Source organism: Mauremys reevesii, linkage group 8, assembly GCF_016161935.1.
Source record: "Mauremys reevesii isolate NIE-2019 linkage group 8, ASM1616193v1, whole genome shotgun sequence".
Lineage (NCBI taxonomy): Eukaryota > Metazoa > Chordata > Testudines > Geoemydidae > Mauremys > Mauremys reevesii.
Window position 1 is genome coordinate 57900317 of NC_052630.1, and position 144179 is coordinate 58044495.

Here is a 144179-nt window from a genome sequence, read left to right on the forward strand (position 1 = left end):
TCCCTTAGTTATCCAAAAAAGAAAAAGGTTTGGGAAATTCTCTCATTAGCGTATGTGTGTGAACATAGTGAGAACACAGTCACACTTGATATTAAGGCTACATTTTATAAATACTTTATAAAAGGTTAACAAGTGTCTATGGTTACAGACAACCTAGTGATCTGTTGCACTCTGTAACAATTGGATAATCACTTCTGTTCACTTATGAAATTTATAAAGAGTAACAAATGTACCTTTTAATAAAACATGCCCAAGAAACACTATGGTTTATATAACACAGTCCTCATCTAGTGTAGTTTGTTAAAGTGATTATCAGGATATGATCCGAATCCCTAGGGGAGGATTAAAAATCAGTGAATATTAATCACTTATAAAGACCTATCTTAATTGTGATTTTTTTCTAGATATCTCCTTAGGCCTGGAGAAGACAGTTAAGACCCAAAATAGAAGAATATCTGACCCTTCACACACTTCTAGATCTGATCCCATGCTAGAGTTAACACTCACTTTTTTTCCTCAGCATTTTTCATTTTAAGTGTTTATACTTCTATCTTTCTGGCAGGACAAGAAACACAAAAATATTGAGGGAAGGGAGGAATCTCATTTGAATAGTACCAGTGTGAACTTCTAAGTATCTGATCTTTTGAGATCTTAATTGGATTGATCCTGAACTCCTGACCTAATAATTGGCAAACATTAGATAATCTACTGCCTTTCCTCTATTGCAAAGTTGGGGAAGCTGCTTTTAACAAAACAAAAATAAATACCATCCTTTTTTAAGCTGTAATGGAGACAATACTGAGGACTGAAAGTCTTTGTACAGCACCTAACACAAGGGGCCCTGGGTCTGTGACAATGGTTCCTAGGTGCTACAGCAATACAACTAAGCCCCTTATTCAGCCTCAGAACTGGCAAGCTTCCCTCTTCTGGGTCTCATACAAAGATGGTTGAAGTAAATGAGAAGTGACTTCAAGCTTTGGCTCAGGACCTCTGCCTTATCAGCCTTCCTCAACCTTCTTTGGAATATCCATTTGCTGTCTGGTCTGTTAGCTAAGCCTGCCAATAAATGGGCCAGTTATTATGGTTTGTGTTGGGGTGAGGATAGCTGTCCACTAAGTCTTGAATAAGATTAAGCCTGATTTAGCAAGAACCTTTTCCAAATCTCACTAAAGTCAGTAGTACCCTTTCCACTGACTTCTATGGGCATTGGATCAGACCTCTAGCTTAACATCTGTTAGACTGACAAAAAACATTTTCAGTCACTATCATTCTGGGACTGGTGACTCACTGTTTCAAACAGTGATCCAGTGTCATTCTTGTGCATTACCAATGCTGGAACTGACCCAGTATCTCTCTGAATATCAACAGGTTAAAAAAAGTCCTTAAAGAACTGGGCATGACTGTACTTTCAAAATTCTGTGTCTTACATAGATCCCAAGAAAGCTGCTTACTATCATGTCACCAAGAAGAAAAGCCCATGAAACTGACACTTTTTTTTAAGCCTTTTTTTTTTCTGCCTGCAAATAGAGAGTGTCTGTTACAGGCAGCTGGCCCTTTAAGAGGCTTACCTTTGATCAAATATCTCCTAGCCGAGACTGATTTTTTTTATGAAAGAGGGAAAAAAGTGATCCAGGTAACTACAGGCCTGTTAGTTTGACATCTGTAGTATGCAAGGGCTTGGAAAAATTTTTGAAGGAAAAAGTAGTTAAGGACATTGAGATCAATGGTAATTGGTACAAAATACAACATGGTTTTACAAAAGGTTGGAAATGGGATTTTAGAGCAGAAAGCATCCATCAGCCTTTGTAAATAAGGTAAGATGGTGGATGACATAGTGCTGTAGAAATATTGCATGTGGTGTATAGAGATTGGGAACAAAATTCCAAATCCTTGGTGTTTTTAGCTTAACTGGGTAAAAGTTTCCATAATAGACTTTTTTTCTAATTACTTTCCTGAAAAACTTGAGTAGGGATGAGAGCAGATGCCTAAAATTGAAATGGCCATGAATCCAAAACTACTTGTGTTTGCTAAAGCTGTCCAAGCCATTTTCAGTGAGCAGTTAGTTCATCAGTCATAGGAACATTACAAGTCAATGTTAGATGCTGGGGTTCTTGTGTGTACTTTGGGTTTTAAATTGAGTCAATTACTGTTTTTATACTGATTCCTCAACTCTTGTTGCAGTCTGTTTCTAAAGCTAGCTACACTTTTTGACTTACGTGGTTGGTAAAACAAGTACCCTCTTATCTGGCCTGGATCTATGGAAGGAAATATTCCCAGAAGGGCTCTTAAAAAAGGCCACATGCTCCCCCCACCCCAAATCAAACACAGCTTTGATTTTAAGTTATCCAATAATCCTCAAACCCTTTATCCTACTTAATTTAAGCCAGTGGCTGGTATCTAAAAGCTCACCCCTCAGGTATAGTTATAGCTAAACCTCTTGAGTCTCCATAATGGGCTGGAAACTTGATGAGAACCACTCTTCATTTTTCCCTCAAATTCACCTTTCAGTTCAGGACAGCAGTAATACATTACTTTCACATTTGTGTGTTGAGAATTCCCTTCCCTTCCCTCCAGGAAATTTTTTTTGCACTATGGACCCTTGAAGTGCCTTTTTTTTTCTTTACTCCAAGCTGGTTTCAAGTGAGTGTACATCTATGCCTACTTCCACTTTAAGCTCTCTTGTTATTAGAGCATTTTAAAGGATCCTTGGTTTTGTTGCTGGCTCAAAGAGCCCGAGGCGGAGCAACAGCAGGTTCGTTGCCCGGTGTGCGTCGCACTAATTATCACACCAGGGTGGAGAAGCAAAAACCAGGTTTATTTGAGCCCAAAATAAGGTGCCAGGGAGAAAAGCATTCTCAAATCCTGCACACCCGCGCGCAGGCGGGATCCCAGCATTTATACCCCCCTTGTTTGTGTAAGCCTTTTGTTCGGTTTTCCCCCTCACCCCTCCCTTCCCAACAGCAGCTACATTGAACATTACATTTCAGCGTGTTAGAAAAAGTTCTCATCCACAAGCTTATCTCTGGCCTTCACAGAACAGATGCATGTAGACTTTTCTCCCCCTCTCTCCCCCTCCTCCCCTCTGGAGCAGGGGTGGGCAACAACAGTTCAAGTTCAGGGACTCAGGTCCTCAGTCAGGAGCTGAGCAAACAACCGGTAAGTCCAGACCTTTGGGTCGGGGTGCTGGTGTGAGGGGGGAGACTGCCACCCGTGAGTGGGGTGGCAGGGGGGGACACAGGCCCACCCACTCCACTGTGTCCCAGCACGGGGCCCTAGCAGCGGCGTGGATCCGCGGCAGTCAGTGGGGATCCTGGCCGCAACACACTGACATGGGCACGTCGGTGCCCGCAGCCTGACAGGGGTCAGCTACCCCCAGGCTACACTCCATTCCCCCTTCAGGGCCTACCTCGTCGGTCGCACTGGGTTCGGGCCAGTCCGTCTGCATCGGCTCCTCTGGGCCCGGGCTTGGCGGCAGGTCCGGCAGCTCCTCTGGGAAGTTTGGCCAGGACTGTTCGGGCGGCTCCTCCGGGTAACAGCAGGGCCTGGGGCGCTCCTCGTCGTAGCGGGCGCTCAGCAAGCCTGGGGGCTCCTTGTTGTAGCGGGCGCTAGGCAATCCTGGGGGCTCCTCCCAGTACCGGCTCCGGGGAGGCTCCTCGTCGTAGTGGGCACGGGGAAGCTCCGGCCAGGCAGGGCAGTTGCCTCGGGCCGAGGAGGGCTCCCAGCCAGGAGTCTGCTCGCGGCGGCGGCTGCCAGCTGACTGAGCTTTGGTGCCCTCCTTTTCTACTTCCTGCCCCGCCCCTTGACTTCCGGGGGGCGGGGACTGATGGTGGAAGCTCCGCCCACTGGGGGGTTGGCAAGGGATCTCCCTCTGCCGGGCAGGAGGGGAGCCACACCGACTCACTACACACCTTATAGACTAACAGACATTTTGGAGCATGAGCTTTCGTGGGTGAATACGCACTTCGTCAGATGCATGTGGGTATTCACCCACGAAAGCTCATGTTCCAAAATGTCTGTTAGTCTATAAGGTGCAATAGGTCTCTTTGCTGCTTCTACAGATCCAGACTAACACGGCTACCCCTCTGATACCTGATGTGCTTAGATATCTCTGACCTGTTTTCCCTGTCAGTTTGGGTCTTCAGTGCCCTGCCTGGTTTGAGCCAGACATGCTAGCCTGCTACAAACACAGACCCAGGTCTGAACTACGTCCCCCAAAAGCTGCAGGCTTAACTGAAAGCAGCTTAAGAAATGCTCCTGTCTCCAGCACTCAGATACCCAATCTCAATGGGTCCAAACCCCAAATAAATCTGTTTTACCCTGTATAAAGCTTATACAGGATAAACTCATAAATTGTTTGCCCTGTATAACACGGATAGAGAGATATGCACACCTGTTTGTCTCTCCCCCCCCCCAGGTATTAATACGTACTCTGGGTTAATTAATAAGTAAAAAGGTATTTTATTACTTTTATACGAAAAGTAGGATTTAAGTGGTTCCAAGTAATAACAGACAGAACAAAGTAAATTACCAAGCAAAATAAAACAAAAACACACAAGTCTAAGCCCAATACAGTAAAAACTATATCATAGAATCATAGAATATCAGGGTTGGAAGGGACCTCAGGAGGTCATCTAGTCCAACCCCCTGCTCAAAGCAGGACCAATTCCCAACTAAATCATCCCAGCCAGGGCTTTGTCAAGCCTGACCTTAAAAACCTCTAAGGAAGGAGATTCCACCACCTCCCTAGGTAACCCATTCCAGTGCTTCACCACTCTCTGAGTGAAAAAGATTTTCCTAATATCCAACCTAAACCTCCCCCATTGCAACTTGAGACATTACTCCTTGTTCTGTCATCAGGTACCACTGAGAACAGTCTAGATCCATCCTTTTTGGAACCTCCTTTCAGGTAGTTGAAAGCAGCTATCAACCCCCCCCCTAATTCTTCTCTTCTGCAGACTAAAACAATCCCAGTTCCCTCAGCCTCTCCTCATAGGTCATGTGCTCCAGCCCCCTAATAATTTTTGTTGCCCTCCGCTGGAGGTAAATGCAGGTAAATTTCACTCTCAGAGATAACATAAGAACATAAGAACATAAGAAAGACCGTACCGGGTCAGACCAAAGGTCCATCTAGCCCAGTATCTGTCTACCGACAGTGGCCAATGCCAGGTGCCCCTGAGGGAGTGAATCTAACAGGCAATGATCAAGTGATCTCTCTCCTGCCATCCATCTCCATCCTCTGACGAACAGAGGCTAGGGACACCATTCTTACCCATCCTGGCTAATAGCCATTTATGGACTTAGCCACCATGAATTTATCCAGTCCCCTTTTAAACATTGTTATAGTCCTAGCCTTCACAACCTCCTCAGGTAAGGAGTTCCACAAGTTGACTGTGCGCTGCGTGAAGAAGAACTTCCTTTTATTTGTTTTAAACCTGCTGCCTATTAATTTCATTTGGTGACCCCTAGTTCTTGTATTATGGGAATAAGTAAATAACTTTTCCTTATCCACTTTCTCAACATCACTCATGATTTTATATACCTCTATCATGTTCCCCCTTAGTCTTCTCTTTTCCAAACTGAAGAGTCCTAGCCTCTTTAATCTTTCCTCATATGGGACCCTCTCTAAACCCCTAATCATTTTAGTTGCTCTTTTCTGAACCTTTTCTAGTGCTAGAATATCTTTTTTGAGGTGAGGAGACCACATCTGTACACAGTATTCGAGGTGTGGGCGTACCATGGATTTATATAAGGGCAATAATATATTCTCAGTCTTATTCTCTATCCCCTTTTTAATGATTCCTAACATCCTGTTTGCTTTTTTGACCGCCTCTGCACACTGCGTGGACATCTTCAGAGAACTATCCACGATAACTCCAAGATCTTTTTCCTGACTCGTTGTAGCTAAATTAGCCCCCATCATGTTGTATGTATAGTTTGGGTTATTTTTTCCAATGTGCATTACTTTACATTTATCCACATGTTCTAATAAGCTTCTTTGACAGACTAGCCTCCTAATATGAGCGCAATCCTTTCCCCTGGTACAGTCCTTGTTCCAGCTCAGGTGGTAGCTAGGGGTTTTCTCATGACTGCAGCCCCTTTTGTTCTGTTCCACCCCCTTATATAGCTTTTGCAGAAGGTGGGAATCCTTTGTTTCTCTCTGGGTTCCCACCCCTCCTTCTAAATGGAAAAGCACCAGGTTAAAGATGGATTCCAGTTCAGGTGACATGATCACATGTCACTGTAAGACTTCATTGCCCACTTGCCAGCACACAGGTATACAGGAAGACTTAAAAGTAAACAGAGCCATCTACAGTCAGTTGTCCTAGTTGATGGGAGCCATCAAGTTTCTAAACCACCATTAATGGCCCGCACTTTGCATAACTATAGTAGGACCTCAAAGTTATATTTCATATTTCTAGTTTCAGATACAAGAATGATACATTTATACAAATAGGATGACCACACTCAGTATATTATAAACTTTGTAATGATACCTTACAAGAGACCTTTTGCAGAAAGCATGTTCCAGTTACGTTTTATTCACACTCATTAGCATATTTTCATAGAATCATATGGAGTGCAATGTCACACATGCTTTCTCACTTCTGAAATCAGATCAAGACCAGACTGGACCATGCGAAAACACCCCATGAAAGGCTGACAGCATTCAAAGATTTAACTTCAGGAATGCTAGATCCTTCAGAGATTTTGTGTCTCCACTTAAGGAAGGCAGAAAACTGTAAAATTTTAGGCCAGTGAACTGGGTCATGAATCCTTTTAGAGCAAGCTGCAATATTCACTTTCCATTATATGAAGTTGCTGTGGCTCTAATCTTACATGCTATGTGATACAGCCTCTGTTTAGATATGTAATCCTTTGCCTGTCAAAGCTCTTTGGGAAGATTTTTAGAAAGAGAGGACTTAGCTGCTTAGTCTCAATTTCTTTGAAACAATTCACTCTGAACGAACAAAGCCCAACAGGAAAACGCTTGAGAGAATATCTGTTCCCTGACAGTATTACAGTAGTTTTCTAAATACAGCCAATGAACTCTTGCATCATATAAAATCTAATCAGATTGTCTCAGGTAGGTATCTCCCACCTGTGAACAAATAACACCTCTTCAAGAAATGGAGAGTTAAGTATATCCTTGAATAATAACTATTCATCAGTTGTCAGGATAAGTTCATAATAGGAACTTTGGGATGGAAATCCTTCATTTTTATGTATATACATTTTAGGCCTGATCCTCAGCTGGTGTAAATTAGGGTTGCTTCACTGAAGCCAATAGAGCTATGTCAGTTTACATCAGCAAAGTTTCTGGTCCACTTTATTGTGCAGCACACAATACACTACATATAAGAATTATATCTGGATTCTTTGTCCCTTGACAAATCTGAGCACTCACTTTAGATGAGAAACTTGATGCTATGGGTCTGTCTACACTTCAGTTGGACACCTGCAGCTGGCCCATGCCAGCTGGCTCAGGCTCTTGGGGCTGAGCATGTGGTGTAGACATTCGGAATCAGGCTGAAGCCCAGGCTCTGGGACCCTCCCCTTCACAGGATCCTGGGGCTTAGGGTCTGAGAGTCCAGGGTCCAGCCTGAGCCCAAACATCTGCACCCAGTTAAACATCCCCATTAGCCCGAGCCCTGTGAGCCTGAGTCAGCTGGCACAGGCCACCTGAAGATTTTTAATTGCAGTGTAGATATACCCTATATGTCCTTAAAGCATTAAGTGTTGGGTTTGTGCCAATTCTTTTAAATACCTATCATGCCCTTTTATCTAACTTTATAACAGTGCACCACAAGAAAATAGTCCAGTTAGCAAAGTATGTATAGCTCAGGTAGTTCATAAAAGTAATCTTTTGTCCAAGCTTAAACTTGATCAGACTTGGAATAGAATTGACATGACACAGATGGATAAAGTAAAGCTCTTTAATGTTCTTCCTGTAGTTTGAAATAAATTCTTTGTAGACATCACTCAGCCAACTTAGCAGTGGCTCTGTCTTGCTTGTCATGTCATAGTGCAGATATGCTATTGTGTAGTGACTTTCTACATACTAGTTCAGGATGTAATTCATGTATCTCAGGCTTTCTCTGCACCAAAATGGAGGTATAAAATATTTACTAAACTGAATCTACAAAGCAGATACTGTGCGCAGCTGCAATTAATGTAATGATAATACTTGCATTGGATTTAACCATTTGGGATTTTGGCCCAATTCTTCACTGTAGGTTTATAGAATCCTACAGCTGTTTTAAAGGGGGCATCATCTACATATTTCTATCCGTCAACTCTCTCTCTTTCTCTCTTCCCCCCCCCCTCCTCTTCTTCACTGTGGGGAGTCTTCCAACCTTCATTTCCCACTTACCCCTTCAAAAAATGTCTGCTTGCTGGCTGGGAAATGCAATTCAAACTAAATATGCAAGATCTAAAATTAGCACTACTGAACAACCTATAGCACCCTACCACATGCCAGCTTGTACGCCTGCAGCATTTAGTTCAGGTGACTAGCTGAAAAGTGATACCGAAGACTGTAGTCATCAGTATTTAGTGTTTAAAAAAAAAAGTACTAAATCTACAAGAAAACTTTCCCCTAAGTTTTTAATACTCTATTCAGATGAAACAGACTCTTAAAATTACATGCAGTGGGACCCAAATGTCCTCCTTTCTCCCTGCTACTGAGCTTTAATGAAATTTTTTTTCTTTTTTTTAATTTACATGCTCTTGCAGAATAAAGATCCCCAAATCATTAACTAATTTGATATGACTGAAGTACTGATTCAATTCCCCAGTCCCTTGATAATCTTAGATATCTGCTTCAAACACACCTTTACTTAGTTTCTTAATTAGATACACCTTGATGGATGGGTTTTCATAGAGCAGTCTCAGAGAGAAGGAAATCAACCTGTTATCACTATTCAGCAGGTGAAGAATTGGCTCTTTAACAGCCAAAATCATTGGTTCCAAGAAGAAACAAAACCTAGTTTTAGGATAGGTAAAAGAACTGTGACTCAGGTAATAGAACTCTCAGAATGTTACTGCAGAAGAATACATTATAGTGGTGTGCCAATTAAACTGAACAGACTGTCCTTGACTGAATACTCTTTTTATAAGGTAAGGAAGTTTTAGTGGTTTCCAAATAAAAGAAGACTTTGCAAAATTAATTTTTTGGGACAGATCATAATTAAGAATAGGCAAAAGTTGGGATAAAAATGACTTTGAATAAACCTCTGAAAAAGTTTTCTGGAGCTCCAAAAAAAGTCAATGACCCTTTTGTCATCAAGAATGAAAGCTATGCTATGCATTCCTTTCTCAAGCAAAACTTCTATTGACTAATTAGTAACCTAGAATGAAGCCCTGAAAGTAGGACACATGCATTTCAACCTGCCAAGACCCAAATGGGGACCCAAGGAACCAAAATGGGGGGCACCTAAGAAATTATTCAAGTAGGAAATTTTACCTAATTTGCAATTGATTCCTTAAATGTAAATAAGTCAGTCAGTCAGTCTCTCCTTCTCCCTCTCCTCTTTCTTACTCTGTTTTATTGCTGAAAGAATAACAAAAGTGAGGCTCACTACTTTGTGTGGAGCATAATTTTGGGGTAAAATGAAGGACACTTAAGAGCTATTCAAAGATACAGTAATACTATATCAGAGGCTGTTCTGGTATTTGGGACATAGTCAGAGCTACAAAGTACCAAAGAAGCTGAGAGGATTGGTTTCTTGTCCATCAGACTAAATAAATGCTTTGGAAAGCAATATGTCAGAGGAAGTGAAGAGCAGTTTTTCTCAATTTTTGACAGTATTTCTCTGTGTTTCACCAACTCCACCTGCAACAACCTGGTAAATCTCGGTAAACAGATATGATCGTGCACATACTGTAGAGAGTGAGGGTTTTGAAGTTACAGGTATTTGTATATGGATTTTAGCAAGATAAGATTTATCTCAAGGGGTTTGTTTGAGGAGTTTGAGTAGTAAATCTTGTATTGTGGTGTTAAATCAATTGGAAAAGTAATAAGCCACACAATTCCTCCTCTTTTCTTCTGCTTGATAGTCTTTAGAGATTATCAAGGTATTAAATCTGTTTGTGGTTGTGGATTTATAGTTTTTAGATGCTATTAAGGAAATTCTGAATTATGGCATTTCAGAAACTTAATGAAAAGATTTGTTTTCTTCAATGACCTCTGTTTTCCATCTTCTGTCTTCTGGGAAAGTTTTGGATATGAAACTTTGTGATCAGTACCTATAGCTGACGGGTTGTCCCAGAATAGCATGTGTTTGTAGAATGTGTATTCCTTAATGGAAATGAATTGAAGTAAGCCTTTTAAAATAGATATCTTTCAACACCCAAATGAAGGAACTTCCATTTAACAATAAACTTGATGGACACTAAATAGTTCTGTTGTCTTTAATTAAACTTTTCACTGTGCATAAAGTTAAGCATGTGAATAATTCTTGGAAGAATTTTTGCTATATTTGTTGTTAATTTTATAGATCATCATGATATTGTGCTCTGACTGTATATTTGGTTTAATCTCTTTGTGCTTTCTATGATAGCATGCATACATACTTAAAATGAGATTTAACTTTTCAAGGAGTGTGACAAATCTCAATACGTATTTAAAGACTTGATCATGCCATTTTATGTGCAGGCCCCTATGGTCTGGTGCAGTTATACTCCACTACCAATAGAATTCCCCTCCCTCCAAGTTCACTGTCTCCCAGAGCTCCCTGGTGCACAAGGAGAGCTATACACACTGCTACACCCCTGCATAGAATGTAGTGCACTCCAACATGCATGGCAGGAGGGAGACAGAGCAATGATTCTGCCTACTCCCTGCCCCTCCTACCTTCTTGGAGTGCTGTGTCTCCCTGGGGAATAGTGAGGAAGCAGTCCTCACAAGGACACACAATGTGAGAAGACTCTCTGCTGCACACCTTTACCAAGAGAACCACAGAGCCTGACTCACAGCCGTTACCCAGTTTTAAACTGGTCCAACACCAGTGTGTAGCTGCACCAGCATAAAACTGAAGCAATACAATTATGAATCAGGCACACAACTTGTACTTGAATATTTGTGGCTTTTATCCTGTGTGTACTTAACCTTTTTTCATTTTAATAGTTAAATGAGATCATCATAGTGTAAGCCACACCCATTCAATGTGCTTTGTCCCCCTATGGTGGTGGTTAGGCCACAAAGATTGATGTGGCTACAGCCTTGTTTAATAGACCTGGGTTTCCTAGCTCTGGGCACAGAGGATCGTATATAAAGATCCAGAAGTCCCAGGCTCAATCATTGCTACTGATGATCTACCCTGGGGTATCAATGTTACATATACCCCTTCATCTGTGCTTCTTCCCTCCCCACCCCTGAAACAAACCAGAGTAACATCTATTTACTCATATGTCTCTCATTTTACACAATTGGCTAATGAGTTAAAAGGCAGCTATCTAGTGACCAGGATATTCCATAAAAATAGAACTTATTATGAGTTTAAACACGAGTACTCCACTGCTATGGTAGCTCATCTTGGTCCCAAATGAACAGATCATAATAGACAGACAATGTAATAAACCTGATAAGGATTGTCATCAGCTAATAAACTAAATAAAAGGAAACTCTGAGGGGAAAACCAACAGGCTTCAGAATAAAGTGCACCAGAATTTTAGAGATGTCTTAATTTGAGTATTAATTGTAAAAGGAATGAATACTGAAGCAAATAGTGAAAGACACTAGATGAGTGTAAGGAAAATAGGATGTGAAAGCGACATCAACAATTCCTCGCAATTGCCAAGAGTTTAAAAAAAATGATTTGAGAACACTGTTTTTGATAGAGCTGAGTTGGACAAACAAATGCATAGAAAGACCCCTGTCTGATAAGATTCAGTGAATGAAGGAAAGAGATGGCCAGAAGGAAAATAGAAGCCGGGTTTGAAAGACCCAAATACCAAACGAGAAGGATTAAAAAAAGTTAATATATCAATAAATACACACATGTTCTGATTAAAACATGAGTGACTCTGAGGGATCACAAGGTTATGTAGTCGATGAAATAGCAGGGTGTTTCTTGAACTTTTCCATGCCAGCTGCATTTTCCACACCCAGCCCAAACTGCCTTAACTATCTAACAAGGATCTAGTCAGCACCCTCTTTCCTATTTAGCAGAAGAGGAAGAACAAGGTGTCATGACATGGAATTGGTTGAAAGTCAGAATTTCTATTTCAGGGGAAAATTTGACACTTTAAACCTTGCTTTGTTTCAATTTGGAGCAATTTTTTTTTTATTTTTATTTTTTTGAAATTTCACATGAAACGGGATTTCCAAAGGACTTAAATATAGGATTTTTCTTTTTGGAATACCAAAATTTCATTAAAATTTTGCTTGTTATATTTTTTTACATTACTGACCTGTCAAGAAGTAGTAGTGTACAAAGTGTCCAAATAGGACAGTTTGAAATATCTTATCAGCTGCCCTTGGTTTAAAAATGAAATAGGATTTTCAACTATTGTCATTATGACTCATCAAGTAGTTAATCTAGGGGTTTATTTCCGACATGTAAAATAAGGGAAAACTCCCACAAAATAAATTCAAAACATATCTTTGAAGTTTTCAAAGGTGATGGACCCTATTACCCATCCAGTCTTCCCATCACATATTACAACTTGACGGATCTTTTGAAATGTTTTTAATTCTCCATGGCTAAACATTATCTTTCTGGATGCCTTTTTAAATACCGAGTAGCCTAGTTCTGAAGGCAGTCACATAAGACTCTTTTCTCCCCATCCCCTGTAGCTTTTATTCTGACTAGCTAGCTTTTGCTACCAAGCAGGTGAAAAGATAGTTATAGTGCTCTGTATGCTATGCCACATAGAAGTCCAGAAAATAAAAAAAATATGAAGTCTCAAACTGACTTTGGTAACAGTTGTTACAACCTGCCCTTATCCCCCTCTCTGGATGAACACCAACAACTGGATCCCATATGGTGGGCTGGGGTAGTGACCGCTCATTTTTCCTGGCTCCAGGGGTCTCAAACACATTCCCAGGTGCAGAGCCCACGGCTGATAATCATCTTGGCATTGGGCCACACAGTCCACTCACCTGAGCCCTTGGAACCAGTCAACATTTTTTTTAAGCCTCTGATGCGTTTCTTACCCCTGTCTGCACATCTGCTGGGGAGTTCCCAGGTTCCTGCTCACTCAGGTCTGCTGCTGAGCCGAGAGTTGCTCAAAGTTAATGTCCCTGCTGACAAAAACTCAATGTTTATCTAGGATAGAGCCACTTAATGTTCCCACACAGTCTGTCCACTAGGTGCTAGTTTTCTGTAATGAATGCTCAAAAGCCATACTAAAGGCTACATTCAAAATGGAGGTTGAAATACCACATGGCATTCGTAAAGGCAAAATGGAATTTGTAAGTTGACAGATGTATCCATCAAATAGCATGGCACAACAGCAATAACAAAGTTCTACTTTATACATATTACAAAATATATGCACAGGCTCAAATTTACACCTCAGTGTTTATAGATGTGTTTATAATTGTTAAGGATGGCCCCAATGAAGTAACCCAGCTAAGCAGATGCCTAACTGTAAGCATGCGAATAGTTCCAAGAAAAGCTTGATCCCAAATGGGACTACTTGCTGAATAAGGAGTTATTTTTTCTTACCTATGATCCTTTCATTGATTTCAATGGCTTTGGGACAGAGCCTAGGTTTATAGACTTAATGATGCCACACCTCAATGACTTGCACTATCTGACATAGATTTACTTGTGATTCACCCAAGTGAGACAAATAAGCTCTATTAGGGTAGAAACTGTACTTGGTCCTGATTTATAAAATGGAACTGGCTGTATTTTCTGGATGCTTGCCCAAGGGCTACTAGAATGGCTATCTGTGTCTACAAATTTTAACTCTCTAGCTTCTGGGGCTAGTCGTTTGAATATCGGACATCTGGGATCATTTTTTCCAATAAACCAAAAAAGGGTTAATGTAAACTTTTGAATAAACCTTTATGAGAAATGATCTCTCTATTCTTCCACGTTACTGCATGAGAGAGGAGGGTCGGTGTAGGGCTCTTCCAGAAGAGTTTGCTTTTATTTTTCTTTTGCTGTGGATGCTGTGCATTCAAGATCTTTTAGCAATTGTAGGGTTGCTTTTTTAAAATATATGGCGAGGAATCAGGAATTAAAGTCTGGAAATGTCATGAAGTGCAATCTTTGCTGGTCCTATCTTTTTAATAAAACTGACTACATTATGAGCCCTCTTGAGGGATAATGGCCAAGCAGCTAAAGCACTGGACTGTGACTCAGATATGGATTCATTTCTCAGCTTCTTGTGTGACCTTGGGCAAGTCACTTAAAATCTCTGGCTGGGTATCTTCAGGTGCCCTGCCTCCTATACAAAACTGGGGTAACTTTTGCTTTGTGTTGTCTAATTAGATTGTAAGGGGCTCGCTTATGTGCATGTAAAGCACCTAGCAGACTGGGGTCATGATGTTGGTTGGGGCCTCAAGGCATGAATGTAATAGAAACTATATATTCACATCTGTATACATACAGATGCTTGTTTTTTTTATCTCACATACACACTGAATGTCTAAGTGAAAAGTAAAAAACAAAACTCTGTAAGTCTGTAAACAGAACAGCAAATGGTTGAAAAAAACATTACATTTTATAGCCTCAGGCCAAGTAGAATAAAGAATAAAACACTATGTAATGAGGTAAGACTACTGTGCAAAGACCATAATTATGGATTTCAACTTTCTCATTTTAAAATGAAAAACCTAGCCCAATGGAGACAGAATGAAGATAATGCATACGATTAGGATCTGATAACATATTAAAAATTCTGTTTGTTTCGTTTTTGCCCCCAAACAATATTAGAATCAAATCATGAAATTGCTAGGGAAAAATAATGGAGTTAGTGGGTTTAATGATAATATTTCGCATACCATGGAAGGCCTGTGGACTGTCAGATAAAAAGCTTTATCAGATCAGTCAGATTTAGAAGGATGAAGAAAATAAAGGTTTCATTACTCTTGTGCTGGGCAAAATCTAATAGAAGGCACATCCAAGTATGAGAAGTGTACAAAAGCATATGTAAGGGCTCAGCTCTGCCTCCTTTATTCACATGTGTGAAGTAAGGAACCTCCTTGGCCTGAGTGAGGGTGGCAGAACAATCTTTACAATACCCAAAGGGATCATCAGGGGCTGGTGCAACTAACTCCCCTCAATAATGTCCCAGATATCAACCACATTACAGAACTAGGAGCTATAAGGTGAGTTCTGTACTGCAGCATGCAGCAGCACCTGCTGCCCTGGGGGACACCTGAAATCTGCAGCGTAGCAGCTTCAGGCAGCAGATATAGACCACGGGATACAGGTCTGTTGGTGCTCCTCTGGAGCAGGATTTGAGGCTTCCTGTTCATGCTTTCACAACTTCTGGTGTGACTGGTCTTGAAATCACAGCAATGGGCATGCTGCATGGGGCCAGATCCTCAATTAGTGTATTAATTGACACAGATCCTTCTGCTGAGGATCTCGCCTGTCCATGGGAAAATAAAATCATGGTAAATGCCAAAACAGAATTGCTGGTGCTGAGAGTCACTCACAGACAGTGACAGATTCAGAGTTAGAGGGGCCCTGTGCATAGCTTCATTTTGGGGGGCCCCCCTCTCTGGACCCAGACAAGAAAAAGAACATTCTCTCTTAACTCCCCTGCCCTGTTCTTCATTGTTTTTTTCTTCATCCTCCTCCTATATTATAAGTAATAGGAAGTAAATGAAAATAAAGTGAGTTATCTTGATTGGGGCAGGGAGTTGGAGTGCAGGAGGGAGTGCGGGGGTCAGGCTCTGGGAGGGAGTTTCGGTGCTGGGTGCAGGGTGGGGGGAGAAGTGCAGGCTCTGGAAGGAAGTTTGGGTGTGGGCTCCGGGCTGGGGCAGGGGTTGGGGTCCGGTAGGGTCGGGGAGCAGTGCTTATCTTGGGCGGCGCAGATCCCAAAGTGACCGGCACACCCCTCTGGCAGCAGCTTCTAGGCAGGGGGTGGGACGGGGTCTCTGCGCCCCGCTGCCACAGCTCCCATTGGCCACAGTTCCCAGCCAATGGGAGCTGTGGAGTCAGTGCTTGGGGCAGAGGCAACACGCAGAGACACTCCCCTCAGGGGCTGCAGCTGCAGGCACATGCCAGCTGTTTCCAGGAGTGGTGTGGCACAGAGGGAGGGAAGCAGCATAGGCAGGGAGCCGCCTTAGCCCTGCTGCACTGCTGCTGGCATGTCTCTGAACGCTCTTTGGGGGGAGAGGGGCAGCGGGTCTCTGTGCACTGCCTGGGGCGGGGGCAGCATGCAGAGCCGCCTCCCCCCTGCCAAGGGCATGCAAAGACGTGCCAGCCGCCAGTCGCTTCCAGGAGCAGCGTAGGGCCGTCAGCCATGGAATGCAGGCAGCTTGCCTGCCTGAGCCCTGCTGTGCCACTGGCTGGGACTCAGGGGCAAGTTGTCAGATGAGATTTGTTCTGCATTTTGGGGGACCCCCTGTCATTGGAGGCCCCATGCCACTGCACTGTTTTATGGTAAATCCACCTCTGCTCACAGACCGTGTCTGTATAGTCTTGAGAACTAATTGGAAAGCTGAATAAGAAAGGCATGGAATTGGAGAAAGATCCTTCACTGAACAGATATACCACTTCGAGGAATATGACAGGGTCAGAGGAAGAAAACGAAAAACTCAGTTCATAATGAGACTGGTATTGTGTTGGTGCTTCAATTTAATAATTTGAGATTGTCAGATAACAGGGTCAAATGAAATTATGTATTTAGTACAGCACTATACACAAAATAGATACATTATCACCTTTGGTGTAAGGCAAAGAGCAGGCTTTTGTCTCCCGCTCCTCTAACTGTTTGAGCGCTGGCAGTTTGCACTCCCAATCTAATTCCCCAAACCTCTGTCTTTTTTTTTTTTTAATAGGATATGAGATACAGAAACCCCTTTTTGGAGGGGAAAAATACTTTCCCATGGATAAATTTACCCTGTGTTCTGTTTTCCTAATTACAAGTGGAATTTCTTCAGTTTACTTGTTTGCATAAGAAGGAATCTCTAATCTGGTCATTATTGCTAACAACTGTGACAACCGACAGTTCTTAATGAGTTAAAAACATGTTTCAATGGGTCAAATTGTCTAGTGAGGTGGTGGACTCTCCATCACTGGATGTTTTTAAGAACAGGTTATACAAACAACTAGGCCATTCCTGACATATTATTTAATCCTGGTTTGAGTGCAGGGGACTGGACTAGATGACCTATTGAGGTCCCTTCCAGTACTACACTTCATTTTTTTTTTAATTCCTTACAGAGCCTATCTGTATTAACAATTATCCTTTATTGACCACCCCGTCCATTACATACGTATCTGCATTAACAAGTATCCATTATCAATCACTTAGCTTCCAGAGATACTTTCAATAGTTTGAAGGGGAACAGGGTGGGGGGGGGGGGTAATTAAACCTTGGACACCTGGATTCTCACAAACTTGAAGATGCTGAGACAGCCCAGCACTCAATTACATACATTCCTGAGTACAGGTTAAGAACCAATCCTCTGGGTCTTAGAATTCAAACGCACTCTTTGCTAATTCTCTAAAGATGTTGGGAGAATAGCTAATATGCAAATTAATTTAATTTAAAAGAAAGAGGACTAAAAAGGTTAATCTTTACTAACAGGTACTAAGATTAACACTGACAAAGGCAAGAATACACGCTTGGTGGTAGTAAACTGAAACACCAAGAAAGCTACACTAAATGCCCGGATTAGGCTTTCAGAGTGAAGGCAATACAATAAGACTTTCTAACGTGGTCAAAGAACTTGCTGAAATGGTTTTGCTGTAGTGTCATAAGAACAGCAGCTAGCTTTCCACTAATGGAATAGCAAGACATCCAGAGCAGCTGGAAAGAAAAAGCTACACAAAGCATACAATTAATGAATCACTCTGTCGGTAGTATGGATAAAGTATGGCATGCTTGTCATTCAAAGAGGAGTATGCAATCCTTTGGGAGAAATTTAATTCAGGGGTCTATTTTTACCTTTCATTGTATATAGATAGTTTAGTCAGGTATAGTATAGACAGATATATCATGTTGAAGGTCCAATATAACATCTCAGCATGTGTTACTATTGTCAGTGACTACATATATTGGATTGTTCCAATTATCTGGCCTCAAGGAAGTATAATACTGTGGTAAGTTCAGGTCTTTGCAGATCTGTGGGAAGCTTGTAATGGCTCAGTGAATGACAACATCACATCTAAAGATCTGGCCTAACTGGAGCATTTTAACATCTATAAAGATTAGGTCTAGCTTTCCCAAGAGAGAGCAATTATTGTAAGCCCCGGGCACGCTGAGCTTTCGTGGAAATGCAGGGCAGTAGTGACATACATTTGATGAAGGGGTTGGGCGGAAGGGGTTTTGTTTTCTTCATGCTTCTTAAGATCACAATTAACTTGTACAGGCCTGTACCCTGCCAAAGTCAGGCTAGGGCACAGTGTTAACCCCCCAGAGTGAGGCACATCTTCAACAATTCGAACCACTGAAGAAAACAATGGCAAAGAAGCACCGAGAGGCTGGGGGACCTCAGCGAGAACTGATTAATTTTGCACAGTGTTTCCTTAACTAAGCAACCCTATTGTCTTTGTGTTAAAACAGCTGTATAATGATAGCTCAAACAAAAAAAAAGAAAATCTATGGGGGTTTCATTTAGTTGTGTCTGGCTTTGGGGAATGTTAGAGTGCTAGTCTGTGCTGTGCCTTTAGGAGGTGTTGCACAATTTGCAGACACCATTCTTATCCATCCTGGCTAATAGCCATTTATGGACTTAGCCACCATGAATTTATCCAGTCCCCTTTTAAACATTGTTATAGTCCTAGCCTTCACAACCTCCTCAGGGAAGGAGTTCCACAAGTTGACTGTGCGCTGCGTGAAGAAGAACTTCCTTTTATTTGTTTTAAACCTGCTGCCTATTAATTTCATTTGGTGACCCCTAGTTCTTGTATTATGGGAATAAGTAAATAACTTTTCCTTATCCACTTTCTCAACATCACTCATGATTTTATATACCTCTATCATGTCCCCCCTTAGTCTTCTCTTTTCCAAACTGAAGAGTCCTAGCCTCTTTAATCTTTCTTCATATGGGACCCTCTCTAAACCCCTAATCATTTTAGTTGCTCTTTTCTGAACCTTTTCTAGTGCTAGAATATCTTTTTTGAGGTGAGGAGACCACATCTGTACACAGTATTCGAGATGTGGGCATACCATGGATTTATATAAGGGCAATAATATATTCTCAGTCTTATTCTCTATCCCCTTTTAATGATTCCTAACATCCTGTTTGCTTTTTGACCGCCTCTGCACACTGCGTGGACATCTTCAGAGAACTATCCACGATAACTCCAAGATCTTTTTCCTGACTTGTTGTAGCTAAATTAGCCCCCATCATGTTGTATGTATAGTTGGGGTTATTTTTTCCAATGTGCATTACTTTACATTTATCCACATTAAATTTCATTTGCCATTTTGTTGCCCAATCACTTAGTTTTGTGAGATCTTTTTGAAGTTCTTCACAATCTGCTTTGGTCTTAACTATCTTGAGTAGTTTAGTATCATCTGCAAACTTTGCCACCTCACTGTTTACCCCTTTCTCCAGATCATTTATGAATAAATTGAATAGGATTGGTCCCAGGACTGACCCTTGGGGAACACCACTAGTTACCCCTCTCCATTCTGAGAATTTACCATTAATTCCTACCCTTTGTTCCCTGTCCTTTAACCAGTTCTCAATCCATGAGAGGACCTTTCCTTTTATCCCATGACAGCTTAATTTACGTAAGAGCCTTTGGTGAGGGACCTTGTCAAAGGCTTTCTGGAAATCTAAGTACACTATGTCCACCGGATCCCCCTTGTCCACATGTTTGTTGACCCCTTCAAAGAACTCTAATAGATTAGTAAGACACGATTTCCCTTTACAGAAACCATGTTGACTATTGCTCAAGAGTTTGTTTTTCTATGTGTCTGACAATTTTATTCTTTACTATTGTTTCAACTAATTTGCCCGGTACCGACGTTAGACTTACTGGTCTGTAATTGCCGGGATCGCCCCTAGAGCCCTTTTTAAATATTGGCGTTACATTAGCTAACTTCCAGTCATTGGGTACCGAAGGCGATTTAAAGGACAGGTTACAAACCTTAGTTAATTGTTCCACAACTTCACATTTGAGTTCTTTCAGAACTCTTGGGTGAATGCCATCTGGTCCCGGTGACTTGTTAATGTTGAGTTTATCAATTAATTCCAAAACCTCCTCTAGTGACACTTCAATCCGTGACAGTTCCTCAGATTTGTCACCTACAAAAGCCAGCTCAGGTTTGGGAATCTCCCTAACATCCTCAGCCGTGAAGACTGAAGCAAAGAATCCATTTAGTTTCTCCGCAATGACTTTATCATCTTTAAGCGCTCCTTTTGTATTTTCATCGTCAAGGGGCCCCACTGGTTGTTCAGCAGGCTTCCTGCTTCTGATGTACTTAAAAAACATTTTGTTATTACCTTTGGAGTTTTTGGCTAGCCGTTCTTCAAACTCCTCTTTGGCTTTTCTTATTACACTCTTGCACTTAAGTTGGCAGTGTTTGTGCTCCTTTCTATTTGCCTCCCAGTTCTGGCTGCACTGAAATAGCCTGAGGTGTATGTCTCTGCCTGTCTACGGGTAGCTGCACTATGTGTGTGGCCCTCTCCTGATAGGCCCCTCTCACCACCAGCAAAGATGTTATACCAGGACTGGGAAGTGGGTCATTAGAAGAGAGATCTGGGTGTTTTAGAATAACTGTACCCAGTGTGCAGGGGCTGGAGCAGGGGTGAGACTCTTACCTAGTATGCTCCCCATTTGTTTTTTATTAAATGTGTTAGTTACAGATGGGCCCAAATCAGAGTCCCATGATACCTATAGGAATGCAGCAGCTCTGGAAGTCAGGTCACCAATTTTGAAAAATCTTGGCCGTAATTTATAAAAAAAAAAAAACTACTTCTAAAAACTATTATACTATTAGTATTGTCTAGTAAAAAAATGTAAAAGCACACAACAATAAATCATCATTTAAATCATCATTACATTGAAACGAAAGCATACAAAATGTGAAAACGGCAAAAAAGAAAAAACTTTGTGTTGTGTTTTTGTCAGTTAGCTAGTTATTTTTTTTTTTTTTTTTTTTTTTTTTTTTTTTTTTTTTTGTTTTTTTTTTTTTTTTTTTTTTTTTTTTTTTTTTTTTTTTTTTTTTTTTTTTTTTTTTTTTTTTTTTTTTTTTTTTTTTTTTTTTTTTTTTTTTTTTTTTTTTTTTTTTTTTTTTTTTTTTTTTTTTTTTTTTTTTTTTTTTTTTTTTTTTTTTTTTTTTTTGTGTGTGTGTGTGGGTGGGGGTGGGGGGTCAACAGCTCTCTACTATAGTCTAGTTTGAGGCTGCTGAGTAAGATGTTCAGGATTTGGTCATTTGTTTGTTAGCTGACCATTGAGGAACTCCCTGGGCATATAGGCCAGATTCATTTTGGAGACTTACTAAGACACTCTAAAGAAGCATCAGTTACTTACATAACTCAAATGTAATAGATAAGCAGTGTGCTAAATATTTAGAATTACCTTTTTATGTAATAGAAAAAAATATATTTAACCTATGAACAAACTAAAAACTAGACTTGTGCTAGATTTGCTATGAAACATGATATTGTTTCCTACGGGAAGGAAAAGTTTTCAGTAAATCACTGGACACTAATTACTGGGAGTACAGTAGACAATTGCCCTTGATGATGTTCTCTGCAATTATCTTATGAAATTATAAATTTTAATTTGTCATGAAACTTAGGAGCCGTGAACTTGCCACGTGCATATACTTCCAACTCCAGAGGTATGAATAATTACCACTAGTTCTTTCTTATTAGGCTAATAGACATGTAATGAAAAGCTTTTCAAGTGATTTTAAATGGCACAACTTTTCATTAGATTTATATTGTTTCATACCAGAAAAATAAAATTGAAAAGACATAAATCAAGTCTGAATTGTAGACAATAACAGGATAAGAAATGTCTAGGCAAAATGGTGGTGGAAGTGGAAAGACACTGCATCTGTTAAAGCATTTATTTACCACTGAAAGGATCTGACCAGTATGGGAGATGGAGGAAAAGGTTAAAGATTAAAAGGCTCTTGTGTGCGGATTGACTCAGTATGAATCAACCCACTGTGGCCTTTATATGAAGGCCACGCTTTCCTAAAATTTCCCACTGTTGCTGCAGCCAGAGAAGTTATCGTACAGACAAATACCTCAATGGAAAAATGAAGGAAAATTTGTTATAGACACATGCTGAACTTTCTGGATAGTGTACTTACAACTAACAATTCAACCAACTCCGTCCTAGAGTTTTAGACTGTCACCTATCACCCTTCACTTCCATGTGAAGTCCCTAGTGCACTCGGACTGTCAGTCAAAATTCTGCTTGGGACAGGATCTCTGTCGGGGACATGAAGGGGGGGGGGGTGCATGTGCGCACGCACATGTCATTATTTTAGTGGAAAGGTTTTGTGATACCAGTTCACTGTTCGTTTTCACACTTGGAGAACTTATCAGTGCTCTAATACAGCAGAAGGATTTAAACAAGGCTGGGATTTCCAGGTTTGTTGCTTGAGCACATCTCAATTCAAGTCTTTTTGTAAGTAGTTTTTCTTACCCCAATATCAACCTAAAAATTATATATAGCTTTAGGATCTGAATAAGTCATTCTGAGAGCAAACCCCAAGTATGTGTGTTAAAATGTTAACATAAGTACTAAACTTCTGGCAAATGAAGTCATGTACCTAGTACTTGATGTGACCAACTGATATACTTGTTTGTAATTTTTCTTTTATTTAAAATGAGAGACTTTCAGATTAAAGTGAGTCTTTTGCAAGTGTTTTGAGCTACATGAAAAGCCATTTGTTCTGACATTCTGCAAAAAAGAAAACCCCTTTTCCTTTATTATAAAGAGCTTTGAATGTAATATACTTTCTTAGAATACGTAACTTAACTTTGTAGTCAGATTGACTATCCAGTATGTTTGTATTATTAAGCTACTTTACATAATTTAATAGAAACAACTTTAAAAAATACATGAAGCCTTGTGTCTATTGTACTTGCAACTCTCAAGAAGGGCTTCTGCTGTCAGTGTATCTTGCATTCTGTTTGAAATAGACAGATATAGAGTTTTCATTGTTTTTACAAGAAATGATTTGTTTGAGAACTGAGCACTGAGGGAATGAAGTACCATTCCAGTTGCCTTTAAAATCTTTAGTTCTTCCTTGTTAGAGGCAAAGGTATTCAAATACATGTAGATTAAAATCAGCATTCCCCTGAAAGCAGGGTCATAGTTTATTTCAAAATGTTCTCTGGGGGTGGATAGACAGGGGAAAACTTGCTGTCACCCCACACGTTTAATTATAAAAACACAGTAAGTGGAAGAGCAGGAAGGGGGCTGAGTTAGCACTAAAGAATACACACCAAAAACAGAACACATCTGTTCATTGATTGCAATTAATACTTAATTTTGGTTCCTCAGCAAAAGCACAATGACTTTAGTGAGACCCACATTTGCACTAACAGTAAAACTCCAGCCCTTGATATGCATCTAGGTGGCATAGTGACTTTATGCACTGTGCTGTAGTGTAACATAGTTGTTACAGAATAAACCAGTCAGTAGGTCAGCATGCTAGAACTACAAAGACTTACAATTTTATACAGGTGATCAATATATTCTAGAATTAGCATTCATGAAATGTCACTGTTGGAAATGGCTGAGTGAATATCAGATACTGAAATATGAAGTAAAAAATAGTATGAATGATAGTAAATGTGAATGTTTAAACTTATTACAACATGTGTCTTAAATTCAAAATGCAGCATTAACTATGGGAATTTAAACTGCATTCTGACCAGTCATTGCTTTATTCTATTATCAGTATTTCACATTTCCCAGTCTTTGGAGAAACAACTATTCTATTTGTTATGGTCTTCAATTGTATCCATATCTGTTTTTAAACTATCTGCAGAACTAAAACTTTCATATTTCTGAGATCTCATGGCACAGACATATCTGAAAGATTTTTGTCTTGCACTGTCCCTGAAGCTCACTAGGCTGAAACTTTAAAAGTTGCCTAAAGGATTTGCATGCCCAATCCTCATTAATTTGAGTTAACTAACTTAATTAATTTGGATACCCACTTCCCATTAATTCACACAAATATTAATGGGAATTGGGGATCCAGACCTCACAGGCCGGTTTAAAAATATCTAATGAATCTCAAAGGGAGAAAATTCCAGAGTAGCCAAGGACTACTCACCTGAGAAACCTCTTCTGTTATTTGTGGAGAATTTAACAAAAAACCATCAGCTGATGTGCACTGCATATGGTAAAAGGCGATTTCTCAAAAAACATAGTCCCAGACAACATGGGTCTTCAAATTTAATCAACTTGAATTGAATGCTGAAGCAAGTAGGAAGGCAGTAAATAGACTAGATAACAGCAGTTTGTGGCATTCAAAATGCAGGTTGCTGAATTCTGCCTTAGCTGGAGCTACGTTGTGGATTTCAAAGGTAATGTAATTGGAGTATTTTATAGTGTAAAGCTGACACAGATATGGCTGGTTTTGGGGATTTCTGTATTGGAGAGGAATGGCCACAGACTCCTGGTCAGCAACAACTGATCCATGGAACAAGGCTACTAACTTAAAACCAGCAACCAGTGGATGAAACTGAGGAGACTGCAAATTATGGTACTGATTTTACAAGGTGGTGAGGATTCCTTGCCACTGGGAATTGAGAGACAAGTTGGGTGAGGTAACATCTTTTATTGGACCAACTTCTGTTGGTGGGAGACAAGCTTTCAAGCTTACACAGAGGTCTTAGTCAGTGTCACAGCTAACTACAAGATTTGGACAGATTGTTTAGCATAAGTAGTGAACACATATTTCAAGGAACCATTCAAGGTGAAGTGGCCCATTAACACCTTTCCAGTCACAGGAAGGCAAGAGAGAAGCAGCTGAGGGAGGCTGGTTGTTAGTGCTTTACAGATTGTTGAAATAAACCATAAATCCAGTGTCTCTATTCAATCCATGGGTTTTAGTGTCTAGCAAAGTTATGAATTTAAGCCCCCAGACTCGTCTTTTTGAAAACGCTGTGAAGTTTTCCTTTGAGGATGAGGACTGGTAGGTCAGATATAGAGTGATTGTTTTGTGAAAAGTGTTCACTCACATACGATATCATGTTTTTGTCTTTTATCATTTTCCTGGGTGAGCTCATTAGAGACTGAAGTGATTGTCTGGTTTTATCCACATAGTTACAATTGGGGCATTTAGTGCACTGGATGAGTTACACCACATGTTGTGACAGGCATGTGTAGGACCCATGGATCTTGAAAGGTGTGTTGTGAGGGGTGTTGATCATTGTAGCAGTGGAGATATGTCTGCAGATTTTGCATCTGTTCTGGCAGGGTCTGGAGCTGCATTGTGTCGGTGTGTCCTGCTCTGTGGGGAGCTTGCTTCTGATGAGGAGCTTGGAGAGGTTCTTTGTTTGAAGGCCAGAAGAGGGGGTTCAGGAAAGATTTCTTTTAGGATAGGTTCAACAATAGAACCCTGCAGACAGTTATATACAAGAAACCCAGAGATCATCACACCTACCTTCACAGCTCCAGTAACCACCCCAAACACACCAAGAAATCCATTAACTACAGCCATGCACTTAGATATCGCAGAATATGCTCTGAGGAGAAAGTCCAGGAAATATACCTTAACGTTCTCAAAACCACCTACACCAAACAGGAGCATTTCACTAGTGAAGTAAATGGCAACATGAAACAGGCCACCCAAGTACTGAGAGAGAACCTGCTTCAATACAGAAATAACCCCCCCTCCAACCATACACCCCTAGTTGTCACCACCCCACACTGGAATCCATAGAGGGTATCATCAAACTACAACCCATACTCAATGGGGATTTTGACATGTGGTGTTCCCATACTTCCATATAGACTTTCTTTTACATTAAAAAAAAAATCATACACTTTTAACATTTAATTCCTCCAAAATAGTACTATTGTAAATTTCTCAATTAGTAATTGAAAAATAATGATGTTTCAACTGCAAAATAAGCAACCAAACCCCTTAATTAATTTCATCACTACTGTACGGGGAGAGAAAACTGCAGTTTACCAGCACAAGGAAAAGGCACTTCATCATGTTGCATTTAATTGGAACAAATAATTTATAATGAAGTATTAATCATTCTGCACTGAAGCCCCATTTAAAATCTAATCTGTCTGAATAGAAAAGGGCTTTCTACTGCATTAGTCTGAACTGAAACCTTATTTAAAGGTTTTTTTTTCTCCTGAATATAAGTAATATAAATGTAGCTATTCTGAGGACAAGATGTGTCTCATAACTCAATTGTTCTATGTTAAAGTTATCACTGTGGGACTTCGTAAATATTGACCTGACAGGAAAATGCTTATTGTGTGGGTTATTTTTTTTTAACTAAGTTTAGGAACAGAAGGAAAACTTAATTAAAGTCAATGGAGACATTAAGGATGGAACTTCCAAAGCTCTATGTTGTAGAAACACTGCTCCTATTTGATGTCAAATTAGAGTTTTGCCATTGACTTCAATGGGAGCAGAGTTTTGACCAGTGCTCAGGGTGTGTGCAGGAAGTTTTTTTGTTTGTTTGTTTGTTTTTTATAAATCCCACCCTAGGAGCGAATGAAAAAGGACATTCACAATTTCTCTGATTAGCTTCTATGTTAACACCTTCTGTTTGTCAAATTTGCTTTCTTTTTATCAAATATAAATGGAGATAAATTTGTGGTAGAATAGTTGACAGGGATAGCAATGGATTATACAACCACATGATATGAAGCAGTTTAACACAAGTAGGAATAATAACTTCTCTGATTTAGGGATGGGTGATTCCATCTAGATTGAAAAAAGAGACTTTCAGTTCATAATGAGCTTCAAACTGTTAGCTGGGGCATACTTTAAGGGTGGGGTGAAGGGGTTTGATAAATCCTAGAATTTAATCAGAGTTTTTGTAGTATGTTCATTTCCTTTATGAGCACCTTTATGGTGTCTGATCCTGAAAAATTGTTATGACCTTCTGCAAGCTGCTGAGTCCCCTCAACTCAAAACTTACAGGACTGTGATTCTGAAACACTAACCTTGTGGGCTGAATTTTTCTGCGCTTAGTAACTGCCCGCATATAAATGGAATGGGCCAAAGCCTTGTACTGAACATGTTGCAGTAGCATTCTACCTGACATTCTGGGGCTGATGTTCATCTCTCCCTCTATCTGGACTCATTCTCATAGAAGAGCACGTGCAAAACAACTGTGTGCACCTGTACTATACGTTCGAGAAGCAACTTGCAAAAAATGATAATGTATGTGCACTTTAAGTAGTCAAACATTTACATGGGAATGGTCAAAAGACCATTGAAGGAGTCCAACTTGCCCCTGCAAAATCCAGTGGGACCAACAGCATTTGCTCTAATGGTACACTAACACTTGCACGTGCATTTTAAATGTTTAACTTCATCCCTGGACTGGTCATATGCAGGGATTGAACCCAGGAACTCTGTATTTAAAAGCACGAGCCTCTGTGTCTGAGCAAAAAGGTCTCTGCATGGAGATAGTTGTAGATTTGCAAACCTCTTCATGTAGATCAGCCACTTAATGAGGAGAAATGACTACACGGTGTTGACGTGAGTTACGTTAGCTTGCCTGTGACAGTGTGCTTGTGCAGTTTTGTATATGCAAAGGGGGCGGGGGAGCATCCTCTAAATATTTACCCCCACGTGTGATCATTTGGAGAAAAATCTTTGCTGAGGAATTTGCAAACCATTTCCCAAAGTCAGCTCCCCTCTTGTTGCAAATAAGTGGTGCGAAGACAAATTCCCTTCTAAGATCAGTGCAGGGTAACCGTACAAGTGGTTTGCAGTTTTTTCCATTAAGAAAACATTTTATAGGTATTAGGTTTTTCAGGTGTTTCTGTATAAATGCTTAGCAGAAAACATGTTACCTCTTGAGTCAGAGAGAACTTTGCTCACCATTTTGCTCCTTGGCAGACTTGTTTTTGAATATTCCAGCTGCTTTTTAATTTGACTCACTCAGCCCCTTCTATGAAAAGCTCTAGGTAAGTGTTTCTGTAAGGAAGTCTGCAGTGTGTCTTTTATGGGGTGTAGGAGGGAAATATCTCTTTCCTAGGGAAGCTTTACAGTTTGAGGCTTTTTGTTAGGTACTTTAGACAGACACCAGGACTCCATAAAGGGATAAGAGGGAGGATTGGGGGTGGGGGCGGGGGAGGGCAGCAAAGAGAGAAACCGAGGACATTTAAGGTACTATGCCATCTCTTATATTAGTGTTGGATATTATTCACAGGACACTTTCAATTTAAGCTTGTCTATTAACAATTCAGTAATGATTAACCGCTCAGTCCCTCCTGTGCTGATCTGTGACTTTGTGCTTTTTAACATATCTTACCAACTATTTCAACCTATTTAATCTTCTCTTTGAAAAGGATATCCCAGAGAGTTTACCTTTTTTAATAGAATTATGGTCTTCCCCAAAAATCTAATTTAGTAAAAGATATTTAGAACAAAAAGGGCTAATATGAAGAACAATCAGAAATTATAGGTAGGTCTGCAGGCAGGGGTGGGGTTGATAGCAGAATGCAGGAAAAATACAGAATTAGCAGGCAAAACATGAGCTAACTTGTAGGATGAATATTTAGGCCCAGTCTTTCTGCCAGCTTCATTGATTTGAGTGGATCTGTGCCCATTCATGCCATTGGAGATGTTGGCACATCTTTTCTACTGACATTTGCAACAGATCTCACTTCAGTACCTTTTCATCTGCAGAACTTAATCTGTTTACGTTCCCGTTTTTCTCTTTATTCAGCCACTGGCCTAACTCTTGTGGTACCTGTTTGCTGTATTTAGATAATGAGGTCTAGCACCTGTGGCCCTCACTTGATGGAGAATTCTACCATTCAATATTTGAACAGCTGAGTCTTAGTTCTGCCTTAAAATGATGCTTTATCCTGGTTATTTTCATGTATTGTTTGTATTTTTCATTGCATGTGCTTGTCTGTTAAACTGTAAAATACCCCTTTGCTTCTGAAAGATAATACCAATAATAACACTAATGCTTCTCCTTCGCCCTCCCTGTTAGCCAGCATCAGTGGTGCAGACCATCAGGGCATGAGGAACTGGCACAACTTTTACAAACTGTCTGGCCAGGACTGATGTTCTAGGTTTGCAGCTGGAGTTTTCCTTTTCTTAGGTGGACTGCCTGTCGTGCCTGATGAACCCCACCCATGCAGTAGAGCAGTGGTGGAAAACCCGCGGCCCATCAGGGTAATCTGCTGGTGGGCCTCCAGACTGTTTGTTTACATTTGCACGACTTCCCACAGCTCCCATTGGCTGTGGTTCGCTGTTCCCAGCCAATGGGAGCTGTGGGAAGTGGAGGCAGATTACCCTGACGGGCTGCGTGACGGGCCGCGTTGCCCACCACTGCAGTAGAGGCGCAGAGAGGTGAAGTGACTATCTAAGTCACCTGTCAGATCAGTGGCACAGCCAGGAACACAACCCTGACTTGGAAAAAGATTTGGGTATTATGGTGCTCATGAGCTCCCAGTGTGATAATGTGGCCAAAATGGCTAATGTGATCCTTGGATGCATAAATAGGGGAATCACAAATAGGAATAGAGAGGTTATTTTACCTCTGTTTTTGGCACTGTTGTGACAGCTGCTGGACTACTGTGTTCTGTTCTTATGCCCATACTTCAAGAAGGATGTTGATAAACTGGAGACTCTTCAGAGAAGAGCCACAGGAATTATTAATGGATTAGAAAACATGAGTGACAGACTTAAGGAGCTCAGTCTATTTAGTGTAATGAAAATAAAAGAAAGGGTGACTTGATTGCAGTATATAAGAATTTACATGGGGAACAAATATTTAATAATGGCTCTTCAGTCTAGCAGAGAAAGGTGTAACATCATCCAATAGCTGGAATTTGAAACTAGACAAACTGGCAATAAGGTGTAAATCTTTGCTAAAGGTGAGAGTAATTAACCTTTTAAACAATTTACTAAAGGTTGTGGTGAATTCTCCATTACTGTTGATTCCAATCTTGATTTAAAATTAAGATAGGAATTATTTTGGGGACATTCTGTGGTCTATGCAGGTCAGACTAGATGAACACTATGGTCCCTTCTCGCATTGGAATCTATGAACCCAAGTTTCATATTTTTAGGCTGTCTGCCTGCCTTCTAACCCAGGGTGTCTTAAATGGTCTGCTGCTGTGTGTCTCAGCCTGGACACTAACAGGCAGCAGACAAGCATGCAATTCCTTGAGTATCTGTGTGCTGTGCAGCCCTAATTCATCACTCTGACTCCAGCAGCCAGCCTATAACACAACAGCCCCATCTTGGTCTCCATCAGCCTTGGTTACTACTTGCAGGATGACCTCAACATACCCCCAGTCCCAACTTTTCCCCCAAACCACCTGCCCTGAAGGGCCCGGCACTCTCCTGGAACTCTCAGAATTAATTAGGTTAATTGCTCTTTTAAAGAAACAAAAGCACAGCAGCTTGTTACCTTAACTGGAGTTAACAATCACTTCAATTCAAATGCAGCACTGAGCTGGTTTAGACTAAAAGTAAAACAAGTTTATTAACAAAAGAGAGAGGTTTAAGTGAGTTCAGGTAGAAGAGATAAAGACAAAATGGTTACAAGCAAATAAAAAGTAAAATACACTTTCTAATGGCTAACACTTAAGCTATAGCCTGAGTTCAAGGTAGATTTCTCACTCATCTTTTTCTTTGTAGGCATGGCTGACTTTCTCTCAGTCAGAACCTTCTACAGTTGAACAAGATGCTAGTTTACCTTGTCTTGCTAGGTGAAACATCTTTGCCTAAGCAGGTTTCTCACTTAAATTCAGTTCCCAGAAACTTCAACCCCATTGGTTGAAAGAGCCATCTTTTCAGCTTGCAAGAGCTCTGGCCTCTTGTGTCTGTTCAGTGATGGATGCCAAGATGGCCTCTATCTCCTTATCTTCCCATACTCTCTGTTGTTGTCGCTAGACTCAGGATGATCTCAAGCTGTTCATCCCTTCTTGTGGACTTCCCATCCCCATGCTGCTTTGTATGTAAATGAGGCTTCTATTGTTCCACAATGCAACCTTCCCTCCAGTCTGAGAGAGGCTGTTTATCCCTGTGTTTGGTCACAGACTTTAAAGCATAATAGCACTGAATATCCAGATTTCTTTACATAGTGTTAATATGTACTTTACACAGGGATGATGATCACCAGCGTGTCACTGGCTTTCAGAAAAGACCTTACCTGATACACTTTTATAATACAGTAATATTGTATATAATCAGTTGATTCAATTACTTATTTGAGGTTCAGACTTCTTGTATTTATTGTCCAGGGAACCATGGAAATATATTTTCAGATGAAGTTCTTTTTCTCCTTCTGGGAAGGAGTGAAAACCTGAGTTCTAATGAAGACGTCAGGCTGCCCAATCCCCCAACCTTCCCGTGATGATTGAGTCATTACCTCCTCCCCTTGTTAGCTAGGTAGCTTTTACTTTTTATGTAAATATACCTTCTTCTTCGAGTGATTGCTCCTATGCATTCCAGTCAGGTGTGCGCGCTGCGCGTGCACGGCTCTTCGGAACATTTTTACCCTAGCAACTCCGGCGGGCCGGCTGGCACCCCCTGGAGTGGCGCTGCTATGGCGCCTGTTATATACCCCAGCCGGCCCGTCCGCTCCTCAGTTCCTTCTTACCGCCCGTGACGGCCAGTTGGAACTGTGGAGTGCTCTCTGTCCTCCACAACCCTAGCTCTCGCTACTTTTTCGTGTATATAGTTCGTTTAGTGATTAGTATAGATAGTTTCTGTTAGTTAGATAGTTGGTTCTTAGGATAAGGTTAAGGGGGGTTTCCCCTCCCTTTCCTCACCCGGTGCGGGCTCATGCCCAAGGCACCGGGCTTTAAGCCCTGTGCATCTTGCCAGCGGCCTATGCCAGTAGGGGATCCGCACGACTCCTGCCTCCATTGCCTCGGTGAGAGTCACAGGGCAGATAAGTGCCCTATCTGTTCCGCTTTCAAACCCCGGACACGTAAGGAGCGGGACATAAGATTAAAGCAGCTCCTCATGGAGGCTTTGCTCCAGCCCCCCGCACCGTCCGCGCCGGCGCCGAAGGCTTCATCGGTACGGAGCGCACCGCTGGCCCCGGGCCGTTCCGGCACCGAGACACCGCGACCTCAGCCACCGGCACCGCTCCCTGTCGCCATCAAGGAAGTCGCCAGGGTGCCAAGTCCCACGCTGAGGGCCCAGCAGCCAAGACAATTGCGCCACCTGCGGTCCCTGCTGTGGCTGTGCACAGGACGTGCACCGGGCCGTTGACTCCGGCGCCGCAAGGGCCGTCGAGTCCGGCACTGCCATGCTCCCCGGCACCAACCGCGGTTGAGCTCCGGCTGCCATCGACGCCAGAGACTTTCTCCACGGCGCGCGAGCTCATAGAGCTCACAGAGGCACCGAGCCTCCGGCCCCTGCCACCGCCGGTGTGGGCTGTCGTTTCGGCGGGAAAGCCGGCAATGATGATACGGCCCCCCTCTCCGGACAGATGGCATGGACGACGCTCCCGGTCCCGGTCACGTTCCCGGTCCCGCCGCAGGTCACCATCCCATCGCTCGAGATCTCGGCACCGTTCGACATCGCGGTACCAGTCGCACTCCCGGCGTCGCTCCAGGTCCCGATCGCCTTCGCGTCGGCACCGACGGAGGTCTGCTTCCCGGCACCGTTCCCGGCACCGCGACTCGCGTAGCTGCTCCCGGCGCCGCAGGTCCGGATCCCGGTCGAGCTCCCAGCACCGGTCGAGCTCCCGGCACCGCAGCGGACGTTGGTCTCCGTCACCATCCTGGTACCGTGCAGACCGGCACCGATTCTCGGCACCGTCCGGGGACAGACTGCCTCATTCGACGGCGCAATCCGTCAGTGCCTCGGCACCTCCATGGCCATCCCGCCCCGTGTCGGTTGCTTCCGGGGCAGACAGTAATGGGCACCTGCCACCTACCCCACAAGGCCAACCTCAGGGGGCACAGCAGTGGGGCTTCTGGGTTCCCTGGGCCCAGTATAAGACTCAGGGGGTGCCGTTCCCTCCAAGAGCCCCTGCCTCCGAGCACAGGGTACCAGAGGCGACCGTCAGCCGACTGGCCCCTTCGCCACCGGGTGCGGTTTCCATACCGCCTGACCCCCAGAGGCACACGCAGCCCGGCCCAGCCGATGAGCAGTCAGCAGGTCCATCGACGGAGGCTGTCATCCAGGGCTTGTCCTCGTCGTCCTCACCTGACGAGGCGGTGGCCGGAGCATCTACCAAGGATCCTCTGCTGATAGACCTAAGGGCGCACCAAGACCTGCTTCGCCGTGTGGCGACGGCCATGGCTCTCCCCGTGGCGGAGGTCCAGGAGGACGAGGACCCCATAACAAATGTCGTTGGAGTGGAGGCTCCAGTGCGCGTGGCATTACCGTTCGTTCGGATGATACAAAAGAACGCCACCACACTCTGGCAGACGCCTGCATCCATCCCTCCTCCGGCCCGTGGGGTTGAGCGCAAGTACTCAGTCCCCGCCACGGGCTACGAGTATCTGTATACTCACCCGACCCCGGACTCGTTGGTCGTTCAGTCGGTCAACGACAGGGAGAGGCATGGTCAACCTGCCCCTGCGCCAAAGTCAAAGGACGTGCGGCGAATGGACCTGTTAGGCCGCAAGGTCTACTCGGCTGGCGGCCTGCAACTTCGCATCGCCAACCAGATGGTCCTCCTTGCCAGGTACGTGTATGACATCATGGCATCCCTGGCGAAATTTACAGAGCTCCTACCAACAGCCTCCCGCCAGGAGTTCTCCACGTTGTTGGAGGAGGGGAAGAAATCGTCCAGGTCCTCCATCCAGGCCGCCCTTGACTCTGCGGACTCGGGACCTCAGACCTTGGCCTCAGGGGTGACGATGCGGCGCATCTCCTGGCTGCAGTCCTCCACCCTGCCACCGGAGGTGCAGTATACGTTGCAGGACCTGCCCTTTGACACCCAGGGTCTTTTCTCCGAGAAAACTGATTCCCGGATCCAGACCCTGCGCATCGCCATCCACACCCTCAGGATGCACACACCGGCTCCTCAGCGCAGGTCCTTCCGGCAACAACCCTCCCGGTCTTTCCTTCAACAACGGTACCGCCCGTACAACAGCAGGCGACCAGGCCCGAATCGCCATCGACCATCCGGCAACAGGCGCAACCAGGCCCAGGCCCCTTCCAAGGCCCCTCAGGGGTCCAAGCAGGCCTTTTGATGGGACGCCCGAGGACGGCCCATCACTCTCCCTACCGGATCCTACCCTTCTCTTCTACAACCGCCTCTCCTATTTCTTTTCGGCATGGTCCCAAATAACAACGGACAACTGGGTGCTTCAAACAGTCCAGTCGGGATACCGCCTTCAATTTGTTTCGCCCCCACCTTCCCACCCACCCTCCCTGTCCCTCTTCAGGGACCCCTCTCACGAGCAATTCCTCTTACAAGAGGTCCAGACTCTGTTGAGCATGGGTGCCATAGAGGCAGTGCCTCAAGACAGGCGGGGCAGGGGATTCTATTCCCGTTATTTTCTCATCCCCAAAGCGAAAGGAGGGCTACGTCCTATCCTGGACCTTCGTGAGCTGAACAAATACCTGCTCAAGCCCAAGTTTCGCATGGTCACCCTGGGGACCATCATTCCCTCTCTGGATCCGGGAGACTGGTTTGCTGCCCTCGACATGAAGGACGCCTACTTCCATGTCGCGATCTACCCTCGTCATCGACGTTACCTCCGGTTTGTGGTCAACAACGCCCACTACCAGTTCGCCGTGTTACCATTCGGGCTCTCCACCGCACCAAGGGTGTTTACCAAATGCATGGCAGTGGTTGCTGCAGCCCTCCGCTGTCGTCATATACATGTCTACTCGTATCTCGACGACTGGCTGGTTCGCAGACAGTCTCGACAGCTGGTAATGGGCCAGATGACAGAAATCCTGTCCCTCTTTCAGCGACTCGGTCTTCTCATCAATGCCGAGAAGTCCACCTTGATTCCATCGCAGCGGGTGGAGTTCATTGGAGCGGTCCTCGACTCCTCGTTGGCCCGAGCCTGCCTACCGCAATCTCGGCACCAGACGATGGTCTCCATCATCCGGGACCTCGTCACCTTCCCGACCACGACGGTGCGCTCCTGCCTCCGCCTCCTGGGCCACATGGCATCATGCACGTATGTCACCGCGTACGCGCGGCTCCACCTCCGCCCGTTCCAGTCTTGGCTCGCGTCGGTGTACCGGCCGCATCGAGATCCCATCGACATGGTGGTCACGGTCACCAAGCCGACCCTCGAGTCCCTCCGCTGGTGGCTCAACCCGGAGGTCGTGTGTGCGGGAGTCCCGTTCCACCCTCCTCGCCCATCCGCCACTCTGACCACGGATGCCTCAGTGCTCGGTTGGGGAGCTCACCTCGGCGACCTTCACACCCAAGGCCTTTGGTCGCCCCAAGAGCTCGCTCTACACATCAATGTCCGCGAGCTGCGAGCGATCCGTTTGGCGTGTCACACCTTCCACACCCACCTGCAAGGCCGCTGCGTGACAGTGTTCACAGACAACACAACAGCAATGTTCTACGTGAACAAGCAGGGCGGGGCCCGCTCCACCCTCCTCTGCAAGGAAGCGATGCTCCTGTGGGACTTCTGCGTGACCCACTCGATTCACCTAGAAGCATCCTTTCTTCCGGGAGTGCAGAACACGCTGGCCGACCATCTCAGCAGGTCGTTCCTCTTCCACGAGTGGTCCCTCCGTCCAGATGTCGTCCACACAATCTTCTGGAGGTGGGGGTTTCCCCAGATAGACCTATTCGCCTCCAGGGAGAACAGGAAGTGCCACCTGTTTTGCTCGTACCAGGGTCGCTCGCCAGGCTCCCTGTCGGACGCCTTCCTTTACCCCTGGACGGATCGCCTCCTCTACGCCTTCCCTCCGTTCCCGCTCGTGCACAGAGTACTACAGAAGCTTCGGAGGGACAGGGCCAGCGTCATACTCGTGGCTCCGGCCTGGCCGAGGCAGCATTGGTACACCCTGCTGCTCGAGCTCTCCGTTCGGGATCCCATCCCCCTTCCGTTATGGCCGGACCTCATCACCCAGGACTTCGGCAGACTCCGCCATCCGAACCTGCAGTCCCTTCATCTTACAGCTTGGTACCTGCGTGGTTGACCCACGCAGAGAGGGGCTGTTCGGCAGCAGTACAGCAAGTCCTGCTAGAGAGCAGAAAGCCTTCCACTCGCTCCACCTACCTTGCAAAATGGAAGCGGTTCGCGCTCTGGTGTGACCAACGAGAACTCAATCCATTCGTAGTCCCTGTCCCTACCATCCTGGACTACCTCTGGTACCTTAAGGAGCAAGGTCTTGCGGTCTCCTCCTTGAGGGTGCACCTGGCAGCACTGTCCGCCTTTCGCCCATCTGTGGAAGGTCGCTCCATCTTCTCCAACCAGCTGGTTTCCCGCTTCCTTAGAGGCCTGGACCGCTTGTACCCGCCGGTGCGGCGTCCTACTCCGACCTGGGATTTGAACCTCGTCCTGGCCAAGCTGATGGGTCCCCCATTTGAGCCCTTGGCCACCTGCTCCCTGCTCTACCTCTCCTGGAAGACAGCCTTCCTCGTCGCAATTACATCAGCGAGACGAGTCTCGGAGCTCCGTGCTCTAACGGTTGGTCCACCATCCACCGTCTTCCATCGAGACAAGGTGCAGCTTTGACCACATCCGGCCTTCCTCCCCAAGGTGGTGTCGGCCTTCCACCTCAACCAGGAGATCTTCCTCCCGGTCTTCTTCCCGAAGCCGCATGCCTCGCCTCGGGAGCAACAGCTTCACACCTTCGACGTCCGCAGGGTGCTCGCTTTTTACATCGAGCGGACGAAGCCCTTCCGGCGTTCGCCCCAGCTGTTCGTAGCGGTTGCTGACCGCATGAAAGGTGAGCCGATCTCCTCCCAACGGATTTCCTCCTGGGTCACAGCATGTATCCGGACCTGCTATGAGCTTGCTCGCGTGCCACCATGCCGCCTCACTGCTCACTCCACGAGAGCACAAGCCTCGTCGGCCGCCTTCCTGGCCCATGTCCCCATCCACGACATCTGTAGAGCAGCCACCTGGTCTTCTGTACACACCTTCGCTTACCACTACGCGTTGGTGCAGCAGTCTCGAGACGACGCAGCCTTCGGCTCCGCGGTATTACACTCCGCCACGTCTCACTCCGACCCCACCGCCTAGGTAAGGCTTGGGAATCACCTGACTGGAATGCATAGGAGCAATCACTCGAAGAAGAAGAGACGGTTACTCACCGTAGTAACTGTTGTTCTTCAAGATGTGTTGCTCCTATCCATTCCAGACCCGCCCTCCTTCCCCACTGTTGGAGTAGCCGGCAAGAAGGAACTGAGGAGCGGACGGGCCGGCTGGGGTATATAACAGGCGCCATAGCGGCGCCACTCCAGGGGGCGCAAGCCGGCCCGCCGGAGTTGCTAGGGTAAAAATGTTCCGAAGAGCCGTGCACGCGCGGCGCGCACACCTGACTGGAATGGATAGGAGCAACACATCTCGAAGAACAACAGTTACTACGGTGAGTAACCGTCTCTTCATTGTCTCTGCCTGATGAACAGGATGGTCAGCCAAGCAAATACATACAATCTTTGGTGTAGGAGAGATTGGGTTTATGGATTGCTTGCCAAACACATTTTAGGAGCATAATTCTCACACATTTCCACAACTCATTGTATACACCCTGTACATACATCACAGAAGAATATTAATGATCAGCGAGTTATTAATTTTCCAGTGATATCTTACGTAACACCTTTTAGGTATATATGACAATAGTGTATTAGGTGTAGTGAGTATGTCAGGCATGACGGAGTAGAGAACCACTACTGGGGCTATGTGGCACCCCAGGTCTCCTTTGTCTGTCCTGTAACTTCTCCACTGTACCACATTGCCTCTCCTTTTAATGTTAATGAGGTTTTTTTTTCTAATTGTTACCATGAAATCAAAGCTTGTTATTGGACTCCTGGTAAGACACATTCTTGGCCCTGAGTACTGGTATCATGAAGACTGGAAAGGAATTCCTCATCCAATTCACGTACATTATGCATGTAAACTGTGATGCTGGCATAAGTGTTAATATTGTAGGCCCCAATCCTTCCAGGAGGTCTTAAGGGGCAGACCTCTGTGTTCGCTCAGAACCATATTGAAGTCAGAGGGGGCTCCTACTTCTTTGTAGCTCAGCTCATAGTAAAATCAGGGCCACAGTATTTCATGGTCTCTTAGTGGGGAAAATTTACAGGTCTGGCAATGGCACTGGTGATTACATCAGGAAACTGGTGATCCTGTATAAAGTCAACAGCTGGCAGGTTCAAACTCTGATTAGAGTAGTCTTATTTTACAGTATTACCTACTGGTTCCTTTTTATGTTTTGTTGGTCTTGGGAAGTCTTTCTTAATGTTAAATGGAAAAAAATGGGAAATAACCTTGAAATAGAAGCTGAAGTACTAGCTGTAAATTTGTGCCTCTGAGGGATCTGGTACAGACCATTCACTGGAATGGATACATATAAGGGGTACCAGAATCTGAGATTGGAATTATTGGTAAATTTGTACATTAAAACAAAGGCCAACCTGGAAATTTCAAATAGTGAAGTCTGAATAAAAATGGACTGATTTTCAGAGGTGCGGCACTCCCATTGATTTCATTTGCTGCCCAAATATTTACTTAAGTTTCTAACTTTAGGCTCCTGTGTTTTTTGTTTTAAATTATGGGCCAAATTTTCAAATTAGGTCCAAGGGAAACTTGCCTTCTTTCTAGCTCTTAAGGTGAACACAGAAAATAGCTCGCCAGGACAGGGGCTTACAAACCTGATGTCAGGTTTATGACCATTTTGTCCTTACTACATCTAAATGGATGAGGTAGCAAGATCCCAGTTACATGGGAGGTAGGATCTTGCTGTTGAAAAGGCTGAGAACCATTATCCCAGAAGGAGAGAACTACATGTATAAATACATATCTCAGGATAACCAAGTTGCATGTAGAAGTTATGTTGTCATCAGCTGACACATATACAGGTTCAAAGTAGGTCATATATAGGTCAGTGGTTCTCAACACGTGGGCTGCTTGTGGCCCAATCAGCATACAGCTGCAGCCCATTTGACACCCTCAGGGCCACACAGGTAGTATATATATGTTGTATAGATGTGGCCCACATAACGCAGAGACCTGCATATATGGCCCACAATGATAAAAAGGTTGAGAACCACCGCTATAGGTGATGCAGTAGGGAAAAGTATATTTTACAGATTAATGGATGTGTAGGAAGCTTTCTGGCCAAAGTCTGCAGCATTTTTAAAAGGTAAGATAACTGCAAGACTATGTAGCAACTGCCAATAACATTTACTAGACAAAATATTTCTGCAACAGTTTGCAAGAAAAATCAAACACTTTGGAAAACAGCTTTTATTGTTTGTTTGTGTTGCTTTACTGGTGCAGAATACTTAACAATGGCTTTGATCTTTAAATACTTACAAATGAATCCAAACTGAGTTTTGGGATTTGCTGAAGTTTGCATAAATGATTTACATTTCAAAGACCCTGGAGTAAACACCAGTTATCGTCCCTCATAAGAGTATTTTAAGAGAAAGATTAACTTGAAAAATCCTTTATTAATAATTAGCCAGTGGGCTAAATCCTAGGTGAAATTGTTTTGAAATAAAATATGGATTTATCATACATTAGATTCTGTACTTTGAAAAAGGTTTAAGAAAACCAAACAAATCCGCAGCTATATATGTGAGGTATAGTATTGGCATTCAGATTTGGAGTTAATGTTTTTTAAAACAAACCAAGAAAAATATTGAATTGCACTCATGGAATTCTGTTGGGCTATACAAGTTTTTACTCTCATGACAGAGTAAGTGAACTGAGTAATAGAAAAGTGAAAAAGTTGACTGTCTTATTACCATAGTGCCTAGGAGCCCTAATCATATACAGAATAAAAAGACTGTCCCTGGGTCAAAAATCTTGCAATCTAAATATAAGACAAGAGAGACCTCTGATACAGACAGATGGAGTACAAGGGAACCATGAGACAATAGTGGTCAGCATGGTAAACAGCTACCTCAGAATATCACCAGCCTTGCCTTTGTTAAGTTTTTTTGTAGACATCATGGTAAAGAAGAGTCTTAAGGAGACACCTGAAGGAGGGTAATGCATTAGTCCTGGGATGTTTATAAGGAGCTCCTCCCAAGCATGAATGGCAGCATAGGAGAAAGCATGAAGGCACCTTAAGTTATCAAATAAGCACCTTCAAATAAGTGAGCTTTGAAGGCTGATAGCATGGGCCACCTGGGGGTGGATTGGGAATAAGTTAGGAAAGGCCTTGAAAGGGAATTCATCACTCTCTCACTGAGCGCAGTCTCACTGAGGTCTGACTGAAGCAGCCACTTTTTACTCAATAAATTATTTCAAAACAGACTCACAGACTTTAAGGCCAGAAGGGACCATCATGATCATTTAGTCTGACCTGTACATTGCAGGCCACGGAACCTCACCCAGCCACTCCTGTAACAGACGCACAACCTCTGACTGAATTACCGAAGCCCTCAAATCATGATCTTTTCTCTAGGGAGCCTCTGTCTCAATTTGATACTTTAGATATTCATTGGCTTTGATGGAATGATCAAAATGTGCGCAGATCTCTCTCTCACTGCCACAAGGTGTGTACATTGTCATTAGATTATCTAATTGCTGGATTCTGTGCATGTGCATGCATAGATACAAAAGTTATTAATGTTCCCATCAACACTGGGAACATTAATACAGCCCGTTATTAAATGTCTATCATACAATAGAGCCAGGTGTAATTATGGTGTTTATATAGTCTGTCAAATGATTTTAGAAGTATGGCTGATGAATACTTGACCATTCATAGTTCTTGGTGGTGCTAACCTGGCATATGCTATTGCATATCTCTCAACAGTCCTGGGTTTTGTGGGACCGTCTGCTTTTACCCAAAGCCCCCCCGTTCTGGTTGAAGGCAGTTTGTCCCAGGCCCTAAACAGAGTGGCATTGTGATATGGCACAAAGGGTAGTGGCGCAAATCAATTTTGGCTTGAATGCCCATCCATTCCCATCTATGGCGGGCTAGCTGAGCCAGACTTGAGTGGCATTTTGATATGTTTTAGCCACCTAGCATATTTCCCGTTTCATTACGAAGTGGCCATATGTGATAAATATGCTATTAGATGATCCTGAAATGCCTGTGCTGATGCCCATCCAAATATCCCTTGTAAAATGGGACACAGTGTGGTTTGATAATAGTTTCTTATTCACAACCATACAAATGGATGGTATAACAGAACAGCTAAAAAAAAAATCTGAGTGTAAAGTGCTGACCTGTCCTCAGCCCATGAAGGAACCACTGCCACAGCCAGTCTCTCTTTCTAGGTACAGTTTTATTTTCTAAACTGTAAGCAAAAAACACCAGCAGTTCCTCAGACCATCTTGGGCTACAGCTCCCAGGGATTTTATCCCTTTGCCTTCTGTTCCTCCTGTGTCAGGTTCTTCCTTGCTCTTATCCCTGGGAAGTAGTGCTCAGTTTTCTCCCTGAAGGCCAATTCCGCCCCCCTCCCCAGCCTGTTCCCACTGGCTCCCCCCAGGGGATTCTGAAACCCTCTCCTAGGGAACTCTCTGATGCTCTTGCCCTTCCTTACTGACCATCTTGTCTCCTTACAGGGAACATCTGTTCCCTCCTCAGCTGCACTTGCTTAATGGGCCAAACCACCCCATTACTCTGGATTTAGTACAAGGTAAGAGAATTCTAAAGATTGAGGCAACTGCTGGGGGGGTGGTAATCTTACTTTCTCTCTGTTGGGAAATAACTGACTATCAGGAGCTGTCTTCTCACCAGTTCTTGAAAGTGAAGGTTGTTTTTTAGCAAAATGGGACACAGGTAAATCATGATGGTAACAGTAGTGCTGCCAGCAACAGAGGAAGTGCTTGGTTGCAGAATTTCTAACAGCGGGAGCTACAAACTGTCCATTTATCTGTCTCTCCAAGTAGAGGAGACAGGTCCAGACCATGGTCGCTTCATCTGTCCACTAGACCTGATTGTCTTAGATGGCATTGTATGCTATTGCAATGCTTCATCAGTGATTACCCATTCCTATGTGCAATAGCCAATATTAACCCTGTGTCTGGAATCTTTTGCCCCTCTCCCAGGAAAATCCTACCTGCTCTTTGTGGCTGCAAATGAACTGCTAGCAATGGAACCAGTGTGATTCTGCTATGTAATGAGGAGGATTTCAGGAGCTGTCAATGTGGCCACATTTGGGGCAGGCTGTAGTAAGAGTGGGGTTTTCCTGCTGCACAGCTTCCATCACTGAAAGCCAACAACAGAAACATTGGAAGAAGGACCAAGATAATGTTTTTCACATTTGTTAGCCAATGTATATCTTAAGTGTACTACACACCACATTAATTGGTGTCATATGATCTACATTAGAGAAAGAGAAAGGTGTTGGAAAGTTAAGCTAACTGAATGGTATTTGCTTTTCCCACAGTGAAGTTCACACTTGTCAAGATTGATTTCTACAATACCCTTCACAGCAGAAGTCTGCTCTGGCATGAGAAACCATGTCAAAGACCAGATATATTAATGTTTTGTACTGGTTCAAGCTTGGGAGTTACCTTCACAAGCAACTGGTTTGAAATGTAGTAGTCAAAACGAGACAAGCAAAGTTATAGAATTGGTATGGACTGGTGGGTTAGAACTCAAAAGTATGAACAGCTCTTCTAACTTGTAAACAGATCTGGCCTAGATAGAGGTGGTTTTTTGGTGGTTTTTTTTTGGGGGGTGGGGGATATTTTGGGAGCATGCTTTCTATATCAGGTGACCAAACATGCTGTGAGAAACTGCTTCCCAGAAGGATTAGTAGCCTTTAACTCTTTACTGTACTGTACTGGTTTGGCTTTGGACAATAATCGGCTAAGTTTTCTTATTGGTCTCCTGAACATTTTAAATATCTAACTACAGTAGTCAACCATTTGGCTATCTTTTAGCAATACATTATACTTATAGGGCCCCACCTAACCCATACAAATGCTCATGAGTGCCCCACATTTAGACAATGGCAGCATATCACCAGATACCACTCTGCCATAGCTTCTCCTCACTCCCACCCTCATTGAGTTCTCTTCTCCCTCATTCTATCCCTTTCTGCCTCCTGTCACTGCACCCATCCCTCTCCAGCTGAGATCAGGACCCCATTGTGATAGGTAATGTACAAACACATAACAAGAGACTGTCCCTGTCCCTCTCCTTCTTCTGTTGTTCCCTCCCTTTGGGATTTTCTTGTCCCTATTGGGCTTCCTGCTCCTGCAGCAGTGTGTCTACATGAGGAGGGAGTAAGAGGGGCAGCTGAGGAAGACTTGTTTAGCCTCTGATGACTAAACACTAGCCTCTGATGACTAGTGATTCCTGCAGTGGAGAAGGAAACTCTGCGAGCACTAGATCTTTGTCCTCTTGTCCTGCAGAGTGTGCTGGTAGCAGTGCCTCATAGGACGGGGCCAGAATCTGAAGGGAGGGGAGCGAATAGTTCAATTGAGAGCTCTGGGAGCAGGTAGAGAAAACAGCTGGCACTGCTGAATGCTATACTGGATCAAGAAAATCAGGAGTCCCAGGTAAGTATGTTCCCTTGTTTCTCCCTCCCGCCCCCCCCGGCACCAAACCCCTGTGGTTGTGACACTGAGGTGAGGCATACTCTTCAAAGGTAAAACATATTTCACACAGGGCACTTCTACATCTGGGAAACTGTCCAAGAGTCTAAATGGATAACTCTTACTCTTAGATGTAAAATGCACATATCTCTAATTATATTTAAAAGATATGGGTCAAGCTTACGTTATCCACTATATAAAGTCTGTACTATAATTCCATAATTACTGGCTTAATAATAGCATTAGAAGAAAAATGGTATTCCCAAGGTTGGTTATAATTGCAAAAGCAGCTCCTGTCTATACTAGATTAGTTCCCTATTACATGCTGCCAGCCAACAACCCAGCAATCCTTCCTGTTTAAATGGTATCTCTTATGCACAGTACGTTCTTTATAAATGTTGGAGGGGCACTGGCTTGCTTGAATATGTATTTCTTTATTTAAAATCTCGACCTGCATTGAAACTTCTGTATGTGACATCTTGTGTTGGGATCTATTGTTTCATGCTGAACAAAGTATGTTGTAATATTAACAAATACACCTCAAACATGAATATGTTGTACAAAAATTACAAAAAAAAATCATTTGGAATCACAGAAGTTGGCTGTGGAGCTATGTTTGTCTGGTTCACCTTCAAGCCAGTCACAGTATAACTTTGTAGGCTGAGGCTTTCAAAGCTGCATCAACTGGAGAGAAAAAAACAACTTCCCTGCAGTTTTGAAAAATCCAGGAGTGGGAGTGTAGGTCAAAAAATATAAAATTCTGAAAAAATACTGGCAAATAGTCCATTTTCTGGGCATTTCTAGGGCTCCATTCACAACATGGGAAGTGGTTAGGACACCTACGTGAGAAGTGGGGAAATCCAGTTCAATTCCCCCTCTACCTAATTTAGAGAGAGGATATGAATTTAAGTCCCTACATCCTAAAAACTGGTTCCTAGCCACTGGGTGATGGATGTTCTGATATGGGTGTCTCAGTTTGTCCTGTTGAAACTATTCCTCTGTGAATAAATAGCTAGTCATTTGGACAAAGAGAGTGACTTCCTGGTGATTACAGCACTTGTCTAGTAAGAGGGAGAACAAGTTCAAATTCCTGTCTCCATCAATCAGTCAGAGGGCAGAATTGAATGTGGGTCTCCTATATTCCAGGTGATAGAGGCATCACCATCTTCTCTTCTGGCTATTTGATAGTGCCTCAATTTCCCCCTCAGAAAAAGTGTGTGTGTGGGGGTGGGAACTATTCAGGCATTTCATGTCATATCGATGAACAGTTTAGGTTCACCTTTACTATTTGCCCAAACACACACAAATTACCCAGCTCTGCTTAAGGCACTTAGATGCCCAATTACCATTAACATTTAAGGGGAATTGGGTACCCAGGTCCCTTAGGCATATTGAAAAACTCAGCTCTTACTGTGTTTTTTTTACATATCTTTCCAGCCTGATCTGTTGAAGTCAATAGAAAAGACTCCTATTGAGCTGCATAGATTTTTGAATAAGGCCTTAACTGAGCAAGTTCATCTAGGAAATCATGAGATGATGATCATAATCCTCATTTTGGTTGGGGCCCCTGGGGTACTACCATAATAGAAATAAACAACTCTATTCTATCAGGATGTATATATTGCATACATTCTGGTAATGTAATTTTTTAAGTTTTGTTGCCTTTTCCAATCTTCCCATAGGGAAGAATGATGATAGAAAGATGTTTTATATTGTCCTTTACCTTAAAGACCTTTGCATTGCTCCCTTTTGGTGTGGCAAAACTAAAAAGGGGGAGTTAAATGGTGTTATACAAGTTACTCCACTCTTAATAACTAATGGAAAGTGAAGCCTACATGCTGCCTGTGCCACCTCTGAGATTAATCAGAAAGGGTAAGAGTTTATGAATGTCAGTAGGGAAATAGTTCTCATTTCCAGTTGCCAATACATCAATATATACTTTTAAGTCTACCAGTTTTCTCTTGGAGATCGCCCATTGCCCAAAAAGGAGTTTCAAATTCAAATAATTAATTCCCAGTACTAGGAAATTGGTGTGACACATAGCCAGAAAGGGTTAAGCAGCTTGCATGCTAATTGACCCAGAGTCAGCCGTTAGAGACATGTTAGAAAAGTGTGTGAATGGTAATTAGGGCCACTCCATGCTAGATAGGCTAGAACTTTGAAATGAAAACCTGTGTTGTTGGACGTAATGTTAATTGTATGTGTGCACTTATATCTTGTCAAATGTTAGCCATGTAAGCAGACAGCTCCTGTCTGTCACTATAGCTATTGATTCAGAGATCAAAAAGGGAATATTAACATTTAAATGAATCGTAAACATAGGATATAGCTGTGTTCATCTCTCTTTGAAATGTATAACAAATCACCTGAGAATGATGAAAAACGGGCAATAGCCTTATGTTAATCTGTGTAGATAATTACTAATGCTTAGGAAATGAGTGCCTATTGTTCGCCTAAGGACTCCGAGCTGTCACAAGAAGGCCTGAAACTGTATAAAAGACCCTTGGGTCCTGATCTTGTCACCTCAGATCTGCTTGATGCTTTCTGCAGGGAAAACTTAAGCCACAAGTCTGAGATCCCAGTCCTGACTGGACCACCCTGAATATAAACATTTGGACTATAACCTATGACAGGGATCAGCAACCTTTGGCATGTGGCCCACCAGGGTAAGCACCCTGGCAGGCAGGGCTGGTTTGTTTATCTGATGCAGCCGCAGGTTCGGCTGATCACGGCTCCCACTGGCCAATGGGGATGGCGGGAAGCGGCACGGGCCAAGTGATGTGCTGGCTGCCACTTCCCGCCGCCCCCATTGGCTTGGAACGGTGAACCGCGGCCAGTGGAAGCCGCGATCAGCCAAACCTGGTAAACAAACTGGCCTGGCCCGCCAGGGTGTTTACCCTGGCGGGCCGCGGGCCAAAGGTTACCGATCCCTGACCTATGAATTCTTTCTGAAAGAACTCTTTGCAACTACACAGCTTACCATCTCTGCTATGAATTTAATCTCAAGAATTGTACCCAGGTCTGTATGTATATTGACCTTTTAACCAATACTTTCTCTCTTTTCTTTCTTAATAAATTTTAGTTCAGTTAATAAGAATTGGCTGTAAGCACGTATTTGGGTAAGATCTGGAATATTCATTAACCTGGGAGGTAACATGTCCAATCCTTTGGGATTGGTAGAACTTTCTTATATGATGAATAAGATTTTCTGTAACCCTCATCATATTTGACTTGGGTGGAGGCCTAAGGCGGGGTTACTTCAAGGGAACTGTGTTGGCTTCATTCTGGATAACCAGTGAGGTATTATAGAAGCTGTTTTGTGCTGGCTTGGTAAATCTAAGTACTGGAATGTCCACCAACTTTGGGGTTTGACTGCCCCATTCTTTGCAGTTCATCCTAATTGAGTGATCTCAGTTGGCTCCCTTGGAACCCCGGTCACGGTGGCGTAGTCTGGCTAGGATACACATTACCACACGTTAATTGGGTTTTGGATCAGAACCACACATTTGTCAAAAAAATAAAATTTAATATTAGAGAGTTTAAAGGTTATTAATTACGAGTGACCCACGATCCTATGAAGATCTTGACAGAAAAACCCTTGAAGAATTGTATTCACAGAGGGGGTTCACTTTTAAGAAAAAATTCCCAGAGCAAGAACTGAAAAATCTGTTTATGGCCAATGATCAGGAAGCAGACCCAGCGAAAATGCTTGCAGTGAGAAACTAGCAGCAACTGGAACATGAACAAAAGCTGATAGATCTTTGATGGCAGGAAAAGCAAAAGAGAGCTGATATGGAAGTTAGAGAAAGGATTGCTAAAATGGAACAAGAAGCTGCTGAAAGAGAGAGAGCTGTCCATCTAAGGCATATGGAATGGCAAGCTGATGAGGAGAAGGCTCATCCGGATGCAACAGGAATCTGCCAGACTTCAGCCCCAAGTCTTGGAACAGCAGAAAAAGCTGCCACAGCCTGGAGATCCATCTCCTCCTGACAACAAGAACTGGTCCCATTTACAAAGATACTGAATACATGGAGGAAGTTCTATCTACCTTTGAGCATCTATGTGAAATTCACCATATCCCAGAGCTGCAGTGCATGCTTGTCTTGCTAACCAGATTGACTGACTGGGAAAGCTAGGGAAATGTTCAATGAAATGTGTATGGATGAAGCTTTGGCTTATGTAAAATATAAAGATACTGTGGGAAAGATTTGGATAATTTTGAACAATTAATGCAATTAATTACACTTGAGCAGATGTCAAATTTGGTGCCAGAAGAGGTCTGGGTTGCTATATGTGATAGAAAGCCCAGTTCTGTTTTGCATGTTGCTGAAATTGCAGGTTTGAAGTCATGAAAGAAATAAGCCCTTAGGAAAGAATAATCACTATTCTCCCCAATCTAAAAAAAGAAAAGAGTTTAAAAGTTGGACCAGCCATGCTTCTGTTAGAAAAGCTCATGGGAGCCCAGAACAGAAAAACTCATACTCTAAGAGAAGACAAGTGGTATGTTATTTGTGTGGTACATCGGGACACATCAAACCAGTGTGTCCAAATGAAAAAATAAACCAGCAAACCTGGTAAATGCTAATCCAGTTATTCTAAACATACAAATAGAGGCTAGCACTGATGCCTTGTGTGCAAATGTTGTTACAGTTCTTTCTTAAGGGCTTGACCTTAAAACTCATATTAAAGCTAAAAATGGGAACAATAATACAGAGTTTATTAGCAGTGCAGAAGTTAATGGAATAAGGTGTATGGCATGGAGGGACACTGCAGTAGATATTACTTTGGTTAAAGCAAATCTTTTCAGGGAGGAAGATTATTTGCCAGGTGAAAGTGTAACTGCTGTAGCCTTATCTGAATATTTTGTAAGAGTGCCTTTGGCTAAAATCCACCTTCAATGGAAGGGATTTGATGGAACCATGACTGTGGAAGAAAAAAATATACCGGTAATTCCTTCGGATGTTTTAATAGGGAATGATTTTAAAGCTTTGTGCAGTCAATTTAATATCATAAACCGGTCACATTAAGATAAACAAACATATTTGGAGTTTTAAAAACTACTTCCATTGATTCTTTATAAAAAATGAATAACTCTTAAGGAATGACACACAATTCATCATTTGCTCATTTAAAAAAAAATACACAACCAGTCTTATAATTGCAAGTGGCATTTAATGCTGGTTATCCATATACCATTTACATTTCTAATTAAAGATATTTCCAAGCATGTGTGTTTCAAAGTTCAGCTTAGCTTAGATTTTTAAATACATCACATTAATTTGTTTGGGAAGTTCTTATTTCTGAAATACAAAGATGGGTTCCAGGAACTGCATTTTAGAATACAATGGGAGTTGCTAGAGGAAAGTATCATGTGTGAGAAAAGATGAACAGTGATTCTTGGAGACAAGTTTCTACTTTGTTAAAAGAAGGCAACATCAGGGTGTCACTTTATGCTGATCATAAGTGGCATTTTAGCAGAATACATAAATTCATTGGTGGAACTCACTGCCTTAAAACCATATTGAGGGAAAGAGCTTGGCTAGCCCTTTGGGAATCTAACTAAATGAATAAAAATATAATCAACAGTTAGATAAGCAAGGGGAACATTTATAATATAAACACACAAGCCAGCCTCTGAGGTTAGGAATAATTCCCACCATGGATCTATTCAGTACTACTATCCATTATGGGATTCCACAGCTTTCTCTTAAGCATCTGAGACTCTAGCCCTCTAAAGTCCATTTGTTTCTACACAGAATAGGTATAATGCAGGTGGCAACAATGTAAGCTCCCTCCCATCACTCAAATCTAGCCCTGCTTTGGACCACCCTTAATGTCTATTTCTGGCAATTGTGACTTTTGTTTTTCCTGATGGGTGGATGTATATCTCTGGTTGAGGTTAATTCATTTCATTGGTCAATATGGATTGACCTCTGGTTCAATGTAGTTCTTTCTTAGCCATCTGAGCCTACACTTTCAATGCCATTATGAATTAATCACTGTGTGTGTACACATAGTATGCTAGCCTGTTAATTATAGGTCAAATGCCTTCTGAGAACCCATATTTTAGATTTTAATAAAAATGGGTACTTCATGACTTGCCTTGTTTGATATGTAATTGAACACTCTGATCTGAGAGCTCATCTCTCTGTATACCATTCACTTACTGCAATGCAAAAAGTGCTTTTCTAAATCATTTAGAAAGTGGGTTTCAAAAGCACTCTGACAGTAAAACAGAGTAAACTGCAACATGTTAGGAAAGTAAACAGTCCATTTCTTTGGGGAAAAATATATTTGTTATTAATTAAAGTTGTCTTGCTTTATGAGAGAGAAAATTTGCTTGGACTAATGTAAAAATATGCTTAACAGGCTCGAAAGGAAGAAAATGTCTCATTTCTTATTTGTTATTCATGCCTCTAATAAAAGTCTGCAAAACTGTAGGAACTTAAGTAATCTGAAATAACAATGTGAGACACTGCGAAGTCTGAATTATGGTAAGTTTTCTATTCATTTGAATACAGTACAATATATGCACTCTAAAATATAATTAGCAAGTGAGGATACTTTGTTCCTGATAATAAGAGAAACACTGTGCTGTAATGCATTATATAATATTTTGAATATTTTGATCATATATCATAGGAGAGGTATTGCATGTGCTCAGTATCTAGAGTTCTTGAGTTTATTCAATCCGTAATTAGGAGAAGTATAATAAAGAGAATATCCAGATTTAGAATACTAATGACTTATTAAAAATAGTTTATATCTATTCTGACTATCATGTTTCAGGGCATAAAACAAACATTTTTCATGGACAGTAATTCCTCAGCCAACTGTTGTAGACTTTTTTTTTTTCCATCTTCCTCTGAAGCATTTGGTCAGGCTACTGGTAGTCTCAGGATACTGGGTTAATTGAACCACTGGTCTTATCTAGTATGGCAGTTCCTATATTAAGATTTTCAAGGAAGGTAAAACACTTGCTGTTAAATTAGTATTGTATGGGACTGAGTTCTGTTGTCATGGAAAAAATCTTCTCTAGGAAGAGAACAGTCTTGTTTGGGGCTGTGTTTTGGTCATTCTGAAAAAGACTCATATTTTCTAGAACTCATTGTTGTCCCCTCTGCCCGCTCCTTCCAGCATTCAGACTGATCTGCAGTGGAAGAAAGAACAAAGGCTAGACTGTGCAGCTGTCACTTGTTTTGGTGAGTGATTACTGCCGTGAGTAGTCCCATTGAATGAGTGGCAGAGACTAGTCTCTAAGTATGGAGAAGAAAACATTCCTCTTTGAAAGAAAGGGTGATCATAAAAGAGATCACAAATTATAGGAGCTTCACTGAAACACAACTTGAGTTGCCAGTGTTCAGTCTGATATAGAAAACATGCACTATTTCATCATTATTTATCAGTCCATGTAGTCAGAGTAACTTGTTGCAGGAATTTCTTAATCTCTGATAGAGGTAAACCAACCCACTAAGCAAAATCAAACCTTGATACTGCAATGCATACATATTACAATGTTGTGGCATTCCAGGAAACAGAGAATCCAATGTCTGAAAGTTACTTTGATTTAAAAAAGAAAAATCTTACGAATGGAAATAGGCTCATAATCTCATACAGATAGTACTAAAGTTGCAATGTGGCTCCATGGTGCTTAAATCCACATTGATGAATGTGGCATATATATCTAGGTAGGCAGGCACCTTGCTCTAGCCACATTCTATTTTCTTGCTTACTTTGTAGTTATGCAATTTTCTACTAAAAGGTAATATACTACACTCCACAATGTCATCCATGCGTATGGTTTCCATTCTGGCCATAACTTTGCCTGGCTTGGCAATAAGACATCTGAAACCTGGTTCATTTTCCATCTTTGAATAATGAATGACAGTCTGTTCAAAAGTGTGTGGGCAGGGCAGAAGCTAACTAGTTCATCAAGTTTCAGATACCCAAGCCTGAATCCAGGCAAAAGGAGAGCTCCGACTGAATTTGTGCTTGTCCTTGAATGTGACTCTTTGCTACCTAGTCAGATAAAATATAGTTCCCTTCCAAGGTATGAAGACTGGGCTCAAATGAGAGCTGTAAAGCCCCAAGGCACCTATGAACAGTGTGTCCATAAATACCATGAATTCCATTTACAGTGAAATCCAGTTTAGAGTCAAGTAGAATTAAATTCTTAAATAGCTTTGGTGGATCCTAGTGTGTGAATTTCCACTTCCATTATTGTGAACTTGTGTTGATTGATTATGAATGTTACTGGGGAGGAAATCAGTGTACAAAAGTGCCATTCTTTTTCAATCTGATCTTGTTAACTGAGATGAATAATGCTTTGTGCTTCACATGATTTATTATAAATATGTTTTACTACAATAACATACAACTTTCTCCAATAAATATTATCTTAAGAGCTTTATATAAAATGACTTTTGCCTCCCCATACTGACTAAACAATTCGGCAGTTTACGACATGCTTTCTAATCCAATCACTGTCAATTAACATATTAGACCTTCTGTAGTATTTGTTCCAGCCATTGGGTAAGCAGTTATTAGCCCCACCCATTTCATTGAATCCAGATGTAATTATACAGACCACAATATAGAATCTTAACCTGTCACACAAGCTGTAAGACTAATCAAATCCCAGAAAGCATAATTTCCCCCGAGTTCTTTGTAACACTTGATTCTTCTTTGGCATTTACAGTGTGTCTATTTGCAAAAATGTTTGCGGTTTTCATGGCAAAGTTCAGAGTAATTAGTAAAGGCTTAGAAATTTATAAACTAATCCAAAGTGTCTCAGACTGGGAAATCAAAAATCCATGTGTTTCTTTTGAACAGCCTGGGCTTTTATTAGTTTCCTCTTATTTAAAGTCTGCATTTCTCTACGGCTGGGTTAGGGATTAGATTTATAGTTTCCTCAAGCTACACTTCTATAAGCAATTATTACTCCATTTGGCTAGATTTAAAAAAAAAACAAAAAACAAATATTGAGCTTTCCTTTCACATGTCAAGAGCTCAGAAAAATAACTTCCCATTGCTTCTGTGAAGAAAATGGGCTGTCCCTTAGCATGTTATGCTGCATGAAATAAATGAAAATGTGGTCCTGTACTCTACATGGCCCTGCACGCCTTTTTACTGTCAGCAAGGCTGAGAAGGAGATTCCCCAAGAGCATATGTGCTACTTCTACTTGGGTTTTCAGATGTATTAATGAACATAACTATAAACTGTAGAGCAAACAAGTAGCAAACCTTTGTTCCCAGTCTCGTTTAAATGTAGGTTCACCTTCATGGAGGACAGATCAGGGGGTCGGGGGAGAAATCAGGGAAAATAAATATGGAGTGCATGGGGGTGGGAAGGGGATAAAGCAAAGACGAAGGAAGGTTGAAGGGAGCTAGAATGATTAACGGGAGAGGGAAAGATGGAAGCAAGGATAGGAGACAATCAGGGAGGATTCACAATGGATTCTTGGACCCTGTGGGGACTCAGTGCCCAATACAGAAGCCAGTAGTGAAACTGAGTGGAGGAGGAGAGAAGTGGTAAACACCTCACCTCGCAAATTGTTATTGCTGCTTAGATGCCAGACTTAGAACACACAGGAGGTGAGGATTACCATTCCCTAGCTGCCAGGTTTTGTGTAGCTCCAAATGTGACATTTCCCATCACCAGTCATTTATTTCCTCCTTTAGTAATAAGGGTACAGGAGAAGGGAAAAGCTTGTATTTCTCACCTTGCAGAAGTGAGAGCTGGATGGACTCAGTGGTAGTTGGCGAACCTGGAGAAACTAGTGGGAACCCGTTGCAGTTTTTATTTTTAAGAATGAGTTTTGTTCTCTTTGGATGTTTTTCCATAATCCCTCTATTCAGAATCAGTTGCAGTCATGATACAGCTCACTAACTCACCACCAGCATCTTGTTGATTGACCCTCTCTTTCAAAACAGACTGCCCGTCCCCTACCGCTCCACAAGTTCCATTATTTCAAATGGTAGGTCTAGCACTCTGACACTTCCAAACTAGTTCTAGCTAATACTACAAGGGAACAGAATCCATGGTGGAACTTGTGACACTCACTATCTCTGCTTTGAAAAAATGTAAATATCAGTGAAGAAAAAAAACTAAAATCAAACTTATGGGACTCTATATATAATAAGAATTCTAACGCAGTAATGTCAAGCAGATGACATAAATATCAAGGTAAATTGTTTTACATTTTGTTTACAAAGTTAAGTAGAAGATAAATCTTTAGTTTATATTTTGTGACATTAACTTTTACACTGAAACACCAATTGTCTAATCTTGTTTATAATTACTCTTGGGATATGATTTGACACATGGACTTTGGGGAAAGGAGTGGGAAACAGGCACAGATCCTTAAATTGAGATTCAAATGCTCAGCAGGAGAGAAAACGCCACATATTTTAAAACAATCCCAGGTCTCTGCACAGAACCTCATGAGGCAGACTGACTATGGTCTGTCCCGTTATCTCTACCAGTATTGCTGTTTCATGGCTTTGCACTTTATCTAGATGGGAAGATATGATGTTAATGATCTTCCCACAAAATCCCTTCTCCCTCCAGTTTGTCCTTTCCATCTTCCTGCAGCCTAAAGCCATTCACTGACCTACATTCCCAGCTCTAATAATCCAAAATCTATCTTCAAAATATTGTTTGTTTGCTAGCATTGCTAGCAGCCATTTCCCACTATCACAGCTGTTCCTTCTCTTGCCAACCAATCCCACTTCATCTTTTGTGTTCAGTCTTTTCATCCCAAAGCATCTTTCCAGACACAGGGAGCCATAAAGCACCATTCATTCGTATCCATGGCTTGTTCCTCCATTAAGTCCAGCCTAGTCATGTCCCTGCATACAATGTCTCACCATCTAGTCGGTGATCAGCCTCTAAGTCGAACTGACCTTAGTTGTGTTTGTATTTTCTTTGGCATCCTATCATCTGTTGGACTTCTACATTATTCCCATCATCATAACTTTTCAACTATAGCCAATACCATACCCTGATTTCAGGGCCGGTATAAGCCTTAAAATCATTGCGCTTTATACCTGCCATCACCTGAAGAACTCCCATCTGTCTCCAGATTTCTGATGTTTCATTTAATGCAGCTGCTTCCAGACCATAGAATAATACGGTTATTATACTGATTTGATAACAAAATGAAAATTTAATGTTTGTGAGTCTACATCATTAATTTCTGAGCAACATATGTAGCCAAGGCCCATCTCCTTTTAACCTCATCCTTTATGGAACTGTCAGCATGGATCAAGCTTGTTAGATACACAAGATTTTTACTTATCCTACAACTTCCCTGCTGCATTTCAACACTGTATCTATTATCCCTTTTCTAAGATGTACTTCATCTTCTTGGCATTTCTTAGAAGTCCTAGTTGACTACACCATTCTCTGACTTATCAAAGAGCACCATCATTAATTTGAAATGTCTGACATCTGTACAATATCTTCTGCATGAGCGCAGGAGCTTCAATCTAGCTCATCCACTGTCATGCACTCCAACTCATCTAACATTTTTAATGTCCAGTTTAAAAACATAAATGATGGTGATTCTACCTCTTGTCTTTCACCAAACTTTGACTTGAACTAGTTACTTAATTTCCCAGCAATTCTTACAGCAGTGCAGGAGTCTTCATAAATAGCTTTTACAACTGCAATTATCTGTAAGGCCATATGATTTTACTACTTCCATAATGCTTCACTGCAAAGTATCAAATGCCTTCATGAAATCAATGAAAACAGCAAACATTTTTAATCACCATTCTTGCTTTTTATCACTTTTTAAAGACAAGCTGAGCTGCTAAAAGCTGATGAAACAAGTGCTATCAAAGCATTATAAAAATATACAAAAAGGTCTGGCAGCAAGAGGAGGTACCAGATGATGGATATAGCTGGCTAAGGCAATAACCTTGAAAAAAGGAGAGCCTGATGATCTGAATAATTAGAGGTATAAGCTTATTATCAGTACTGGGAAAACCATGGCTTAATCTGTTAGCAGTTACTTTCACCCAGTTTTAAAGGAAGTACTAGGTGAGGAACAGTGCATCTTTAGACCAAGCAAAAGTTCCATTGATCAGATATTCATGCTCTGACAGTTGCATTCAGTATTCAGACTGAAATTCAAATAGCAGAGTAGGCTGAACATCTTATAGATAATTTTACCTAAGTCCCATACGCCTTTCCCCTCTTTTTCAGGGTTTCAGATACAATTTTGGTCAAATTAAAGTTACGTCTCTGCTCCATTTATGCCATGCTGTTCAATCCTTCCTTTTCTAAGTTTCCATAACTGTTCCTACATCTGCTCATTGTCCCGCTCACAGTTTTTCCAGTACAACTTATTAATAATAATTACAGATTTGTATGTATTTAATTCTGGGAGCTCTGCCACTAGGATCTGCTACTGTTAATTTAGTAAGAAGTTAAGGCCCAAAGCACTCAACAATAGAACACTTCCACTGGTGAAAATGCACTTAACATATATTTTTCCGATTGCTACTAAATATGAAAGGATCTGTTTCAATGATAGGTTATGCAGTAGGCAGACACTGTAAAGGCATAACAATACCTAGGCAGCAAAGAGACAAATATGAATGCCCAAGAGAGCAACAGTAAAATCCTGGAGCAGCTGGGACTGAGAAAATAGTTTTATCTGGCTTCTCTCCCGAGAGAAAAGATGTAAACACCTGAGGGAGTAGAGAGAGATGAGAGGGCACCACACTGGGGTAGGGATTGGGGAAAATGGTGACTGTTTTCATCAATTGCAGAGCTTCATTGAATTGGTCTAAGTTTGTCATATCTGTCTCAGCTGGAAATGAGGGAGAGTTCAGAATGCAGGGAAATGAGCCGTACATTGAATCACAACTTTTTATGGCTCTGGATTACATAGCATGAAGGAGAGACTGTAGAGGCTGGAATGTGGGTCTCACTTTAATCTGAACAGTACCAAGGGGAGATATCATAGGGCAGTAAGGCCAAGCTCTAAGAAAGAACAAAACAAAGGGCCTAAGTAATCTGTGTACTGGAAAAGAGGAAGGTTCCATGCAGGGAAATGAAAGAACTAATAAACACACGGTGGAGAACAAAATCATAGGAAGGACCCAATCCCCTCTAAGGGCTTGTCTACATAGTCCATTAGTATGCACCAGAGGGATATAAAATCTAGCATGCGCTAGCTTTGTGCGTTAACTGGTCTGTGTGAACCCTGCTGGTGTGTACTAAAAGTTCCCTGGTGTGAGTTAATGTAGTTTCATTTCAAACAGTACTACATTAACACACACTAGGGAGCTTTCAGCGCATGGCTGATTCAAGACCTTCAAGACTTTGGGCAGATTCTGTGGCCCAATCCACTCTTTTTGCAGTTTTCAGGCTGTGTGAAGGGAGAGGAAATGTCTGTAAGTACCTTGCTGGGGGATACTTCTTGTTTGAAGGAGTCCACAACAGGTTTGGGGCCAGCATAGTGAGTTCCTGTGCCTCCTTCCCTGCAGCCCTCAGTATAAAGGGCATGTTGGGGCAGGAAGGGTGCAAAGGGAAATGACCATAGCACAGTGTACACCAGCAATTCCCAGCCGACACATGGTCCCTAGGGGATCACAGCTGGTACAAGTTAGAACAACCCCCGGCTCTTCTAACTTAAGCAAGGTCAGAGAATGAAGAAGGCATAACCAGCTCCCAGACAACTTTTCTGCTCTGCTGCACTAGCAGAAAATCTGTGCTTTTAGCTCCAGGGCCAGCTGTAGATTTGAAGTGATCAATAAAAATAATTTAAAAAAACGCCTCCAAATAGTAACTACTATAATAAATCTAGTAATTACTATAATATGATTTCTCTCTCCCTAATGAACTTTATCCATTTCTCTTCAGAAGTTCTGGCCCTAATAAGGGAAATTGTAGTTACCTGTGAAATAAGGGCTTGTCTATATGAATTAGTGTGGAGTGGATTTACACCTCAGTTTGCCATGAACTAGCTGGCAGTGTTGGCCCTGTATGGCAAAGTAAAAATTCCTTAATGCATGTTTATCTATTCCACTTTGAAATGGGAGCAGGACAGTGTGCAATAGGGTGCTTTTAGTATGCAGCAGTGGAGTCCACACTTGGTTCATGGCAGGCTAGTGTGGAGTAGATTTACATCCTGGCTTGCTGCAAAATAAGTATTCATTTAGGCAGGTCCTAAGAATGCCAGCTCATATTGGAGCTAGAGAAAACACTTCACACCCAGGGTATGTCTACACTACCCGCTGGATCGGCGGGTAGTGATCGATCTATTGGGGATCGATTTTATCGTGTCTAGTGTAGACGTGATAAAATCTATCCCTGATCTCTCTGCCATCAAATCCGGAACTCCACTGTGGCGAGAGGCGGAAGCGGAGTCAACGGGGGAGCGGCAGTGGTTGGCTCGCCGCCATCCTCACGGCCAGATAAATCGACCTAAGATACGCCGACTTCAGCTACGCTATTTGCATAGCTGAAGTTGCGTATCTTAGGTCGACTCTCCTCCAGTGTAGACCTAGCCCAGTCTCTCATGTTTTAAAGATTTAGCAGGCATTAAGAATTTCTTGGATAAATGCGGTGTCCGCATATAAAGCTTATATAATGTAGATTTTGAATAAGACAGATTTTTTTTTATTTTTTTTTTGCTTAAAGAGGTGATGTAACCTGTTAATATTTCAGGTCCCTACATTTAGAGCTTTTGGTGGTTAGGCAATTTAGCTATATAGCAAATGAGCAGAAGGAGAGCAAATAAATCAATACATGACTACACAGCAATGACAAATTTACAATAATTCACTACTAAATGCAAGCTATCATTATTAGAGACAACTGTGCAGGACTACTGGAAACAAATTCATGACAACAGGGCACCTATAAACCCCAGACGGACGCACCTTTAGCTGGTTAAGTCAATATGCCTAATACATGATTGGGCACAGAATAAACAATCAATGTCCTAGCTAAAGAAGTGAATGAGAGAATAACTGATGCCACAAATTAATGCTCTGTGCATGGGGAGATTTTCAAAGCCTCATGTAGGTGCCCAGCTTCTATTAGGTCAATGGGATTTAGGCACCTAATTCCCCCACAGAACTAACTTTCACAGGTACATAGATAGAATCCTATGCTCCTTTACCCACTAATTGGTGTCTACTTCTAAAATTGGTGCAAAAGGGGTGGGGAAAGCCAGATTTACATGGGACTGTGCATACAAATGATATAGAAGTGAATAGCAGGCTAATTAGCACACCAAAGAGACTATAATATGGACATTTTGGTCTTCTCTAAAACATATATCCTTCCTGAGTTTTTGAATCCTATTTTATCTTACTGAAATGTCTCGAATGAGTACATTGCACCCTGGCGAATGCCAGAACTAGTGGAGTGCAGTTGGAATTTTATGTGACACTGATATTTCTTTTTTTTTGTGATACTTTTTTTTTTCAGAAAGCTATTACAAACTCACTACTTCATGTCTGATCGACACTCCCCTTAGACTAAAGAGAGCAGCTGTCCTCTAGTGGACTGAGCACAGGTCAGGGTACAGGGAGATGAATTTTATTCTAGACTGATACTTACCTGTCCAAGGTCACATAGCAATTCACAACACTTTTGTGCATCTGAGATTAAAATATTTACCTTTTTTTAAAGTTTGGCTTAAAGTTGAGTTTGCAAAAAATGAAGGCGCCCAAAATCCCTAGTTTTTTTTTTTTAAACTGCTGCCTGAAACATTTCTATGCCTTCCTTTGGGGGAAAAAAGACCATTTAATTTGAAAACAAAGCACTGTAATAATGTCTGAATACAGCTGTTGTCCATTCTCTTGTTAGTGTAGTGAAAATACATCACCTTCTTGAGGTGCTCTAGGCAACTCTATCTTGTCTTATAATTAATGGTGCTCTCTCATCTAAATCTGGCAGGTAGAACTGTAGGTTTCCCCAGCTTACCCAATACACTCTGATTTAGTTTCCTAGAGCTATTCCTTTTAGGCCTTGAAAAGTGTTAGCTTGATCACAAACCAGGGCAGAAGCACATATTAAGGGTCAAGCTTTCAAAAATGTGTACCCAAAAACACATTCATACTTTTGCCCTGACCAATGTGCAGTGACTAGTGAGGGTGCCCATGTGAAGGGCTGCTACTATCTAAGATACTTATATGGTCCTCATTACCACAACCTTAGTACCTCACATCATCTTACCCCCACAACACCGCTGTGAGGTAGAGAAATATTATCCCCATTTTATAGATAGGGGAGCTGAAGCACAGAGAGATTGACTTGTCCAAGATCACACAGGAAGTCAGTGGTGGATCAAGGTGTTGAATTCAGGTGTGAGTCCCAAGGTAGCAAGGTCTATTCTTCTCCTCTTACCCAAATCCCTGGATTGCCTTGGAGACTTCACATGTGCAAATTCGGAGAACATACTTGAAAATTTGGGCCCAGGTGTCCAGTTACAGAAGTCATAGCTTTTCCAATTTTTCACAAACTCCATCTCCATGCTTGCTGGACAGCACTGTTTCTGAAGCCTAAAGCATCATTTTGATGATAATTCTTCTTTTGGGCCAGGATATCTTGATAATGTTTGCAACAATCTCAATATCAGTCTTCTTAACAGACTAGACTTTTCTTGTTGTTGCAGCATGTGTTTTCTTGTTGTTGCAGTTGGATTTGTATATTAATTTACCTAGTGAGTACACTTATTCCTTTAAATTCCTAAACACCATGGCTTTCATATTAAATAAGCAAAGCCCTTTTTGTGGAGCAATACAATTCAGCATTAGGTTTAGAGGAAATCATGGGGCACTTGCTGTAATCTTTGCTGTTAAACCACTTACTACCCAATCAAACATACTTCTGGTGAACTCATCCAACAATTACTCATCATTGTGGCAGATGTTTCTTCTATTCTGAACAGCTGGAACTGTTTGTCCTGATCATGATAAAAGTTCACAGAAGGCCACGCTATGGAAACTGCTTTGCAATAGAAACAAACAAGTATGTAAAAGCATTTTGCAAGGGAAGCATTAATAGGAGCAGAAGTATGCTAATTAGTTGTTTAGTATGTCCAAGGAACAAATTGATAATCTGTGTGTGTGTCAAGGAGTGGAGGGGGACATTATGAACATTCATGGGTCAGGTCCTCAACTGGAATAAACTGGCCTAGCACCCATAATGCCAACAGAGTGATACATCAGTTGAGGATTTGGCTCAGTGAGTCCTTAACAACATATATTTTAATGCCTTAAGATCAACTAAAAGCTCTATTGTAAACCCGAAATTCACTGAGTATTGTACCTCTTCAGTGAAGTGTTATCAAATGAGGAGATGACATCTTTACTTGGCTCCTCATATTAAGCCCATGCCCAACCTCACTATGAGGGGAAACAATGCTGTCATCCATCTCTTGGAAGTGATGCTTCTCCGAAGTATGCAGCTATGTTGGAGTTGTTGATTGGCTGGCAGTGCCGTGGCAGAATTAATACTAGAACTGATTGAAAAATCCAAAAGTAGTTTTACAAAAAATTCTGAATTTGTTTACACTTTGAAGAGCATGAAATGAAACTACTCTTTTTTCAAATATGTTTTCCTTTTTTTGCTAAACAAATTTCTAGTAACCATTTATATGACATCTTTTTATACATAAAAAAGAAAAAGGTATTTTAAAATCAACTCTTCATGAATAACCAAATTCAGGCAATGTTCAAAATTGATAATGAAATATTTCATGTTAGTATTTTAAATAAAATTACATCTTTTTTTTTGTCAAGTATCAGAGGGGTAGCTGTGTTAGTCTGGAGCTGTAAAAGCAGCAAAGAGTTCTGTGGCACCTTATAGACTAACAAACGTATTGGGAGCATGAGGTTTCGTGGGTGAATACCCACTTCGTCGGATGAATGCAACTTGAAGCCTAAAAGTCAAATACTTGGAAGAGGGAAAGAGGGTGTGTCTTTTTCAAAGACAAACCACAAATGTTTTACACTTTAAAAAACATTTAAGCTTTAGAATATTAGACATAAGAAGGTTTGCAAACAAGCTTCACCTAATATGGATGAGAATTATTAAAGTGGTGGGTTTTTTTGAGTTGGTTTTTTTTTTTTTTGGGTAGCTGACAAAGTCCCATCCAACTTGTGTTTTTCTGACTTCAAGTTCCTGCCAAAGTACACTAGAGGACATTACCAGCCTTAGTCAGGTATGTCAGATGCCTTGTTTCAATGTTTAGCAGCTATTGTCCACATCAGCAAGATAAATGCATCGCTATACCCATACAATTCCTAATAGCCAAAACCCTGTCCAATAACCGGAGGATAATAATCTTTCGCTCCCTAGCAGGGCAGCCCTCAATTCACATTTAAGTCCATATTGCCAGTTTGTGAATGGTGCATATAGGAAAGAATGGGAACATGTTATAGCTAACAGGAACGAATGAGTAATATAGACTATTGTGCTATTCTTCTGCTATCATGAGCATGAGACGCTATTTTGAGGAGAAAGTAATGGACATATTTTGCTGCTTATACTCTAGAGGATATAGTGTTCTTGTCCTTCTGAAAAGAAGACATTGTATGAGTCTGTTGGAGAAAAGAAAGATGGGGTTGCAGTTAGGAGATATAGGCTCTAGCCCTTACTGCTGATCTTCCCACATGACCTTTGGCAAGTCACTTAACCACCCTATGACACAGTTGCCACCAGAGCTGCCGGGGGGGGGGGGTAAGTGGGGCAATTTGCCCCAGGCTCCGGGCCCTTCAGGGGCCCCCATGAGAATATACTATTCTATAGTATTGCAACTTTTTTTTATGGAAGAGGCCCCCAAAATTGCTTTGCCCCAGACCCCCTGAATCCTCTAGGCGGCCCTGGTTGCCACCCATCTGTATAACAGTCGTAATATCTAGGTCACAGCAGCAATGGGAAGATTAATTCATGAAAATTTGTAAAGTGTTTTGATTTCTAAACATGGAGAGTGCCATGGAAGTCCAAAACAGTATAATTTAGGCCTTTAAAAGCACAGCCATTTAAAAATGAATGTATATATTCCATCTATAGGAATTCACTGTGAAAAAAAGCAGTGAAGGCATATGAACCATTTGATTTGAAACTTGCACACAATCAGCATCAATCTTGGATCAACTTTGGATGGGAATTCTTGAAACATGGATTTGTTTACATTGTTTCTGCAACCTTAGTTAATACTTAGACAATGTTAATGCTTTTGTTTCCATTTGGATATCCACAAACATTTTGAGGGTGCCTTTCTCTGGAGAATTCTGAGCTGAAACATTGCTTGTCAGAAAAGTTACATGGGACAATTCATACAAGCATTTCTCTGGTATCCCTGAGTGGGTGAGCATCCTCGATGTGTTCCAGAGAGACTGCAGAATTCATTTTATTCAGTTCTTTAGAGGGACGAGCTTTCGCATCCAAGTGGGAAAAAAATCAGTTAAAGAAAAATCTTACCCTCTCTCTGCCTGACTCTGGTGGGCAGTGGCCTAGACTAGATTCCATCAGAAGTGGAAACAAGATGTGATTGCTACATTCTGCAGCAAAATCCCAGCCCACTCTAACCTGGTGAGCAGGAGGAAGAGAACCTGCCTCATCAGGTGATGTGGTGAGTTCTAATAGTCTCACTTCCAGTGAAGGGGTATGTAACCAAGCAAGTGTGTGAGAACACAAGTGAAATCTGTAGGAACTGGCTTGGACAGTTTGCAAATCCATTTCTGAATAAACTTTGGAGGACTAAATCAGTTCCAGACAGGTATAAAATTCATTGTGGATGGCCTTGTGAGCAGGCATGGTGCTGTATTGTCCATTGACTGCAAGTGGTAAAGGAGCCCCTAAAAGGCAAGATGTTTTGTCTTTGGTGCCCTCAGGCATGTTGGAGGTGGCATACAGGATTGCATTGCTGTTGGAGCTCCCAGGAGGAATTCTGGTTGAGTTGCCAGAATCCTTCCTCAGGACTCCTAGGCAGTGCCCACTTGTGTATTTGCTGCACTCCTATACAAGCAATGCAGTATTCCCCCTCTGCCATGGCCACAAGGCTGCTGGGAAGTAGGGACAGAGCCACAGCCTCACTCTCTTCTCCTTCTCTCAGCTGCATTTCTGACCCCTAGCATCTTCAGGGGAAAGGGTGGGATCTCAGAAGCCCCTGTGCAGAGATCCAAGTGGTGATGGGAGCGCCTTGAGCCTTTCTTCGTCCATTATGCATTCATGAAGAGGCTGGCCAGAATCTGGCCTTATGAAATAATTCTAATAGCTTCCTTGTTGTCATGAGCACATGTGCTGCAGCTGCAAGGAGCTTTCATTTTGTATCCAGCATGTGATACATATCCATTGTGACACTTTAAAGGGTCTCTCTTATATTCACCGTTCATAAAGCAGATCATTTGTGCAGAATTAATATTTTTCTACTGTGAGGGTATGTAACAGAGCACCAATTGTTTGTGCACACGTCTAGTCTATGATTTTTCCATATTGCAGACGATGAAATTTTAACTTGATCAAAATGACCTTGTCAGTGGCTGGAATTGAAGTTACCATTTCCCCTCTCTTTCTTTGTGAAAGAAACATCTATTACTCTATAAAGCAATTTGCAGAAGCGAGGGCATCTGAATGGCCTTTTTTATAACCCACTAGTCTGGTTCAAAGTGATGGAAGGTTCCATCTATATCTTGCAGGGAATAATTGATTCTGCTGTTTAAAGCTTACTACTGTACAGGATATTGAACATGACACATACATTCGCCACCCCCCCCCACCAAAAAAAAACACCCCAAAACAACTTCACCCCTAATAAACACTGTCATTCACTGAAGCTTATAGAATAAACTTAGTGCTTATAATATTTGTTGAATGAGTGATAACTTCAGTAGCACAAAGCAGTACTTAAAACAATACTACAAGTTGGGATCATTAGGATCTTCAGTAGTTATGGAAGACTAGGACTTATTAGTAATATAATCAATTGCATATTAAATATAAAATAGATGGTGACTAGTGAGTTTGTGAGCCTCATTGTTCAGATGCCCAACTTGAGACTCCATAAAGGAGCCTATTTTTTTCAAAGGGCTATGATTGGCAGTTTTGGGTGCAATCCAGACCAGTGAGGGGTTGAGTCACCTCCTGCCCTGTAACCCTGGGTGCCTCAAATGCTTTGCTAGTGTGATTCCCTGCCTGGGATGTTCACAGTTAGACACTCAGGGTGTGACATGTATGCTTGTTGCTATGTATATCTGCAGCCATGGTCCAGCAGCCTTCCAGTAACACACCAGAGACACTCCCTGGTTTTTATCTACCTTTGGTACTAGTTGCAAGGTGACCCCAACGTAATCTCAGTCCCAAATTTTCCAAAAACTGTGTGCTCTGTAATTTCCAGTCCTCTCTGGGACAGTTCAGAGAAATAACAAGGTTCATTTGTTCCTCTAAAGAGACACAACACACCAGCTTGCCGTATTAACTGGAGTTAACATTCACTTCCATTCAAACACAGTTTAGATTAACAGTAAAACAAATGTATTAACAAAAGATGATAGGATTTTAAGTGAGTTCAAGTATCAGAGATAAAGTTGGAAAGGCTTACAAGCAAATAAAAGTGAAAACATGCATCTAAAAGTCTAAAGTTTAATCTAGCAAGGTACAGTTTTTGCCTAAGCAGGTTTGTGACCTATATTTAGTTCCCAGATGCTTCAAACCACACACACACACACACCTTAGTTGAAGGACTCATTCTCAGCTTGCAAGAACTCTGTTCCTTTGTCCATCTAGTGATGTACGCTAACGGTGGCTTCTGTCTTTGCTAATAACCTCCAAAGTTCAATGAGTTTGTTTCAAGAGGCAGGATGACCTCATGCTGTTCATCCCTTCCTTTGGGCTTTCCATCCCCTGTATGTAAATGGGGCTTCCATTGTTTTGATTCCACCATGCTTAATTTACATAGGTGACAGGTAAAGAGTTGCCTTCTGTCCTGTTTGGGAAGGAACCCGTTTCTCCCTGTTCGGCCACAGTCTTTAAATCATAGTATCATTAAATATCCAGTGTTCCTTATATAATATTAGTGCATACATTTCACAATTATATTCCTCACAGTTGTCATTTGCTTTCAGAAAAGACTCACTCTATGCATTTTTATAATACAATAGCGCTTGTATACAATTGATTGATTCAACTGCTTGTCACTTGGGATTCGGCCCTCTTGTCTTTATAGAGCAGTAAACCTTTGAAATGGATTCTTCTGAAAGTTACTCCTCAAAGTGAAATGTATTCAAGCTGTGAGGAAGGAGACATGGTGTCCAGTGGTGAAGGAAACTCCATGCTCTTTCAACTCCCACTTTTGTGTTGGCAGGAAATGGAACAATTTGCATTTCAGCAATCTTCTCCCCCTGCAGTCTTGATAATCTTGTTTACTGCTTCCATGTTATTTGATGTGAATACACATTCCTTTGTTTAGAGCAGGCCTATAAACAACTCCCCTGACATACCTGGTTTACACACACTTCAGTCATAATTCTAGCATATATCCATAACTTTTAACACTCACCATGTACATACATCACACAAGAATCTTAATAATCAGTGAGTTATTAGCTCTCAAATTTTGTACAAAGACATATTTTGTACAAAGACTATTACAAAGGTGTGTCAGGTGTGAATACAGAGGGGCTTAGTATCTCAGCAGGTGTTCAGCACTTAGTGAACTTCACATCCCTTGAAAGTGTCTTAAGTTGGGCACCCAAATCAGTCATTTTTGAAAATTTAGACCTTTTCTTGTTAGTGTTAATTTTAAAATGCCAATTAAGGTTTTCAGTTGTGTATATAAGAAAACAAAATACTACAATATCATCAACAGTAGACTAACCTGGAAGAGAGGTACAAATTATACCTGGAGGCAGATCCTCTGCTGGTGTAAATCATCATAGCTCCATTGAAATAAAAAAAAAAACTATGACAATGTACAGGAAGCTTTTCCTCCTAGCTCTTACATGCTGCATTAGATTTATAGATCTCAAAGCACTTTACAAAGTAGAAAAGCCTCTCTCATTATCTGACGTTTACAGGTGGGAAAATTCAGGATCTAGCAGTCCTAGAACAAAAGTATTTATAATCCTAGATTATGGTGCTCACACTTTAAAAACTGTCCAGTTTGGTCTTTTCAAATAGATACATTTACTGCGATATCATAGCATTCCCTGTACTAGGGAATACTGCAAACACTGCAGTTTGCAGCAAAGTCAATTAAACATTTGGCCACTTCTGAATTACTTCTGTACTGATTTATTTTTGAACAAAATGAAGGTAGGGATTATAATTTGTCCTTCCATACTATAGCAACAATACTTTCCCACCACTCCAGAAGACACATTCAGATGTGGATTACTATTCACTAGTTTTGCTAGAACTTCAGTTTTCAGAGCTACCTTAGTAAAATCTAAGATAGCTTCTCACTAGCTAATGGCTTTGCACAGGGACATATTCCAGATCCATTCTGTAAAAATGTGTATGTGTATTGTAGTAGCACCTGGAAACTCCAGGCATGGACCAGGATGACCCTACTATGTCAGGTATGGTACAGACACAGAACAAAAAACACTGTATCTTTTGAGGGGTAGGCACTATGCAAGTAACAAAATATAGGGTTGCCACGTGTCCAGTTTTCCACCCTGGTGGCTCCAGTCAGCAGCACTGATGGGGCCATTAAAAGTTCAGTTGGTATGGGGCTGTCAGGCTCACTGCCTGGCTCCATGTGGCTTCCGGAAGCGGCCGGTATGTCTCTCCCCCTCCTAGGCATAGGGGCAGCCCCAGAGGATCCACGCACTGCCCAAGCTCCGGCTCTGCAGCTCCCATTGTCTGGGAACCACAGCCAATGGGAGTGGCACCTGTGGGCAGGGGTAGCATGTGGAGCCCCCTGCCCCACCACTTAGGATCTGGAGGGACCTGCTGGCCATTTCCCGGAAGCTGCCTGAGGTAAGCACTGCCTGGAGTCTGCACCCCTCACCCTCTCCCATGCCCCCTCCCAAACCTATCCTCTCTTCCAGAGCCTTCACCCCACCCCGCTGCCTCAGACCAGATCCCTCTTCTGCACTGAAAGCCCTCACCCCCAGCCCCACAACAGAGTCCTCACCCCCTCCCGCACCTAACCCCTGCCCCAGTCTGGAGCCCCCTCCCACACTGTGAATGCTTGGCCCCAGCCCAAAGCCACCCCCTACATTCTGAAATTCTAATTTCTGGCCCCACCCAGGAGTCTGAAACCCCAGCCGGAGCCCTCAGCCCCTGCCTCAGTCCGGTGAAAATGAGCTAGTGAGTGAGGATGGGGAGAGTGAGTGATGGAGGGAGAGAGGATGGAGTGAGAGGGGGCAAGGCCTCAGAGATGGTGCTGGGCATGGGGTGGAGCAGGGCAGGGGGCGGATGTTCAATTTTCTGCAGTTAGGAAGTTGGCAACCCTAATAAACAAAAGAACCAAAACAAAAACACAACAACCATGAGTATGGCTTTGGAGGAAAGATTAAAGGATTTTTTTTAATTTTATCATTTCCATCTGAGAGGCACCAATTTCAGAGCTCCACCACTATTGCTACTTGGTGTTGCCAACCCTTGCAATTTCTTTGCAAGTCTCATGGCATTTGGTGTTTTCTCTTAAAGCTGCAGTCCTGGAATAAAGGTTTGACATGAGATCTCGGCTTTCATTTAAAACAAAAAATAGAGTTCTATCCTTATAGAGTTGAGGGCATAGCTTAGAACATAAGAATGGCCCTCCTGGGTCAGACCAAAGGTCCATCTAGCCCAGTATTCTGTCTTCAGACAGTGGCCAGTGCAAGGTGCCCCAGAGGGAATGAACAGAACAGGTAATCATCAAATGATCCATCCCCTCTCTCTCATTCCCAGCTTCTGGCAAACAGAGGTTAGGGACACCATTCCTTCCCATCCTGGCTAATAGCCATTGATGGACCTATCCTCCATGAATTTATCTAGTGTTTTTTTAACCCTGTTATGGCCTTGGCCTTCACAACATCCTCCAGCAAAGAATTTCCACAGGTTGACTGTAACTTTTCAGTTGGATTTCTCATGAATCTTTCAACTTTGACAAGTTATTTTGTATTTTTATTTTTAAAATAGTTAACATGGGTTAACATAGTTAAAACAGGAAACATGACCTGAGTGTGCCTCAAAAGCTCTGAAACCAGAGGACAAAAGGAAAGAACCCCAAATGTGGTATTAGCCTTAAAAATTAGATTTTTAAAGAATATCATGTTTTTTTGAGGGCTGACATGATTTTTGGGTGCTTGGCATTGGCAATGCTTCAAGTGGTCTAAGGGAAAACTGCCACTTCCCACCAGCCATGGACCCGATGGTACCAAATAAATAGCTGAGAAAATGCACTAAGGTACATTGAATGTTCTACTTCAAGCCCTGAATCACCTCTGATTTATACAGTATAAATTGATTTCCAAGGAATTACTCCTGATTTGCATCAGTATTGCATAGGCAATCACTGTGTCATAGGTACTGATTGAGGGTTTCATTCTCCGTTACCGAAGCACCTTGGAAAGGTGCTTCGACAAGTGCAAAGTTTGTGTCAGATACAGTCAGCTGAGAATGGAGCAAAGTAGTTGAGAACTGGGCCCTGAGATTTTCAAGGACCCTCAGATGCCTGCACAAAAAGTTTATGGCTTGGAGTAAGAAAAAGACTGCTGAGCTTTACAGGCAGAATAAGAGGTAAGGTGAGAGGCTGGCAGGGGCAGGACTTGAGATAGGCAGATGCTTTCTCTGAAACTAATGATAACGTAGGCCTTCCAAAAAGTCCAATTTGTCTACAGCAAAAATGAAAGCAGCAGAATTAAATTCCACCTGAACTTTGATTAATACAGCACATATGAAAAGAAATGTGGCAGTTGGCAGTTTACTCGTGGAGTCCTGCATTTTTTTTTGTAGTGTTAAAAATGCAAGAGTTGCCTGAAAAAGTGCTACAAGACAGGGGGCTGAAAAATAGCTACCCATAAATGTACAAACCCACTTTAAACTTTAAAAGGTGATTTAAAAAAGCAATATTTTACTTTCTCCACAAATATTATACTATTACGCCTACAGAAACTAGTCTATAAGCTGTTACTTTATTTTCATGTAGAACTTAGGAGGGATGTGAAGTGAATATTAATGTACTTACATCTGATTTAATAGTTTACCCAGATCTTGTGCAAGCTCTAAACCTTTATATCTAACACAGTTTCACTTAAAGCACTGAAAGTGTACTTTATTGTGATTTGGATACATTTTACTTTCATGGATTATCCTTTCTATTTTAGAAGCTTCATTCTCCACATCTCCTCTAAGAAAACCCACCAAAACCCCTGATTCTTAAAACATGAGGACTCAATGAGTCACTTCATTGCACCAGTTGTATGCCAGTGTGGCTCCGTTGTGGCAGATCCTCAACAGGTGTAACTCCGTGTAATCCACTGAAGTCAATGGGGCTGTGCTCGGTTACAGCAGATGAGGACCTGTCCTGTTGATATTCATGAAATTAATGGAGTTTAAAGATATGGAGAATCAGGCGTGTTTCCTTTCAGGGAAGATATTGCAGCTGATGTTCCACTCCATGATGGTACGACTCCATCAGGCCCATTGTGATTGGATTTTGTCTGTTTTGTATATTCTAAAGAGAGAGTCAGACAGACAGACATTCAGATCAGTGGACAACAAGCTGTCTGGTTGGCTGTCTGAAAGGAATTTATGCTCTTAATTCAGGTCCAAGTGGCTAGGAGACCACTTTAAAAAAAATACTGTGGCAAGGCTCCTTCTCAGTCTCCCCAACCTCTGCTGCTTTTAGCCCTGGTGAGACAGGCTTAGGTAATGCAGTCCCCCTTGGGAAACAGGGGAAGTCTACTCCCCGTATCTCCACCAATCCTGTTTAGAGTATTTTTACTCCCTTGTGGGAGAGAGTACTGCCTCTCCTCCGGTGAGGCTCGCTGTCTTGCTGCTCCAACACTCCTGGCAGCAGGGCCCCTTCTCTCTCTCTGCTCTGTCCCCTCCTTCCTCCCAGGGAAGGGTTTAAAAAGGTCTCAGGCAGCCCTAAGTTGGAATCAGCTGATCCTAATTAACCTCAGGTAGCTCCCCCTCAGCTGATTCTAATTGCTACCTTGGTAACCCTTTCTCAGCTGAACCTGATTGACCTGTAGTTGCCTCCCAGTTGATAAGGAGGAGGGCCTTTTAACCCTCTGGGACTGATTCCTACCCCTCCCTTGCAGCTGTCTGTCCTGAGTTTATCGCAATACCCCAAACATTTTCAGATTTGATATTGAAACCCTAAACATCCAGCACCAAGTTCTTGGCTTTCACTCCAACAGTGCAAAGGTCATTTAGAGCTGCCTTGAAGTGGCAGATAAGTATTCCCCAGTGGAGGGAGATCCTTAGATGGCACAGAGTTGGCTATGCCAGTTTATTTGTATTGGTGTATTATAGTAGCACTTGGAGGCTTCCTCTGCAATTGTGATCCTGTTGTGCTAGGTGCTATACAAAGTGAAAACAAGATGGTTCTGATCCTGAAGAGCTTACAATCTAAATAGTCGAGACAGAAAAAGAGTGGAAGTAAGAACAATGGCAGAGAGGTGCTCAAGGTCAATGATAGAGCAGAGAAGAGAGCCGAGGTCTTCTGAGTCCCAGTCAAATGCCCTATCCTTTGGACCATGCTACCTTTCCTATTTATTAGCATAACCATAATGATCCTCCTAAAGAATAGGGAATTATATTTTCTATCATATTTAGCTGTAATCAGTCATTTCCTTATTGAATGTTCATGTCTTTAACTCCAGTCTGTCTTTTCCATGAAAATTAGAGATGACCCTGGATCTGACTAACCCCAAACTTTGGATAAATTTGTATGTATCTGGAATTGAACCCTGTGGCTCAGGCACCTCTCCATGGAAATATTTTTGTTTATATTGAAAGTGTAAAAAAAAAAGGCACTTCCTTATTAATAGAATTGTTTTATCCATCTACTGGATTTGTGTAACAAAACTGCAGTTTGAATTTACAGAAACTTCTTGTACCAATCATTGCTCTTTGAGGATAAAATTGGTTTTCCCTTGTTTGACCAAAGATCTAGAGCAGTGATTCCCAAACTGGGGTTCGTGAACCCCTGTGAGTTTGTGAAATGTTACAGGGGGTTCTCAGGGAAAAAAATCCCTAATGGCGGACAGAGCTGTCCCTAGGGACCCTGGGCAGCATGGGACAGCATCCCGGAGCCTGCATCCCGGAGCCCCTGGTCTTCCAAGACCTAAGCAGATCAAAGCAAGCAGGGCCGGCTCTAGGCACCGGCAAACCAAGCACCTGCTTGGGGTGACACATTTTCAAGGGCGGCATTCTGGCCATCTTTTTTTTTTTCTTTTTCCTTCGGGTGGCAAAAGCCTAGAGCCGGCCCTTGCAGCAGTAATGCGTCGTGCCCTGGGGCCGCTGCGGTTCGTGCCACAGGGGAGCAGTGCCCACACCTTGTGGCTGGGCCGGGCAGGCTCCGAGCCAGGGACACTCATTCTGGGAGCTTCCCCGTGGGTACACAGAGCCGCCTGCAGGTGCCGCAGGACAGCCACCCCCTATGCTGCAGCCGGGGCTGAGCGAAGCGGCCTGAGCTGCCCAGAGACTGCAGCAGGGCAGCCAGAAGCAGCAGCAGTGGGGCCATAGACGTGTGGGGCCCATCTCCCGCTCTCCAGGGCTCCGCTCCCTCTGAGGCTACCCTGCCCCGGCTCCTCAGCCCCCTGCTGGGGCAGTCACCCAGCTCCTCTCTCCCAGGTCCCAGATGGTCCTGGAGGCAGGAGCCCTGACTGGAGGGACCCCGGTCTGAGGTGCGGCCTGGGAGCCCCGCTGCTTAACCTGACCCTGCCAGCGCCAGACCGGCTGGAGGCAAGGGGGGAGCGGGCAGAGTCAGCACTGGTGGGGGGGAGCCCAAGGCTGGGGCGGCAGGGGGTGCGGGTGGGGGAGGGCCCAGGGCCGGGGTGGGGGTTGGGGGCAGCCAAAATTTTTTTGCTTGGAGTGGCAAAAAACCTAGAGCCGGCCCTGAAAGCAAGCATATCTATCACACTGAGATTTAAACTTCAAGACTCCTTATAAGAAATGGAAAGGGGGATGGATATTTTTTGCTGTTTTTAAAATGAAATAGGCTGCTAGTATTATTTTTTAAATTATTATGAAGAACTAGTTTAAGCTTTGTTGTAATGTGCGTCGTTTGCCTGGATTGCTCAAGACCTGAATGCTTATGTAGGAAGAACTCTTTGAATTGGCTTCTTAAATACCTTCATGCTGTTTCACATCCGATACTCCTTGATGAAATATAGGAGCCTTGTCTTATAACAGGCTTATTCAAAGTGATACAAGCTACGAAAGTGAGATCTTGGAAAAGTGTTGCCATTTTCATAATGTAATAAAATATTGTAATGATAAATAATAATAAACACTGTGTAATAATCATGTCATAAAAACAACTTTATATTTCCAAGATAACTGATTTTATAATTTATACACAGGTAAAGGAGAAAATCCCTGGAAATATTCATTTTTAGGAGGGGATCCGCAAGACTTGACATTTTAGTGAAAGGGGTTCACAGGTTGTTAAAGTTTGGGAACCACTGATCTAGAGTTAGTGGGAGGAAAGTAATAACCTAGATTATAATCTCACTGGCCCAAAGGTTTAGGGGCATCTAAATCCATTGATAGTGAGTAGGACAAAGTTTGGATTGTGTGCATGAGTGTATGTATTGCAGATAAGAAAAATCCATGGGTCTATGAATTGTGAAGATAATCTCGCTAGGAATTTCAACAACCTAAGAAAAATATAATGGAATAGAAAAGAAAACAATTTTACTGGTTATGAATCCTGCCTTTCATAAAATGTTTGTTGAATCTGACATTTTATGCAATTTGGATGTGCAATAGACAACCGCTTCTCTTTGCAGGAGTATTTCTGTGGACCCCAAGAATAAGCCATCTCTGTCAGGAAAGATTAATTAGTATGTGGAGGGAAGAGGTAGACTCCATTAGAGGAATGAAAATCACCTCAACTCTCCCATCAATATGGCATCCCACTAGCTCCTCCCCCAGCATAGCAATTTTGTCTCATAAAAAAGCAGGAATGGGGGTTGGGGGAAGGCAGAATCTGGGACTGGGAGAAGCAGCCTGAGACTATTTCCTATTGCATTTTGACTAATGATATCTGTTAACAGCTCACTCATAAAAACCCTCTGCTCTTCCCATTACATCAGTGTCAAAATTCCGATATCCTCAGAAGAAGGCTGTCTGGTGATTAGGGCACTGGCCAAGTACTTGGGAGATCTAGGTTCAATTCCCTGCTCCACCACAGACTTTCTGTGTAACCTTTGACAAATCACTTTGTCTTGCTGAGCCTCAGTATCCCATCTGTAAAATGGGGTTAATAGCTCTGCTCTACCTCATGATGGTGCTGTGAGGATAAATACATTAAATATTGTGAAGTGCTTTGAGATCAATTGATAAAAAGAGCTATAGATACTATCCTAAAAACATAATTCAATGCTCAAATACATTGTCAAAAGTCGATGGGCGTGATCTAAGGCCTACTGCAATCAGTGGGAATCTTTTCATTGGCTTTGAATCAGGCCCAATGACTTCATATCAATGGGTTTTTGATCAGCCCCAGAATAATGGAGGTGCAGTATTAGGAAACTGCCTTTTTAGTTATCTGATTACTCAGGTAAACAATCTCTTTAGCTTTGGGGTGTGGGCTATGCTGTTTAAAAGATCTTTCCTGTTGATTTGAATGTGATATCCATATTTCTAGACATGCTCTTGGAGATTGCAACTGAAAGAGGGGCCTGAGAGCCACCTAGCCTCTAAGCCTTTTGTGAAGGTAATAAGATAACAGAGTCCCTAATGAAACACTTTATTTCCCACAATGACAGGCAGTTCTCTTTTTTGAGGCCATTTTACTATGGGAGTGTTAAGAATGAAAGGCCTGAGTACATCATCCTGTCACCTTAATTAAATTAAACATCCTCATCCAGAAGTGCAGTCATAGAAACACATCAAACTGCCAAAGGCAAAGATTATTGTCTCTGCCTACCACGGAGCCGAACTGTTCCTTGTATTGAATTGAAAGGCATACATAGCTCTTATCTTTCCTTGTCAAGCTTCATTTCGATCCTCATCTCCTCTGCCCACGAATGTTCCAAGTCATGTCCTCCTGTTTGCCAGTGTCTCACACAATCACCACTGTGACTTCTTCTGTGTGGCCCTCTGTGAATAGTAAGACCAACCCAGGTTCATCTGCAAAGCCCCTAACCTGCCACATTTAAATTCTTCTTCAAGACCTACTTCTGCCAGCCTGCTTTCAGTGAACCAAGCCTGACAGTGTCACCTATTATTGAGGTTGTTTGAAGCTTCCTATTAAAGACCCTGTTTTCAGTTGCTCACAACTTTGCCAGACCTTAACCATTTGGGCTGAAATTTTCCATTCTGGATGCCTGCTTCAGGCTGTGGGGGTTTTGGGGGTAGAGGGAAAGGAATTTCAACCTAAATGGTACAAGTATCAGAGGGGTAGCCGTGTTAGTCTGGTTCTGTAGAAGCAGCAAAGAATCCTGTGGCACCTTATAGACTAACAGAAGTTTTGCAGCATGAGCAAATGGTACAGCTGCTTCTGAGAAGTGGTATGTCTACATAGCAAAACAAAACATAGCAGTGAGTCTCAGAACTCAGGTCAAGTGACTTGGGCTCGCGGGTCTCATGCTTCGAGGCTAAAAATAGCTGGGTAGATGGCCCGGCTTGCGCTGGAGCCTGGGGTCCAAGAGATTTCCCTCCTTGCTGAGTTTCAGAGCCAGAGCTCCAATTTGAGCCCAAAATGTCTAAGCTGCTATTTTTAGTCATGCAGTGTGAGAACTTCAAGCCCAAATTTGTTGACATGGACTATGAGACTCGCTGCCATGTTTTTTTGATATGTGAATGTACTAGAGAGGCTAGGGGAAAAATTCACACTTTTGCTTGTTGAAAAAAATTGTGATCTTTTTTCTGAACAGTTCTAGTGCCCCCTGGCTTTGGAGCAGGGGCTTGAAATTTGGCCTTGGAGGCAGAGGATGGCGTTTGTGTCAGGGCAACTTTGTGCAAATCCGCCAAAATATAGCCAAGCTATAAGCCTTTAAAGCCACAGTTAGCACATGCTTACATAGATTCTTTGATTTTTAGCTGCTAAAATCGAAGAAGATTCCATCCTCAGTGAGCATACTCAACCCTCTGACAGCCCCTAGTGCTGACCAATCTGTACAAGGCTGACCATACTATACATGAGCAGTCCCCACAGCTACCAACCATGTTCCATCCAGCGCAGGGTTACAGGGATGTAGACAGACTTTTCCTGTAAAGACTGCTCTAAGTTGCTCCACCCGATATGGTGGACTTTTCCTGTAAAGACTTTTCCTGTAAAGTCTGCTCCAGAACTGAGAGCAAAGAACCTGTCTCTCCTGTGCTGTCAGACCACCCCTGCTGCCACCCAGGCAAAGTGGAGGAGGGAGCCATCTGATTCAAATGTAGAGGGGCCAAAAGTTGAACTGGGAAACAGAAAGGAATAGATTGAGATGAATTTAGTGAGGATGGGACTGAAGGAGTGGGGAGAGAAATTGGACTAGGTGGGTAAGGAGACTGGGAGCCAGGTGTTGAGGAGAAGAAGCCAGAATTGGTTATGGTGAGGAGATATTGTCTGGGAGCTAGCATAGGAAAGGAGGCTGGGACTGGTTATGCAAAGAGACTGGGTGTGGGAGCTGGTGGAGGATTGAGACTTGGCACCTCTGAAGCAAATGGAGGGGGTATGACTGGGAGCCAGTTGGCTGGGGTGGGGACTGGGACTAAGAAATGGGGAAGGGTAGTGGTGGTGTTGGGGAGACAGATCTGACAAGGAGCTGGAGTGTGGGGACACAACTGGGACTGGCTGGGCAAAAGAGCCAGGGACTGTGGAGACTGGGGAAGGGAGCCAGGGAGGGGAGGAAATTGGGATTGGATGAGAAGCCTGGGGAGGGATACTAGGACGAGGAGCCAGAGGAATGTGGGTGGAGGGAGAGACAGACTGGACAAGGAGCCATGGTGGGGAACTGGGACTGGCACTGGGATGAAGATTAGAGGACTGGAGATTAGACTGGGTGGGCAAGGAGCCAGAGATAGAGAAGAGATGGGGCTGAGAGAGGGACAAGTTCAAGGGAATGGAATAGAAGGTGTCAAGTTTGGAAGGAACTAGTAGAGGAATTTGTGAGAGGCTGGAATAGAACCAAAGATTAAAGACTCGCCATTCCTCTGCTTTCTGCAAATATCTGATCTCCACTGGCAAAATGTGTTATCTCCCTCTAGTTCTTGTCCATATAGAGGATGACATTACCTCTATCAATCACTCTGTTAGCTCAAATGGCAGACGTCTGTGTGATGTACGTTAAAGTTCCAACTCTGCCGATGACCCAAGTGGGTGTCAACGTGATGCCACATGAGAACTTGTTTTTTCAGTTTGCTTTTTTAAAAACAGACACACAATTGCACTCTACATTAAGCAAAGATTATCACCCTAACCTCTTGTCTGTCCATAGATTGAAAACTCTTCAGAGCAGGGACCATTCTTTCTGAGTGTTTGGAAAAGACCAATGCATAGTGAGCATTACCACAAACATATAAAAATGAGATCCATTTTGCCTAAGATGTTAACTATGGCTAAATAACACACTACAAAACCTAATCCTATTTATTCATAACAATATGTATAGGAATTCTTTAAAAATGCATATTAGTACTATTTACTGTTGTTTAGGATACTATGGATTTAATTGTATGTGCACTATTCTCTCAACAACTTGTCTCTCTTCTTCAGGGAGCTTGATTAATACAAAAATATGTGGCTCTTCCAGGAGTTTAACTTTTCTGTTTGCTAAATGTATTTAATATATGTAAAAGTTAACTCTATAATTACCTTTTAGCTCTGTCTTCTCTCACTAACCTTAAAACAACCCAAAAACTCTAGGCCAGTGTTTTTCAACTTTTTTGACACCAGGGTCCGCTTGCTGCCTTCCTAAACTTTGTCAGGGAGATCTCAGGGACAGGCCACTGAGAAACATTGCTCTAGGCCATAATTTTCAAAATGACTAATAATTTTGGGTGCCGAATTTGTGACACTTTAAAGGTACTGGATTATCAGAAACTGTTTAGCATCTGCCTTCTGAATATCAGGACGCTTTAAGATGTTTTGAGTTGAGTACCCAAACGATGAGGCACCTAATATAAGTAGGTATTTTGAAAATCTTGACCTCATTGAGTCATTCTCTCTACATTTAGCTGTCTCCCTAATGATTGTTTTTGTCTACTTTTCTAGCATGATTTGATGTACTCCTTTAAAAGCTTCTATTTATTCATCTGCTGCATTTGAGTTTTGGAAAGAATCCATACTTGTAATTATTTTCAAAAGTTTGAATAAAAATACATGGAAAAACTAACTCTAAATTAGAAAATGTGTATCATCTAGATCAGAATATTCCAGCCCCCTTCCAAGGGAAAACACAGTCCATTGTATAATAAGACAATGCTTACAGGTCTCAATACTAGAGCTGAGTGGGAAAAAGTTTTCCTGTCCCATGAACAACTTCAGGAGTTCAATTTTTTTCCCCATCTTGAATGGGTACAAAAAGTCAATCTTGATAATGTTGGTGAACTAAAAAATAATTTTTATTTTTTTGATTTGTTCAGTTTCAGGTCAGCTGAAACATTTAGAAACATTTTGTTTAGATTTTGACCTTTTTCCCCATCTAATTAGCTTAAACATTAAAAAGAAAACAATTTTTTGTAGCAATCTTGATTCCAGAATATTATAAAGACAAGGTAGGTGAGGTAATATCTTCTTATTGGACCAACTTCTGTGGATGAAAGAAACAAGTTTTCGAGATTATGAAGAACTTTGTGTAAGCTTATAAACTAACAGACGTATTGGAGCATGAGCTTTCGTGGGTGAATACCCACTTCGACACCCACGAAAGCTCATGCTCCAACACATCTGTTAGTGTATAAGGTGCCACAGGACTCTTTGCTACTTTTACAGATCCAGACTAACACGGCTACCCCTCTGATACTTGTGTAAGCTTGAAAGCTTGTCTCTCTCATGAACAGAAGTTGATTGATTAAAAGGTATCACCTCACCTTCCTTGTCCCTAAAACCAAAAAGTCATTTCTGAGCTGGATTTCTGAATTTTTTTGCAATCCTGAGATTTGTTTAGAAAATATTAAAGCAAAACACTTTGACAATTTTGAAATGTTTCCCCTCCATGCTTTTTGTGATGGGTTGGCATTTTTTGACCAAAAGAGAGATTTTTTTCCAAAAAATTCCCAAGAAACTCTACCCAATACCTAATTAGCCACATAGTAATCCTGCAATTTAGTCAATCAATAGACTAGCTCTAATAAACCACTGAACTTTCCTTCATGACAATGTTGCAAATTGCTTTAATGTCCTGGAACCTACTTATGCTTTTTAAATAAAAGGATGCATCTAAAGCTGAGTTGCACAAGTCCTCTCATTTTAACAACTTCAGCTAATTCAAAAAGGGTCCTAATAATTCAGACAATTAACTTTGATAATTTTACAACACGATGCCCCCTCAGGCACACTGGATCATTTTATCTATATCTATACCTATATCTAAATATATAGGTAGATAATACATATCATACTTATTTCAGCCAGGGAACTAGCTGTCTAGTAGAGAGTATGTACATACCCATTAAAACCACTTTTTCTTACATTAAAAATATTGTAAGGTATTAAACCCTTAAAATGTAACGATTAACATTTAGCACACTGTACCTGATACACTAAAAACATGATGCCCAGCTGATCTCTGACTCATTTATGAAAAATCAAATGATTCCAAAGTAATTTTAGTTTATATTCTAATTTCAGATGATATTGCTGTTCTGTCTGTAACTTACTTTAGTAATCAATGGGACGTATATGAGTAGAAGATTACAGAGCAAAACTATATGAAGCCTTCCAAAGTACTAAATCTGAGCAGTTTCATATTTGGCATTATGATTTTCAAGAAGTTCCATTGTTAGAGGTTGAGAAGTAAATTTGCTGTGGTTAAAGTACCCTCTGTTAAATTAATAACTACTGTATAATCCATCATAAGTAATGACTTTATTTCCTTTCCTTGCTGATTCCACAGATTACATTTCATATATAATATTCATTACCACTCCTGAATTCCATTTTGAAAAAAATTCCTTCTGCTCTATGACCATGTGAAACTGAACCATGTGACATACATGTGTTCTAAATATCAAAGACTGAACCCATATGGGCTGTCCAGAGGCTGAGTGCCCTCAAATTGTTGACTTCAGTAGGAGGTGAGAGGACTCGACACCTCACAAGAGTACTCAGCACGTGGGAGGATGAAGCCCTACCTATCTGTGCATATTTCCTGGTCCTGAATTTTGAAAGCATATCAGCAATTCTTTCATGCTTAGGAACTGAGAGTCATGGACCCTTCTATGAAGGTTGTGTGTATGAAGTGTGTGGACAAAGCACTTCTATGGCTCATGAAAAGGCTTTTCACAGTTAAATTCTCTGTGCTCAAAGTGGTTCAAGAACTAACCCTTTTATAGCCTGGATCAACTGCATTCAGATAATGCATGCTGCATGTACCTACCCTCATGCACTGGGCCACTAGGGGATGTTTTTTAGTTGAAAATGACCTGGGCCTTTAAGTTAGGGTGACCAGACAGCAAGTGTGAAAAAGGAGGAAGCAGAGGTCTTAGGAAAAATTATGATCTCCATTGAGATTCCTAGTTCAAAACAAACATGGTGGGCTACAATTCAGGGGAACGTTAACAAATTAGGACACAAACCCCAACCATATTGGAACATCCACCTAACTGTAGAAGTTCAATTCCAGATACAAATTCCTAACTTCTGAGCTAGCACTGGTCTCAGTAATGAACCAGACCAAAACACTGGGTCTGAAACTTGAGGAACTTTTGGCTCTAAATCTGGACTTTGAAGCTCAAGCCCATCTTTACATCTGAAATTTACCCTTCACTAATTCAATGAACGCACAACTTTTATCATGCACTTAATTCTGCCATAGAAAAAGAAAGTGGTACATTGCCGAGAACTGATTATTTGTAGCAAGTTCAGAATGACTCAGTTGAAACTGCAGCATAATAAGCAAATGGAGTCTGCTTGCCTCTGCTACTCCAATGTGAAATTTGTCTTCCTAGTTATATTCTGTACTTTCCCTATAAGCATGGTTTTCCTTGCCTGTCAAAGGGAACAGAGCAGTTATAGGAAACTCTGGAGAGGTCCATTATTATTTAATGGCACATATATCTTAACAATAAGCTTATGGCTGAATTGCTAACTTTGTGCTTTAATAGAATTCCATTGAGATAATGCTTTTGAGAAGAGTAATCACACCTGCTCTCCATAGTGTGTCAATGAATATTATTATGGAACTAAATCTGTGATATATTAATATACTACAATGGACACTGAATATAAACACACTGAATATATTTTTTGTTTTTATTAGAAGCCATATTCTTTGTTTGCCCTTTCTGTCTCATGTAGTCAACTATGTACAAGAATTAGAAATTAAAATGCAGTGTATGTGTGTCTGTCTGTCTGAATGGGCTCCTGGAGTAATGGAGTGGGCCTGGAGTAATGGAGCAGGAATCCAGTTTTATGATGGTGTGACTCTTCTGATTTTAGTAGTTACATTGGTTTTAAAAGAGGAGTAATGCTGGGGAGAATCAGACTTAGTGTTTTATAGCTGTAAAAAACAAAACGTTATAACTTGAGTATATCATGTGTTTTTCATGAAACCAGAGGTGACTAGAGGAGTCATATATGTACTCATGGAACACAGCACCTTCCAGGTTCAGGTCTTTGATGTCTTTGGTTCCTTAGTCATTGGGTAATGTCTGCAATTTCTGATGCACAATAAAAAGCCTATGTAGTTATAATCCAAGCCTATTTTGTCACTGTTTTTGTGTATGTCAAACATGATACCCTTTTATCTCGTAATTGATGTACATTTAAAATTACCTGACTTGCCTGTAGCTATTGACTGGGACATTAATCCAATCAGATATGACAAATCCGACTGAAACACTATACCATTAAGACTAGCTTTATTGCTTTCTGCTGCAATTACTTTGCTGATTTTGTGGAGCTCTAACAGTACTTGAACTTGGTTTGCATTAAACAGTTTCAGGGGGATGAAACTAGTGACATTTTCTTCTATAGATATGCAATATGTTCACATGCAGTGGAGGTCACGAACAGAGGAACTGGAATATTTGAACATAAAGATGATAGGATTTGAATAAATAAAATACCACACAGTAATTATAGAAAGAGTTTTAATTTCCACAATGTTCCACATTTTCAGTGAGCTATATAACTATTAAAGATGTAGGCTTTAATCTTTCAAAAGTAAAAAACTCTGCACGGACTGAAAAGGAGGAGGAGACTGTAGGAGAGCGAAACCACCAGAACATGGTAGGGTGAGTTTAGGCAGGACTCCTGGAATTTTCAAAGTTCTAATCCTCAGTCTTCTATTGATGTTTTCCCCCTTAAGCAAATCAACACTAGCTTTAAATCTGCCCATTCCTCAGATGCAGGCTAGACAGTGCTGACATCCATCTGCATTTGGATCCCACTATCCCAACTGCACTCTGCATACAAATAATACTAGTGCATAATTTGTCTGATATGCCAGAAACTCCACTCTCTTTCTATGTATCTGGTATCTTATCCTTCGGGAGCACACATACCAGAGGCAACACCCTCCCTGATCAACTATTTCACTATGGCCTGGAGAGTTAAACCAACAGCTTTCTACCTTTCCTGTATCACCTTCCTGATGGCGGGGGTCAGATACAGTTCAGAAATATACCTTTCCTTTGCCCACTCTACATTTATTGGTCAAAGACCCAGAGCATCACATAGACACGACAGAGGATTTGATCTGTATCATGGAGGGGAGAGGGAGCTTGTGTTTATGTATGAAGCCCCTGCTGGTCAAATTCCTTGAGCCATAGGCAGTATGAATCCTAATATTTTACCTTTCTGTTATGAAACTTTTCCTTCAGGTGTGTCAAAAACATCAGGTGATATAACCTGAAAGTGTCATTAGGGCACATAATGTCCTTCTACTCTTCTGCACATCAGATCCTGCACATTGCACTGTGGATCAGCTGCTGCAAGTTGGAAGGCTTTTTCCAGGCTATGATCTGGATTTCAAGGATCTGAGGACTTTCTCTTAATCTACCAAGATATGATATATGAAGAAGACTACTTGGAAAGATGAGTGTTGTTTATATCACTCTCACACACACACAAAAAGACCATATTGTTGGTATTCGTATACAATGTAACCTTAGTTGAGTGAATACTGGAAACAATCTTTTCTTAGTGGTAACACTGTTAATGGCCTCTTTGATGAAATCTGGGTCCCTCAAGACGTGAATGTAGCCCAGAGTAAACCAAGCGCAAAGTGTAACTCCGTTGACAAAGAAGGCCAATATTTGGAAAGCCAGGCACTAGAATTGAAACCTTGTAAACTAGAGTAATAGAAATGGGATGAAATTTAATAGTGCAAAATGAAAAGCCATGCATCTAGGGGCTAACAACAAGAATTTTTGCTATAAGATAGGGACTTATCAGTTGGAACCGAGAGAGGAGGACAAAGACTTGGATGTATTGGTTGATCACAGGATGACTACCAGCTGTTAATGTGATGCGTCCTAGCAGGGGCGGCTTCAGGCACCAGCGCTCCAAGCGTGTGCCTGGGGCGGCAAGCCACGGGGGGCGCTCTACTGGTCACCGCTAGGGTGGCAGGCAGGGTGCCTTCAGCGGCATGCCTGCGGAGGATCTGCTGGTCCTGCGGCTTCAGCGGACCCTCCGTGCTTGGGGCGGCAAAATGTCTAGAGCCGCCCCTGCATCCTAGCATGCATCAGGAAAGGTAATTCCAGTAGAGACAGGGAAGTGTTAGTTCCATTATACAAGGCACTGATGAGACCTCATCTGGAATACTGTATTCAATTCTGATTTCCCATGTTTAAAAAAAATGAATTCAAACTGGAACAGGTGCAGAAAAGGGCTACTGGGATGATCTGAGGAATGGAAATCATGCCTTATGCGAGGATCCTCAAAGAGCTTGACTTCTTTAGCCTAACCAAAAGAAGGCTGATTGTTCTCTCTCTATATATCAGAGGGATAAATACCAGGGAGGTATATGAGTTATTTAAGTTAAACACCAATGTGGATATAAGAACAAATGGATATAAACTGGCCGTCAACAAGTTTAGGCTTGAAATTAGGTGAAGATTTCTAACCATCAGAGGACTGCAGCTCAAGAACAGCCTTCAAAGGAGAGCAGTCAGGACAAAAAACCTATCTGGCTTCAAGACTGAGCTTGATAAGTTTATGGAGGGGATGGTATGATGGGACTGCTTACAATAGCATGTGGCCCATCGACAACTGCCAGTAGCAAAAATCCCCAGTGGGCAGACATGGGACACTAGATGGGGAGGGCTGAGTTAATACAGAGAATTCTTCCCAGGTATTTGAATGGTGGGTCTTGCCCACAAGCTCAGGGTCTAACTCATTGCCATATTTGGAGTCAGGAAGGAATTTTCCCCCAGGTCAGATTGACAGAGAGCCTGGATTGTTTTGGGTTTTTTTTCACCTTCCTTTGCAGTATGGGGCACGGGCCATTTGCAGGTTCAAACTAGTGTAAATGGTGAATTCTCTGTAACTTGAAATCTTCAAGCCGTGATTTGAGAACACTTGTAACTGAGCCCAAGGTTAGGGATTTATTTTAGGAGTGGGTGGGTGAGGTTCTGTCACCTTCAATATACAGGAGGTCAGAATAGATGATCATGATGGTCCCTTCTGACCTTAAAGTATATGACAATAACTTCACTCAACTATATGTTCCCCTCTGATTTGCATGTACCTGCAAAAAATCTGTACTTCTACAGTTGCGTGACTTTTATCTCTTGTATTTTCCTTATATATACTATTGAGTATTTTGTATCTGGGGAAAACATTTCTGTTAGCAGAGGATTCTTTAAACTAGTAGATAAAGGCATACAAACAAATGCCTACAAGTTTAAACTTGACAAATGCAAACAAGAAATAAGGTGCAGTTTTTTTAACAGTGAGGATAATTAATACTGGAATAATTTGCCAAAAGATATGATGGATTCTCCATTCCCTGAAATCTTTAAATCAGGATTAATATATATTTCTAAAATATACACTCTAATTCAATCAATTTTGGGGGTTATACATGATATTTTGTAGGAACCATTAATAAAGTAAGAAAAAATATCATAATGCCACTATATAAATCCATGGTATGCCCATACCTTGAATATTGTGTGCAGTTCTTGTCATTCCATCTAAAAAAAGATATATTAAAATTGGAAAAAAAACACAGAGAAGGGCAACAAATTATTAGGGGTATAGAACAGATTTCATATGAGGAGAGATGAACAAGACTGGGACTTTTCAGCTTGGAAAAGAGATGACTAAGGGCTGATACAATAGAGGTCTATAAAATGATGAATGGTTTTAAACACAAGAAAGAGGCTTACCCAGGTTACTCACTGAAATTAAAACAAACATAAGGAAGTACTTCTTTACACAACGCACAGTCAACTTATGAAACTCACTGCCAGGGGATGTTGTGAAGGCCAATAGTATAACTTGGTTCAAAAAAGAATTAGGTAAATTCATGGAGGCTAGGTCAATCAGTGGCTATTACCCAAGATAGTCAGGGGATGCAAACACAAGCTTTGTGTGTTTCTAAACCTCTGATTGTTAGAAGCTGGGACTGAACAACAGAGTCACTCAATAAATTATCCTATTCTGTTTATTTCCTCTGAAGCATCTGGCACTGGGTGCTGTTGGAAGACAGGATACTGAGCTAGACAGACCATTGGTCTGAACCAGTATGGCTTTTCTTATGAATCAGTAGATGAAATTCTGTGTCCTGTGTTATGCAGGAGGTCAGGCTAGATGATCATAATAGTGCCTTCTGGTGGTAATAGTCACAAATCAATGAAACGTGTGAATCTATGATTTCTGGGTATCTATCTGAAGACATCTATTACAGAGGATTCCATTGAGGGCTGAAGTTGGAACCTATGCAGGGAGCAGCACTGGTGGCGGGGTACTTCTGCCTCTGCTGAAACTTTTCGATACTTATTTAGAGAGAGAAAGTGGGTGAGTGTGCTGGGGTTAACTAGGCCCTCTGTTGGAGGCCTTGTGGCTCTGCCACACCCCGCCCCAGAAAAGGGCAGTAGAGAGATCCTCCAAGCTGCCTAGAGCAGCTGTGTGGGAAGCAGCCAATCAGGGCCCAGCAGGTGAGTATTAGAATAGCTGCAGGGTGGGAGTGTCAGTTCCTTGTTCAAGCTGGAGGAGAGTGGCTGGTGCCCTGGGCTGGCTGAGATAAGAACAAAAAATGTGCTGGAGCCCCAAGGAAATGGCCTAGGGAATTTGAACAGCATCAAAGCTTATTTAAGGGGACATTACAGGTGGCTGCTAACTTATGGGATCCCTGGACTGGGACCTGGAGTAAAGGCTGGACCTGGGTTCTCCTCCCTCCCCTCAACAACTGGGAAAGTGGCATGGACTTTGTGGTACCCCAGAAGGGGAAATGAACTACTGTAGCCTAGCTGAAGAGCTGGGACCAGAAATTCCCTGAGAGGGCAAAGACATTGCCTCCAAGGAAGGAGCCCTGGGACACTACTCTATTCTGGAGCAGGGAAAACTTGAGGGAGACATTAGAGATGCACTGATAGAGAGGTCCCTTTTGGACTTGTACCCTGAAACGGGTATGCTTTGCTTTTATCTCATAGACAGACTGTGTATGACTTGGCCAGAGGGCTGAGTCACTGAAGACCCCCCACAAACACAGAGAGAGTTCAGGCATGTGCACTTGGCCAGGGGGCGTTCGCGAGAAGTGAGTGTGACCCCATTACAGTGAAGTAGTATCTTTTATTGGCCCAACTTTCTGTTGGTGAGAGAGACAAGCTTTTGAGCTACACAGAGCTCTTCAGGTCTGAGAAAGGTACTCAGAGTGACCTAGTTAAATACAAGATGGAACAGATTGTCTAAGGTAAGTAGTTAACACATATTGTCAGAGACACTTCAAAGTGAAGTGACCTTTGTGCAGGGGCGGCTCTAGACATTTCGCTGCCCCAAGCACAGCGGCATGCCGCGGGAGGCGCTCTGCCGGTCCCGCGGCTCAGGTGGACCTCCCGCAGGCGTGCCTGCGGAGGGTCCGCTGGTCCCCCGCGGCTCCACCAAACCCTCCGCAGGCACGCCTCCGGGAGGTCCACCGGAGCCGCCTGCCGCCCTCCCGGCGACTGGCAGAGTGCCCCCCGTGGCGTGCCGCCCCAAGCACGTACTTGGTGTACTGGGGTCTGGAGCCGCCCCTGCCTTTGTGGCAATAGGACAAAAAAAGGGGGTGGGGATAATGGGTTACAGATTGTTGTGATAAGCAATAAATCTAGTGTCTCTATGATTTTTTTTAATCTAGTGAAGTTATGAATTTAAGCTCCCAGGCCCTTTTGAAGGTGTTGTGCAGGCTTCCTTTCAGGACAGAGGACTGAGAGGTCAGATATAAAATGATTGTTTGATGAAAAGTGTTCATCTATGGGCAGTAGGGTGTTTTTTGTCTTTTATATTTTTTCTGTGTGAGTTCATTAGAAAGTGTAGTGCTCGTCTGCTCCCTAGGGGGTTTCTTTCAAGAAGCATTCCCAGATATTTGTCTTAGCTGACTATTCCCTGATCTTTCCTTCCCAAGGTGTTTAGTTTGTTGCTATATTGTGCCATATTGAACTTTTCCTTTCTGGTGGCAATGAGAAGTATGTTACAGCAGCTGTTGCTTAGAGCTAGTGTGGCCAGGAGTTCCACAGTGAGTTCATCCTCACCATTCTGCAGTGATCTGCAGCCAATAACCGAACTTGTCTCACACTATCTTGTTAGAAGGGGTGTGTTTGAAAATGACACTTGCACAGTGCACTGCAGAGGAAAGAAACATTCACTACCACTTGTGTGTGTAATCTGCCACCACACTGTCTGGAAGGTGCAGCTTGTTTGCAAACATTTTTGCCTTTCTCTAAGTTGATGGTACATCAGTGCACCCCCACATGTTGGCCTCTGCATATGTAATTGCACTTGCAAATTTGCTCTTTTGGAAATGTACACATCTTCTCGCTAGCAAGGAGCTGACTTTGAGAGAGAGAAGCTACAGTCCTCACCTAAGATGCCAACATCAGCTCTTTCCATATGCTGCATCACAAACATTCTAGTTTGATTTGGTACCTTATTAGCTATAGGATTTGAGGATGGGTGGCGGGGACATACTGGTGACCTACTTCTCATATATGGCAAAATGTGCCTTTTCAATAGTGCATTTATTAAACAGCATAAAGTTCAAAAGCAGAAAATATAATTCATAATGCTATAAAAATTTACAGGAATAAGAATGGCTTAGTTGAGGGTTATATATGCTGAACAGTGAGTGAACCTAAATTCTTTGCTCGCTGTATAAATATATAAGTTTGAAGTCAGTGAAAATGTATTGTTTAAAAAAAAAAAAAGCTCAAACTGTGAAAGGCCTTTGACAATGTAAAATACATCCCTTCCCGAGCTGGCTGATCATAAAGAATACCGCCTTTTAACATATTCCCAGACGAGCTTTAAAAATGACTCAGTGGATTATAGAATTCAGCACATTTTCTTTCCAATTATTTTTGAAGGGATTCTGACAAATGTTTTGTAAGGGAGGAATGGCAGACTGTCTATTTTGTTTTAGTTTTATGGGACTTTTATTTTTATCCTGTCATGAGAAGCAAATGGCAGAGGTATGATTAGGATAAGCTGGGTAAGAGGGGCTCAATCTGCACAATGTATGATACAGCTTTCTTTAATCTGTCAAGGAATGTGTGTTTTATGGTCTTTCAATAAGGATAGAGCTTTGGTTACATATGTTAATAAATTCTATCAAGATAACCTCAAAAAGATGCCAACAATTGCTGGAAGTGCTTGGAGCAGAAACTGTCTGCCATTCTGAAATCCAGAGAGGACTCGTCCAGGCTATATGGATTTTTTGGGGATAAATAAATAAAAACATATTTTGACTTAGTATTAAAAATTAAAGATATCCGCTTTTGTTTTAATAGTTAATTAAAAAAATACTAGCCTGTTAGGATAAATGGCTATTGTAGACTATCCATTATGAGCCAGTGTGACTTTCTAACTATCTTCCTTCTCGGATAGGAGAAACTGTGATCATCAGCTAGTAGTAGGTGGAGGGGAAGCACATTGGTCTCATAATTTTAGAAACATTTCCAATGTTGAGAGCAAAGCTGCACAGTTTAGATTTTTTTTTTTCAGTAGCAAGATAAAGAAGTGGTTTTTAATACAAGTCAAGTTGGTTGCATTGACCATGTCTCCTTCTGTTGCTGGGGTGGGCAAACTTTTTGGCCTGAGGGCCGCATTGGGTTTAGGAAATTATGTGGAGGGCTGGTTAGGGGAGGCTGTGCCTCCCCAAACAACCAGGCGTGGCCTGGCCCCCGCCCCCCCTGCTTCTCGCCCCCTGATGCCCCCCCCGGGACCCCTGCCCCATCCACACACCCCTGCTTCCTGTCCCCTGACCGCCCCTGGAACCCCCACCCCTGACTATCCCCCGCTGCCCCATCCAACCCCTCCTCTCATTCCTGACTGCCCTACCCCCTCCGGGACCCCTGCCCTATCCAACCACACCTTCTCCCTGACCGCCCCTGGAACTCCTGCCCCCTGATTGCCCACCGCCACCCCGTCCAACCCCTACTCATTCCTGACTGCAGCCCGAGACCCCTGCACCCATTCATACCCCCCCATTCCCTGCCCCCTTACCATGCTGCCTGGAGCACCAGTGGCTGGCAGTGCTACAGCCGCGCCACCTATCTGGAGCCAGGGACGCCACCGTGCAGCACAGAGCACCGGGTCAGGCCGGGCTCTGCAGCTGCGCTGCCTAGCCGCCCAGAGCATTGCACCGGTGGCAGGGCAAGCTGAGGCTGCGGAGGGGAGGGAACAGTAGGGGAGGGGCTGGGAGCCAGCCTCCTGGGGCAAGAGTTCAGGGGCTGTGCAGGAGGTAGGGCCGGATGTGGGGCCATAGTTTGCCCACCTCTGTTCTATTGCATGATATTATAATAGAGCTGCCAATGTAAAGGAATAATCGATATGTAAAAGTTAATATGATAGGGCTACTAAGAAGCCACTCCATTTTCATATATGTTGGTAATTGGATGTTACAAGAGACCTGAAGTTCTGCCAACAATATTGCAGCAGTCCAAAAAGTAATGTAATTATGAAATAGTCTAATCCCCTCCACTTCTATGGACTGCCGGACATTAGGAAATTGAGATTTACTACTGCTAATGATATTTTGCTCTGATCGTTTATTTCAGCATCACTCTAGACCTATGCATAAATTAAGCTACATTGAACAAAAAGTAGAGGGCTTAAGATGTTATAATATCTGTTGGAGCTTTGCATAAATAACTTCTATTTATCTATACAAGTCTTTATTGAACTTTCAATATCTTTCAAAATATTGTGATCCTGGTTTCTTCTGTCATAATACTTTATACTGGCTTATCTCCATTGACTTCAGTAGACTTATTCCTGAGTCGATTCCAGATTCAAAACTAACCACTCTAACGTTTTCATTGAACGGAATTCATGGGTTTACTTTACTATTCTTTTCGAATTTCCCCAACTCCACCCGGGCGGTGGCTAAACTAACTGCGCAGCTGAGCTAGGCTTGACCAGCACAGACTTGGTTTAGATTAGCTTTAGGAGAGCGCCCACACTCTCACTCTGTGCACGCACGCTGAGGCAGTCGAGCATTGATTCTCTGCCAGCACTTTGAAAAAATTCGAAAACTTGAATTCAATTCAATTTGTCTGGGCGTTTCATCTCAGCGCAGAGCTCTTTTGCGCCAGGGGCAGCCACCGCAGCACAAGCAGAACGTTCTGGTTGCACAGAGGAGTGGGCAGAGGAAATCAGCAATAGAAGAGCGTCCCCCAGATGTCAAGAAGTCCATGTCATGGAGTGGTGTGGGGCGATCGAGTGTGCTCGTGAAGGGCTGCAAAGCCATGAAAGACGCAAGGCTCAAGCCATGAAAAAAGTGCAAAAAGCGAGGATGAAGACGAGAAAGCCGTGAGTGTGAAAAAGAAGGAAGCAAGTGAAGGGGGGCGGTAAGCAAAAAGCAGCCATGAGAGCCCGAGCCCAGCCCCAGCCATGAGCGCACAGCTGTGCCCCAAGCGCACTGCATGCCATCTGGTGCCCCCCTGCAGATGACGCCCCACAGGAGACGGAATAGTGTACCCACGGAAGCCCCTCCCCCTGTTCCGATAGGACGGGGAGGAAGGGTCTTGGACCGGGCCAGACCGGGACAGGGAGTGACGAACCCGCTCCCCTGACAGCCAGGATCTCCTCCGTCCCCCCCAGAGATCAGATCCCACAGAGCGCCCCCGGATCCCAGGGACCTGATCACCAGCCAGGGATCAGGATCAGGTCCAGAAAAAAACAACATTTATTTTTTTTTAAAATACTTTATAAAAAAATTTAAAAATGAAATAAAATAAATAACATATAAAAATAAAAAAACAAACAGCAGAAACAAACAAACAGGAAAAAAGAAAAAACTGGGGGGGAGGATAAAACTCTCAGGACAGCAGCAAAGCACAAAGAGCACAAACATTTCAAAGACAGCAAGACTGGGGTAGTGGCAGCTGCCTTCTCTTCCTCTGGGGACCATCGCTGTGCTAGAGGGCACCAGGGGAGGCAGCCGCTTCTGTGCAGGGCCGAGGTCAGCTCTCTGTGTGGTCCTCTTCCAGCATGGCGTGGTGCACTGACGTGCCTCTGGTGTCTGTCTCTAACGCCTCTGTGTGCTTAATGTGTGGAATTAGTGTATCTTTGTGATTTGGAAGTGTGCTACTTTTTACTTTCGGAGAATAACTGCTCGCTTATGAAATTTTGAGCCAGACTTTTTTTTTTTTAGCATGGTAGACTTTTACTTAACATTTTTTACTTTGCATAACAAGAATGTTTTCTTTTTGCATAAGAATTTTATAAAATGACCCAGACTTAGTTTATTTTACTTTAAGAATGCATGACCCTAACACTCGCTTGACCAGAGTTACAGAGACAAAAGTAACACAGACTTTTGGCAGGCCCCAGATGAACAGCATAAAGCTTTCCTGGCTTTCAGCGGAGATGCTACAGATAACTTCATCTTTAACGCATCTTGTCTGCTGCGCACAGCACACTGAGCAGCTTTGCACAGCTAGCACAGCACTGATGCAGCTCTGTTCTGTAAGCACAGGCTTCTTTGTGATGCATGGGACAGCCTAGCTTTCTCGCTTATGCGCTCTCCAGTGCACTGGCGCTCTCGCCCTCTTGGTGATTCGACCTCTTCTGAGACTCCTGAGACTTGACTCCTTTTGATCTTGTTCCTGGACTGTGTTTACTTCTTGTTTTCACTTTCTTGTGTGTTCTGTATGGCTTCTGTGATGTTCACTACTTTTCCACATTCACCTTCCACTTCTTTTCTCCGACCCCCATCCATCCTTCCTGACTCTGCCGCGGAACTGATGTAGAGAGGCCAGAGAAGAAAAGAACTGACCAGAGACAGTCCGAGGAGAGAGGAGGGAGGGCAAGAGCAGAGAGCAGAGCGGAGCAGGAGGAGCAGTGCAGGCACTGAGAGCAGAGGAGGAGAGTGCGGGCAGAGAGGAGAAGCAGCGGCAGGGTGGCGGGCAGGCGGCGCGGCACGCAAACGACACGCTGGCGCGTCTTGTAGATGTTCTGCAAGACCGCGCAGTCAGGCAAGACCGCAGTCAGGTGCAAGAAGGCCGCGCTCTGCCAAGCTGCCCCCGTCCTCGCCGAGCAAAGGCCCAAGACGACAAGCGCAGGGGTGACTAGAACTGAGACGACACCACCGACTGTCCTGTCCCTGCATTAGAGAGCAACTGCTTTCTTTTACAATTTGTACCAACCAACTCTTTACAGCATCAACCAGTCCCTACTTTTCCAAAAACCCTGTGGTCAATTATAACTTTTGGTTTGTGGTGTTTCTGGTGGTTGGTTTTGCTGTCTGGTGTCAGAAGAATTTCTTGTGTTCTGCCATGTTTTCTGTGTGGTGGTGGGCACATTTGTGTGGTCAGGTGCAGACTGCAGACACACAGACAGCAGTCTGCCAGCACCAGGGACAGTCTAGTCTGTAGCAGTGTGCTGTCAGGAGTGCTGTGGTGGTGCTGCAGGTGGTCCCTGTGCCTGGTGCCTGTGCATGTGGTCTTCCCTGCCCCTTCCTGCTGCCAGCCCTGCTGCCCTTCACATTCCCGAATGTGACCCCCCCCACCATCCACCCATCCCAGAGCCAGCCCTCCCACCTCCCTCCTCCCCCCTTCCCAAAACCCTCACCCCTTCCTCCTCCACCCCCCGCAAGGGCCCCCCCCCCCACCCCCAACCACCCCCCCCCCCTCCCCCCTCACCAGCCCCACTGCCCACCCACCCATCCCTGCACACCTTAAGAATGCCAGAATGTTCGAAGAAAACAAGAAAAACAGAATCAAAAAAAACAAATTATTATAAATAACTAAAAAAAAAAAGTAAAAAAAACTTTTAGTAAAAAAAAATCTTGGGAAGTGGTAATCAGTCCTTTGAATCCCAGCTAAAAAGGCTCTCTTAACCTTCTCCTGCTGCCTCCTCCGCCCGCTGGGATATTCTTCTCTCTATTGATTCATGCCTGATCTTCTCAGCAGCCTCTCAGCATCGGCCTCTCTCTCCCAAGCCAACAGCTGCCAGACCCTTGCCAGCACAGAGATTGTGGAGCACTCAGCAAGCAGCAAGCAATTGTGATATTCAGGCTCTCACACAGACGCCCGAGCAGCAGCCATTTCGCTGATGTCACTCGCCGAGTCAGGCGTCCCACTCCATCTCACACATTCTGCCTGCACTGCACCGAGTGTTGAAGAGTTCCTCCTTTCCGCCTGTTGAACGCTTCTGTAGGTGAGGCAGGGCAGGCATTAGCGGGGAGCCAGCATAGGGCCCCATGAGCGGCAGAGGGGCATCATCCTCCCAACCGTTATTTTGTGGTCATTTGCCTGCCTGGTCCCTGTGTAAACTTGAAACAGAGGAAGAGAAGAAAGTGCCTGAACCTGCGCTGCCCCTGCCCACCTGAAGTTGGCCCAACCTTCCCACGTCCACTCCCAGCCACCCACAGGAACACCACAAGTAACCGCAGCTTGCTGCAGCACACATGAAAAGTAGCTGCTGGCTGGCTGGGATAGGGGCTGGCCTGATAGGAGTCCCATGAGTAGCCCCACCCCCCCCACCGCCCGCCATCTATGATGGATGGATGAGCCATGAAGTCCATTCATGATGACCAGGACATTTGCGACAGGCACTTTTTTTGCTGCGCAGCTATGAATGCAATCCGTAGGACATTTGCCCACGCCCACGGTTCGCCACTGACCACGCCACTAGGTAGCTGTCTCTGTCAGGTAGCTTCCGTGGGGCTATGGCCACTCGCAGGGTCAGTCAGCTGGCGGCTCGCCTCCAGTCCTCCTCAGGGCAGGCAGGGGACAGCAAGTCAGGACAGCAAAAGGAAAAGCATCCTGAAAGCTGGCAAGCTTCCTGAGTGCGCCCCAGCCCCTGACCTGCACCATGTCCCACCCACCATGCGTGCTTGTTGTGCTGCCCCAGAATCCCCCCCACCACCATGACCCCACCCCATTGCCACCCATTTCCCCCCTGCCCCCGGCTGTCTGCCTCTGCTTTTCTCTCTCCTCTCCTCTCCTCCTCACTCACTGCCGAGCCTCCTGCTCCCCTTTCTCCGCATCTGACTGTGAAGAGGTGGGCGATAGGACGCGAGAGTTGGAGTTGCCCCAAGCGCGCATGATGGATGAGCGATGATCGCCGCTGCGCAGTGCTGTAGGCGTCGCTGTAAACCCGACCAAGAGAGAGGCGCGAACAGATTTCCGCCGGCTTTTAAGGGAAAGAGAGGAGGCGAGATTGACGTTTCAATTCGACACATTTTCCCCCATGCATTGGGGGGTGAAATCCCCCCACAATGGGGGCAGCGGGAGTGCAGGAACTGTGGGATAGCTTCCACAGTGCACCGCTTCAAAAGTCGAAGCTGGCCCTGAATGTGGACTCTCAGAAGAATTTTTGTGTATTATTTATGATACACAAAAATTCAACTTATTAAGGTCGAATCCACAAATTCGACTTAAGTAGATTCGAAATAGTCCTGTAGTGTAGACAAGCCCTGATTTACACCAGCATGATAGGAGAATTAGACCCAAGATATGCATCTATGATTTGTATATAATCTAACAATCTAAATAAACTGAATAGAACATTCTTGTAGTGTCTGGTCATGTTAAGATAAATAAAATGAAGGCCTTTAAACTGCAGACTTTCCAGATAACCCTCTTAGACAGAATAAAGTAGTCCTCTGTACTGGGGAATGAAAGAGTCGTGTATGTTGTATGGTGTGGTGGGTTTGTCATGTGTGTCTTGTATGGTGTGGTGGGTTTGTGTGTGTATACCATTCACATCTGCAAGCATCCAATTTCTGTGAATCCTGTGTTTTGCTGAGGGCAGCAAAGGTCATACTTAAGGTCTGCTTCCACTGGTGTCAAGCTGTTCCCCAAACAGTTCTTTTTTTTACAACCTAGAAAACTACAAAGGCAAAGAAAACATTAGAGTGTGATCAAGTATTTCATTCTTTGTGTGAGTCTTTTGTTTTGGGTGTCTAATGAAAATTTGCATACAAACCTGAGCAAAGGTCAATGATAACCATTCCTACCCAGCACAGAACAAAGCTGTAGAAGGCAGCTATTAGAGTGAAATTGCAACTTGACATTCACTGGAGAATCAGAGCCATAGGCGGCAAGTTCCATACCCACATGGTGCTCGGGCACCAGCAATATTCAGAGCCTAAGGGCCCAGCTCCACGAATATTTAGGGCCGGGGGGGGAGACCCGGCCCCACCTGTGGTCCCCCACACCTTCCCTGAGTGTCCCCGGGCCCCAACTTGCACCCCCCCGCTCGCCTTTCCCGGGCTCCAGAGCAGAGGAACTGACACACTGTCTCTTCAGGGCAGCTCCATGTTGCCTCCCTGCAGCAACTGCTCCCACAGGGTCCTAGTGCCCCCATCTCTCTGTCAGGGCAGACTGACTCTGAGCCGGGCCGTTCCCCCTCAAACCCTTCCCTTTTCCAGCAGGACCCTCCACCAGCCTGGCCTCTCCCCCCCCCCCCCGGCCCACAGTCACTGCTCCTGCCCCATGCTGGGCAAGGAGGCAGCCCCAGTGAGGCTACAGTCAGGGGCAACAGCAGGGGAGGAGGCGCACACAGCACCCCCTGGCACCCACCATGGGGGAGGTGGGGGAGATTCCTGGACATGAGAGAGGCCCTAGGAGCACAAGCAGTGACAGTGGTGGTGGTGAGTGTGCTGCTGGGGGGGCAGGAAATGGGGGCACCTCCCCCAGAGCTTGCTGCTGCCGGCAGGGAAGGGCTGGGGGGGTCCTCCTCTCTGGCCCCTGTCCCAGAGCAGCCTGCCTGCACCCCAAACTCATCCCCAGCCTTGCCCCACCCCAGAGCCCACACCCCAGCCAGAGCTTTCACCCCCACCGCATCCTCAACCATCTGTCCAAGCCCTGAGCCCCCTTCAGCACCCCAAACACCTTATCCCCAGTCCCAGCCAGAGCCCTCACCCCCTACACCCTTAGTCTTGCCCTGAGCCCCTCCCACACTCAAAACCCCTCATCTGCAGCCACACCCCACAGCCCTCTCCCCTGCACCCCATCCCTCAGCACCCTCCCTCACCCAAACTCCCTCCCAGAGCCTTGGGCAGGTGGGGGGCAGAGTTGGGAGGAAGGAGTTTGGGCACCACCAAAATTTCTACAAACCTGCCACCCCTGATCAGAGCTGATAGCTAGGAATGAGAAATGTGCAGATTGTTTAGGCCAAATCATCTTCAGAGAAAACCTCTTTACAAATTTGTCTAGCAAGGGTTGAGAGAAACTGATCTCCCTTAAAGCAGAGGACAACATTTTGCAGTTCTTATGCAAAATTTCTATTGACTTTAAAAATGATTTTTTCTTGAGTGAAGACTGCAGAATTTACCCAGGGATTTCAGGATTATGCCATATACTTAGCTGGCTGAATAGAGAATGGTGTGACGGTGCTAGTCTCATCAAGAAAGAGTGATCAGAGGTTCACTTAAATACACATGTGCAACTACAGTGGAAAGGAACAGGTAATTTGAGAAAGTGTATTGATTACGTAATTAACACTTTATCATAATCTGTATGTAGAATGGACAGAGTTAAGGTTATCTATTCAAAATTAACATTTGCATTTCCTGATGTGTGTGCTTAACCTTAATTAATTTTTTTTTAAAATAATATCCAAGGTTTTGTTTCTATTATGTAACCAAAACCAGTCACTAGATTATAAGCATATTCCATGCATCTTAATAAGAGGGGGGGGGAAATGTTTTCACTACAAATTCTTGAATATGCTGTAAATATTTGTTCATTGTGCTCAACCTAAGTCTCTGGAAATAAATAAATAAATTATAAAGTATATATTTTTGTTTGTTTTTGGCGAAACCTGCAACATGGTGAATCAAGATAAAAGCTCTAACAGTGTTCACACCATTTAGGAGCACCCATTATTTCCTAGCATTCAAATTACATTTGAGTAGTATAGTTCACAAGAGACACTAACTTTTAAACATCTCAGATATTATGAATGATTGGAATTTTATATAGACAGACCAATACAGAGTGGCCTCTGTATTGCCGATACAGTCATATGGAATGTAATAGTGATGACACCAATTGGGTTCTGTACAAATTACTCTGAAACCCGGGGCCGCCCAGAGCATTCCGGGGGCCCGGGGTCTTCAGCGGCGGGGGGCCCTTCTGTTCCGGGACCCGCCGCCGAAGTGCCCCGAAGACCCGCGGCGGCCCCCCGCCGCCGAATTACCGCCGAAGCGGGACCCGCTGCCGAAGTGCAGCCCGGTCTTCGGCGGTAATTCTGCGGCGGGGGGTCCCCGCCGCAGGTCTTCAGGGCACTTCGGCGGCGGGTCCCGGAACGGAAGGGCCCCCCCGCCGCCGAAGACCGAGCTGAACTTCGGCGGCGGGTCCCATTCCCTCTTCGGCGGTAATTCGCCAGCGGGGGGTCCTTCCGGGGCGGAAGGACCCCCCGCCAGCGAAGACCGGGAGCGAAGAAGCTTCTGCGCCCGGCCCCGCAAGAGTTTTCCGGCCCCCCCGGAGCGAATGAGGGACCCCGCTCCAGGGGCCCTGAAAAACTCTCGTGGGGGCCCCTGTGGGGCTCGGGGCCTGGGGCAAATTGCCCCTCTTGCCCCCCACTCTGGGCGGCCCTGCTGAAACCTATCCCATGTTCTATGGAATAATAGCCTCAACCCTCTATAAACTGGCATAAAAATTCAACAAAGTTATTCGTTCACTAAACTTTATAGAACTTCTACCATAATAAAAATAGACTAACATATTCCTGGAACCTATAGAAATAAAATACAGAGAGTTCAGTATTCAAACCATCTCTCTCTAAGGTCATTTTTTGGAAGCTAACCTGTTTGTTTTACAGCCAGATGCATTTAATAGGTAGATTTTGTGAAATGGTGTTAGTACAGTGCAACCTGAAATAGCTTTATAAGAGATTTTGGTGTGTCTCAGCAAAAATTCACTTCAGAATAATTCAATCAATTCCTGGGAGAACTTTGTGATGTGAGGATATAATTGAATGCTTGACATCTAACTGTATAGGTCAAAAATTGAAAAGGCAATATCTCAGCAATAACCTGAGATGAAATTGTGGAATGTTAGTTGTGAGGTAAGTTTGTGGTTTCATGGAATAGATGAAATCTGAGACCTGGTTTTCAGAAAGTGCTTTCTGTGAGGTCCATAACTTTTATGGGATTGCAAACTTTATATAAAACGGGCTGGGGGGGGGGGGAAGGGAAGGAATATATTTTAGAGGGGTTTCATTCTGATAGGTTTCTAAGTAACTTTTTTTCTAGCAAGATAAAGATTCCAGAAGCTGTTTGACCTATGGCCTAGTTTCAGAAAAACAGACAAATGGTCTTTGGATTAGTCGAGAAAGAGTGACCATATTTCCTATGCTGAATACAGGACACCTGGTAAAAATACTCGTATTCAAGCAAGTTCAATGGCTGGCAATCAATCAGAACTATGCAGTACAAACATTCAAATTAACATCAAGTTGACTAAGCCCTTGTTAAAAAGAAATACTGCATAGTTGGATTCTTTTTATTTACCTTCTTATCTTTAAGGCTTTGGGGTGGGTCTCTCTCTCTCTCTCACACACACACACACACACACACACACACACACACACACACAGAGTGGGGGGTGACTGACCTACAGGCTGGGCCCCCCGGGATGCACCCCAGGGGCAACATGTGGGGGGGTGCAGGGTCACAAGCTCCCCAGGTTTCTGCCAGGGTTCACATCAGAATGTGGCCAGCAGCAGCCTTTCAGCACTGTGTGGGAGGGAAGGGACAGAGCTACTTCCAGCCACAGGAGAAGGGTGTGGGAAGGAATGAGGAATGATCTGGTCCACGTTTTTGCAGATCTCATCTCTTCTTCCTGCCAGCCCCCTCCCCTGTGTGGATATGGCATAAATATGGGACTGTCCCTTTAAAAACAGGATATCTGGTCACCCTAAGCAGAGAAGAAACTCAAAGTGATTAAATTGGTAAGTTTGAACTTATTTTTAATCTTGCTGATGGAAGAATGTGAAGTGACTGTCTGTTGAAGGAGAACCCTAGCAATCAGATATTTTTATAGATTATTATTATGGAACTTTCCGTAAACTGGCAAAATGATGTCATTGCAAGAACTTCTCACCCAGAGTAATGTCGCCTTCCTCAAAAGTGGTCTAGTGTCTACTTTATTATTTTTATTTTTGGAGGGATGTGTGGGAAAAGGTCACAATCTTATACTCTCTGTGGTATGTGATACTTTAAAACTGCTGATTTTAATGGGACTTTTCTCAAAATTAGCAGGGCCGCCCGGAGTGGGGGGGCAAGAGGGGCAATTTGCCCCAGGCCCCACAGGGGCCCCCACGAGAGTTTTTCGGGGACCCTGGAGCAGGGTCCTTCACTCGCTCCGGGGGGGCCCTGAAAACTCTTGCGGGGCCCGGGCCCCCGGAGCTTCTTCCGCTCCCAGTCTTTGCTGGCGGGGGGTCCTTCCGCTCCAGGGCGGAAGGACCCCCCACTGGCGAATTACCGCCGAAGTGGGACCCGCTGCCGAAGTTCAGCTCAGGCTTCGGCGGTAATTCGGCGGCGGGGGGCCCTTCCATTCAGGGACCCGCCGGCGAAGTGCCCAAGTGCCCCGAAGACCCGCGGCGGGCAGGGGCGGCTCTAGGAATTTGGCCGCCCCAAGCATGGCTGCATGCCGCAGGGGGCGCGCTGCTGGTCCCACGGCTCCGGGGGACCTCTTGCAGACGCACCTGCACAGGGTGTGCTGGGAGGGCGGCAGGCGGCTCCGGCGGACCTTCCGCAGTCATGCCTGTGGGAGGTTCACCCGAGCCGCGGGACCAGCGAACCCTCCGCAGTCATGCCTGCGGGAGGTCCGCTGGTCCCACAGCTCTGGTGGACCTCCCGCAGGCATGACTGCGGAAGGTCCGCAGGAGCCGCCTGCCGCCCTGCCGGCACAATGCCGCCCCAAGCGCGCGCTTGGTGCGCTGGGGTCTGGAGCCGGCCCTGCCGGTGGGGGCCCCCGCCGCCGAATTACCACCGAAGACCAGGCTGCACTTCAGCAGCGGGTCCTGCTTCGGCGTTAATTCGGTGGCGGGGAGGCCCCGCCGTGGGTCTTCGGGGCACTTCGCCAGTGGGTCCCGGAATGGAAGGGCCCCCCGCTGCCGAAGACCCCAGCCCCCTGGAATCCTCTGGGCGGCCCTGAAAATTAGTACTAGCTAAGTGTGATTTAACTTAAACCTGATTGAACCAAATTGAATGATTTCAAGGTAGGCCTCACATTTGATTTGTATGAAGGCCTTGGAGGGAGACACTGCAAGAGATAGTAAGAAAAGTTTGCCAACCAAATGAATCAAGGACAAGGCTGAGAAACCTCATTTTTGGATTAAAAAGCCCCCTAAGGGAAGAAAACTGGTATTTTGGAAGCTCCAAGTCTGATCCCATTGGAGAGTGGCCAACCATCAGGCCATTTTCATCAGTCTTTCCTTGCACCCAAAGGGAGCCTGCCAGCAAGAAATTGTGTGCCAGCAGAACATCACCATCTGGCTCCCTGACTGCAGGGCCAGCTCCTGCTCTGCAAGAATACAGAAGATGGTGAGAGCTGAAGAGTTTGCAATCTCCCTATTATCTTATGCCTCTTATTTTTCTTTCACTTTTCTTGTTCTTCTCTTTTGTTTTTCTTAGCTGGGAGACCTCCCAGGCTATTTAGCCTTTTTATTTTCCAGGGTGTGAAAGTGTGGCTGTGTGCATGCATGAGAGAGAGCACCCTTGTATATCAAAGAGGAATCTGAACACAAAGAATGAAGTTTGTTCGTTCAGATCAAGAAGGTAGTGTGGATTGTGATGAGGTATAAAGTCATTATAAGGACTCACGAGGCCTGTCTACACTAAGGACTTGCATCCGAAGAAGTGGGTATTCACCCACGAAAGCTCATGCTGCAAAACGTCTGTTAGTCTATAAGGTGCCACAGGATTCTTTGCTGCTTCTACACTAAGGAAATTTCCCAAATTATAATTGATTTTTTTTTGTATAGTCAATTGAGTGTTTAAACTGGCTGGAATAGACCTTAAGATGGTATTGTAACTGATTATTTTAACGTGGCTGCTTGAACCCAGTCTACACCACAGCTCCAATCAATTTTTAAAACTGCATTAGCCAAACCAGTAACATATTTTATCCCACAGTTAAAGTTTTTGGCTTTCATCCTGCACTGAGAACTGCACAAGGGGACATCTGTGCATCTGCTAAGACTCATGATTACAAGAAGGCTCCATACGGTTGTAGGGTCCTCCCACATGCTTCTCCATGCCTTAGTCATCTTTTGAGTTTGTCGGCTCTCAGGATCTACCTGGCAGTGTGGGGAAGGTAGCGAATGTCCTTCTAATACACTCCTCACTCCCTTTCATTTTTGCATTTGTTTGGCTAATTCTTTACCAAGTCCATACAGACTTTGAAGAATATATCTTCTTTTTTTTTTGCAGGGAAACAAGTCCTGAGATTGCACAACCGATCTTTTCTTTAGAGGAAGCAAATATAAGAACATGTGCATTTCTAGTATCACTGCAGTAATGTATTACAAATGACCGATGGGAAAATTACAGGTGTAATGTACTATATCTATCTATCTAAGAGTGAGAAAACATTAATTACAGGCATTGGTGCAGTAAATTAGTTTATACACTTTGCTAGTTTTGCACAAAGAGTAATTGTTCTCAATATTTGTTGCAAAGATTGAGGTTTGATACTTGATTTTTTTTTCTTTGCAACATGAAACATTTTGTTTGAATAAATCTAATGTTGTGTGGAATAAGCAGTGTTTATTTCTTACTGATTAATGTGGAGTAATTTCTTTCTATTATATTTCTCCTGATTTATTTTTAAAAGATTTTAAGTAAATATTGATTTTAAGTAAAGATTTTAAGTTAATACCTAAATATTTGATAGGTGGTATAATATTCTCCTCCCCCTCTTTAGTATGTCCTAATTCAGAAAAGCACATATGCATGTCCTTAATTTTAAGGGCATGCTTAAGTCATATTCAACTTCAATGGGAGTTAAGCATATGCTTAAAGTTAAGCACATACCTAAATGTTTTCCTGAAAAAAGATATTTTCTTGAATCCGGGTTGAATTTTAAGTAATTTCTGTTTTACACTTTTGCCCTTATTCGTTTAATCTCCTGGCTGCTAGAATTCCTTTTTGTAACTGCCAATGGAGTCCTAATATTGACATTTATTACATAATTATGAACCCAATAAAATCTGGAATTGGACTATATTTCAGTAGACAAGCAAACAATGAAACATAACAAGCTAATGGAAAAAGGTTTGTGGTTAGCTACTCACAGCTCAAACTGTATCAGTTAATCAGTTGTTCCCTTTCCTATTGCCAATTTTATAATTTAATATACAAAGATAGATTACGTCACTTTCACAATTTTCCTGGGGGATATTTTTGAAACCTGAAAGGGTTCATTATCAGGAAAATCTTCCTGATATTCAGCCAACATTTGCTCTGTCAATCTCATCTTGTTACTGTTAGTTAAACATTCTTGTGCCATCCAAAATTCCTCTCTATGCTTAGAATTTGTAGACTCTACAGGGGGTTCTCAAAGCTATTTAGGTCCCTATCTCCACTCCTTAGCTTTCGATCCTACAAACCTGATGAATGTGTCTAACTTAACCCACATAAATAGCATTGCTGAAATAGTGTGTTTTTGTTGTTGTTGTTGGGGGTTTTTTTTGTACTGGCTGGCATATCTTATTTTGGTCTGGGGTATGAAATTTTTTAAACTAATATAGTACAACTCAGTTTGTGGACACAGTTATATTGGTATAAATGTGCTTTATGCTGATATAGCTTTTCCCCTTTCCATATGAGAATAGTTATACTTTGCTAGTTTCCACACTGGCATATTTTTTTTCCAGATATTCCATATTTTTTTGTTGAGTACCCAAAAACAGTCTTTCATGTCTGAGATTCTGAGCAGGGATCCAAATTAATCTTCTGGTCCCTTCCCTTACCCCCACTTTAACAAAAAAAAAATCTCCTAGAACTTTTTAGATGCCTTAAAGACTGAATTGTGAATATCCCTGCTTAGACTCTGCTTTTTTTCTTGAATGTTGAATATGAACACATTTTCATGTATGTATTCTAGCATAGCGTGCGATCATTGTAATGGAAGCCATTGCATATTTTAAAATTCTTTTAACTGATGCAGGAACTCATTAGCTTTCTTGCTTTTTAGTTAGAGCATATGTGGCTTGGGTATTGGTCTATTAATCATGAGAACCCAAAGGCCTGTCTTGATTTAAGAACCCTGAACTCTCCATTAAACTAACTTCTGTGTGTCAGTCATTACATTAATGATATGATTAACGTACGCACAAACTATGTTAAAGCAATGTTAAAGGATTTAAACTCAGGAAAGAGAACATTCATAAGGAAGATTTCTGCTTTGCTCTCTGCTCACAGATTGCCTAGGTATTGCAAATATTCTGCTACAATGGGAAGAAAAATAAAGCCAAGAAAAATCCTCAAATGGTCAATATTGTGTCATTCCTATAACATACAGCTCATTATTACAAAGATGTATATGCAGAATTAGACTTCAGTGCATTAAGTAGTTATAACTCAATTCAAAATCCAAATTCAGTGTAGAATTAAGGTTTGAATATTAAGCATAAAATACAGGAAATTCCTAAAAAAGGTAAGATTTCTATGTTAATTTGCTGCATACATTTAACAGCACAAATGAATATGCTAAGGATATATTATACAAGGAAAGCAGGAATAGAAAGTACTACATAAGGTTACACTTTACAGTCAACATGGCTAAGTTAACATTATTGTAGACCGGGCACCAGCATATTTAGCCCACACTAAATGGATGTAACTCCACAGAACCTGGCTTTGAGTTTCTCAACTTCTGGGCATACTTGTTTTCTGAATCTGAATATTACAATAAGTGACACCTGTTCATGATCAATAGAGTAAAATGTTCTGGAGGAGGGGTGAGAGTGAGAGAATATTCAAAGAGGGCTGTGCAAATAATGTAAATTCAAACGTTAGAATACTAAACAGATTTTCTTCAAACTTAGAGTTTCTCCTTTGTCAAGTGAAGACTTCAGTATGGAAGCCAAATATTAAGTTTATAGTATCAACTATATTTGAATTGTGAAAATTTTACAATTTAAATCCAAATATACAGATATATTTTTCCCTTCTTGACCAAGACTTACCCCAATACAGCTTTTCATCCAAGGCTCTCAAAGCACTTTAAATATATTAAACGAACTTACAACATTCTTCTGGGAAATGTATGGTGTTCATCAGTTTAAAACCATAAATCTAGAAGTATGGAAACTGGGTAAATGCTGACTTCTTAATAGTAAACATTATTATATGCACTATGGATGTGTAAGTGAGGAATAAAAAGATTAAGGCATTGATTTGCTCAATGTTGCAACATCTAACTGATTTAGGAGCCTAAGCCTCATTTTCAGAAGTTATTTGGAGTTACATCCCAATGGGATTTTGTCTCAAGTGCCTAAATCTTCTTTGAAATTAAATTTAGGCTCCTTATCAGTTAGACATTGAAACACTGACTGCAGCATAAGAAGATAAGAACAGCCATACTGTTTCAGACCAAAAGCTTATCTAGCCTAGTATCCTGTTTTCTGATGGTGGCCAATGCCAGGTGCCCCAGAGGGTAATTATCAAGTGACCCATTCCCTGTAACTCATTCCCAGCTTCTGGCAAACAGAGGCTAGGGACACCATTCCTGCCCATCCTGGCTAATAGCCATTCATGGACCTATCCTCCATGAATTTATCTAGTTCTCTTTTGAGACTTCTTATAGTCTTGACCTTCACAATATCCTCTAGCGAGGAGTTTCACGGGTTCACTGTGCGTTGTGTGAAGAAATACTTCCTTTTGTTTGTTTTAAAGTTGCTGCCTATTAATTTCATTTGGTGACCCCTAGTTCTAGTGTTATGAGAAGGAGTAAATAGCACTTCCTTATTTACTTTCTCCACACCAGTCATGATTTTGTAGACCTCTATTATATTCCCCCTTAGTCATCTCTTTTTCCAAGCTGAAAAGTCCCAGTCTTATTAGTCTCTCCTCATACGGAAGCTGTTCCATAATCATTTTTGTTGCCCTTTTCTGAGCCTTTTCCAGTTCCAGTATATATCTTTTTTGGGATGGGAAACCACATCTGCATGCAGTATTCAAGATGTTGACATACCATGGATTTACATAAGCAATATGATATTTTCTGTCTTATCTATCCTTTTCTTAATGATTCCCAACATTCTTTTTGACTGCCGCTGCACATTGAGTGGATGCCTAAACAGCCTTTAAAAATCTGTTCCTAAGTGATTTGTCCAAAGTCAGTGTGTGAGTTAATGGAGAGCCAAGTACAGAACCTAACAGCCTTGGGATTGAAGTCCTGGTCCCACTGAAATCAGTAGGAAAACTCCTATTGATTTCAGTGGAGTCTGAATGTCACTCATGATGTCTAGTTCTATAATCTCTACATATAGATCCACAGTTAAGAAGTAGTATTTATCTGTTTGATTCCTGTGAAGCTCAGAGACACTGAGGTATTGGCAAGTTTGTGCTGGAAGTATCTTTAGAACTGGACTGAGACTACTAAACAATCAGCACTGGATTTGGTTATATAGTGGTGAGATATCAACATTTCATCCAGTTCCTTGAATCATCCTGTGACATAGTATACCTTGGGGGAATGACTTGTAACCTCCATATCCCTATTTTTTTATATAATTGTGATCTTACCTTACAAGGCATGCTTTATATGTATCAGGGGAAAGGTTATGCTCTGCTAAAAGTCCTTTCTCTATCCATATATATCATGAATGCATATGAAGTTATGAGAATTGTGCTGTATGATGGTCATGGAAACATGCTCTAAGTTAGGGAATCAGTCAGATATTAGCTCCCCAGAGGCAACAGCAAGGAAAGTAACAACACACAAGTGGGGTGTCAAAAAACCCATCAACAACCATTATCCAGCAAGGGAGCTACAATTCAGTGACTCACCTGCATGAGGCCACACCAGGGGAATTTCTTGACCTTGCCTGGAGACTCAGTAATGCCCCCAGACATGCTTGGACTTGTGCTCCCCAAGCACATAGGACTGAGGATATAAAACAGTGGCCACATGCTGGGCTTTTCTCCTTCACCCACCTACACTTCAAGCAACAAGGACACTCTGAAGACTCCAACTGAGGGGACTGGCCCAGATTACAAGGATGAAATTGATGTACTATGAACTGCAATATGAAGTGAGGTGAGAAAAACTGCTTACTCTAGATGTTGCCCAGTCTAATAGGGTTGAGAGTTTAGACTGCATTCTTATATTTTATTGTATTTTTTGTAACTAACTCAGGCAAAAAGTCAATTGCTTAATATCACTTAAAATCTATCTTTTGTAGTCAATAAAATTGTTAAACTGTTTACCTTTGCCAGTGAGTTTGCTTGAAGTGTGTGGTAAATCTCTTCAGGTTTTGCAAAGGCTGGTGTATATTCACTTTCAGTTGATGAAGTGGTGAACCAATTAATGAATCTGCATTGCTCATCTTGAGCAGTGTAAAACTGTATATTCCTGAGGTGCAAGGCTCGGAGCTGGGGGGATTTGTCTGGTGCCTTTCCCTGTGTGATTCCTGAGTGGCTCTGGGAGCATTCATGCAATCTATCTTGGTGCTCCACATGCGGTTGTGCTGAGTGATAAAAGCGCTTGGAGGGGTAAGCTGCTGGTCACTAGCAAGGCATTGTGATAGACAGCCCAGGCTGGAGAGAATTAAGGGGGTACAGCAGTCCCACAGTCCCATTCTGTCAGATATCCCATCTCCCTAGAGTCTTCCTTTAAATAGTTCTATCCATTTTGTCTCCATCCTAAAATACAAGGGCCCAATTTTGCACATGATTGCATGCGCGCGCGCACACACACACATTCTGTACTCACATGAGCAGCCCATTTCACAGGGAGTCATGGGGCTATTTGCATGAGCAAAGGTTCCTGGATCTGGCCTCAAATCAAGACACTGGTGTAGACTCCAATACAGTGTATGCTTAACTTTAAATACTTAAGTAGCTCAACTGCTGCAGTGCACTACTGGATCTAGGTCATAAAAGTTCTAACAAATATCCTTATTCTCTGGGTTTTTTACTGTACATTGTTTCATATTTTAATGTATAAGATAATTCATATAAATCATGCAGAATCAATATCAGGCTTCACTGAAGTTCAGCAATAGGAAATTTATTTTAAATGCTGTATTGATTTGTCTATTGCAATGTGTTTCCCCCTTAAACCTAGAAATTGTTCACAAATCTTAGTGCATTAATTAGGTCTGCTCTTAAGAGCTTTAATCCTTGTCCTTACCCTCATAACATTTTTGAAAAACCTTCTTTAAAAATGGCTTGTTCACTGAAAAGGATTGTCTAAAGTGCAATTAAAATATAGTTAAATATTAGGCACTAATTTATTAAAATGATATACTCAACTATTTTATTTTATCAAAAACAGGATTTGGGTCTATATTGGGAAATTGGGTTTAGAGCTTGGTGAAGACATTTCTATGGAACTGTATTCTGTTGGAATACGATTTTCTATCTAAATTAAAACACTTTGCAAGATTGAGTTGATTTTCACTGGACTTTTGTTCAGAAGAAAACTAGGAAAATGTTCTGACAATGCTAAAACATTCCATTTTGATAGTTGCAGAATGAAACATTTTGATTTTTAATTTTGGGATTTTTTAATTTTTATAGTATAAGTGAGCAAAAAAGGCCTGCAAACTTATAATAGAAGATGTACTCTTTTGTAAACTTGAACCATTTTGTGTGACCGGGGTCAGGGCACAAATACCAGTTTCTTACTAGCACTCCTGGATGTCATACCTATATATAATATCTAAGCATGTATACCACCCTTATCAGTGTACGGGGTGTGCTTAGTGGTGGTATGTGATTAGTGTGGAAAGTGCATATTGTGCTGTAAGACCTGATTTTGTCATCTTGGCTTTCAGAAGTAGTGAGCACCTACTATTTCCCTTGATTCCAATTAGAATTGTAGGTGGTCTAGAGTTCTTTAAATCAGACCCAAGGAGGTGGGAGTCTGAAGTGAGAGCCATTGAAAAATCTGGCCCAAGTAACTTGCCCATGATCACAGAGGAAATCTGTTTTTAAAGGTGTAAGTAGAAGGAACTCTATGGAAAAGCTGGGAACTGAGACTAGGTCTTGGATACTATTGTACTAAATTCCCAAGAATTCCAGTATCTTCTCTAGGAGAGTTTGAGACATGGAGACATGTCAGAATTTTTAGATGTGTGTCTGCTATTTTCAAATAGATTTGAATGTTTTTAAACGGAAGTTGAACTATGAGTGCATTATCTGCAGTTTAATAATCTGACATATGATGATCCTGGAAAAAGTATGGTAATCTGAGGTATGTATAAAATGGACTAATGTGAACCGAGCAAGAACTCGGATAATGGATAATAGTTTTATTATTTTCTTGTTACGCAAAGTCAGTGCTCAGGGCACTGTAGATATTTAGAATTTGAATTTCTATAATCAAAATATATAAAACCAAGTGTTTGCAATATAATGATAACATTATAAGGTTTAAACTAAAGAAAAACCTTTTGTGAACTTTACTTAAGGGGCTTGATTTTTAGTATAATCAATTATTGTAATCTCAGTCTCTTAAATAAATCCTAGCCTTCTATTGTTTGATTAGCTTTGAAGTAATTCATTTTCTCTAGATGTGGGTTTGGCTGCTTTTTAATTCTAGTATTTGCTTCCACCTTTACTGAATTGGAGAATATTCATGTCTTTAGTTTAAGTTTTCTTGCAGGAAACATACTGTATAATAAGTAAATGATGTACTTATAAAATGTGCTGATGAAATGCTAAATGTGTGTATTAAGGCTATGAACAGATTAATTAAATAAAAGAGAACTGACTCAATCAGTTAAAGGGCTCTAAACCTTCATCCCAGAAAAGAATCCCAAACTGTTGCCCAAAGTTTCCTGATAATTTAACACAGGAACTGTTAATTTTCCCACTTCAAGATTTGCAGGGAAAATTCACAGGTTCAGATGCACAGAACTGCAAAGAACAGTGTACTTCCCATTGTGAAACTCTTCATGGATGTGAGTGATCAAGTGGTCATTGTGGGCATGCCCTCCAGCAATCCCCAGTTGGTCTATTTCCTTTCACAGGAATCCTCTTTCACACACAAACACTTTCTTGTGCCTAACTCTGATGTACATAGGGACCCTTCAGCTCTTCCTCTGTATTGCCCCTCCCAGAATTGGCCACTGACTGTAGTCTCTCTTCATCTTGTTTTGGTGTTCTCTTTCATCCATCTCACCTTTACACTTTCCCCTTACACCTGGCTGTACACAAATTTTTTCTCCAAGTTTAGATGTTTTCTATCATACAGTCCCCTACCCCACTCCCAAAATTTCTATACTGCTCTCTCTCTCTCTCCCTCTCTCTTCTTCTCCACTTTGGCTCCATTGCAGAGAGGAGAGGTAGTTGGCTTCCTGGCTGTCTAGTGGACAATTTACAGGGGAAAGCCCATCACTTCACTGTATCCCTGATGACAGCAAGATTCCAGTGGGGATATGCAATATAAGGGCTAAAGGGAACAGATGCATGTGTCATGTGATTTGCATAACAATTGCCACCCCTGGAGATGTCCTCAAAAGTTTGGATGCCTATCTGAATGACAGGAGCTTACAAACTTAGCAATGAGATCTCACGAGAATAGTCAGTCAGGGGATCATCATACCTCCTGCTTCCACTGCTGAGGAGGTAGTTCTAGGGCCCTGCTGCAAAAGAGTTCTACTCATGCCTTCCTCCCTCCCCCAAAGCAATCCTTTTACAAAGAAACCTCCATTTTGCAATTCAAGTTCAGCAGTTTCTCATTGGAGTCTGTTTTTCAAGCTTTTCTGTTGCAAAATTGCCACCTTTAAGTCTGTTACTGAGTGACTAGAGAGGTTGAAGCGTTCTCCTACTGGTTTTTTAATGTTATGATTCTTGATGTCAGATTTGTGTCAGGTAGAGACTGTCTGGATTGGCCAATGTACATGGCAGAGGGGCATTGCTGGAACATGATGGCATATATCACATTGGTAGATGTGCAAGTGAACGAGCCCCTGATGATGTGGCTGATGTGATTGGGTCCTATGATGATGTCACTTGAATAGGTACGTGGACAGAGTTGGCACTGGGTTTTGTTGCAAGGATAGGTTCCTGGGTTAGTGTTTTTGTTCTGGTGTTTGTGGTTACTGGTGAGTATTTGGTTCAGGTTGTGGGGCTGGCTGTCTGTAAGCGAGGACAGGTCTGTCTCACAAGATCTGAGAGTGAGGGACCATCTTTCAGAATAGGTTGTAGATCTTTGATGCGCTGGAGATGTTTTAGCTGGGGGCTGAAGGTGATGGCTAGTGGTGTTCAGGCCCAACAAAAAAAAATAACAGATCTACAACACTTCAACGAGAAACTGCTGAACTTGAATTAATATGCAAACTAGATACCATCAATTTAGGCTTGAATAGAGACTGGGAATGGCTGAGCCATTACACACATTGAATCTATTTCCCCATGTTAAGTATCCTCACACCTTCTTGTCAAACTGTCTGAAATGGGTCATCTTGATTATCACTACAAAAGGTTGTGTTTTTTTTGTTTTTTTTCTCCTGCTGACAATTGCTCATCTTAATTAATTAGCCTCCTAGAGTTGGTAGGGTAACTCCCACCTTTTCATGTTATCTCTATGTGTATATATATATCTCTTTACTATATGTTCCAGTCTATGCATCCGATGAAGTGGGCTGTAGCCCACGAAAGCTTATGCTCAAATAAATGTGTTAGTCTCTAAGGTGCCACAAGTACTCCTGTTCTTTTTGTGGATACAGACTAACATGTCTGAGATTCTGAAACCAATGATCTATTTGTATACTTCATGTCCCCTATTTTATAGATTGCTTCTGCATCAGTTAATATGATGTAAAGTATGATTTCTGGTTCATAGTTAACACTCTAATGAGAAAAAGTAAACTGCCTAAACAGTTTGGAAATCCATTAATGATATGACCTATCCACTTGCACAATAGTTAGGAACGCCTTGGATTTTTCCATATCTTTTATAGATAAGTATGATATATTAGCTGGTGGACTGGGGATTTTAGATGTAAATTATATATGTGACAATTTAGTTTCAAAAGGCCAGGTTTTCAAATGCTTAGCATCAACAGCTGGGGCCAAAATTTCAAAAGAATTCACCTTTTATTTAGTAGACTTTAATAAGGACCATTTTTTCCCCAAATAACTCCGCATCAGCAGCTCCCATTGTGACACTTAACGGCCAGATTTTTCAAAGGAGTTCAGCATCCAATATCCTTAAATCTGTTGAAAATCTGGTCACTTATTTTGGTGCTTAAATGGAAGTTGAAATCTTTTGAGAATCCATCTGGCTGATAGTGCACATGAAGGTGATAATTTTAAAGAGGGGGAGAGGGAAGCATTTCTAGCAATGGAAGATTTACTAGAAGTGGATGCTACAGGTACTAACATTTAGGAGAGAGAACAGTCCAGTGATATCTTGCCTGTAACAGAAAAGAGAGAGAAAGGAACTCATAGCACTTTTAGATCCTGGACCTGATCCTTTACTCTGCAAAGGTTTTACAGTGATGTAGCTCACTGAAGTCACTGGAGCTATATTGGAATAAGGGAGTGGTGCATCAGGCAACCTGTCTTTTGCTTTTCAACAACAACAAAAAATGCAACTCCTGTGCTTGCTGGATGACTGTCTCCTGTCTCTTCATCTGATAAGAAAATCTTGGTGTTATTCATGTATTATTTCCATGCTCGCATATTCTGGTAGTAAAATGGGATATGAACCCATGGTCCCATAGATACTCCTCTTGTATTGTGGGTGATTTACACAGAACTCTTTCAGATACTCACCATTTCATAGTCTAACTGTGAAGGGTATATAATTTGAATTCTTTCTTGTGCAGACCTTTTCTGTTCACTGGAGAAAAGCTGAGATACTAATGGCACAGTTCCACAACCAGTGTGGAATAGAATGCTCACCGGCCTTAGATAAAGAGTTTTTTGCAATTGCTTGACAGTGTGCCGGTTTAAACATTGCTTAGTGAACATTGCTTAAAATATTTCAAACTATATAATCTGCCACTGGCATCAGAACCAAGAATGTTGGGCCTATGAGCTGTACATTTACATGCAGGTAGTAGAACACAGATAAGGATCCAAGCATGGGGAATCAATCTCTAAGGAAGAGGATACTTCTGTAGTTAAGACTTTTGGTTTATTCTGTTGTTCCTCTTTACAAAATGATGCAATTTGTTAACAACCCTACAGACCTAGCATTATAAGATTGTACAATGAGGTCTATGTAAATAAAAATTAGATGCTATTGAAAATTGCTATTACTATAAATATTATGTGTATGGATTCAGGCAACTGTTGCAGTGAGGGAATGGGAATGTGATTGAATAAATAGTCAGGAGAAATTAACAATTTCTGTCATGGTCATCACTTTCTGAAACAATCACCTAGTAAAGTCCTTCTAGCTCTTCAGCTATGACATGTAACAGCTAGTGATGGGCCTGAACCAACCCCCTGAATCTCAATGCCACCACATATTGAGGAAGTTCAGATCAGGATCGAAACTTCTCAGTTAACTGTTCTGCATCATAGCCTCAACCAAAGCCCCTAAATCAAACACTCCTGAACTTCGGGAGACTTTCGATCTGATTCAAACTTTGTAACTTGGCCTTATCATTAATAACGAACCTAGACCATGGAAGAAGCAGATGGGAGAGAAGATATAATGGTGAATTTTCAAGCTCCAACATATTCTGCTTTTTATTGTATAAAAATGTGGTGAGGGTGAGATTGGTTGATGGTATGTTTTTGTTTTTTGATTCACTGGCTTCAGTCACAAGGTATATATTAAGATTCCTTTATATTAAATAAATGAAAACACACCAGTTTGAAAGCTTGGAAAAATAGCTACTTTATGCAGAAGGGGAGTTAATGCTTTGGATTCTCTGAGGCTAATATGTGCTTTCTCCCACCTCACCCCACTCTTGATGAGCATAAAAAAACAACCGCTTTCTTGGTAGACTGTTCTGAAATAGTCAACCCCCAGCTCTGCCCTTCTCTAAATCAGGAAGTATCAATAGAAGTAATGTATCAAAACAGGAGAGGCAAACCACACTGTGTAGCTCATCTTGAATAAGATGATTCCTCCCGCCCCTGCATGGATGATTGCAAATCCCAGGGAATACTATAAAGAATTTAAATCAGAATGGGAGTTCAGAATGTTTATCTATCTCCTATATTAGTAGTGGTAAGTTCATATTAATAGCTTTCATTGCATTGTTCATGTTTTAAACATGTATGGGGAAATGATCATCACCTGTCATTCTGAATATTTCCAGAGGGCATAGTAATTTCTGTTAATTACTTTACAGACAGCTTTTGGAAATGTGTTCTGTATATACGTATTTGGTATTGTCAAGATGACACCAGAATGCTTGAGTGATGTCTTCTTTGGGAGCAGCTAAATATTAACTATCATTAACTGTATAGAAAACAAGATCATTGAGAAGAAATTATTTGACTCATATTGCATATCATAACCAGCGAATCCCCTAGAATTTCAATGAGACTTGGGTACTCAATTTTACCTTAGAAAGGTCACAAAAGAGACTTTCAGGTGAACAAAAAGAAATACAAAAAACAAAAACCCAGAATCAGTGGAGTTTAAAACATTTTCCCCAAGTTGTTTTGAGTATTTTCTTCAAGTTTTATTTTTTTATTCCTTTAATAAAAAGTTCTACTCAGACATCTCATTTTTACCACTGGGCTTCAGGAGTGTGGTGTTAGTTGCTTTAGTCTGTGCATCTTTGCATCTGTGCATAATTCTATTATAGGAATGCAGATTACTTTGGAAAAATGCTAATGGTATCTTGGCACTTGCACCCTTTTTGTAAAGTAACTGGAAGTTTTCTTTCTTTCTCTTTCTTTCTGTTACTTTACAAATGCAAGCCAAATGCATTTATATATAAACAAATACATACACCGCAGGAGCTGATAAAACAGCAACAGCTTTTATGTACTGAAGTTTATTTTTGACAATGGTGAAAATGTAATTGCACACTATGCTCAACCTAAATCTCTTCTTTTAAAAACCAACTCCTCTAAAGCAATTAGAGCTATGTTTCCCCCAATTCAACAAAAATTAACCTGCTACTACAACAGAATCAATTTGCTGGAAACTTTTCAAAAGTATAGCCTAGCTAAGATTGAGTACCATTTGTTTCATATTTCAAATAAAATATTACAACCAATTTCATTTACATGTATTCCCTTTTTGTGCATCTTATGTCTTAAAAATTCTACCTACTGCTGTCAATCTGACAACCAATTCAATTTCATTTTGCAGTGGTTTTCCAGGTAACTCAAACAGCTATAGGAAAAAAAGGAATGTAGTAGAAAGAAACCAAGCAGTCGGCCACTTTTCCACTTTTGGAAACCCATTACTAAATATAAAGGTACAGAAAACTACTGTATTATACCCAATGGATCAAATTCTGACTGGTGATAACCAGAGGTGCATACTAGAAAGCCTGTTTGAAAACATGCTGGAAGTTGGCTTTCTTGATTCCAATTCAGCAACACTGCCCTAAAGCTGCTGTACCACTGATATAGGAGAGGAACATAACCGAATGCAGCCACCGCCCAAGCAAAAGTAGAACAGCGTGCATGTACTGTATCATAGGCGTGTGTGTACGTACACACACACACACCATCTAAGTATTTCTATGAACCTCCCTCTGTCTCCACCATTACATCTGAGCACTTCATAATCATTAATGTATTCTATTCATATGTATGTGAATATGTAATCTATTCAGAATATTTTTTCCCTTGACTTTTGATTGAAAAAATTGAGTGATTTTTTTTGTTTTTGTTTTCAATTTCTGGTTAAACTTTTCATTTTCTGAGTTTGACGTTTGTTGGTGAGAAGATAAAATCCTCTGTAGAAAACAGACATTTTTCATGGGGGGTTGGAGGTGGGAAAGTGTACTCATGTTGTACTCATACCAACTCAGGATAAGAGTGGCAGACTGAGGCTCACAATTGTCTAGTTCTGTGCTAATATGAGATCTATAAAGAACAAAAACTTGCCAGCCACTTTCAAAGAGATTGGCACAGCAAGTTTTTAAAAAAATGATAGAGAGCAGGACTACAGCCGAAGCTCAGATTTCTATACTAATATAACATCCAACATATATGGCCAGATCATTATTTAACTCTGCTTGGGGATGAAGAAGGCTAAAAAACAAACATTTTAAATAGTTACAGTGAAAGGACTTCATTTTTTTTCCTTTTGATTTTTGTATCCTGAACATACATAACTTACTGTGTAGGCCAGCTAAATAAAAAATATCACTTTCATGTGTTTGTACCAGGGTTTGAACCAAACAAGTAGTAAAGGTAAATCTACCAGACATTTAAAAAGTGTTAACCTTATTTATTTATTTAATCAAGGGGAATCAATTCACTGTGAGATGCTATATCACACATTCCACTGAAGCCTGCAGAATGGGGATCAATGACCTGAGGTATTCCAATAAGGAACGGATAACATTAGGGAAAGACAGAAAGATTTACTCTCCATGGCTATGCTTGTAATTGATGTAATGTTGGATTTAATTGTACAGGGCCTGATACAAAGCCCATTGAAGTCAGAGGGAATCTTTACATTGACTTTAGTAGGCTTTGGATAGGTCCATGGTGAATAATCATAACTTAACCTCAAAAGGTTGGAGTTCAGGTTTGGATAAGGACGCACAAGTTTGGAAGTTTATCTGAAGACTATTTGTGTCTTAGGCCTGTAAACTTTGGCCACCTGTAAACTGATTACCCTAAGCTCTATAGGACAGGAAGTCTGGGTAAGACTCTGATCCTGTTCCCGTATGTCAAGTAAAAGGGTCAGAGCAATGTAAAGGGTCCCTGAAAGCCCTGTATCGAGGTGTAGGGAGATCTCCCTGGCCATCACTGTAGAAGACAGCCATAAATCTGCTTCCTAAGGACCCCCCTCAAAGTCCTGGTGTAGGGGGTATGCTGGAGACTGGGTGAAGGAGAGGTATGTGAAGGGTGAGGCTGCAAAACAGCACACCGGCTCCTCCAAAACAAGATGGTGTTGCTGAGATCTGGAGTGGGGTGTCACCTCTGGAGCTGGCAGGTTCTACAATGGGGTATCATGAGGAAGTAGTGGATCACTAGGGGAATCCTAGAAATATGGGCTCCCTTGATAAGACTGGTAAGAATCTTTGGTACTTGATAAGTGGGTGCTCCTGCCTGTGGAGATGTGATGAAACTACAGGTTGAAGTGGACAATGGAAAAAATGTTGATACAAGATTCAAAACATTTGGCTGTGGATAGGGTCAAGCTCACTGGCCATGGAGTGGATTAAAGGAAAAACTGTTGGTAAAGACTTCACTATCAGAAATTTTGATATTGCTAAAGAACTCTGCCATCCTCCAGTTAAACTACTCTGCTCTATACTGGTAAAAGATGAAATCAAGGTTGCCTTGACAGATGACAAGTTGAAACAGGATCCTAAGAAAGAACTGCCAGAGAAGAAAGCAGTCAAAGCCTAAATTAAATGTGTGAGACTATAAAGCTTGCTCTCTCATTGCACTTAAATTTGCAGTGCGATGACTTTAGAGATGGGAACCAGTGCACTAATAAATGAAGCTATCGGATATGCACATAAGATAAGCACAATATTCCACTGTTCCAAGTGTATTAAACCACTGTTGTCATGCTCAAATTATTGGAACCTCTTCTTCATCTTATTTCAGCACAGACTACTCTCCTGTCTTGATTTCATATGAAGTGAATGGGTGAGGGAAGCAATTACTGAGTTCTGGTGTGACAATTTTCAGCAAAGAAAATTCTGGGGTTTCAAAGGTTGGAAGGGCAAATGTGTAGTTTTGCCTAAAATTTTGTACAGAAAAGGACTGTATGGCAAAGTGTTTTGCCTCAGCCTGAATATTTATGCAAGAAATTACCGATCAGTTTTGTTGCATATGCTATTCATTAATAGATACTGAACAATCTGTGGTCAAAAAAACACAAAAAAACAGCAGCAGCGTGAAGGTTCCAGGTAGTGCTCTGGCCCTACAGCAGCCTGAGGAGGCTGCCGTAATACTATATCTTTATATGAGTTCAATATTATCCTCCATGAAGTTAAGAGCCATGTGACAGGGTGCTCCTATTGGTAGCCAGGAAGTAAGCGGGCTTTGGACCTCCCCACAGCCTAAGGGGAAGATCCACAGGACTGGAAACCAAATGATTCCAGGGGACAACTAATGAGATAACAGGGACAGGAGTGAGGTCAAAGGGTCAAATTAAGGGAACCTGACGGGAACATCGAGCAGAGAACCCCGGACAGCGACCACTGCTCCTCAAAGGCATCAAGGGAGCCAGCAGACACCGTCCAGAGGAACTCTGCCCAGATGCATAAGCAGACAGAGGATCAGAAACAGGCCCCACAGTCACTGGAGACCCTATCGGCCAACCTCCTCTCCCTGGTTGTATAGATGGCCATTTTAGCCAGGGCTAGGTGGAGGTTGACCAGAAGGTCCCGTGACTTTGTGGGGCCATAGATGGGGAGTGCATAGAGAAGAAGGTGAGGGGAAAAGTGCAACCAAAAGCATAAGAGGATATCCGAGAGGAGCCGGAATTGGGGCTGCAACCTTGTGCACTCCAGGTAAACATGCAACAGGGTCTCCCTCATGCCGCAGAAGGGCAGGTGTCCAGGATGGGGGTGAGCCACACCAAGTACACGCCCATGCTCATGGCTCCATGAAGGAGCCGCCAACTGATCTCCCCAGCGGGACTATGGGGGAATATACGCTGGCCCACCGGGGCTCCTCACCCTTCAAAGGTGGCAGGAGGTCCCGTCTCTTTGTGTTGGGGTGGGACGTGAGGGTAAGGTAATGAAGGGTGTGGAGCATGAGCATGTATAGATGTTTCCTTGGCACGGTCTGGAAACGAACTGGCTGCAAATCGTGCAGCCAGCTCACAGTGAAGGGGTGAGGGGGAGGCCGTCCAGGTCCACGGGGCAGGGGCCCAATGAAAAGGTCCGGAGGGCCTGGGGTGGAGGGTGGGCGGGGCGTGCCCTCACGCAGGACCCGGTCGAGGTAAGGTCAAGCAGCGGGCAGTAAAGTGGCCCTCGCCTCCTGGAGTACACACCAGGGAGTAGAAGGCCTGGAGAGCCCCATGTGCCGAGTGAGCAGGGGGTCCAGCCAGTCTCCCTGGTCATAGACCAGGAGGTCTCCGATTCTGGTGACTTCTGCCAGGACCAACCTCTGGAGCACCGCGGGGGACTCTGCCAACTGCACACGGAGCTGGGAGTTGTGTAGCAGAGGCTCCGCAAGGAGATCTGCCCCCACGGTGGCCGCCACGGACCTGGTCGTTGAGCACAGTTTCCAGGTCTGGAGGATGTCCTTGTAGAAGACCAGCAGCCCAGAGAGGTCTCGCGGAAGACCTCTTGGATGGAGATAAAGGAGCTGCCGGATGTGACAGGGTGCTGGCTAGAAAAGCCAGAGACAGACCTCTATCAGGCTAGTTCCAATCAGAAAACGGTTACTGGAGCTGGCTGAGTAAGCCAGGCCTAAGTGGTAAATGGGGAACAGCTGCTGGCCTCGTTAGCTGGGGCTATATAAAGGCTGGTAGGAAGGAAGCCACTAGGAGAGGAAAGGGAGGAGCCAGGGAGTTAGAGGCTGCTCTCCCCTGCTGGCTGCAGAAGCTCTCAGTCCCTGAGAGAATGGTGGGAACTTGTACTGTACATAAAGAACATGGGTGATTGCATCAAAGCAGAGGTCTGTGGCTGGCTTGTGGGTGCAGAAGTGGCCGAAGATGGAGTGGCCCACTTGCACCCTGTTACATGTGGGGGCTTGTCTGGTATCCTGAGCCAACAGACATGGTTGGCAGCCCAGAGATGGATGAGACCCTGCAATGGCTCATCACACATCAGGAGCAGATGCAGAAGCCGCTGCAAGGCTTCCAGCAGTCCCACCAGGCTGAGAGACCGGCCTTGCTAACCCAGTAAGCAGACCAGCAGAGAAGCCTACAGGACTTTGTAAGAGAGCAGGCCAGCGTGCAGTAGCAACTCCTGCAATGAATGGTGAGCCCTGCGATAGGGGTTGGCACCTGGCCGCCAGGCTTGGGACTCTGTAATATGGTCCTGGCAGATGATCTGGATGTCTTTCTTGATATGTTTGAGTGTAGAGCATCTCCCACCGGGTAGGGTCCAACCACAGGGCCAAGGTTGCCCAAGTGGCCTACATTGCCTTGAGTGAGGAACAGGCCTGGAATTATGAGATGGTGAGGGTGGCCATCCTAGACTGGGCGGGCCTGTTGGCAGAGAAATACTGCTAAAAGTTCCCATCAGCCCAATGGATGGGGGCTGTGTGGCCCAGGGCATTTGCCTAGAGCCTTATGGACTGGGCCATCCACTGGCTGAGGCCCGAGATGCAAAGGGTAGGGGAGATAATGGACGCCCTTATCCTACAACAATTGCTACAGGGCCTCCCCGAGAATATCAGATTCTGGGTCAGATGACATCAGCCAAGTACGGTCAATGCAGCAGTCAAGCTGACCGAGGAGTATGCGGTGGCAGACGTTCCCCCGAAGGGAGGGACAACCATATAAAGACAGAGTTGGGGAAGAAGCTAAGGGAACCCCTTCCTGGGAAAGGCCCCAAGAGGAAGGAGGAACCCCAAGGAGCTCCCAGTAGAGCTGATGTGATTGTTTGCTGGCAGTGTGGGCAGCCTGGACATAAAAAGAGGGACTTCCCAGATATGGAATGTGGGTGGGCTGAATTTTGTGGCTGGACTAATGCTGGAGGGTGGACAAGAAGGCAGAGGCTGTCTGCCATCCCAGTGATGGGGGCGGGGGGAGAAAACACCATAGGGTCTTGGTGAATATGGCTTCAGCCTGCTTGCTCATCCAGAGGTGGCTGATAAAACTGCACTGGATAATTCCAGGTGCACTGATGGCCCTGGAGTGTATCCAGGGGGATAGGAGATACTGCCTGGTGGCCCAAGTGCCCCTATAAGTGTGGGGCAGCTTTAAATGGAAGCAGGTTGGGGTGGTAGAGGGGTTACCATACCCCATTGTGTTAGGTACAGACTGCCCCCCCCCACGAGGGAGAAGGAAAGGTTCCCTGAAGAAGGGTGCGGGGACCCTTATTCTGAGAAGCCCCCAGGGGAAGAAAAGGAGCAAGGTTCTCAGAGTAATGAACATGAGAACCTTAGACAACAGAGCCCGGATAGGGTAGACAGAGGGAAGGAGGTACGGGGTTGATGGCCAGCCCAAGCCCCTTACAGGGAGAAAAGGGGCATCTGGAACTCCCCACAATGCACCTCCCAGAGAAGAAACATGGAGCTTGCTTGATGGCTTGGGAGAACCCGAGGCCCGGGGTGTCCAGCAGGAGGTCAGGCTTGGAGGGAAAGGGGATAAAATAGAAAGGATGCCCGAGGGTGCAATATGTGTGAGCACCTGTGGGTGGCAGCAGAGCTATGGGGACATCCACTCCCGAGCCAGTGTACTTTTTGCGGGTGGGGGATGAAGGAACCCCCAGGAGATGACGCAGGTAATCGCCCGAAAGAGGTGGAGAGGCTTCCCTGGAAGAAACCCACTGAATGGGGCAGAGAGGCTGAGGAAGCACCAACCTGGAGGCTCATAAAGGGGAGGTGTGTGACAGGGTGCTCGCTAGGAAATCCAGGGTCAGATCTTTCTCATGCCCACTCCAATCAGAAAAGGTTGCCTAAGTGGCAAACAGGGAACAGCTGCCAGCCTTGTTAGCCAGGGGCTACATAAAGGCTGGCAGGAAGGAAGTCAGGGCAGAAGAACAAAAAGAGCCAGGGAGTTAGAGGCTACTCTCCCCTGCTGACTGCAGAAGCTAGCAGTCCCTGAGGCTGTAAGCCTGATGCTGTCTAGCTACAGGGTGGTGGGAACTCGTATAGTAAATAAAGAGCACGACTGATTGTATCAAAGCAGGGGTACTCTGGCTGGTTTGTGGATGCAGAAGTGGCCGAAGATAGAGGGGCCCACTTGTGTCCTGTTACAAGCCCCTTCCACATATGTGCTCCAGTTTGGAAAATAACTTCCATGTGTACTTAGCTTTAACCCCATGCTTTGTTTAAATAGAACTATAAATGGTAGTTGAAGGCTCTCAGCACCTTAAAGGATCCTGGTATTAGTGTATGGCAGTGGTTTTATGGTGTACAGTGGATGTACATGCAAATACAGCTGAGCATTTTTTTTTGTCCAGAACTTTATTTCAGCTAAAAAATGCAGATTTGGGTCAATTGAAATATTTTGTGAATTTATGTTGAATTTGCCAAATTGTTTCAGTCCCTCCCTTCTTCCTCCTCCCCACCACCAAATGGTCTGTTTTTGACATTTACTTCAATTTTTTAAGAGGTAATAATGATCTGAATTATAGAGTATCAGGGTTGGAAGTAACCTTAGGAGGTCAGCTAATCCAACCCCCTGCTCAAAGCAGACCAATCCCCACTGTAGTTAGTGGCTGGAGTCTTTCAAATGTGACCCAAAATGAATCTTTTACTTTTTTCAGTTCACTGAAAAAATTGACTTTTTTTGTTTTGTTTTCAATATGGTTTTTTTTTTTCCATTTTAGCCAGTGAACTGAAAAATCAGCAATTCACCCAGCTCTACAGGTAAATTTAACATGGACATTTCTTGGTATGTGTGAATGTTTACACAACACAATGTTAGTGCAGAAGGGGGTCAGAGTTAAGATTGTTCATACAACATTACTGTGTCCATTTCTCGACTTGTATGTTCTTACCAGTACAGCCTGTGTGTGTGTGTGTGTGTGTATCTCTCTCTCACACACACACACACACACACACACACACACACACACACACACACATTATATATTAACCACAACAAATTGTATTGCGTTAAATAGGAAGCACAATATTTCAGAACAGGCTCATCCAAACCATAATAATTTGCCAATCTTATAATTATTTTACTTGCGCACACACATAATTGTGTGCACTGACATAGCCCAAAGCTATAAAAGTGTGTGTATAGTTAGGCAGTTGCTAACTGTAAAATCCATACACTTCAGAGAAGAATTTCTCCCATTATACTTGAAAATAGCTTTAATGAACATTAATGAAAATTACTGGGAAATATAATTTCACACACTGTTTAGTTTATCCTTACCCATTTCTGCACATCTCAGAGTAGCATTTAATTGCTTTAATGGTTCCATGATAAAGTGACACTCGATGGTAGCAGATTTTTATAACCCCCATAAGAGCTCTCTCTCTATATATATATATACACACACCCTATACTTTATTACAGTTGTCTGGGTTCTGATTTCAGCCAGGCATCCAATTATTCTACACTCTTAAAAATAGGACCAATATTCATGTAGAAAGAACATTTGCTATTTGGAAACAATTTAAAGGCTATTATCTATCTTTTTATATATTAATGGAAACATTTCTGCATCACTTCCTTCCCAAGAATAGCACATTCAATACTGCTGTTTCCCCCCCCACGAGAAAGTTTCTTGACCAAGCAAATGGATGCATTATTTTACCTATCAATGTTAATATTCTGAAAATACTTCAAAAGTCAGAAGTACAAACCTAATGAAGATACTTAAAAGGAATATAAACTATGTCATCTAAAACCTTAGATTGAAATTAGCTGGGCTATAAGGGAATTTGAAAAGCAAATAGCCAAAGGCACACAAACTAGTATTAAAAAGCTCCTTAAGTTTAACAGAAGCCTGTGAGAGGGTAAGGGGGACTACAGTGGGGAGTCAATGGAGTTGTTAAGGAGGATCACTGACAACTGGCATAAATCAGGACAGCCTTTTGGTTGCTATAATTTGTAGGCTGTTCTAATTTGTGTTTGGAACCAGACCAGCACCTGGATTCCCAAGGACAGGCAAGCACAAAGGTGCCTTAAATCTACCTCTTCCTGAACTATGCTGAGTGCTTCTAGGGCACAGATCAGGATCTGGGCTATGATTGCAGCTCCCAATGAAATCAATAGAAGCACCAGGTGATCACCACTCTGAAGATCAAATCACAGTTCCTTATTTATACACTTAAATATTTAGATGCTTCACTTTAGTGACTCCAATTTGAACATTATGTTCTTTGATTTCTATCTTGTCTAAGTTGAAAGTCTCACCATTGCTTGAATTTTCTTTCTGCTTCCTACTCCTCCATCTGATGGCACTGTCCATTTACATTGTAAAATATACACTATTTAGTAGATTTAATACAAATTATCTCCTTAAGTGCTGCTAAAGCTCCCTGTTGCGGCAAAATACGCATCAGCAGTCCCTTATATTCCAGATATATCTGCTGTGGAATGTTGACAGGTCAAATGAACGACATTTTGTTCTGCTGCAGTGACACACAGCAGTGATTTGGTTCATGTCTAAATCAAGACCATAATAATGAAAGGCTTTTTGAAAGTCTTATTTTTAATCGCTATCATGGCTTTAAAAGCATCTCTATTACAAGCAAAAGCCCACTTTGAACACTAGTAGGACTTATACTCCTAAATCATGTAAACGCTTTTGAAAATCTACCCAAATAAAACAGCTTTTTGGTTTTTACTCCATTGATTTGTTCCATAACACATTAGTGCACAGTGGATGGAGAGGGAATACACAGACCCAAACTGTGGGGGGAGGGAGTTTTCATCTAGACTTAGGTAAAATTATTCAGGTGAATCGTTTTAAGACGGAGTATTGTAAATGAGCACTAATGCTACCAGAATTCAGGGCCTTTGGGCTGGAATTCTCAGAAGAACCTACTGGGAGCCTACCCAAGAACCTACCCAAGCCCTTTAAATCCAGGCCCGCAGCTCCGGCGGCCGGGCTGGGGCTGGCATTTAAAGGGCTCCTCTGGGCTCCCCATCGCGGCAGGAAGCCCGGATGAGCCCTTTAAATCCTCCTGGAGCTTTGGTGGGTGGGCTGGGGCCAGCATTTAAAGGGCCCAGAGCTCCACGGCAGCTGGAACCTCGGGCCCTTTAGATTGCCCCAGGGGCTACCAGCCACCTCTGCAGCTGGGAGCCCCCTGGGTGATTTGAAGGCCCTGGGACTCCCAGCCACAGCTGGTGCCCCAGGGCCTTTAAATCTTGGGCCCCGCCTCTTCCGGTTGAGGCCACCCCCCCCCCCCCCCCGGACTCCAGTCGTACCAGTAAGTCCTGTGAGTTACTTTCACCCCTGTCCGGTACGGCGTACTGGCAAGAGCCAGTATGCCATGCCAGACCGCATCGGCTTCCGCAGTGGGGATTTAAAGGGCTCTGAGCTGCCCAGCGGCTGTGGGGAGCCCAGAGCTCTTTAAATCCTGCCCACAGCTCGGCGCCTGGGTTGAGGCCGAGATTTAAAGAGCCTGGTGCTCCGTGGCGGCCAGAGCCCCGGGCCCTTTAATTTGCCCCTGAGCCCTGGGGGCTCCCAGCCACCTCTGCAGCTGGGAGCCCCGGGTTGATTTAAAGGCCCTGGGGCTACCAGCCACAGCCGGTGGATGCCCCAGGGCCTTTAAATCTTGAGAGGCCTTGCCTTTTCTGGTTGAGGCCACGCCTCTTCCAGATGAGGCCACACCCCCTCAGGACTCCAGCAGTACTGGTAAGATCTGTAAGTTACTTTCACCCCTGGTTGAAACTGAAGATTAAAAGCACACACAGCGAAAAAAGAAACAGTCTCTCTGTGTTTTGTGAAAAGGAGATCATGAGAACAAAATAGGTGGTTTTATTCCTAGAGTACATAAAGGGATGCCCTGTGATAGTCCCAAAATCCTATTGAAAGCCAATGGGCGTTAGAAACCTAACTCTCTTAAACCCTTTGGAAAATCCCAGTTTTAGTATATTTTTACTCTAACCTATAGTGTGAAAGAACCTGTAAAGAATTCCTACATAAAATAAAATCTCTAAATGAACAAAACAGAAAATGTCATTAAATTTTAGGCTAGTTTGTTAATGTCAGATATCTCTAAAGAACACTTTAAAATATTTATAAAACTGAGATTATAACTATTTATTGACTAGCAAACTTTCTATTTTCATATATATATTGTTTCAAAATATTTTATAAAAGAAATAAAGCGATCTTTCAATATGTCATCATTACTTGCTAAAAGTTCATGTTCAAGAAGGAACGTTGTCTGTGTCTTTCCTGCAGCATAAATCTACAGCACTGCTTCTGTGAAACCAAACCTGATATCACAGAGGAAAATGAGTTCATTAATTTTGGCCTTATTGATCGGAGAGTAACGAAGCCTGTTTATAACATGTCTGATGTTTTAAATGGTTGTTGAATCTAACAGCTCTTGTTTCCATCAGACTTATATGCCATTACATCTACATTATGATCCTAAGAGATTATAATAAGAAGGCATCATTTTCATTTAAAACAGTGTCAGACTGATCTAGATGTAGAGTTCAGATGCTTATGCTTACTGTGATAAATAGCCATACTGTTATACAAGAATCAACAGTGGCAGAAACAAACCTGGGGATTGCTGTGATCACTGATTACACTTTTGAGAATACTGCAGCACGTTAAAGTATACCACATACTATCTGCTTTGACGTTCATTAATATAATTCAGATGTGGGTTTAGAGAACTCAGTAAAGTGTCTTCCCAAGAAATTTTAAATCTGCCATTCAGAAGGGGACTCACAAATGTGCTATTTTCTCTTAAATATTAAATGGCATCCAGAAGGGAAAAGGATTTAATTATACCATTTCTGTTTCTAAATGTGGCTTGTATTTACTGTGTTCATTACAATTAATGGTTAATAAAGAAGTTATTCTCTTCAACAGCTAAATATTTACTGAATGCAAACAGCACAGCATGCATTTTCTTATTGGTTACATTGCCTGACACTTAGCAAGGTAATCGACTAAGCTTAAATATTCATGAATAGAGCTATGTGAAAGATTTACAATCATCCTCTCTCCCACAGAGCCTTGGGTTTAAAATCAGATGAGTTTGCATGTCTCAACCCAGTGGATGCTTGTGAGGGTTTGGCAAGTGTTCCTAGCCTAGAGTAGGTTTATCTAATCATGCTGCTGCCGCAAACTGCTCAACAATCAACTTCATGAGGTAATCCTGAGGGAATTCTGCACCTAAAAATTATATGCACAATATTTTAAAATTTTGCATATTTTATTTATAACACAATATAATCATACCAGTTTCAGTTATTTTGGTACTTTATTTCCGAATAAATGTCAGCAAGTACATCTGTAACAATACAGACAACAAAAAACATTTCCTGAATGTTTTTTGACAAATATATTCCTTTCTAGGCATATTAATACTCAAAGTTCTGTAATAATTCATTTAAACTACAATACAGCACTGTATTTCCTGCACCCCTCAGAAGCAGTGCAAAGGCTTGGGGGAGTCAATGGTAACAGAGGCACTAAGGGAGAGGGAATTAATTGCTGGGAAGGAGCCTGAGTGTGAACTTGGAGGGTTGTTGAGTATGGGTGGGAAAAGTATGGAACTGTGTGTGTGTTTTTGCGGGGGAGGGATTGTTAAGGAGCTTTTTTCCATGTAGACCTTGGCTGACCCTTACCCTCTCCCATTTAGTCAGGCATATCTGCCCCATCCCCATGTGTCCCTCCACCCACACACCTGTCTGTATGTGTCCCTGCACTCCCTTCCCCTCTTCCTATGTCTCTGAGCCCCCACCCAGCCATCTGTCTTCCCCCCATGTAAGCCTGCACCCCCTCAGCCTGCACCCTCACCTCATCCCAATGTGTCCCTGCACCCCCTCCCCCGGCCTTGTGTGCCTCTGTGCTCCCACTCAGCCATCTCCCTTCCCCCTATGGACTTGTTGAGAATTGGATAAGGAAAAGTTATTTACTTATTCCCATAATACAAGACCTAGGGGTCACCAAATGAAATTAATGGGCAGCAGGTTTAAAACAAATAAAAGGAAGTTCTTCTTCACGCAGCGCACAGTCAACTTGTGGAGCTCCTTACCTGAGGATGTTGTGAACTAGGACTATAACAATGTTTAAAAGGGAACTGGATAAATTCATGGTGGCTAAGTCCATAAATGGCTATTAGCTAGGATGGGTAAGAATGGTGTCCCTAGCCTCTGTTCGTCAGAGGATGGAGATGGATGGCAGGAGAGAGATCACTTGATCATTGCCTGTTAGGTTCACTCCCTCTGGGGCACCTGGCATTGGCCACTGTCGGTAGACAGATACTGGACTAAATGGACCTTTGGTCTGACCTCTGGTACGGCCGTTCTTATGTTCTTGCATCCCCTGCCCCAGTCTGACCTCCACCACGAGCCCCTGTCTGACCCCCCAGCATTCCCACACTGTCTGTCTCCTCATACCCCTGTCTCCTGGCCTGGCCTGGCAGGTGCTGTGAAGAAGGCACTGCCCACTCTTTCTCTTCCCTAGCTCGAGCGGCTGCTCTGTTCTAGCCCCACAGCGCTCTCTGATGGGCAAAAGGTAGAACTGCAGTAACTCTCCAGCCAAAGCTATTTTCTGCAAAAAAATAAATACAACTAAAATACGTGTGGCACATTAATTATGTGCATGAACAATAGCACAGAATTTACCCAGAGTAATGAGGATGTGTTAGTCCCTACTGGAAATCTGGACCTCATGACTGGACTAAAGATGGGATTCCTAAATACGCAGTTCACTCAAGAAGTCTTAGAACATCTGAGTTCTAGCTTTCATGCCTGCTTCTGTGAGGCTCCTCTAGTTAGTGGTTTAACGCCTCACCAATGTTTTATATTCATGTCAAAATTAAGGCTGTAATAATGAAAGGCTTTGATAACCATGATAGTGATAAAAGGCAATCAAGTATCCAATAAATGACTCTCATACCTTATAAGGTTTTCTCCTATCATTGAGTTAGTTCTGTTATTTCCAGTGAGTCATTCAATAGTTGTATTATAATAATACATTGAGGATCCAGTTTGGATTAGGCCTCAATTCTGCCAGGTGCTGCACATAGAGTAGGAAGACAATTGAACAGAAACTGGTGAGAGGAGCTATATACAGGGAAGCATAGTGAGCAGTTAAGGAGGGTCATTGGCAACTAGTATAAATTAGAAAAGCCTTCTGAGCTTACATCCATGCTATACTAGACTAGAGTGTAACAAAGGGTAGGAAAGGAGCTGTGTGTGTGTGAAGACAAAGGGAACAGCAAAAGGTGTATGTCTTAGCATATAACAGATGTGTGCAAACCTAGATGTCTGTATCTATGGAATATTAAAGGTAAAACTACATTTAAGTCAGAGGTGTCCAAATTTTGATACACTAATAGTCACAATCACAACTTGCCAGTGCTAAAGAAGAGCCAAATTTAGGAAAATCGTGGGCCCTAGTTATAACGTAATGAGAACTGTAAGGAACACCCCTCCCCCTGCCCCGGTCTCCTTGGTGTGGCAGTAGATTTCTGAGGGAAGATGTTTGAGGCAGTTCAAATCTCTTGGAACTATTGATTTCAGGCTGTCAAAAGCCTGAAGTAGGCAGTGGCTACACCTGGGTCACATTTTCAAGCCTTTTTTTGTATTCATGGAAAGCTGAAGTTTTACTATATGGCTGCAGGATCTGGTTCCCTATGCACAGTGCTAGAGAGCCTTTATTTTAATCCTTCCTTATGCCCAAGAGCTTTTCCTGATTATTAAGATAGTGCCCAGGATGGAAGATCCTGTCCAAAGAGCACACAAATATCCTATATTTACATTTTTAAATCCTAAAGTTTTCACTTATAATACCTGAATAGAAAATGCTGCTTGATTCAATTTAAGAGCAATGAAAAGTGGCAGTTGCTCAGCTTTGTACATGGGATGCAGAATAATTGCAACTTGTTAAAAAAAAATAGAGGGAAACATGGTTTACACAATCAGTGTGAGACATGTTCATTGCCTTGTAGATCTTGCAAAATATTTAAAAGTACCTCAATAGTATGGAAAGTAGCAACTTATTTGGGGAAATATTGACTTCACTTGAAGACAGAGATTTTCAAACTTCCAGACAGAAATGAATCTTCTGAAGCTTGAGTTCCATTTATCATTACCTCTTTAAGGGGCTTCTCACATGCTACTTGCTAGCAGAAGTACAGTAAATTAATCATGAACAGGCAGTGCAATTCACTCTCTGGAGTCCTTCTGGTCAAATTAATACAATCAATATAGCACATACTGTCAAGCACTTTTTTTATATTCTACTGCATTTAACTATTTGACAAAGTAGACCTGCTAAAATGTGGCTATTCCACAATATATGATCATACATATAGTATAGACACAAAATTGAAAAAAGCATCCTGTTTCATTGGAAAAACAAAAAGGAGTTGTTGCTTTACACTTTCTTATATGCAACTCTATGACCATATCTGCAGCAAAAGACCAGGAAAATTCAGTGCACTCTGTGTATGTATGCACGTGTGTGCAAAAGTGACAAAGTTCAGCTTTGCACTCTGCCAATCCTGTTGATGTGGGGGTCTCTGGATGTAAATTGGAGCAGCTAAGGGGGTGTTAATTTAAACTGACTGTTAACAGGCATGAGGTATTGTGTGCTGGGATCAGTGCAATGTAGGCATTCAAGCCATTCCCCCTTTCCTCTAGCCATACCTCCGCACCAGCAGTAGTGGGAGGAACATAAATACATCTGTGCTTGCTCTCTACCACTGGAGCATCGTCCTTATAGTAATGACTTTACAGCCAAAATCTGCAGATAGTATTGCCTAAAGTCATCACCCCACATTCCAGGATCTGGCCCTATAGATTCTTCACAGAGGATATGAATTTGCAATAAAAAAAGTCCACTAGAAAAAAATATCATCTGAACTCTGCTTCTGCAGAGCAGTCAGGAGACCTACCAGATGCATCCTCCTTTCTCAAATAGCAATTGAGCACTTGGACCTTGAGCGGAATATTGCCGTCTCTAAATTGTAATCCTATGCGGGAGAGGCTGCTCCAGTTTGATGGTTAATGATAGCAAAGTAATTGAGTTTAATCCAACTTGATAAAGAGATCCTCTGAGATACAGTGCATGCAGGGATGCAGCACACTGAGCTTCTACAATAGTGTACTAGAAGCCTGTCTGCTGAAGATAGGTGATTTATGTAAAGTGTGAACTGATTGACTATTTAGTGGGTGATCACACTGCTTTCACACAGGGAAGAGTTAACATCATGCTGACCTACCTTGTTCATGATTTATGTTGTTCAAATTGATGGTTAAGCATTGCAGGCTACTTACACCAGAGAACAGATTGAAGTCTTCATAGACTGCATAATTAATATTCCTCCCAAAGTATTACTATATTTGATGGGGCTAGTTGCCTAAGATTTGGCCAAAAGTGCTTTGACGTTAGATTCTCATAACTTTCAGACTCAGAATAGAGTGAGGCATGTGAAAGGCAATTAGAGTGTGATTCATTTATCTTGTATAGAACAGCGGATGGCTCACGGCTGGGTAGAAATAAAAATAGACTAGTGTTTTATGTGTTATCGTGGTGTGATACTATGCTTTTTCTGTAACAATTTGGGGATTGGGGGAGCTTTCTGAACTGTACAATGGCATGAGTAACATTTCTTCCAATCTTGAAAGCCTTCTGGGTTTTTTTTTTTTTTTCTTCAAAAATCTTTCTTGTTCTCTCTGACACTGGATCCACATCCATATTCTAGAGATAGATCCGGCTTCTGTATTGTCAAGAGAAGCTAAAGTTTGTGTAGAAAAAACACTGATTGTGTTAACCGCAGAGTTCTGATTTGCTGCTGCTGCTTCTTTTTCCTCCTCTTGTCTTTTTAGATCTGGTGTATGTCACAGAAAATGCAAGAGTTTCAAATAAGTTTTATACAGAAACTGATGACAAATGCTTCAGATATATGCTCATACATGAGAAAAGTGGAATTCTTTAACAGCCTGAAGTGCAAGCACAAACTCCCTAAAATGTCATAAAACAAAGCCAGGAACTGATTGTCTAAAATCTGAACTGACTTGAAGCTTCGTCATTGCCATGAAGCTGAGAGACCGATCATGTCACCTGAAAAATGGACACACTGGGCCTGATTTTCATTCGCATAAGGGTTCCATTACACCACACTGGCAGTGTAAAAGGGCCTTAAAGTGAACTTAAATGGACATTATTACCACTTTGAGGAGCCTTTATACAACCAGAGTGCTATAGAGTGGCCTTAGTGCATATGAAAGAAAAGTTCCTCAGTACTGGAGTTGTATGGTCAAATTCTCTGCTAGTGTATTGCCATGACCTCTAATAACCTTGCTCATGCTGAAGAGTACCTCCAGTGAATCCAATTAGATCACACTAGCGTTATGCCAGCAAAGAATTCAGCCCTGTATGCTTTTTCTAAGTAAACCATCCAGCCTGCTTACATAGCATGATAACTATCTTCCTTAGCTATTTTACAATCCTCAAAACTGATTGACAGACCATAAAACTGACTTTTTCTAGATCCTCCAAGAGCATCTTTGTATCTACCTGAACACATCAAATGATTCCTTTTATAAAGCATCTTCTAACTCTTTGTTTGTTTGTTTGTTTGTTCTTAAAGTAGGTGATCTGCTTCAGCATGACCTGTCTTTGTGGCTATGTAGTACACAAAGTATGGTTGTGTGAAACAGCTAAAATTGGTTTAACTATCTGACAGATGACAGTCCCAGTTTTCAATCTTTTAATGAATTTCTCAAATAGGAACAGAAAGTAGCCTCAGGTCATTGTGATCATTGATTTAATTTATATAATAATGAGATCAAGGGGTAAATTCTTCCAGCACTTAGAGCTAAATTAATGCGGCTAGAAATCTAGCCTCTCATATATGTTGGCTTTTCAGTATGTGTAGCAGGGAAACCATATACAAATGGCTTCATTTAAGCTGGAGGTCCAGGAGGGAAGACAGGGGTTGGAGGAAGTGGGAGTGAAAAAGAGGGAAGAAAGTTGGAAGAAGCACCTTCTTCTGAGGTGCATACATTTTGTTGAGTGTTTGTACAGTGCCTAGCACAATGGGGCCCTGGTCCATGACTGGGGCTCCCACATTCTACTGCAATACAAATAATAAATTATTAATAAAGGTGAAAGAGCCAAAACTCTTTAATACATCAGCAATGTGTAAAAAGAATTGGGGTCCAAACTACCAAGAGAGTTTAAGGGTCATGGTTAACAGCTAGTATAAACAAACATGAAGAAATATAGCAGGTTCCTGCCACAATAAATGTCATTATAAAGAATATGCAAAATTGGGAACATCCAAGAGACAATTCAGCCATGTCATGCTGTTGGCAGGGTCCACTTTGCAGTATGGAATGCATTAACTTTCTGCAGGAAGGCTTTGTTCTGGTATGAGGAAAGGAGGGGGAAAAGCCATGATAGTGAGGGCAACATAAATACTTGGATGGATAGATACAATTTCCTTTTCCCTAAAGGAAAGGAGGGCTAGAACTTCTTAAAATTGGGAACAAGCTTCCCTTTGTCTATGTGTTGTGGTTCTCCAGGAAAGAGGGGAACAGGGAGCAATTATGCTGTAAGAAGCTTTAAGCCAGGTATGAAATACTGTCAGACCATACCTAAAGATTGCTTATCTGAAACCCCAGAAATGTAAGTAAATTACAGAATGTCTAGGAAGACGCAATTAGTTATTTCTTTTATTTTTTTATTGGCTAGTGGACTCCTCTGTGCGAATCCCAAATGCTTTTGTTTTGCTTGTAACCTTTAATCTGGATCTCAAGGTTATTCTTGATGTTTAAATTTTGTAAGTGTTTTTTTTTAAATCTGGCAAAAAGTTCCAGATGTATTTTCTTTCTTTTTAAATAAAATTTACCTTTTTTAAATAACAGGATTGGATTTTTGGTGTCCTAAGAGGTTTGTGCATATGTTGTTTAATTAGCTGGTGGCAACAGCTGATTTCCTCTGTTTTTCTTTCTCAGCTCTTCCCGTGTGTGTGTGTGTGAGAGAGAGAGAGAGAGAGAGAAAGGGTTTGAGGGTACCCCACAGGAAGGCATTCCCAAGTGTGCCTTTCTGGTTTCAAAGTTGTTGTGTTTTTTGTTTTTTTTTTGCATTTGTGTGGTGGCAGCATCTACCTATCCAAGGTCAGAGAGAATCTGTGACCTTGGGAGTTTAATACCAGCCTGGAGTGGCCAGTATTAATCTTTAAAATCCTTGTGGGCCCCCACCTTCTGCACTCAAAGTGCCAGAGTGGGAAATCAGCCTTGACATCTCCTTATTTAAAAGTTTGATATTATGTTTACACAGATTAGGTATTCTCCCCGCCTTAACTGGTCAGAGCAAAAAGAATTCAGCTAAGCTTTCACTCTCTACAAATGTTTCCTAAGCTTAAACAAAAGTAGCTCCCTTTTCTTTCCCCTCAGTCACGTGCCTGCCTCTGATTAAAATAGGAAAGGTGATTCTTATCAATAATAGAGCAAGTAATTAACTGAATAATTGTCAAATGGTCAGTCAGAAAGTTCTTGTAATCTATGCTGCTCTCAGTCATTCATGCCAGTTGGCCAACCATTCCTACACTGTCACTTTAAAACAATGTCAAAAGAGCAAAATAACTGCATCCATTTCTCATATGCACTTCAAGTATCATTTAAGGGAGAAAAGGTATTTCCCCAGACAATCTTATAGTAATGAATTGCAAGAGAATCATTCAACACTGCAGAGCACTGGATTAAAAGGAAAAAAAACCAGTCTTTTAGAGGTAATTTTGGTTTACCTTTTACTTATTGAGGTTTTCAAGTGCTATGGTAATGCCACCTTGGAAATATCGGTAAATAAAATTAATATTAAAGAAAATGAGGGTTATACTTCCAGATTATTTACATCTGAATTAACAGACTCCCCTCAGACACACTGACATTGGACAAGGTCAAGATTTAAAGTTCTGCCTCTGGCCTGTTTCCACTGAAAACACTTAACAGGCTTGCCCATCAGTAGCTGAAAGTGAGGGAGATGATATCATGTTCGAGTTGGACAAAGAATAGTAACTGTGTGTGCTGGAGGATTTTGAAATTTCAGAATTTGGTTTCATTCTGATTCAAAACAAACCCCCACATTTTCAGAACAGTCTGCAAAACAGACTGGATCCTCAGCTTTACAGCAGTCCACCTTTATAAAAAGCTTTGAATATATTTTGGTTGCATTTTTGTTTAAATAGAATATCCAAACAGATATTATTTCCAAGAATTCTGTTTGCAGTTATCATGTTTCCTTTGTTAACAGAAGAATATATTTCAGAGCACCTTTTTCAAAAGGGAGTGCTATAACATTTAATAAAGTAATGGAAGAGACCTTATTTATGGTGTTATATCCAATTAATTTAGTCAATACTGAGTAACTGAGGTGAGGCAGATAGGACTGCATGCAAAAATTTAGCCCCAAAATTGTGATTATAGGAGGATTTTTTTCTTTTGACTGAATAAAAGTGTCACTTTCTCCCAGATTTTGTGCATCAAAAATATGCTGTCCAAATTTGAGCTGCTGAGCAGAGCTGAGTGAATAACTGATTTTTCAGTTCAGTGACTGAATCAAAAAATCCAGGAAAAAAAATATTTCAGACCCCAAAACTTGAGAAAAATCCATTTCGGTCAAACAAAACATTTTGAAAATGCCAATTTGAAATGACATTTTGATTTGAAAATGTCACTTTTTAAAACAATGTCAAAATAGTTGATTAGAAAACTTTGAAACAAAATGTTTCAATATTTGCAAAATTTTGATGTTTTGATTTTTTTTTTTGGCCAAAAAACTGTCAAATTCAACCCAAATTCCTGACTAGTTACAATGCCCCCCTCAAAATGCATTTTCAGTCAATTTACTGTTTATCTCCCGCCCCACAACCCCCCCAAAAAAGGTGCCCAGCTTGACTGCTGAGTACTAATATGTAATGGAAAGATCTATCTGTAAAACGGAGATCTGTCTCTGAACATAATTGAGTGAATGTCTGCTTGGTGTAGTCCTGATTTCAGTTCCAGCTTTTTGCTATATTTGCATTTTTACATTGTTTTTAGGAGATGGTTGAGATAATGTCAGTGGACTACTGCATGACCAGAAATGTCTCAAGATATCCATAGACCTACTGACTGGTCTGTTTTTGGATCCGTGGATAAGCCTGAACTTACTTGAGATGGGGGGCGGTTTTTTGTTTGCATAAAGGTGACCTATTTGCTTGCATGCTTGCAGTGGCTTGCTGCCATGGCTACTGCTGCGACCCTTGGTTTCTGGCTATGCAATTCCACCATGCCTGACAAAGAGGTTTTCTCCACCCACCCTCGCCCAGCTAGCTGCCGATGGGTAGGAGATTTTCTTTATATAATTATTTTATTAAAGTTAATTTTATTTTCCTATTGAGTTTGAACCATTAAGCTTTGCCTTTATAACCTTTTCTCTGTAGCCATGAAGGCTAGACATTTACTGTTTAAAAATTTGATAGCTGAATGTCTCTCATGGATTTAAGAAAATCCAAAATATCTCAAGCCTTGTGATTAAAATCACAAGAGCTGGCAATGCTGCAATCCTCTTGGAAAAGCCAGGAGAGCCCCAAACAAAACATTTTGGTTACCTTTGACCAATATAACACTAACAAATGTCATAAGATCAAAGGAAAAGAGAAGTTCTCATTTGACATCACATTATACTCCACTTCTCAATGTCAGCTACTCCTCTCTTCCATACATATCTCCATCCTGATTTTCAAGAACCAAAGTGTAGCCTTATTTCCTGCCAGTATATTGGTTATAATCGGAGTTAAGCAGCGAATGATTTTTCCCATCCCAGGAAAAATTTTGAGATTTCCAAAAATGTTCATGTTGAATCAGGGTGAAAAGTTGAAATCTTGAAAATTGTCATGAGCAGACAATCAGGGGGTGATGGTGGCATGCGGGCAGTTTGGGTCAATTGCAACTTTAAAAAAAATTGTGGAATGTTTAGTTTTCATTTCAACTTTATTTCAAACATTTTACTATAATTAGCTTAAATTACAAAATAAAAAAAAACAAGCCCAGCATTTTTCATTTTGAAAATGTCAAATTGTGACATTTCAATACTTTTGAAACTTTTTCCCCAAGATTATTTAGAAACAAGAAATTTGTCAAAATTGACCCCTTTCCCATTAACAGTTTAAGTTTTGATGAACTGGCATTTTCTCACAAAATAATAATACATTAACATTAAAATATTTTAATTTCAAACTATCCGTATTTATAAAGGTCATGTACTTTAACATAGTGCTAGTGTGGCTGTCAGAAATTACATATATGTGCTTTTTTATTGGTTTGTAGAAGTCAGAGAGGTGTGGATTCAGACTGCAAAAATAAATTGAGGGTTTTTTTTCCTTTAATGCCTAGGAAAAGTTCTGAGGTTGAGTGGTCTGTGGTGTTAGTGATTGCTATAAGAATTAATTATTGATAGAACTGTAATTTTCATGTAGAAGTTTCAGAACTGAAATCTGAATGTGTGTGGTGGTGGTATATTTATGGTCAGTTAATGCTGCAATTGGATATCCCCTCCCCTAAATCTGCTTCATAGATTTAACAGATTTGAAGCAGAGACCATTATGATCATTTAGTCTGACCTCCTGAATGACACATGACAGATAGAAATTCATCCCATGATTCCTGAATAACAAGCCCAATAACATGTGGTTGAACTAGAACAGGTGTTCTCAAACTGTGCGTTGGGACCCCAAAGTGGGTTGCAACCCCGTTTTAATGGGGTTGCCAGGGCTGGATTTAGATTTGCTGGGGCCCAGGGCCAAAGCTGAAGACTGAGCCCCACTGCCTGGGGCCAAAGCCCAAGGGTTTCAGCGCAGAGTGATGGGGCTCAGGCTTCAGCTTGAGCCCTGGTGGCGAGACTCAGGTTACAGGGCCCTGTGCCCCAGGTCTGAAGCCCTTGGGCTTCGGCTCCCCTGCCTGGGATGGTGGGGCTCAAGCGGGCTTAGGCTTTGGTCCCACCTCCTGGGGTTGTGTAATAATTTTTGTTATCAGAAGAGGGTCACGGTGCAATGAAGTTTGAGAACCATTGAGCTAGAGCAGACATAGTTCTAATGCTTGTCCTCTCTCTGTCACATTTTCCTCACTCTCTCCACCTTCTAGCTCCCAGGCTGGTGCTCTGAATCAAAACCAAATACCCCCAGTTTCAGTATTTCTTCTGTATGCTTTGAAGCTCTGGCTTTACACCTCCTTGAAACACAATGCCTCCAGCAGCTCCTTCTGGGATGGCACCCCTGCTGTGCAATGCCATAACAAAGGTCAAGAGAGAGCACATTATACCACAAAATACATTATTATACTTTTCCCTTTCCAAGTTGCAAATCTCTGGAATTTCTAACTTATCCAAGTAATGTGTTCTGACATCCTCCACTGACAAAAGATGGGGGACAGAAATCCTTCTACTAGGGAATTAACCAATCACTTGCCAACCTTTCTTTCGATATCTCAACCAGAGTGAAACCACTGCCAAAATAATGAACTTCATAACAATAAACCCACAAAGAAAACACATTTCCTGGGTCAAATGGTATGCACCTTTCTGAAATGATTTTTATAAATTCTCTTTGCAGAAACATTTAATGATGGAATGTGGAATGTCAACAGACAAATTAAAATGTTTTATTATTCCTGATGTAAAACACATTAATTTTCTTTTTAGTCTAGCCATGTTCATACATCATTTGCCTTGCTGTTGTAAAATGGGAATAGTGGCTCCTGGCTCTAAAAAGTGTTTTCATAGTTTTCTCTATCAAACATTTCAAGATACATTGTATCAAATTAAAATGGAATTGAATTGCAGTAAAGTTACTAAAAAAAATTCATTGCACTCCACACAGTTTACTGCTAAATATATATTATACAGTGTGAATGGACAGTTCAATGCAAAAGGATTTGTACTTATGTGCTTGTTGTAATACAAGTTGCTATGAATACATCATTCAATGTATTTAATTGCAAATAATAATGGTCATTTATATATGCCCAAGACTGCCTCACTGTATTAAAAATCATTTCAATGAGATTATATTTCCTGTCTCTTCCTGGATGGAATCATGGTTCTTTTAGGTGCACACTTCAGTAACAGATAGGCTTGGTATGCAATAATTTCCCACACAACTGTTTTGTTGACAATATCATAATGTTTCCATATCTCCGATGAAAGAATTCTAACTGGAGAGGAAGCTGTGCTGACATTGTGAACTTCTGTGATCAGGGATTGTGCAGTTATCTGCCTTTTAAAATGATTTACGCAATTAATTTGGCACATTTAAATAATTCAACAGATTCTAGATATAATAGCCTATCGATTCTGTTGCTGGGAAAACTGAAATTTTACAAGACCAGACATGTAGTCAATTAAAATTCTTTAAAAGCCAAATTTGATTTGGTTTATGAGAAGCAGAATTATCTACTTTGATGATTTAACTGCTGTATCTCATGCTATAAATCTTTGTCGAATGACTAACAGCCTGATTCTGTGAAGTGCTGATCTTCTCCAGTTCCTGTTGACACCACTGGGACCTTAGGCCACTCGGCATCTTCCAGGAAATGCCAAAGAACTGGGCCTGGGATACTATTTATACTCTTCCATGGTAAGATGCATGGGAGGGTGGAAGATAATGCTGGAAATACACTGGAGAATGTCTCTGCCCTTCTCTTGTGGGTGAAGGAGTGTAAGGGATCACACAGCCGGTAGGGAGTGCAGCCTTCAAAAGTCTTTGTGGCTCTCTAGGAAGATAAAGCTTCAGCCTCAGAGTGTGCCAACCCCTCCATAATACTGCTTGATTCTCTGCACCTGACCATGGCACCATTAAGAACCTTGCTTTAATTTCATCTTATCACTACATCTGCACAATATCCCTCCTTAGAGGGACTACAGGGGTGGGGTAGATGTTAATCATGCTAGAAGCACAGAGTTCTGAAGTGAAGATGTTTACAAGGAGTGACCTGGGGGAGGAGAGAGAATCACTCTTCCATTTTGGGCTATTTGCTTCTCACAGTTAGCATTGTTTGACTGGAGGTGTTTTCTGCAAAGACTAGGTTAACAGAGCGGTAGTACACCTTTATATACTACGCTGTCTATATCTTGGCCCTCAAGGCCAGATTCTCCCCTGCCCAAGTTAAATTCCCATATAGAGTTTTATCTTTACTTGAGAACTGAGTTGTGTTCAGGCTCAGGCTGCCTTTCCTTATCCTAGATCCCTAGAGTGGCTACCTACACCAAGGAAGACCATTATTTACATATTATATTCTAGGTAAAAACAAATCAAATTAATTTGACAATATTACACATCCTAAACACAACTTTGCAGTTAGTGGGAACAGGGACAAGCTGTGTTTAACATCATGTTAGCTGATTGTGGTTAATAATGCATCTAACACTGCAAAAGAAGCCCCACAGTCTATTGACCAAGGTTCTGAGACTCGCTGCTGTTTGGGTTTTTTTGCATTGCAGACATACCCTAAATCCTACTGGAATCATAGGTTTAACCACCACCAGCTGGCACAACATTCAGTAAAACATATCTTGTCTCTGTCTATACTGACTGCAAAGTCATATATAATATCCTGTTATTTAACATGACTCCTTGTGGGGGGGGAAAGCCTCATAAAATTTCACTTGCAGTTTCCTTCCAATTCTTCTATGATGCAGGAGGGGTGGGGATTGCTCTTTCTCCCCCAGAAGTGGCAAGAATTTCTTCCCATACAATCCAAGGACTGACAAAGTTTAAAGGGCTTAGATTTCTTGGCTCTATCATGTGAATTATTGTTGAGAAGGTGACCCTGCTGCATGCTTGCCTCCAGTGATCCAGGCTGATGGGAGTTTGCCAGATCTTCCACAACATGCCAAGGTTTTCACTGCACTTTTCCTTCCACCATTTGGTTTTTGGTGTGCGATGGTGAATGAGGCAAATGTTCTTTATGGGTTAAAGAGGTATTGAGTAGAAGGCATTGCTTCTGAAATGCTGACTAAGCTTAGTGAAAATAGATGTCCTGAGTATTTGGAACACTAAAATAATAGAGTGGGAAAGAAGAAAAGAAAGGAACAACAAGGAAAGCAAGAGGTTCTTCTCTCAAATTTTGATCCTTTACCTATCCTTCATATGAAATCAGTCTGGAGTTTTCCAAAGCCCTTATGTTGTCTTTGTGAAGGTCTCTCAGCATTGAGGGAACTTATCTTTTTGGCCCGCTTCCCCTACTTAAACAATTTTATGATTTGAAAAGATGTCTTAATGACAATTCCTTGCTTTATGGCAATAAGATCATTTTAGATTGATGTTGCCGCAGTAAAATTATAGAACATGATAATGTTAAGTATAGCAAATGCTACCAAAGCAGCATAAAAGGTCATAAAACCACTGACATGATTGACAATTTACCAGAAATTCAGGGGGAAGGGAAGGGGAAGGCAGTATAAAGTATATTTTCCTTTTAGTTTAGATAATGTAATTCCTCAGAAAAAAATGATGTACTCATTCCTAGGCCAGCACTATACACTTTTAGTTAGCAATCTTTCCTTCCTTTTCATGATATTTATTGGTATAGATATTAATTCATTTGCTATAGAGTTAAATGCAGTCTCTGTCAAAATTAATAAACTCATCAGAGCTTTGGAAGTTCAGTCCAGATAAATACTCAAAGGTTCAAGTTTTCAAACATGGCTAGTTATTTTTGTCTCCATATTTGGGCACCCAATTTGAGGTGTCTTAAAGAGGCTTTAGTTTTTAAAAGTTTTGAGTACCTACCTTCTGAAAAACAGGCTCCTTTGAGATATCTGTAACTGGCCAGTCAAAAATTAGGGCACTCTAAACCATTACTGGTTTTTAAAATCTTAACTCGATACTTAGGTGTAGATTGTTTACATTTCCCCAAATGATCACAACTCTCCCCATATTTTTGGTGACAGTGAAGTAGAGAGAGAGGATTTGACTGGCTGAGCAAGGATCTCAATTTCCTGCTAGCTATGCCTGCTCATACATCTGCAGTGCACACTTTTTGTGCCCTGCAGTGAGGAAACCTGCTTTCTCTTAGGCCTGGTCTACACTAGTCTGTTATTTCAGAATTAGCTGAGTTAATTTGGGGGAAAAAAAAGATTCCGTCCACACAATCAAACTGTTTTTTTTTATTTAAAGGGCTCTTTAATCTGATTTCTGTACTCCACCTTGGCAAGTGGAGTAGCGCTTAAATCGAGATCGCAATCCCGGGCTAAAAGTATTGTGGATGCAGTTATTGGCCTCCAGGGGCTATCCCAGAATGCTCCCTTGTGACCACTCTGGACAACACTCTCAACTCTGATGCACTAGCCAGTGGGCAGGAAAAGCCCCAGGAGCTTTTGAATTTCATTTCCTGTTTGGTCACCATCAGCACAGGTGACCATCAGCACAGTCCACCATCTCAAGAGATCATGCAGTCCCAGATTCGCAGATGAGCTCCAGCATGGTCCAAATGGGAGGTACTGGATCTCATTGCAAGTTGGGGAGACGAATCTGTTATGGCAGAACTATGTTCCAAAAAAAGGAATGCAAATATGTACACTAAAGTCTCCAGGGCCATGACAGAAAGAAGCTGCTCCAGGGACACAGAGCAGTGTCGAACAAAAATCCAGGACCTCAGGCAAGCGTACCAAAAAGCCAGGGAGGTGAATGGGTGCTCTGGGTCACAGCTCCATACATTCTGCTTCTACCATGAGCTGCATGCAATTATGGGGGGTGATGCCAGCACTACCCCATCACTGTCCGTGGACACCTGCAAGGGGGGGGGAGTTATTGGAGGACGAAGAGGAAGAGGAGAAGGAGGAGGACAGTGCACAGGCAGCAAGTGGAGAATCCATTTGCCCCCTAGCCAGGAACTATTCTTAACACTGGAGCCAATAGCCTCCCTCCATTCCCAAGGCAGGCTCCTGGACCATGACCCTGGAGAAGGTATTTCTGGTGAGTGAGAGCCTGATTGGAGCCATGTGGGGGGGTGGGGCGAAACCCAGCCGAGCTGGGCTGTTTGCGTTTAGTTTAAAGGGCTCATCCCTGCTCAGAGCCTCATTGGAGCCATGCGATGGGTGCGGGGATGTGTGTGTTGTGTGAAGCGATCATCCCAGAGAGCCCGCAGGCCCTCCTTTTATATGGCAAACCCACCAGGCATTGCTTACTATGGGAAAGGGGGCCCAGCAGTTTGAAAGCATTGAAATGAATGTAGAAGAAGCAGAACCCCGCATGCCCCCAGGCTGCCTGCAAGGTGAATTCTGTTGCCTGGCCATGTGTGATGGCTTACTCACACCAAAGTGGCAGGCACTTCAGTATAAGAAGCAAAATGCTAACTTGTACAGAAAGAACATGTGCTGTGTACTATGAATTGCCTGTTTCACTGAGAAGGCGTGTCCCTTTTGTTCTCTGAAATGTATCTTTTAAAATACGACCCTCCTTTTTCTCCTCCCGCAAGTGCAAATGTTTCAATGTGGCCCCTATCTACTCTGTCCCAGAGGCTGGTCTAGATTAGAAGGTGGGAAAAAAACAAACTTGGGACGACATGTTTGCCGAGCTCATGCAGTCCTCCCGCACTGATAGGGCCCAGCTGAATGCATGGAGGCAAACAATTGTGGAGTCCCGTAAAGCATTACAGGAACACGAAGAGAGGAGCGATGCGCATGCGATGAGAGCAGGCAGCACGCTATGGTCAAGTTCATGGGGGAGCAAACTGACAGGCTCTGCTGTATGGTGGATCTAAAGCAGGAAAGGCAGCAAGACCACAGACTGCCGCTGCAGCCCCTGTATAACTGCTCTTCCTCCTCCCCAAGTTCCATAGCCTCCTCACCCAGATGCCCAAGAACGAGAGGGAGGAGGCGGGGACCCACACACTCAACCCCAGAGGATTGCCCAAGCAGCAGAAAGCTGGCATATGTGAACTTTTGATTTGGTTTCTGGACTTGTCCTTCCCTCCTCCTCCAACACTCTAAGCCAATACCCTCCCTCTCCCCTGGTCTACCTTCTGATTTCTTTCAATGTGTTGTGCAACAAAAATAAAGAACAGATTTTAAATAATTTTGACTTTAAATATGTGGAGATATACCTATCTCAGAACTGGAAGGGACCTTGAAAGGTCATTGAGTCCAGCCCCCTGCCTTCACTAGCAGGACCAAGTACTGATTTTTGCCCCCAATCCCTAAGTGGCCCCCTCAAGGATTGAGCTCACAACCATGGGTTTAGCAGGCCAATGCTGAAACCACTGAGCTATCCCTCATCATCCACAATGGTTTGCACATTTCCCAAAGTCACTACCCT

The 144179-nt window shown here is 42.6% G+C and overlaps 1 long non-coding RNA gene and 1 pseudogene across 1 annotated transcript; both read left to right on the forward strand.

The window, feature by feature from the left end:
- The first annotated feature begins 9013 nt into the window (after positions 1-9013).
- Positions 9014-101345, forward strand: LOC120371094. The gene is made up of 4 exons (XR_005584138.1): positions 9014-9117; positions 43725-43871; positions 99624-99748; positions 101250-101345. It is a non-coding gene; the product is annotated as an uncharacterized LOC120371094 (long non-coding RNA).
- Positions 101346-116509: 15164 nt separating this feature from the next.
- On the forward strand, positions 116510-117491 carry LOC120371013 (annotated as a pseudogene).
- Positions 117492-144179: the final 26688 nt, after the last annotated feature.